The sequence below is a fragment of the Paramormyrops kingsleyae genome, chromosome 17, assembly GCF_048594095.1.
Source record: "Paramormyrops kingsleyae isolate MSU_618 chromosome 17, PKINGS_0.4, whole genome shotgun sequence".
In the NCBI taxonomy this organism is placed as follows: Eukaryota; Metazoa; Chordata; class Actinopteri; order Osteoglossiformes; family Mormyridae; genus Paramormyrops; species Paramormyrops kingsleyae.
In genome coordinates this window covers 18,126,435-18,248,330 of record NC_132813.1, presented here as the reverse complement: position 1 = coordinate 18,248,330, position 121,896 = coordinate 18,126,435, and the positions used below count along the sequence as shown (strand labels likewise).

General features: G+C 46.9%; 8 protein-coding genes, 3 long non-coding RNA genes and 1 other non-coding gene across 20 annotated transcripts; 6 read left to right on the top strand and 6 right to left on the bottom strand.

Annotated features, from left to right (window-relative positions):
• Positions 1-234: 234 nt before the first annotated feature.
• On the bottom strand, positions 235-6,225 carry LOC111860935 (aldehyde dehydrogenase family 3 member A2-like). Of its 2 annotated transcripts, XM_072701552.1 has the most exons (12): positions 4,945-5,369; positions 4,534-4,677; positions 4,261-4,434; positions 3,905-4,136; positions 3,734-3,819; positions 2,424-2,632; positions 2,208-2,325; positions 1,874-2,015; positions 1,418-1,584; positions 1,224-1,323; positions 845-1,107; positions 235-344 (listed from the first exon to the last, which is right to left on the bottom strand). In XM_072701552.1, the coding sequence occupies exons 2-12, from the start codon at positions 4,603-4,605 to the stop codon at positions 330-332; spliced, it is 1,578 nt and encodes a 525-aa protein (XP_072557653.1). In that variant the 5' UTR covers positions 4,606-4,677; positions 4,945-5,369; the 3' UTR covers positions 235-329. The 2 variants fall into 2 exon arrangements, with proteins under 2 accessions (XP_072557653.1, XP_023700891.1); XM_023845123.2 differs by lacking the exons at positions 4,534-4,677; positions 4,945-5,369 and adding an exon at positions 6,153-6,225.
• Positions 6,226-9,931: 3,706 nt separating this feature from the next.
• LOC111861188 (aldehyde dehydrogenase family 3 member A2-like) lies at positions 9,932-16,269 on the bottom strand. Of its 2 annotated transcripts, XM_023845574.2 has the most exons (11): positions 16,097-16,269; positions 14,008-14,170; positions 13,660-13,891; positions 13,247-13,332; positions 12,940-13,148; positions 12,736-12,853; positions 12,486-12,627; positions 12,120-12,286; positions 11,574-11,673; positions 10,923-11,161; positions 9,932-10,149 (listed from the first exon to the last, which is right to left on the bottom strand). In XM_023845574.2, exons 2-11 carry the CDS (start codon positions 14,167-14,169, stop codon positions 10,135-10,137), a joined length of 1,470 nt encoding a protein of 489 aa, XP_023701342.1. In that variant the 5' UTR covers position 14,170; positions 16,097-16,269; the 3' UTR covers positions 9,932-10,134. The 2 variants fall into 2 exon arrangements, with proteins under 2 accessions (XP_023701342.1, XP_072557493.1); XM_072701392.1 differs by lacking the exons at positions 14,008-14,170; positions 16,097-16,269 and having other exon boundaries at positions 13,593-13,660.
• A 613-nt stretch (positions 16,270-16,882) lies between these two features.
• ulk2 (unc-51 like autophagy activating kinase 2) lies at positions 16,883-36,490 on the bottom strand. 2 transcript variants are annotated; one of them, XM_023843809.2, is made up of 27 exons: positions 34,388-36,490; positions 32,904-32,996; positions 32,764-32,805; positions 28,710-28,742; positions 27,472-27,508; positions 25,753-25,926; positions 25,507-25,580; positions 25,311-25,412; positions 25,165-25,223; positions 24,932-25,014; positions 24,761-24,823; positions 24,579-24,667; positions 24,323-24,491; positions 24,094-24,154; positions 22,878-23,027; positions 22,046-22,197; positions 21,852-21,914; positions 20,654-20,925; positions 20,325-20,509; positions 20,123-20,232; positions 19,826-19,960; positions 19,497-19,711; positions 19,230-19,405; positions 19,009-19,127; positions 18,774-18,931; positions 18,528-18,663; positions 16,883-18,429 (listed from the first exon to the last, which is right to left on the bottom strand). In XM_023843809.2, exons 1-27 carry the CDS (start codon positions 34,475-34,477, stop codon positions 18,365-18,367), a joined length of 3,105 nt encoding a protein of 1,034 aa, XP_023699577.1. In that variant the 5' UTR covers positions 34,478-36,490; the 3' UTR covers positions 16,883-18,364. The 2 variants fall into 2 exon arrangements, with proteins under 2 accessions (XP_023699577.1, XP_023699585.1); XM_023843817.2 differs by having other exon boundaries at positions 24,773-24,823; positions 34,388-36,488.
• Positions 36,491-38,183: 1,693 nt separating this feature from the next.
• prpf8 (pre-mRNA processing factor 8) lies at positions 38,184-52,762 on the top strand. Its single transcript, XM_023843795.2, has 43 exons — positions 38,184-38,386; positions 39,249-39,392; positions 39,545-39,713; positions 39,843-40,007; positions 40,108-40,326; positions 40,412-40,624; positions 40,717-40,842; positions 40,966-41,071; positions 41,200-41,390; positions 41,494-41,613; positions 41,727-41,916; positions 42,003-42,122; positions 42,241-42,375; positions 42,543-42,672; positions 43,082-43,278; positions 43,427-43,633; positions 43,723-43,886; positions 44,026-44,152; positions 44,243-44,435; positions 44,593-44,780; positions 44,862-45,100; positions 45,238-45,384; positions 45,474-45,684; positions 45,822-45,938; positions 46,036-46,283; positions 46,413-46,592; positions 46,704-46,839; positions 46,932-47,101; positions 47,293-47,422; positions 47,834-47,980; positions 48,067-48,227; positions 48,334-48,525; positions 48,833-49,070; positions 49,249-49,377; positions 49,490-49,603; positions 49,945-50,118; positions 50,374-50,567; positions 50,683-50,922; positions 51,003-51,144; positions 51,295-51,435; positions 51,604-51,743; positions 51,870-52,072; positions 52,204-52,762. Exons 2-43 carry the CDS (start codon positions 39,260-39,262, stop codon positions 52,356-52,358), a joined length of 7,041 nt encoding a protein of 2,346 aa, XP_023699563.1. The 5' UTR covers positions 38,184-38,386; positions 39,249-39,259; the 3' UTR covers positions 52,359-52,762.
• A 1,276-nt stretch (positions 52,763-54,038) lies between these two features.
• On the top strand, positions 54,039-54,112 carry trnat-agu (transfer RNA threonine (anticodon AGU)). The gene has a single exon. It is a non-coding gene; the product is annotated as a tRNA-Thr (tRNA).
• A 311-nt stretch (positions 54,113-54,423) lies between these two features.
• rilp (Rab interacting lysosomal protein) lies at positions 54,424-60,052 on the top strand. The gene is made up of 8 exons (XM_023845100.2): positions 54,424-55,107; positions 56,015-56,129; positions 56,340-56,461; positions 56,739-56,918; positions 57,333-57,502; positions 57,603-57,725; positions 57,936-58,034; positions 58,298-60,052. The coding sequence occupies exons 1-8, from the start codon at positions 54,814-54,816 to the stop codon at positions 58,446-58,448; spliced, it is 1,254 nt and encodes a 417-aa protein (XP_023700868.1). The 5' UTR covers positions 54,424-54,813; the 3' UTR covers positions 58,449-60,052.
• A 128-nt stretch (positions 60,053-60,180) lies between these two features.
• Positions 60,181-66,659, top strand: scarf1 (scavenger receptor class F, member 1). 3 transcript variants are annotated; one of them, XM_072701005.1, is made up of 11 exons: positions 60,182-60,576; positions 60,694-60,755; positions 60,852-60,953; positions 62,077-62,605; positions 63,062-63,280; positions 63,448-63,576; positions 63,682-63,785; positions 63,865-63,982; positions 64,060-64,184; positions 64,261-64,395; positions 64,878-66,659. In XM_072701005.1, the coding sequence occupies exons 1-11, from the start codon at positions 60,476-60,478 to the stop codon at positions 65,840-65,842; spliced, it is 2,589 nt and encodes an 862-aa protein (XP_072557106.1). In that variant the 5' UTR covers positions 60,182-60,475; the 3' UTR covers positions 65,843-66,659. The 3 variants fall into 3 exon arrangements, with proteins under 3 accessions (XP_072557107.1, XP_072557106.1, XP_072557105.1); XM_072701006.1 differs by lacking the exon at positions 60,852-60,953 and having other exon boundaries at positions 60,181-60,576; XM_072701004.1 differs by lacking the exons at positions 60,182-60,576; positions 60,694-60,755; positions 60,852-60,953 and having other exon boundaries at positions 60,960-62,605.
• Positions 66,660-66,793: 134 nt separating this feature from the next.
• On the top strand, positions 66,794-82,296 carry LOC111860354 (kinesin-like protein KIF12). 3 transcript variants are annotated; one of them, XM_023844002.2, is made up of 17 exons: positions 66,795-67,031; positions 68,062-68,117; positions 68,377-68,455; positions 71,348-71,469; positions 71,561-71,636; positions 77,149-77,283; positions 77,470-77,605; positions 77,686-77,777; positions 77,908-78,049; positions 78,142-78,260; positions 78,350-78,454; positions 78,559-78,694; positions 78,768-78,888; positions 79,064-79,171; positions 79,244-79,382; positions 80,512-80,627; positions 81,005-82,296. In XM_023844002.2, exons 2-17 carry the CDS (start codon positions 68,077-68,079, stop codon positions 81,168-81,170), a joined length of 1,833 nt encoding a protein of 610 aa, XP_023699770.1. In that variant the 5' UTR covers positions 66,795-67,031; positions 68,062-68,076; the 3' UTR covers positions 81,171-82,296. The 3 variants fall into 3 exon arrangements, with proteins under 3 accessions (XP_023699743.1, XP_023699752.1, XP_023699770.1); XM_023843975.2 differs by having other exon boundaries at positions 66,794-67,031; positions 79,064-79,382; XM_023843984.2 differs by having other exon boundaries at positions 66,794-67,083; positions 79,064-79,382.
• On the bottom strand, positions 81,765-86,438 carry vtna (vitronectin a). The gene is given in 10 exon segments (XM_072701626.1): positions 81,765-81,919; positions 82,362-82,752; positions 82,754-82,892; positions 83,106-83,274; positions 83,367-83,523; positions 83,641-83,780; positions 83,900-84,170; positions 84,172-84,215; positions 86,085-86,249; positions 86,381-86,438. Coding segments are annotated over 10 exon segments (1,689 nt in total).
• A 6,404-nt stretch (positions 86,439-92,842) lies between these two features.
• LOC140579138 (uncharacterized) lies at positions 92,843-94,601 on the bottom strand. The gene is made up of 3 exons (XR_011983325.1): positions 94,085-94,601; positions 93,784-93,942; positions 92,843-93,135 (listed from the first exon to the last, which is right to left on the bottom strand). It is a non-coding gene; the product is annotated as an uncharacterized lncRNA (long non-coding RNA).
• Positions 94,602-99,565: 4,964 nt separating this feature from the next.
• LOC140579271 (uncharacterized) lies at positions 99,566-101,553 on the bottom strand. 2 transcript variants are annotated; one of them, XR_011983366.1, is made up of 3 exons: positions 101,018-101,553; positions 100,717-100,875; positions 99,566-100,068 (listed from the first exon to the last, which is right to left on the bottom strand). It is a non-coding gene; the product is annotated as an uncharacterized lncRNA (long non-coding RNA). The 2 variants fall into 2 exon arrangements; XR_011983365.1 differs by lacking the exon at positions 101,018-101,553 and having other exon boundaries at positions 100,717-100,945.
• A 5,567-nt stretch (positions 101,554-107,120) lies between these two features.
• LOC140579165 (uncharacterized) lies at positions 107,121-108,461 on the top strand. Its single transcript, XR_011983333.1, has 3 exons — positions 107,121-107,580; positions 107,772-107,883; positions 108,053-108,461. It is a non-coding gene; the product is annotated as an uncharacterized lncRNA (long non-coding RNA).
• The last annotated feature ends 13,435 nt before the right edge of the window (positions 108,462-121,896 follow it).

The following is a 121,896-nucleotide window of genomic DNA, read 5'->3' as shown; positions in this document are numbered from 1 at the left end:
AACCGCCTCCTGCTGGTCACTTCCCTACTGATTCTCATTGGGGGAGCATGCAGTCATCCTGTCTAGCCTCCTTCCTCCCTCTGTACATGCTACAGCGCCCCCTGTGTGCGGAAAGACACTGGGCAAACAGCAGTTTGCCCACTGTTGAAAACTTTATTGTCCCAATGGGGAAATTCTTTTTTACGCCTCTCTCAACTTGTTCTTTGTGGAGTAAGTTGTCCACGAAGGGCAGAGTTACCATCTTTACTATTTATTGGACTGCAAAACAACACTCATGGTGGAAAGATTTTTTCTAAACAAATTCAATGACTGGGTTCAGCAGCTGTTCTTCATTTAGATGTGTCCTGTGTGGGGCAGGGGGGGGGGGGAGAGAGAGAGAAACATTCCAAAGTGAAAAAAGAACCCTGTGCTCTCATGTGCTTTTTCAGCTCAGCATGAACATGGAAAAATGACAGCGAATCGTGCCTGGCATTGAACACTCGGGGAAGGTCAGCTCAGTGTCAAAGTCTCACAGCCTGGGGCTTGTAGTTTGACCCCCAAATGTATGACTATGTTGACTTATTAACTGAAATGGTTTCAGATTTTTTTAATCTACAAAAGCCATAGTTAACAAGCTAAGCAGCACATTGAGAAGGTCATTGCACATAACCAACATGTGATGTAATGGCTGGCATGTGACCGCTGCCCCCTGCTATCTGTGCTCTGCATAACACAGTCGACTCGCTCTGAGGTCATTATCAGACAGGATGGCAGCAGCACAGAAACACAGTCCTATGAGTTGCAGGTCATAGCTCCGGGGCTAATGGTGCACCAGCCCAAAAGCTTCATGTAACCACCTTCTTACCTTAAACAGGATGACCAGCAAGGCGACTAATAGCCCCAGAGCCAGAATGGATGATAGCGCCACCCACAGGATGGAGGCCCTGGCACAGCTGCACAGCCATGTCTGTAAGCAGCACCTGGCCTTGCGCAAACGGCCGTGGGACAGTGGTGGGTATCGGGCCTTGTTGAAGCTCTCCAGTGCGGGTGATGTTACATAACAGGCACGCAGGTGACTCAGCTGGTCGTAAGTGTGCCTGCCATGGTACCGGCCCATGCCGCTCTGGCCTGCAGGAGACGGGGACTCCAGTCAGCTCGGCCTAGTTAGCCTGGCTCAGTTAGCTTAGCTTGGCCACTGAAGCTGCACTAATTGCACACTCAGAGCGACATGACCCCAGTCTTACCGACACCCCCAAAAGGTAGGGAGCTCAAAGTGTAGTGCATCATGACATCATTCACAGTAACCCCTCCGCTGGACGTCTCAGCCAGCACTTTCTTTATCACCTGGGGGGGGGGGGAGGTGACAAAGAGAACATGGGGAAGTAAATCTGGTCCTTCATCTGCTTGGTGCTATTTCTGTTTTTTTCTGGAATCTGACCTTCTTGCTGGAGGAGAAGACATAGATGGCCAGAGGCTTCTCCCGGTCGTTCATGAAGCGGATGGCGTCATCCACCCCGTTGACGGTGACGAGGGCCAGCAGGGGCCCGAACACCTCCTCCTGCATCAGCCGGCAGCTGGGGTCCACGTCCCTCAGGATTGTGGGAGCTGGACAGCACACAGACTGTAAGCGCTGTGATTCCAAAGCAGAGGATGCCCAGCAGGATAATGCCGTCGCTGCAAATATTACAGCCTGCAAGGCTGCTGGAGGTCAGGAAAATTCAGCACATATAGAGGCATGTTGCAGGGACTTGATTTCATGGTTGCCAAGGATTTTGCAGACACAGCAATCAGGACACCACATGCAAAAGAAGTCTGCTTGATGTCTTTGATGCACAAAAAGTGTTTTGAAATTGAAGATGTAACATAATAATGTTGATGACGATGGAAACCATACCGATATAGAGCTCCGATCTGTCACTTTGTCCCCCCAGTGCGACACTGCAGTCGTCCATCAAAGTAATCAGGCGATCAAAGTGGCGCTCACTGACAATGCGACCATAATCCGGGGAAGTCCGAGGGTCATCACCATAGAATTCCTGCATGATCGTGTATGACCGTGAGTGACACATAAAGCAGTGCCACGTAAAATTGAGCTTGTTTGCCCAATCATGCCGCGCTGCTGACACACAAACGCGCAGAGTTGATAACGTCATGGTGATCATTACTGGCTCATGGCTGACTTGCTGCCATGTGACTTTGTAACTGAGGCAATCCGTCTGGTACGGCACCTGCAGAGTGCGCTGCATCTCCTGCAGCAGCCGGTCCTGGATGGCGGGCTCACACAGCACATAGTCAGGCGCGATGCACGTCTGCCCACAGTTGGTGAACTTGCCCCAGGTGATCCGGCTACGGGTGTGACCACACATACCCAGAAGGGCATGAAGTCAGACTTGGGACATGCTGGCGTGCCCCCCCACCCCCGACCCTGTCAGTGAGCGACTTACCGGGACGCCACGGCCAGGTCGCAGTCCTTGTCCACGTAGCAGGGGCTCTTCCCCCCCAGTTCCAGTGTGACGGGGCTCAGATGCCGGGCGGCCGCCTCCATCACCAGCTTTCCCACTGCGCTGCTCCCCGTGTAGAAGATGTGGTCAAAACGCTGCCGCAGCAGCTCCTGGGTCTCTGAGGCCCCCCCCGTCACCACAGGGTACAGCTCCTGAGAGATAGATAAAGATTCAGTTTTGATATTATCATGATGATCAGAATTACATAGTGTTGTAGTCAAGACCGCCTAAACCGAGACCAAGACATTGCCGAGACCGGAGGGTATCAAGACCAAGACACTGCCGAGACTTGAGGGTACCAAGACCAAGACCAAGTCCAAGACCAAGACCAAGACACACTAAGGCGAGACCAAGACCAAGACTGGTCGAGACCAAGAGCAAGACCAAGACCGAAAACAGACTAGGGCTAGAATCGACATCACATTACCCAGATCAACTGTAGAGAAAAAAGGCATTGCTGTAAAGTGTCATTACTCGTTAAATCAAATTCATGTTATCTTTTCAATTATATTGTCCATATGTCCATATGTCTCTCATTTAAAATCTCCCAGATTTGTCATAGTTACGAGACCTGATGGAAAATAATATTCTCAGCAATCCTCTCCTATAACCATTTTATCAGACCTCGTCAAGGGAAAGAGATGGGATGTACCAGAAAGATGTTCATATTAAGTCTCTTATACCAGGGACAGAGACCTCAGGTAAGCTATGAATACAGCTATGTAATGATCCTTTGCTTTGAATTGAAGAGAATGAGCCTCCAGATTGACTTGCACCTCCAAGACCGTGCTTTCTAATCAATGTAAAATACCTAATTTATTTGAATTATAACTATGCTATAGACTTCACGGACATTTTTTTGCCGATGTATGATATGATGTGTATGATGTTTGTGGACTGTGAAGCACTGGCAGTGTCCGTGGAGAAAATGTATAAAATGTAACGTTTTTGAAATGGATGCATCTGACTGGTTGCATTTGAATTGAGGTGCGTAATAAATAATGATACTGTTCTGTGAGGATGCGCAGTTTTCTCTTTTTTTCCCCATCCCATCGAGACCGCTATGTCCGAGACCAAGACAAGACCGAGACCAAATAGAGTCGAGACCAAGACAAGACCGAGACCAAATAGAGTCGAGACCAAGACAAGACCGAGACCACAAAAAATTGGTCTCGAGACCGGTCTCGAGACCAAGACCGGTCTCGAGAACTACAACACTAGAATTACAAAGATTAAGATGGGAGATGAATGACCTTGTCTAGATACTGAGGCAGGAGCTCCTTCAATAGGTTGGCAGAGTGTTGGGTGATCTCTGATGGCTTCACCACAGCCGCATTACCTGTTGAACAGAGAGGAGAAGACCACCAGGGTGAGTATGAAAACTGTCGATTTAAGAAACGGCCAAGATGGAGAAGGTGGTGTACCTGCTGCGATGGCACCCACAAGGGGCTTCAGGGTGAGGGCCCAGGGGTAGTTCCAGGCCCCAATGATGAGCACCACCCCTAGGGGCTCGGGCTGGATGTAAGCATCCACCAACATACTCAGGAGGTTCTTCTGAACGGGCCTGGGGGCAGCCCACTCTGACAGCTTGTCCAAAGCCAAAGCAATCTCCGTCTCCACACCAATCAGCTCAAAGAGCTGCGCATTAAAGTGGCTCTGTGACAAATAAAGAATGAGCAAAGATACACACGCTCTGTAACTGGCCGTGCAGTAATCTCCATCCTTCCAGGCAGGAGAATTTGATTGGCTCATGAATCCTTCAGAAACCAGTAGCCCTCACCTTATTGAGGTCTTGTTTGAGTGCAGCAGAAATGGTTGCCTCATGTTCTGAGAGCAGTCTGCGCAGAGCCCGCAGCTGCTGGAGCCGGAACTGCAGGGGCCGTGACCTCCCGGTCTGGTAAGCAGCCCTGGTGCGATCAACCACCTCAATCTCCATGGATGACACTGATGAACCCTACAAGGAAGGTCAGGTCAGGTAAGGTTGGGGAGCATGCAGGCAAAGGTTGTCTGTCAAACCAGTGGTACCCAAGGATTCTTCGAAGAGACACAGTACCATAGGAGTCCATGTCTCACAGTCATACAGCAACACAGGGAGAACCAGAACTCTAAAGACTTGAACCATCATCCTCTTGCAAAGATATCAGGAGCGCCACACACCCCTTTCCAGCGACCTCATGACCCCCCATGCTCTCCCAATCTGTCTTAAGAGACCAGATAGGCAAGAAGGGAGGTGATTTTGCAGTATACGTAAAAGAAAACTTGCAGGCAAGGGAGCTCACTGATAAAAATAAAAGTACAGAAGCTGTATGGATAAAACTGGATGCTAAAGACTCAAATGGCCTAATTGTCGGGGTTTGTTATAGAGCACCTAATGTAGCTACAGAGGAAAGCAGAATGTTATATGATGATATCAGGATTATGAGTAATAAAAATGATGTGGTGGTTATGGGTGATTTTAATTTACCTGGGATACAGTGGGACACAGTCTCTGGCTCTTCTGTAAATGAACTTGAGATGGTGGAATTAGTACAGGATTGTTTTTTTTACTCAGTTTGTTAATACCCCTACCAGGGGAGAAGCCCTTCTTGATCTTGTTTTCTCTAATAACCAGGATAGGATTGGAAAATTAGAGGTTTTAGAACCATTGGATGGTAGTGATCATAACATAGTTAAATTTGAGGTTAATTTTAGTGTCAGAAGAGCAAAGTCTAAATTAAAAGTTTACAATGTTAGGAAGGCTAACTTTAATGGTATGAGATGGAAACTAGAAACTGTAAACTGGACGGAGTTAAATAGCAAAACAGTTGAAGAGGCATAGGAATTTTTTAAAAGCCAAAGGGGAAAGAGGGTTTGCCTGAAACTGTATTTTCTCTTTTGAGTAAATATGAGCATGAAAAAACACTGAATTGTGATTAGAAGATGAAATTTCTATTTAATGTTTAAAGTTTGAATTAAACGATTAACTCTTGTTACAACGTTTGAGTTATAATAAGTTGTCCTTGATGACAACTTATTTTTGTCTTTTAAAAAGTTCACTAAAAACATGTATAACTTTTTATCCAAGTTAAACAAACCAAAATTATTTTAACGTGAGATCATGACGCGCTTTTATTATCCGATCGAGCGAGCACGTAAATACCTGTGATAGCGTAACAAACAAGTAAAAAGAAAAAGACCACCATTCGGACAGACACATCTAACAACTGAAGGGTATGCAAATGTTACAGGGGTCCCAAGCAGCATAACAAGGCTTGTGTAGTAATATCAAAATCGATCAAAATTTATTTACATGGAATGCACAAACAAAAGGATGGCGAAGACACCATAAAAATGAAATATAGCAGAGCGTGCGTTGGTTAAATTCGCAACGTTAGCCTCCTAAAGGCACAAGGGAATTTGACTTGCAGGCAAAATCGTAAAAACAGAAATTCCTGGGGAAAATGACCATCTGAAACTCAATATATTTTTAAATTAATTTCCGATTTATTTCCTAATATCTTAAGTTTAAAATATGCTTGCACCCATTGTATAGAATATTAAATATGACGTGCATGCTTTCGAGAAGCAGTTTCCGTAGCAAAATGAAATTATTTGGAAGAAAGCGAATATATCTTGCCGTTTCCATTGCGCGCACACAAACTCCTCGATAGCTTTCAGTTCATAGAGACTCACCGTCCAGCTGCAAGCGGCCTCTGATACCTGATAACTAAGAGGGAGGTTATAGTCGCGATGGGAGGCGACCAGACACGACAACATCCAAAGTGCGCAAATAAGGAAGTAATGATACCTTTAATTAGGAATATTTAAAGGTAACACTTTATAATGCTGTTCCGTAATTAACAGGTAAATATGCAAGAAGTAAGCAGCAACAAAGGTGTAGTGCTTCATTAACACCTAAATTGGTACTATTAACTATACTAAGGAATTATGCTTAATTACTCAATAGGTAATAGTAAACTAATTATTATAGTAGTTCGCTATTACTTCATTAGGAACTATTGAGTATTGCTGGTCTCTGGGAATTATGTACTAACTGGATTATTTATAATAACTACTACTTCATTACTCATCAAATGAACAGTGCTTTTTTGTTTGACTAACAGGAACTTACAGGCTACTGTTCTCAATTGTTTTTGCCATTTTTTTCCTTTTGGAATAACAGGCTTGTTTCTTCCTACTTGTTTGTATGACATACAACTTATTCTACAAAATATTACTGCCTAAAATATGTATACAGTACCTACATTTTAATTATCTACCTCACTTCAGTCCGTGTGCCAGTGTTCTTCAAACTGTGCTTTGAAGTCCAACTGAAGGGATGGTCAATCAGAGACTCGTGTTTTGCCACATGATCTGCTCCACCACATATTGTTGATCTTTTCTAAACATTAAGAAATTAATGTATGTATTTTAAATAAGGAATGAAGTCTTACTAATGACCTAAATAAAACTAATTGTAACTCATTAGTAATGAATGTGGCGTTACTGACTTCTTCAATAGGAGTTACTAAAGAACAAGAACAGTATTATAAAGTGAAACACACTGTAACTCATTAGTAATTAATGTGGCGTTACTGACTTCTTCCATAGGAGCTACTAAAGAACAAGAACAGTATTATAAAGTGAAACACACTGTAACTCATTTGTAATTAATGTGGCGTTACTGACTTCCATAGGAGCTACTAAAGAACAAGAACAGTATTATAAAGTGAAACATACTGTAACTGTACTCAATAGTAATTAATGTGGCGTTACTGAGTAAGCTATTTCACTGAGTTTTTTTAATTTTACATTTAATGAGTTCTTTTTAAGGGGTTAATAAGAACAATGAATGTTAACATAGCTTATTTGTTTCACTTAAACATTCATGTAACACTTCATGACACAACAGCATGAGTTAATTTTACACATTTAATTTGTTATATTAACATCACAACTTAATTTTTTAAATCAAATAACTTTACATTGATTACACATCCATCCCATTAAAACTATTTACACAGGGTATTGCTTTCTGATGTCATGTAACAAATGTCCAAGTGGTCCATCCTTGTGCTTTTGGCCCAGCCAGCAGGTCCACTCAATCGGTCTTTGTCCGCTGACGTCACACTTGCTATAGCCGCAGTGTAATGTGGGCCAAATCGCCATTTTGGTTGTATACAACGCAAGAGAGAGCGTATCAACAATATGTGGTGGAGCACATCATGTGTCAAAATACGAGTCTCTGATTGACCATCCCTTCAGTTGGACTTCAAAGCACAGTTTGAAGAACACTGGCACACGGACTGAAGTGAGGTAAACAATTAAAATGTAGGTACTGTATACATATTTTAGGCAGTAATATTTTGTAGAATAAGTTGTATGTCATACAAACAAATAGGAAGAAACAAGCCTGTTATTCCAAAAGGAAAAAAATGGCAAAAACCATTGAGAACAGTAGCCTGTAAGTTCCTGTTAGTCCAAAAAAAAGCACTGTTCATTTGATGAGTAATGAACTAGTAGTTATTAGAAATAATCCATAGTTAGTACATAATTCCCAATGAGACCAGCAATACTCAATAGTTCCTAATGAAGTAATAGCGAACTACTATAATAATTAGTTCACTATTACCTATTGAGTAATTAAGCATAACTCCATAGTAGTTAATAGTACCAATTTAGGTGTTAATGAAGCACTACTCCTTTGTTGCTGCTTACTTCCTGCATATTTACCTGTTAACTACAGAACAGCATTATAAAGTGTTACCTATTTAACTCAAAAACAGTGCAGATCACTCATTCCAAGAATATTTTATGGGTTCCACTGAAATAAAGGTAGCTGATTACGAGAAAGATCTCAGTGTGTATGTTGATGCTTCCTTGTCCCACTCTCGCCAGTGTGGGGAAGCAGTAAAAAAGGCCAATAGAATGTTGGATTATATCTCTAGGTGTGTGGAGTATAAGTCAAGGAAGGTGATGTTACAGTTATACAATTCCTTGGTAAGACCCCACCTAGAATATTGTGTGCAGGTTTGGTCACCATACCAGAAGGACATTGCTGCCTTAGAAAAAGTGCAACGGAGGGCTACGAGAATGATTCCTGGTCTTAGAGGAATGTCTTATGAGGAGAGGTTAGCTGAGCTGAATCTGTTTAGCCTTGAGCAAAGGAGACTAAGGGGGGACATGATCCAGGTATATAAGATTCTAACAGGTCTGGATGCTGTTCAGCCAAATGGCTACTTCAATATTAGTTTAAATACTAGAACTCGTGGCCATAAGTGGAAATTAGCGGGAGAACATTTTAAACTGAATTTGAGGAAGCACTTCTTTACACAGCGTGTAGTTAGAGTATGGAATAGTCTTCCTGCTAGTGTAGCGGAAGCTAAAACCCTGGGTTCCTTTAAATCAGAGCTAGATAAGATTTTAACAGCTCTGAGCTATTAGTTAAGTTCTCCCCAAACGAGCTTGATGGGCCGAATGGCCTCCTCTCGTTTGTAAATTTCTGTTCAAGAACACACGAGGCTAGTGTAAAAACATAAGCCACGGCAGATTCGTAAAGCAGAGGCAGCATTTAGAATGCAAATACATACCATGCACAGGAAGAACAAACACAAAGTATCATTTATAAGAACTTTATTAGGCATTTTTGAACCGTCATAACAAAAAAAATCTGTATTAAACAAAGCATTTTGCATCGAAGAATGTATTTGAATACAACAGATTATAATAACCATTACAACGATGACGATGGACTTGCCAGTTTTTTTGTAACTATCTGTGGAAAAGTACTGTCAGGGATTGTCCACCTCTACATCATAACTTCAGGGGCAATCTACTCAACCATTAGTCTGAGTATAACAAAGGCCAGCCATTACTTTTTGTTTTAATGATATATGTAATAATTATATTACAGAAACTTTAAAAGCACAGCCGTGAATCGAACTGTACCGTCCCGTTACTATAACAATAAATGGGTTTAGCAGTTTAGGTAAGCTTGGCCGCAATTTCGACGCTGTTTGTTCTGACTTGCGGAGCCTATGTTTTGTTACGCTATCATTTGCGCTAAAATCACATTCGCCCGGCTGCAAATGTTTCGGGCACGTGCTGTAGTTTGTTTCAACAGTTTTCTCCTCCATTCTTATTATAACCTGCAGCTTTATACCGAGTAAATATGAATTTATAGTGAACCCCAGTTAAAGTTAAGGACGGTGCATCTCAAGCAGGTATGCTTTATTGGAGCAGGTTAAATGACGACCCTGTTGGTGGGGGTGGGGGCTCCCAAGAAGTTTTGCCTAGGATGGCTGAAAAGCTATCGTTGGCCCCTAGGACAAGGTCCCCTAGTTACTTAACTATGTACAGCAGGGGTCTCCAACTCCGGTCCTGGACAGCTACCGTCCAGTAGGTTTTCTATCCTACCCGGCTTCTGATGAGCCACACCTGTTCTCAGGTAAATACCAGGAGCAGGTGTGGCTCATCAGAAGCCAAGTGGGACAGGAAACCTACTGGATAGTAGCTCTCCAGGACCGGAGTTGGAGACCCCTGAAGATTCTCACATTTTCAGCTCTCATGATCTGCTTAAAGGCAGTGCTGGGTCCATCTTTCATTGCCCCAAGCCCCTTCTAGGCTCACAGGGTCCGGGTTCCGATCCAGATGTTAGACCCCCGTCCACCGCCTCTTACTTAATGAACCTCTGAAAAACAGAAAAAGCCCAAATATCACAATGTGAATCTGCACAGGAAAAAGGGACTGGTGACCTGGGAATGCATGAGGTGGCTTTGGGCACGCAGGGAGCCCCCACCAGCGAAGGCCCCCAGGTAGGATGACACTCAACAAAGGCACAGATCGAGAGAGAAGTTAAGCTCCACTGATTAAGGACATTAACTTCAAAGTCAGACCCCTCTGACAAGCTCGCATTGTCCTTTGGACAGGAAACACTCCTGATATCCTCCAAGCTCAGGCAGGAATGGAAGTGAGATCCAATCACGATTTATCACATTTCTAATAAAATGGAAGTGCTTCCTGGGAAAAAACAAGTATATTTGGCATTTCAATTAAGAACTTCTTCATTAGATTGCTAAAGATGGAAAGGGGTAGAGATCAGCCATTTTAAGGGGCAAAACAAGAGTGATCCCTGATACTGACAGAGACATGCAATAATGCCCATCTGAGCACTCGTACAAACAACATTAGCCTTGTGTAGACAGTGAAGCAGACAGTGAAGCAGACAGTGAAGCAGACAGTGAAGCAGACAGTGAAGCAGACAGTGAAGCACACTTGACTACACTTCATTGAGCAACGGGCCAGCTACCTACTCGTTTTGCATCCCTTCACCTGGAAGATGACACCATATGATTAAGGGCCATTTTCCCGACCACGGTCCAGGTGATTTCGGCAGCCTGATCGCACTCATGGCTGGGTTTCTGTGGGACACGGGCAGCCACCCCCCAACCCCAGCCCCCTCACCTTATACATGAAGGCGGCCAGCACGCCGAGCAGAGCGAACAGCGCCAGCTGGCGGAGGCGGCCCAGCCGGACGCGGGTCAGCAGCAGGACGCGGGCCCAGCGCAGCCTCTCGGCCGTGTGCGGTGGGTACCGCATCTTGTTGACCACCTCCATGCTCAGGGTCTTGATGAGGCAGCTGCGCAGGTTGCTCAGCTGGTCGAAAGTGCACTTGCCATGGTACCGGCCCATCCCGCTGTGCCCTGGACACCATGGGTCACGTGTCACACGGCTGGGCACAGCTCAGCCTCAAGCTGTACACTGCCGTTTACGGTGCAATATAATATAATATCATTAATATAATATAATATAAATATAATTTACCTTCTGATTTTATGATCAAGTCTGGTAATGTTTTTCCAACGGAAGCATTAAATTGCCGACTACAATACAGATAATGCAATAAAACATGCAAATTTCTGAATTTGAGGGGGGTTTACAATATGTGATTTTATCCACTCATACGCACACTGACGCTTAGGGTCCTTCACACTGAATGTGTATAAACATATAAAATGGAGGAGAGACCTTCAGTCTTTGTGGGGCCTGAACTCGACAGCCTTTATCTTAGTGCCCTGAAGTGCCATGTTGTGGCCAACAGGGAGGGTGACTCACCCACGCCGCCAAAGGGCAATGCGCTGACAGTGTAGTGCACCAGGCAGTCGTTGGCCAGGACTCCACCACTGGAGGTCTCTGCAATCATCTGCTTAATGACCTGGGTGGGGTCAGCGAGAGGTAGTGGGTGGAGTCAGCGGGAGGTAGTGGGTGGAGTCAGCGGGAGGTAGTGGGTGGGGTCAGCGGGAGGTAGTGGGTGGGGTCAGCGGGAGGTAGTGGGTGGGGTCAGCGGGAGATAGTGGTTGGGGTCAGCGGGAGGTAGTGGGTGGGGTCAGCGGGAGGTAGTGGGTGGAGTCAGCAGGAGGTAGTGGGTGGGGTCAGCGGGAGGTAGTGGGTGGGGTCAGCGGGAGGTAGTGGGTGGGGTCAGCGGGAGATAGTGGGTGGGGTCAGCGGGAGATAGTGGGTGGGGTCAGCGGGAGATAGTGGGTGGGGTCAGCGGGAGATAGTGGGTGGGGTCAGCGGGAGATAGTGGGTGGGGTCAGCGGGAGGTAGTGGGTGGAGTCAGCGGGAGGTAGTGGGTGGAGTCAATCCTCTCTTCCTTGTTACCTTGTTGCTGGAGGAGAAAATGTAGAGGACGAGGGGTTTCTCGCGGCTGTTGATGAAGCGGATGGCCTCGTCCGGCCCACTGACCGGTAGGATCGGCAGAACCGGGCCAAATATTTCCTCCTGCATGACTTTGGCTTCTGGTTTCACATCCCTCAGAACCGTAGGTGCTGTGGAGGCATCATGGAGACGGGAGTGGTTTGTATTCAGGCCCAAATAGAGGAAAGATGAAAAGATCAACATTAGAGATGGAAGAAAGAAAGTTTTTGTCCAGGATGAGTGTCTGACATGGTGGAAGCTGAGCGGAGTGACCAAGAGCAGGAAGTCGGACGATGGTGAGTGGCGGCATCGGGGGGAGGGGCCACGTACCGATGTAGCACTGCGATTCGTCGCTGTCGCCACCAATGGCCACCATGCTGCCCTCCAGCAGCGCCGTCACCCTCTGAAAGTGGCGCTGATTGATGATGCGTCCGTAATCCGGGAACGACTTTGGGTCATCCGTGTAGAATTCCTGTCAGCAGAACATGGAATTCCCATTGGCCCGTTCCCTGATAGCGAGCCCCAGCCCCCATGCCCCTGGTCATATGCGAGTGCTGCCCCCCCCCCCATCAGCACGCACCTTGATGCAGCTCCGCATCTCCTGCAGCAGCCGGTCCTGGATGCCAGGTTCGCATAGCACATAATCGGGCGCGATGCACGTCTGGCCGCAGTTGACAAACTTGCCCCAGGTGATGCGGCTGTGACCACAAACACCCAGAAAGCGTGTGAAGTTGGGCTCAGGACATCCTGCTGTGCCACCGCCCCCACCCCCCTACCGACTCACCGGGACGCTACGGCCAGGTCGCAGTCCTTGTCCACGTAGCAGGGGCTCTTCCCCCCCAGTTCCAGTGTGACGGGGCTCAGATGCCGGGCGGCCGCCTCCATCACCAGCTTTCCCACCGCGCTGCTCCCCGTGTAGAAGATGTGGTCAAAACGCTGCCGCAGCAGCTCCTGGGTCTCCGAGGCCCCCCCCGTCACCACAGGGTACAGCTCCTGAAAAGAAAACACAAAAGGGATTAAAGATTATAAACAGATACAGACACATTTCCGGTAACCAGCCTTTCCAGCGGGGGGGGGGATGGAGTCCTCACCTTGTCCAGGTAGCGGGGGAGCAGGTCCTCCATGACCTTGGCCGTGTGAGTGCACACCTCCGAGGGCTTCACCACCACCGCGTTACCTGGGCGACCAAATGGACCCGTCATTTACTCACAGCCCTAAATCCCTGGTTTGTCGCGTCAGGGTTCCTGCGGTGTCTCCCAACACTTAAATGAGGTGTTCTGAGGCTGTGCCGTTCAGGCACCTGACTTGCATCACGTCTAGTGATGCATCATAACTCTGCTGTCCATAACTGGGCAGAGAGGGGTGGCATCAGAATTACACCAGGAGCATTAAGCGGGGAATAATATACCTGCATTATGACATTTATACGGTGTTCACCTCCTGCTTCTTCCTCTACCATTTACCGGCGTTTCCCTCCCCTGCGGCAGTTTCACACCAAGCACACCTGCAGCGATGGCCCCGATCAGCGGCTGCAAGGTGAGGGCCCAGGGGTAGTTCCAAGCCCCGATGATGAGCACCACGCCCAGGGGCTCAGGCTGGATATAGACGTCATCCAAGGCGGTCAGCAGTGTCTTTCCGACGGGCCGCGGTGCCGCCCACTCAGCCAGGTGGTCCAGGGCCACCTTGATCTCATCCTCCAACCCGAGCATCTCGTAAAGCTGCGTTCCATACTCAGTCTGCGGGACACACGTGGCAGGCCCTCATCAGCATCATCTTTACACGCCGCTTTTACTCACAATTATTCAGCTATTTATCCTGGACATCTGGATCAGCAGTACAGACAGAGCATCACCTTGCCGAGGTCCTTCTGTAGGGCCTCAGCGATGTCCTTCTGCTGCTCGACAATGAAGCGCCGCAGGGCTTTCAGCTGGCTCACTCTGTGCTTGAGGGGCCTCGTCCGGCCCGTGAGGAAGGCCTGCCGCGTCCGCTCCGCCACCTGCTGCTCCTGGGACATTCTGTTGAACCATGGCACCAACGCTGATGGGTGACATTCTACAGAACCTTACTGCACTTACTTCCACTGCCCTGTTATTTGTGAAGGCAGTGTTTTGCTTAGATTTAGACAAATCAGAATCATAGAGGAGGGGGAGCCCTATCAGGTACAGAACCGTACAAGATGCAATGCGCCGTACGTGCTAGATTGCGTTCCGCGACAGTCAGGAGCTATTTTCTTAATTTCATGTCAATGACTATCAGTAAACTGCATCAGCAAACCGGTCATGACAACAGCTAGCCAGTGACTAACTGGGTAGAAGCCACCCCACCAAGCACCTTCTACTGATCAGTTCACTCTGACTGAGCAACTATGGGGGTCTCAGTACACTTACTGGCTTAACAAAGTAGTATGTTGCTACTGATCTGAGGTACCACTGCCAAGTTCGTTTACTGAATAAAGGAATGAACTACATACAAGAGACTCGCGCAGGTATCAGTACAGTACAATCAAATTGTTCCCCTGAGAGAATCAGTTCGTGCACCGAACGAAGTAACAAACTGCAGACACACGTCCATTGAATGAATTCACTGACTTATGGGAGCTTGGATTAGAGCCCCACCTGCTGGAATTAGTTCATATTTTTACATAGCGACTTTTATAAACTTAATAAACCACAATATGAACTATAGAGCAATTTTGAGTGGATGTAAAGATTACGTAACAGGAAGAAATAAGGAAATTAAATGCGGTGTCGTGTTGTGTTGCGATGTTGGTTGCCAAAATATAAATTCAAAAAGCAACGAGCCTCATTTTTATAGGACACCGTCGTTAAAGACATTTGAAACGAAATATGTCTAGACAGTATTCGGTAATATAATTCAAAGTGCATACTGAATTATTCCGAGAGCAAAAAACAATATTTAACCCGTTCAACATTAGTGACATTTTTACATAGAAATTTTTATGTATCCTTATTACTGTATAGCTTATTGTAATATTTATTCTATATTAATTGTCTGCTACTGCTCCTACTGTAAACCAACAGTATTTCTTTTGGGATAAATAATTTCTAGAACTATCTAGAAATTTTAGCAGCAGCAGTTGTAGTGATGAATGGAAAAAATGTATATATTAATGTATACAAACACAACCACGCAACACAAAAGTCATCGGACAAATCTCTGTATTGAAGGTCCCACACATGACCAGAAAGCGCGAAATTATATGCCTCCAGTTTTTCTTTTCTGTACACGCTTGGTTTTTAGACGAAAATGTCCAGCCACTGTAACTTGAGCCATTTAGTTGGGTCTTTGACCCACTGATCAGACAGCCAGTGTGGATCCGGAAACCTTTTGGAATTTGATCAGTGGTCATTGTTGACACACCACAGCACACAGTGCACAACAACGAAATGTGTCCTTTGCATTTAACCCATATGTGACATCGTGACATTGCAGGGGGCAGTGCTTGGGGGTGGTACCTTCGAACCAGCAATCTTTAAATTATAAGTGCGCTTCCCTAACCATTAAGTCACCACTGCCCACACCTAACTAACTAATGTAAGATAATTTATCTTTTGCTGACAAAGCATTAAAATGACTGGGGGAGTCGTCCTGATTATTCAAATATAGATTTTTGGCACTCACACCTAAATATCGCTGCTTCTGTCTCGTTCGGCCCACAAAATATGTCATATTTGTTTGCAAACACGAAAGTGGTCTATACAACTTTGTTAGCTTACGTCTTAATTTCATTGTACGTTAACAGTTTATCTTGTTCCTTGCTTTTTATATTGTTTGGTGGCATAAAACTACAGCTTAAACTTCTGTTGATAAAGGGCGCAGCCATCTTGAATTCTGAGTCGATTCCTCAGAGTTGAAGAATTTTTAGCTACGCCAACAGTTACTCCAACCGATCCACGTTCTGCTGCTGCTCTGTCTCTTACCTTTGACTTAAGGACGGTTTAAAGCGATGGGCCACAAATTCCCTATTTTTGACGTTGTTCTACAGGGCCGCCGAAACGAACAGTACCGGAAAGAGCAGACCGTTCCCATAAGCCTCCCGCGATACATTGCATGCTGGGAGCTGTAGTCTACCGCGGTGACCAACGGCGTGCCGTGTCGCGTGGTTAAAGTTGACGTGTTGGAGCGGAAAATACAAAACAAGTTGACAATATATGTATTAAAAGATGTGCACGGTCTAAATAATCACGAGTCACATTAGGAGTACCATCGTGGATCAAATTGACAGCTGAAGGTTACTATTTGTGTATTTAGTATTAAGGATTGCACGTACGCAAGCCGTGTGTAAGAAAATGTTTTTCAGCAGTTGTAAATGCAGCTAATTGTTAATTACTATTTGAATTATTTGTGTTATATATAATTGCTTGTTATGTGTACACGATGAACGTTCATGCTTTTATGAAATACCCACCTAAAAATGGTCAGACAAGCGTATGTCAGAGAAGTGCGATTATGCAATATAACAGTATACCCACCTACCAAAACACCACTTTATCACTGGCCAAAAGGTGCTCATGCCTAAACCGTACGCACTGCTTTACTAAAACGTTTAATACAAATATATAGAACTTCACATGTGTTTTAAACAGTATTAGCGTTTCATGCACAGGGTCTTTGGGACGTTGTCAGTATGGTGTCAATAATGGTGCATCCAACCTTCATGTGCAGCGATTAAGACAGTGGCTTACATACACACAGCAGTCTCTTAAAACAGTTTCTCCTGTTTAATTAAGCTCCGAACTGGCCTGTTCCTGCATCACATAGTTCATGAACTACTGTGCTCACAGAGACGTGGGAAACGTGACGGCTAATTGGTTGCTCGGCGTTGCCATTACTGAGAAAAGCAGTTTTTAATTGTTCGGCTTTCATCCCCAGTCATCTCCCTCTCGGGTAACACAGCATACCGCGAGACGTGGTCTGCAGAAGTGCAGATAACATACAAGTGAGAGAATATGGCAGTAAGAAATCGACGTATAAAACGGCTTGTGCTCCTTGATTGACAGGCAGGGCAACCAATGGCACCATTCAGTGTTTCCGCCCTCACACATTCTGGGAGGACAATAATAAATCACATGCACGACATACAAATATTTACATTTTGCAAACTGCGAATTTCCTCAAAAAATCAGTTAATATTAAAATAAAAAAATAATAAAATTAAACTTAAGTAAACTACTCAAGTAATTTGACTTCCTTATTAGCCGTGGGGGCTTTGGAGCCCGGACAGCAGCGTCAGTCTTTGACAGGCGTTAGCTGCCTTCCGTTGCTGCAGAGGTTAATCACAAAGTCCGCTGCCCCGACTGAGCAACAGTCCCTCCCGGCTCTGCAGAACGAGGAAGACTGGCAATGCACAGGATCCGGCGCGACAGCCAGTCTTTCAGGCTGCCCACAGACATTACGGTACACAGGGGGGCGCTGTGGCTCTGAGCAGAAGGGTCCCTGAGGGCACCCCATTGGTTGTGAGGGTTCCAGGCCTGCGTGCTCGAGGCCTTCCGGACATTTCCCTCACTTCCATTCAACACTGTGGGGGAGCGTACATATAAATATATATGCACTTTTATAAGTGTATTTATAAGTGTTTTTGCGAACAAATGATGCCTTCTACAGACAGACACTCTTGTTTCCTCTTTTGGGCATGTGATCGCAGGTTCATGAGTCTCATCCTGCAATGGCCTCATCAGCCCGTATCACACCGTGCCCGGCGAACAGTTGAGAGAAATCTAACAGCATCTAACCCTGAACAATAAATAATAGCGACAATAAAGTAAAAACAGTAATGAACACGCATCACTTAGTTTCACTTTGAAAAAGCACGCGACTCTTTGACAGGTCAGTGTGGTTAATGTCTAATTCGCCTCCTCGTTCTGCTCACTTTCTCCCACCTCCCTGACGTCACACGTGAGCACGGAGTCCAGCATCCTGACCCTTGGTACCAGTTTAGGCTTCTCTCTTTGTCAGTCTTTATCGATCTGCATTATCTTTGGTAATGACTTCCATCTTTCTTATCACTCAGTCCATGAAATAAAATAAAATAGTCTATAATACTTCAAAAAACATCAAAGTGCTTCAGCTGCTACAGGAGGAAGCAGGGGCTTCCCGCTAAGTGTCCTTGGATTTCCTGTGGTTGTTCAGGTAGAACACTGTGGTCCCTGTCCGGGGAGCTGGCTGGTCCGATTGGGAGGGCGCCCCCTCTACTCGTATAGAGTCACGGTGCAGTAGCAGAGCGTTGACAGCCGGCGCTCCACACTGGCCTTATCTGTCCAACACAAACACATAAGGTTCTCACTGCTCTGCTAATGGAGCCAATCAGAAATGACCCAAGGTGGGGGGTTGTGGATGGGGGGGGTCACTCACATTTGTTGACATTCTCGATGTCCGCAGGATTCTGAAGGATCTTGGACAGGCCCTCAAGCAGCATGGCTGCTCTGTTGTAGCGATATGCTATGTCCTCCGTCTGCTGGAACATCTCGTCTAGGGCCGCAGACTGCACCTGGGGGAGGGTCGCACAGAGAGTCGGGAGGTGGGAAGAGCCAGCCGATCAGATCGGGGGGGGGGAGGGGGAGAGACATGGAAGAGGCCAGACAGCCTGATTAAACTGACCATGTCCACGGCGTGGCTGTAGATGAGCTTCTCTGCCGTCACACTGTTGATCTCGTCCACGAAGCGCTGCTTGTCGGCAAAGAAGCGGTTGAGGCGCTCAGTGAGGCGGCGGCACAAGGCGATGCAGCTTTTGTATCGCTCGTTCAGGCTCTTCACAACTGCGGACATGAGACGCGAGATCAGCGGCCATGTCTAGCTGGGGGGAGGAAGACTGACTGTGGGGATGAGGGCTCACCCTGCTTCACGGCACTGGACGGGTTCAGCTTGGCCGACTTGATCTGGGCCTTGGCCAGGTGCAGGGAGGACGCCAGCAGCTGGGCCGCCTTCATGTAGAGGACCAGCTGCTCCACCTGCCTGCAGGGGGCGCAAACGGCACAGAGCGGCACCTCAGGCGGGGCTCCTCAGCGAGGCGGGAGGAAGGTGGTGGCTGCTTGTGTCCCGGCCTCGCACACTCACCCCCACTCCTTACTGAGCTGGCTGATCTGGTCCACCACCACGCTGTCTTGCGGCGGGTACAGCGAGCCGCAGGCACCGGTATCCGGCCCGCCGGGCCGCGCTGCCGCGATCTCCAGCACGCAGTCCGTGAACGACAGCATCATGCGCAGGTGCATCAGTGTGTCAGTGTGCTCGCGCTGCAGATGGGGACAGCGACTCGTCACCCTCACGCCCGCAGTGAGTGGGAATAAGGGGAAGAGGCAGACCGACGTGTTTGCACTACCCCACCTCCATGAGTGTTTCCTCGGGGAGTTCTGGGGCCTCGAAGGTGATGAAGCCCTCTAGGCTGGGAGGGGACGTGCCATAGGGGACATAGCGCAGGCTGCTGGGGGCTGCCTCAGCCCCCCCTGGTGGAGAGCCCCCCAAGGCCATGCCAGGCGGGGAACCCATGTAGACACGGCCACTGGTGGAGCACAGGGACCCAGCCGAACTATTGGAGCCAACTGCGAATGGGAAAGGAGAGAGGGTGGGGCTTGAGGGTGGGGCTTTCCAGATGGGTGGGGCTTTACTGGGGGGGCGGAGCACCGCGCCTCACATGTGGCCACTGGGATCCTCACCTGAGGTGGTGCGTGGCCGGGAGCCCAGGTGGCTACAGGTGGGTGGCGTGATGCTGTTCGGGGGGGAGCCCACCGTGAACAGTACTGTGCGGGGGCTTGCCCCCCCCGGGGGCAACCCACATGTTCCGGCCGGGGCTGGGAGAGGCACGCAGGGGGAGGAGGCGGGTCAACTCACCAGCTCAGCCAATGAGGAAGCTTGCTTACAAACCAGCATTTATAAGGATCCGATATTAAATCATGAAAACACGGTAACTCAGGTCACAGGACAAGGGGCTCCTGAGTGTGAGGGGGCCTCACCCGTGTCCATCGGCCTCTCTGTGTTCAGGCTGTCTGTGCTGCCCTGGTATGGCTGCCCATCCAGCGTGATCCTGACAGGCTGCTCTGAGAGACGGCCAGCACTGACGGACCTGCGAGGTACACGGCACGCTCAAGCAAAATCGAGAGGCTGTAGGAATGGGGGGGGGGGTGGCAGATAAATGCCTCTGCGTAGGGGGGCTACCTGCCAAAGGTGGTCTTGCTGGGTTCTGGGGCCAGCTGCCGGGGGGCCGGGCATGGCGAGCAGTGGTGGGCGTGGCCCGGTGGCACTCTGCTGGCCGTGGGGCTGTCAGCGATGCCCGGCTGAGATGCCAGGGCCAGCAGGTTACAGGAGGCTTGTGTTTTGGGGATTTTGAAAGGTGCCGACGTCTGGAGGCGTCAGAGGGGAAGATACATGCATCACTTAAGTTTTTATACTTCTTAAAATCCCTTGAAATGCTTTTTTCAACATTTTCCACCAGAAAGCTCACATTCACATTAAAACAGCAGGGTTAATGTACACGTAATACTCACTTTGGTAGGAGAGCCAATGATAGTGGGAAGCGGAGATTTCTGCAGCCAATCAGAGGAGCGGGGGGAGGAGCCAAGGTGCTTGGTGGGGGAGGTGCCCAGGCTGCCGGGACGGCAGAGCTGCGTCGAGTGGCTGCTGGGGCAGGCCGTGGCAGTGGGGTACACGGGCTCTGAGAGCTGCTTGTGGAGTTTCTGCTTGCTCTGGTACACATCAGTCAGGGTGGGGGCACTCTGGAGACGGGGGCCCATCATGTGAGACTGTGGCATGGGAGAGCCTGTGGGGGGGGTGGAGAGGAGAGACAAAAGACAGGAACATAAACACATGGCAGAGGACCTCTCTCGGTCTGTGAACGTCTCCCGTCAGTCAAGCAGGCACAACAGCGGCGGTTTTTCCTAAACCCTGTTTTTCCACTGACCAAAACTCCTACAATGCAATCAAGACTGATCTACAGGTGCTAGACACCAGGAGCATGTACAATCCCGCCACCTCTGGAGGGCCTGCAGGATTGGCTCATGCATCTTGGATATGATCAATTCAGTCATTGACCATCAGGTTAAAGATAAAGGAGCATACATGCTGGCCCAGTGAGACCCAGAAACCACTTCTACCTCAGAGTCGTTTCCAGGCTGAACCCCAGATGCCATAGCCAGGCCCCCACCCGCTACTGACAGGACATTACCTCATCCCCCTACCCACTGCAACACTGTTACTTAACATTTATCAGAGAATACCCACATATTCCTATGTTCTATTTCTGTACAGTATTTATTTGCTAGTAAGTATATATGGATGCTTGTACATGTATGTTTGTTATGATTTATTTCATTATACATGCAATCCACTTCCACAATGACAGCCCCGCTCTGCTCAGAGACACACAGCAACCCATGTCCTAGTGATTTTTACAGGCCACTAGATGGCGGTGTAGGGTTAGTTTGCGCTCATCATCCACATTGCCAACATTGTAACATTTTCCAAGAAAGGCCAGAGAGTTTGTGCTGTTACCAGCCAATTCCACACCAGAGCAATGTGTGTGATCATGTGTTTACTGGCCACCTTCTGTTGACTTTAATGGCTGTGTGTGTTTAAGTTTAACACCTGCTGCTATTTGTCATGTTTAATACATTCAATATACTTGACCATACTTAATATGGTTTGGACTCCCGGCATGGACCTGGGGTCACCCCCAGTGGGACTTACCTGCAGATGAGCTCCGGCTGTGGCTCTCCTCAGCCTGGCCCAGCTGCTCAGGGATGGTGCCAACTGTTATAAGGACAGCCGCATGGTGAATGTGTGAGGCTCGGCAATTCAGATCTAAATCATTTTATTGTGACAAATTATAATGTAAATAATGTGAGTGACAGTGTGTTGCTGAGAGGGCTGGGGGCACTTACCCAGGGGTGAGGGTGAATAGGGCCGCGAGCAGCCCACAGACAGGCGACGGCCCACAGCCTGCGCCACATCGCCGGGGCTGGGGGAGGCTGCGACTGCACCCAGCTTGGGGAAGCCCAGGGGGCTGGTGTTTGAGCGGCGCACAGTGCCGGTCCTGTGGACGGAAACGGACAAAGTGGTCAATCACGGCCTTAGCTCCTGATAGGTTTGTTTGGATGGATGGATCATTTGTGCCTGTGAAAATGAGGCAAAGAATGGTGGTTAAAAAAAATTAAAAAATTTCACAAGAGACCCCATCTATCCATAGAGTGCCACTGAGCACTGGCCAGAAGGTGGCGCCGCAGCAGCCCATCTGCTCAGGCTGGGCCACGTTCTGGATGATGGTGCTGGGAGCGCGAGGGAGGCATCAGCTGTGTCACTCTGCGGTCCAACGGCAGAACCCAATTTCAGGAAAATTTCCGACTTCTAAAATCCACACCCAAAACGAACCCTCAAAAAACGACTATACATTCTTAAACTGCATCTGCTTCTCTATGTTAATGGGATACTTTTGTTTATAGTGGTTTCAGCTTCTTTACCTCCAATTTCAGCTAGTCTGTCACACGATACAGTAAAGACAGAGGTTTCTTATAACAAATGTCGCTAACTGGTTAGTGGTTACAGGGCTAGCGACGTGTGGTTATCTATCAGCTTAATCCCGGCTGACCACACACAGCGCTGATCACCCTATGATCCCAGAGCTACAACACTGCAGGACTGTCCTCCACACACACACACACACACACACACACACACAAACAGTATCCACCTGCCAAAGCTACGGAGAGGACTCACCTTGGGGAGCCGTACTGTGTGCTGGTGGGGCTGCTCGACAGGTTCTGTTTGATGCGCTGGTAGTTGCGCACCTGGGTGGGCACCGGGATGGGTGTGGTCTCCGCGCGGGGGGACACAGCGGGCGTCTGTCCGGGGGCTGGCTGCGGCAGCCTGGGCAGGAGAGTGGGGAAGCCCAAGAGGTCGGCATCCTGCTGGTAGAACTGAACCATTCCCTGAGGAGGAGCTAGATCTCAGCCAGGAAAAGCCTGCTCCCTGCTGTAAGGGACCGCTAACGCTAATGCTAACGCTGCTCATGAAGTCTCGCAGCTCAGCAGATAAGAGCCAACAGTCTCCTTCTTTGTTTTGGTTCCAGGCAGTAACTGAAAACCGACACTGCCAGAGGACTGGCTTGGCACATTACACTGAGGTGGGGCTTGTATGCAAATCAGCAGGGCCTGGCCAATCACAGAAAGTGGGAGGACATCAGGGGGGCAAGACCAGCACAGAACAGTCTGTCCTCAGCCAATGACGCTTACTTCCTCATTCAGGTCTGCTAACAAAAACACATTGCAGCTCCTTTTACACCCTGTTTTCTATCCCCCTCCCTTCACCAGAACACGATGTTTTAGGGCAAAAGTCACATTGGTGATGCATAGGAGAGCTGAGGCATGACTGGCTGCCGGTGGGGACGCAGTGTTATCTAATAAAGCTGGGGCCAGAGGAGGAAAAAACAGCAAACAGGACACGTGACAGAGGCTGAGCAGCGTGCTTCTGTTTGACCATCACGCTTGTTTGTGCTGTGCTGCTTGCTGGTCTGGCACGAGCAGCAGGGAAACACCGCGGTGACATCGGCGGGACACCGCGATAACGGGGAGCAGCTTCTGCGAGGTTTGAGGCTCTGCTTTTATACCCTCTGCTCTGGAGGAGCTTGGAAGCCAGTAAATAGTGAACAGCCAGTGGGCCAGCTGTTCATTCACAAAAGACGACCGTATGAACTTGGGTGAATGAGCCAGAAAGCACTGGGAAACCCCGCCGTGAGACCAGGACATGTCAGCTCCCTACCACAGCTACAGCACAGGAGCTCTCACAGTTAAGTGACACAGGCACCCTGTGGCTGTGCTGTGTGGAAATGTGCAGCACCTGTCAGGCCAGTAAAATAATGAATAACAGAGGGAGGGGCTTGTGTACAGCCAGCACGGGACAGCACACCTGACTGTCCGTAGACCTTGATACTCACCCCCCACACAGGAGGAACTCACTGGAAGGCCGACGGCCGGTTGCCCCCATTGGCATGTCACCTGCGGGGTGGGGGGGGGGGGGCAGAGTGCAGAGGGTTCAGAGATGGACATCAAAGGAACATACTGATTCACTTCACTGAGGGTGTGTGGGGCATGTGGGAGAGACACAACGCCCCCCCCCCAAATCTGGTTGGGGCACGGGGACGGGGCCGTCGGCAGGTGACTCACAGGACTGCTCAGCGCAGAGGTGAGGAACCAGCACAAAGTCGTCGGTGTCGCTGGAGTTCTTGCTGCTGGTGCTGCCGCCAGAGTCTTTGGATAGGTGTAAGTAGCTGGGGGGGCCGAGGGGGGGCGAGGACAGAACGTCTTCAGGCAGCGTCTGCATGTCCGGCAGGGACTAAGGTGTGGAAGCGGAGACTGAGTGTCACAGGTGCCGGATGGGTCAGCGGACTCCTTGACAAACCCATGGGGCTCCAGGACTCACCGGGGGAGAGACGTAGCGGCAGGACGGGGAGCTGCCATAGGAGCTGTCCGGCGCAGAGCCAGGGCAGCTGGGCACAGGCACTGGGCAGGCTGGGGCACATGCGTGGGGGGGGGGGGAATCGTCAGCATGGGGACTTTGCCAAACTAACAAGGCTCACACACTCTGGGCCGTCAGCACCTTACCATCATACTTACACTTCTTCATGGTGGACGTCGGCTCCAGGAAAGGATGGCTGAAGAAGGTGTCTGGGGAAGAGGAACAGGAGAGGAGTCAAGACTGGAGGTAGACAGTGCGGGGAGGGGGGGGCGGGGGGGGCTCCATTACAAACAACCGTTAGCCACGGGCCAACCCACCGAAATCCATGCGATCCTTCTGATTCCTCTGCAGCAGGCCGAGTAGAAGGACTTCCAGATGCGGTGAAGTCTCCCGCGGAATGCTGAAGGACAGAGGTGAGCCTGAGACGAGGCCATCGAACCCGCAGCCACTGCCGACGTGCTGTCAGTGTGCCCCCCCCCATTCCGATTCCCATTTCATCGTGCCACCACAGAAGGCAGTCACCATTAACGGGAGCGAGAGCGTGACTTACTTGGGGATCAGAGTTTTGTTTTTCTCGTAGAACATCCGCAGGTCCTGGGGGCTGTTGGCCTGGACAGAAACGTGGGGGGGTGTGTGAGAGAGGCGGTCTGATGGAAACAGAGTGATGATGTCGTGTCCCCAGTACGGCCCCCTCACCTGGAAGGGGGGCTTGCCCACCAGGCACTGATATATCACCGTACCGATGCTCCACAGGTCTGCCTTGGCATCGTAATTCTGTGACATGATTACTTCGGGAGCCTGTTTGGGGGGGGGGGGGGCGGCAGAGAGACATTTGAGAAGAGTGGGGACCTCACGCAGGGGGGGCAGGAGGTGCCAGCGACCCCACACTCACCATGTACATGGGGGAGCCGCACAATGTAGCTGCCATCATGTTGCTCTGCAGGTAGCGGGCGAAACCAAAGTCGGCTGGGGGGGGTGACAAGGGCAGAGTCAGTGATGAGGGCAGGGGAGCAAGGGGGCAAACACAGTGCCTGGGGGGGGTGGGGGGGACAAGGCAGTCAATGCTCATGATGTGGGGACAGGTAGGGGGAGGGGCTAGCCTGACTATAGAGACCAGCACTGCAGTAGACAGACTCACCAATCTTTATGCGGATGCCGTTCAGGCTGGACTTTCTGCGGCCCACGTAGGACAGCAGGATGTTCTGTGGCTTGAGGTCGCGGTGAATGATGCCCTTGCTGTTGAGAACCCTCATGGCGGCGGCAATCTGCTGCAGGAACACACGCAGAGTGTCTTCCCGCAGGGTGCCCTTGGCTGTGGAGGCAGTGAGGCCATCAGCACTTTCAGGAAGCAGCTCCCACCACCCTCACTACCTAGAAGCCACTGCTCTCTCCCCAAGCTGCTGGACAGAATTCATAAGCAACCCGGAACATCTCACAGGTCGGTCTGGGTTACACACAAATGCCAACAGGCTATCCCAGGATTAGCCAAATTTCATCTGCCACCTCACAACAGCCTCAAAAAGCTGCTCTTGTTTTTCCCCCGAGATCCCAGTCACTGTTACAAGGAGAGTAAACTGCCGCGAGTGATGGAAGAAGGGAGCGGGGAACTCGACCGGCGGGTCAGTGCAGCATCAGCAGTTATGTGGATGTCGTGCTGTTCTGACATGGTGAAGGGAGCAGAGACAGAAGGTGAAGCTATCGATCTATGTTCCTAACCCCAGGGCGGATTTGTGGCTCTGAGGCTAGGGATCTGTCCCAGCAATCAGAAGGTTGCTAGTTTGAATTCACTCATGCCATGAGTGATCCTACTTCATTGGGCCCTTGAGCAAGGCCCTTAACCTGCAATTGCTTCATCTGGGGTATGAAGTTATTCTACATCCTGCTCTGTAAGGAGGTCCTCCAACTTACAGGGAACATTTGGGGGTTGGTGGCACTCTAGCCACCAGAAAACCTCTCACACAGAAAACCTGCTGAGGCATCACCCACTGCACGGCTGAACTTCTCATCCCTGATGTGGTTTGTGTTGTGTGGTGCTGCAACGTGCTGCAATCAGCATGTGCTCCTTACCTTGACGGTCCTACCCTCACCTACTGTCATGAGTTTTGAGTAGTAACCGAAAGAATGAGATTGGATACAAGAGGTAGAAATGAGAGTGTCTGGGCTCAGCCTTAAAGATGAAGGTAAGGAGCTCAGACATTTGGGAGAAGTTCAAAGTAGAGCCGCTCCTCTTCTGCATCAAAAGGAGCTAGTAGAGGTGCTTCAGGCTTCTACCTAGGATGTCTCCCTGGGGAGGTGTTTTGGAGACCCAGAGGCAGACCCAAGACACCTTGGTATTCCCCCAGGGAACCACGAGGAGTTGGCTGGGGAGAGGGAGGCCAGGGTGTCCCCCAATACTTGGCCCTCGATAAGCGGCAGAAAATGGATGGATGCTGGATAGATGGATGCAGTAAAATTGCCAAATAGGAATGAAATTGAAAGTAAGCTCCTGGCTCCTCAATATGGTAAAACCAGAGATTAATCCGTTGAGCCGATAAAGGGATCCTTGTGTTGGTGAGTCGTGAATGATGGGTACCTCCTGCTTCCGCGTGTGTGCCACAGTGCCACCCACTACACATTGGGACATGCTAAAGTCCTCTCAGCCAAAAGAATAGCCTAAATTTATGAGAAACCCAAGCGACTAGAGGCAGGACAGCACAGGGAAAAAGGCAGGGCTGCACCCAGTTTGTTATTATTTGGAACACACTCACTGATGTGAGTTTTGCTCTGGATAACTGGAGCCCTCCATCAGCTCACTGCATGGCCCACAGTGGCCAGCCGTGCTCGTGCGTGTGGGGAGGCCGGCTGACAGTGCGCTCACCTTGCAGATAGTCTGCCAGGTCCCCTCCATTGCAGAACTGTGAGGAGGAGAAGGACACAGAGTAAGCTGAGGATTACAACACTACGTCACACTATGTCACACTACGGACAACCCCCCCCAAGCGCAACAAAGCTGGGATAACGAGAAGCTTGTCAATGAATCTAATGGCATGTTGCGGCTGTTAGCTTCCATTATGGTTTAGGGGTGTGTGTGTAGGGGGGCACAAGTTGTGTCAAACTCACAATCACACTCCCACGTATGTTAATGACTCCCCACTCTGACAGCCAATCACAGGCCACAGGAAACTCGATGGGAGGCAGGACTCCGAGTGGCCTAATCCCTACCCCCCAGCTTTATAGGGGACATTGTGGGGGGTTCAGACCATAAACATAGGGATAATGGCAACGCTTAACTGCTCCTTGGAGGAATAATCAGTTTATATCGCTGCTGTAGTTGCAAGGCAGAGATCAGCCTTTATGGAGATGGGGGGTGGGGGGGGGTTGGGGTAGCAGCACCTCACACACCGAGACACACAGACAATGTCACCGCCTCTATATAATAATAATGAGACTTATTAAGCAATGATGAGCCAGCGGACCTCCAAGCCAACAGGATGCCTGCTGTGTGACCCACAACTGTGGAATCTCGTGTTTCAGACAGCAGATGCACACGGTTGGTCAGGCAGAGGGATGGCGAAACAGTGGCCTCATTGACCCCCCCACAGGCTCAGGAGGCCCACGCAGGTGGGCGGCAGCATCAATGCCCCCTTTATCCCAGCTCTCATGCTCAGTTACGCCAGACGAGACGCGCCAGGAGAGGCCACCTCCTGTGGGAATAAAAGGCCACCCTCACCGTCCCCACTACGGAACTGGGCCCTGAACCGGCAGAACACACATTGGTGCCGTTGGAAAACAGGTTCCCCTCTCAGAGTGAGGACAGGGTCAGTCACCCAAATATAGGTTCACAAACAGCGCTTTGCGATTATTCCAGGGAACCGGCTTCTAAGAAAGGCTATTTTTAGCCCAGCCCTCAGAGGGGTTTGTCTGCCTGACGGCATTCCTGCATTGACCAACTGAGTGTCACATGGCTGGCCGCCAGGGTCAGGTGACCACATGAAAACACACACCAGTGGGAGAGTCATCACACCGAAGTACAAAACAGGAGCCGGAACACACACACACACACACACACACACACACACACACACACACACACACACCTCAGGCCCGTCCTCTTACCTCCATGACAAGGAACACAGAGTTAGGCGTTTCCTGGAAGAGAAGTGAGATTGTTAGGGTTAACACATCGATGCACATATAGACACACTATACTGCATACGCACTGTTCACAAACTTCCAGAAAGACCCTTTGGGTGCAGACAGGATGCACTGACCCTCTGGGCAGAGATCACATGATGCTGGCAAGGAATCATTTGAAATTCTTCACATTGTTTTGAAGTATATATTACCGTCAGCTTTCGAAACCCATCAGGATGATTCGGCAATGAGCCCAGATAATCACAGATAATCAGAGATGCAAATCTTCACACAGAGGTATCACAGGAAAGAGGGTAATTTGAGAAAAGAAAAATCACAGGCAGTTTGAAAGCCTTTCACTTGACCAGGGAGCATTATAAGGCACGTGTGGTAAATTCCTTAGTCAAAGCACCGTTACATGCCAGCTGTGGGATCTCTGTTTCCCTGTTTGAGACAATCAGCCAAGCTCACAGTGCATACTGCCCCCATTGGACCGGGGGAAGTTCTCTGCTCTTCAAAAGTCTCTCATTATCATGATTAAAATACATTGAACCATCTTAGGTGAGACTCCATAGGAAATCGCCTTCCTCCCTTAACAAGGTCTCAGAATTGGCAGTGTACATAGTGTCCATTTAGCGACGCAGACATTAAGACGGCATGTACTTTTCCACAAAAGCAGCTGACATGGCCGATACCGTAGATGGGAACGTGGCATTGTTTACTTCCCCACTGCGACGCACTGGCAGGCAGTGCGGACGCAGGCGCTCCACAGCACTGAAAACATTTCGCAATTCCTGAGTCACCAGTCCATGTCGGTAACTCTAGCTGGTGTTTGGAGATTTCCTTAGAGAGGTACGGACAGACCACACAGAGGCCTGGAGACGGGGGGCACCACAATTCTGCTGCTCCACTCCTCCTACGGCTTCGCAAGGGCCTGGGTCCACCCATCACAAGCAGAGCATCTCCCGGCAGCCTTCTGCACAACACCGGCCAAACAATCCCCATCTCGTGCATGAACAATGGCTGCTTTTACGCTGAGAAATGAGTATGAAATGAGTTCATGACTGACGAAGATAATGAGCCACACCAAAAAAAACACCATCTCCTCCCAGGGTCAGCAAAGGGTGTGAGCTTCTCAACGGTACTGTGCCACTAGACACCCCCATCACACAAAGGCAGGGTGGCCCCTTACATTCTCCCAGGGGTCACAAGCCCACATGTACATGTCCTATGTCATATGTTCACAGTTATCTGTACTCTGTTAGTATAGTGCAAGCTAAAACCCTGGGTTCCTTTAAATCAGAGCTAGATAAGATTTGAACAACTCTGAGCTATTAGTTAAGTTCTCCCCAAACGAGCTTGATGGGCCGAATGGCCTCCTCTTATTTGTAAACTTATTTTCTTATATGAATCACTGCAGCAGGGAAGGTTTCTATTGTGTGTGTCTAACATTAAAACCACCAGCGTTTTTTTTTTCCCCAACCTCCTCTATCACACCTTTTGTTTTTTTGCTAACGGGCCACTGCCTCAGCATACCACTCACCCATCAAGAAAACAATGGGACGGTCAGTAATCCTCACCGCAGCAGTTACCGTCACCCCAAAAAAGCCGTAAAACCCATAATGGTCGTGTTTATATCATATGTTTTTGAGCTCACTGATTTAAGTACTGGCGTCGATACATTAACCTTGTGAAAATAATCTTGATCCCAATAAAATAAAAGCTGCGCATTAACATAAATCCCAAAAGTATTGAGCACTTTAATGGCTATTACAGTGGGAAATGGGTGGTCTTATTTCAAAAAGATATAAAAAGTTACACTTATGGTTTTTCCTCATATTCAATTTGTCAGAGCAACAACAAAAAACGCAATGACTTTAGCCAAAAACAGTGCATTTAACAATTACTTTCAAATAAAATGCACATTGTTAAAACAATTAAAACAATTTAAGTGTTTCACCCAAGTTGATTTGTATAAGATATAAAAATACTTTATACAGTGGTTAAAAAACAGAAACTCTGGTGAACATGGAATCGCCAATAAACTGTCTTTTAAAAAAAAAAAAAATACATACTGCATTTGAAAACTTTTAAGGTGTACGATTTCAGGACAGAGTAGCGACTGTTAGGAACATTACGGCTTTTTGGTTGAAGGTGTTAGATTCGCTGCTGCTATTAACACTAATGGTACATTAGCACAAAAAAAGGGCTGCAGACATAGAAGTACGTCTTGCCTGGCGGTTAAAGGAGTCTGACGCTCACTGGCGTGGGAAACAGGCAGTTCTAGTGTTAAACGCTTTACACACATAAAGTAGAGCAGTGTGGGAAGGTGGGGGGGAATATGGACTTATCTTCTCTTCTGTCTCTCTGGAGATTTATGACAGTGTAGGGGGTGTGATGAAACCAAACCACTGGAACTCAGCAACCCAAGAGTGACCCGGCTTCTAGGAAAGGCAGGCCCCATTAGGGGCCCTCTGTCCCCCTCTCGATACACCTCCTCCCACGCTCATCACTCTCGTTCTGGCCCTACCTCACCCCACTCGTCTTGGGATGAAAGTAAATTCTGAGAAAAGCAGAGCCCCTCTACTGGAACAACGTGTCCCACTGCAGAAAATTCAGCTTTTGTTCTGCTGGAACTGATAGATGGCTGCAGGCAAACAGACCCACCCCTTCGCTGCCATTGGCTGCTGGCCTCACTTCCCCCTTCTCTGCTTCCCATTGGCTCATGCGAGCTGTAAACAAACCGGAGCTCATGCCTCTCCCTACAGGCCCAGCATGCTCTGTGCTTCAGACATCTTAATGGCCTTTCATTTCTCAGTATAACTGCACTGGGATTTAAATGGGTCTGCATGACGCTGATACTCCTCCAGGCTGCAGGAGCACCCAGTCATTACAGTCAACCCCCGCACTGCCAGCGGCTCCGTGAGGAGCTGCAATTACAGTGTCGACGAGGCCTTGTCTGCATGGGTCCCATTACACAGCCAGCCCCTGCCTGCGAGAAGAAACTGTCAGGGTCACGCTTAGGCCTCAGCGGCAGGAAGAGCCCGAAATAGACACGGGCCGAGGACACGCTTTAGAAAGGCCCAGCCACACTCCTCGCACACCACACTCATGGCTTCCTCAGAGAAGGGAAGCTTGAAACATGAATGGATCCTGGTGATTTTGTTTTTATGCGGCTCAAGAGCACCACCTAGGCCGCCTGTCCTTTAGTGAGCAGCTGACAGAGACCATCTTTCCTTTCTCTAATTGGGCTCGGGGGCGGGGTTGTGTAATGAAGTGTGTGGGCCCCATCACCATCTGTGCGACACGGGGAGGACTGGGGGGAAAAGGTCAGCTGTCCACAGGGGGCGCTGCAGGCGCTCTCCACACCTGCTGGGTCCGTAACTTCACAGGTACCATCTGTGACCCACAAAGCCACAGTGTACATCCCACTACTGTGCTGCCAGACGGCTTTGCTCCACCGGGAGGCACCAGAGCCCCCCCCCCCCGAATTAGATCAAGAAAATGTGCCCCACAGGAACACAAACACTATAAGGGCCACCTGCAGGCAGCTGGTGCACATCCCAGTGTCCCATACACCACTGGGCACCACTGCCCCACATGGGAGAACCAACCTGGAAGGGGGCCTAGGTATGGGTGCGGTAAACACAGGAGGACAGGGGAGGGGCTCACAGACCATCCACTCTGCCTTTTCTCCACCCACCACACGTTCAAAAACAAGCATGCTTGACATTTACTCCATTTCAGATTGCAGTGCGCACTATAATTATAGCAGGACAGGCAACACACCGGCATTATCAGAAAAACCTGCAACACTACATTAAATACCATAAGTGAAATGGTTACCCAAAGCTATTTACAATTATCCCCATTTATATAACTGCAATGTCAGCTTCATTGCATTACGCAGAATGCCATGTGGTGCTCAATAAGGTTCGGCCTCTATTCGCAGTTGAAGGGGTCACTACTGGTCACACATCACACAAAACAGGAACACCGTTATTCCAGGGGACACACAATAATCACAGGAGATTACCTGCACATCGTAGAGAGCGACGATGTTCTCATGCTGAAGTTCCTAAAAGGAGAAACGAATCTTACTAGTGAAACCCATAATGCCAGCATATCCGAGGTTCAAAATTAAAAAATTCAGCTCTCTGGCTCAGCTGAACGTACCTTTAGAATTTTAATCTCCTTGCCCAGCAGGATCTGAGACTTTGACAGATTTTTCTTGTTAATGCTCTTGATTGCCACTTCCCAGTCAGTCTTCTGCATTGGGGGATTGGGGGGGGGGGGGGGAGACAGGACAGAGGAATTAATGGACTGCATATAAGGAAGACAGAAGCACATTACCTTTACGACCGGGATAAACTCAGCAGCCACAATGTCACCAAAGCAATGACCATACAGTGACATGCCCATCTCTTTCTACCTTGAGGCAATTTCCATCACAATACACATAAGTACATGACTACAGAAATGGAAGTAATCGTGTCCCACAGGGCACTGTGTCACTGGCAGACTGACACAGGTTTAGTGTGACTGCCAGGCGACACGCCCCATTCAGCAACAGACGCACCACACACGCCGCCCATAATCCCACACTCAGCAAAACAGAAACATCACGTCATACCACATAATACTAATTCTGCACACCATCTAACCACGCCATTCAGTGAGGCTTGACGCTTGCCCACATGCCAGATGGGCATTAGTGAGCTTCAGTTTAGCTCTAACATATGAACAGAAATGCTCAGCGAAATGCAGGCTGGCACCTTGGGAAAGGTGAGAGCTGCGGTTATGAATGATGGGTGGGGGCAGGGCGACACGCCCTCCATTCATATAACACACGCCAATGCCACGACGCCGTAAGGCAACACTACGGCTAAAGGACACGTACAGACAAGGAGATGATTAAGAGGCAGATGACACCGCTCCAGAGGTGCGCGATGGCTCTGGCTATGGCCACCAGGGAGCGCCTCCCATCATCCGAGGTGGAAATAATCCCGCCAATAAACGGAGCGCAGATGCAGGGGTTTATAAATACCCCGCATCACATGCTGGCCATGTTTTTCCGAGAGGAGGCCAATGTCACACACGTGTCAGTGGCGATGGCCGCTTCCGCCTGTCTGCTTATTCTTAGAAACACGCGTGGCGAGTCTTATTATTAGGCACCGAGACGTTCACTACCAACGGCACAGACGTTACAGATAGCCGTGCAGAGCTTCAATACGTCCCTATAAGAGCCCCCTCTGCACATCCACAGCGATGCATCTGTACAAAGCCCTGCAGGACGGGCGACCCCAAATGAGTCATACGCCGCACTATAGGTGCTGTGCACATGTGTTATAAATATCACACACCTACGAGAAAAAAGGCGAATTGCAACATAATCAAATATAAGGCAAAATAAGCCGCGTAGCATGAAATAACCGTGCAGACAAAAACAGAGATGAGAGGCCTCTGTAACAGGAGCCATGAGGGATGCCGATGAGTCCACTAAACGGCCCCGGCCGGATCTTTATGAATGAACGGGTGGCCTTCGGGGGACCGGCACAGGGTCATATCAATCAGTCTGACGGGCGGCTGTTTTTCTTAACAGAGATCACTTGGTCTTACACCGGTCAGGTCTAAATGAAACGTGCAAAAGGGATACTCACCTTCCTGTGGCGCCCCTTGAACACCACGGCAAAAGCTCCGTGACCAACCAGGTCCTTTCGGCTGTATTCAAAGTCCCCGACCGCCTCCATGTCCGGCGGCGCAGTCCGAGGTGTTGATATGAAATGTTTTCAATATGTGGCCAGAATTTGTTGTAGCCGTGAAGCGAACATCAGACAAAAACTGAAATGCCTTTACGATGCAGCTACCTTCAGCAACGCGTCGTTATCTTAGTTAGTGCCATTTTAACTCCACCGTGCTAAATGAGGACATCAGTCAAGGTTTGTTTTATTTGGGTCAAAAATGCACAAAAATCTGAATATGAATTCACTTTGCTCGCATGCTGGGGGCTGACGGGGCCATCCCATCACATCCATGAAGGCGGTCCGGCTAGATAAGCAGGCGATGCCCTTCTCTCCGGTGCAGTATTATACAGTTTATTCCTTTTTGTTTGGATCCGAGTGTCACTGACGCCGTATCAAGCTCTGCAAGCTGCAACCGGCCACTACGCATGGCCGCTATTGGCACCAGGGGAAAGACGTGTCAGCTGTCATTATCCCCTGACCCACATCGGCGACTTGGTTTGCAGGTTGGTCGCCCTCGTCGAGCCCAAAAAGCAGAAGGCACTTCGAATAGATACGTCGGGGCTACATGGTGCCGTCGGCGGCGAAGCGGACGCGCGGATCAGTGCCCGCGGCCTGGTGACAGCGCTCCGCCACCGAGAACGCGCTCATAATTACCCCGGCGCTTAAACCCGTAAGGTGGCCAAGGAGATACAGGTTTAAAAACACTGACCCAAAAATACAAAAACAAAAAATAAAAAGGCGGTGTCCTTCGCTCGCTACTACCTCTGGCTGTGCACGACTAATGTCGACCTAATTAGCTGTGTCATTTGAGGGCAGCTGCAGGACAGACAGCGAGCAGACCCGCCGTGACAATGAGAGTCCGCATTCAGCACCCCGACCATCCCTGTCCACAGCCAGACTTCTATATCGCATAGTCCGGGTTTCTTCGTGCCCGCCGCCAGACAGCACCGCTACACAACACCGGTTTCGAACAGGCTCATATCCTCACAGACTCATAGGACAGGTATGCTCTTCTCGGCGGTTAGCCGGCTAACAGAAACACTCGTAACTGTTCATGGGTTTCCTGTGGAGGGACGGGCGTATGCTCCTTTGTGGGTACGGTACACCAACAAATAGCCTTTTGCTAAATGTCACGGCGTACAAACCGTCCTAGCAACATACTCAAGCCCACTCGCCAGCCCACACAATAGCTATCAACTTCTTCTGCCTGCGTTGTAGAATATATATCACCGCAACACCCCGCGTTTCTTCGTCCGCCACAAAAGTTAGTCCGAGTAGCTAATGAATTACTATATCATAATTTTTATCTTATCGACACAGATCTGTAACAGCTGAATGGATGATGTAACAGATTACTTAGTTATACGTCAACGCTGAAATTTCAGGTGAGTTATCTTTGCACGGTGTTTTAAACAACGACAAAAGAAAGTGAGTGGTATTCTTGAAACATTACGTAATGGCTTTTGACGGATCACCCCTTAACAGATGAGTGAGGTTACGCAAAACAACTTGCGTATCTTTTGCGTGAGCGTTGATGTTTAATGACTCGGTGTAATTTCGTCTTGTTTACTGACATGAACTTGTGTAATTTTAATGAGGCCATGTATCTTTTTTTCTTTCAAAAATGTTAATGAGCTATGATAACCCCGGCTACACCCATACACGCGATTTAATTTCACTTCAGAATCTTCTATAGAAAATAGCAGCTAATTATCATGGATAATGCATCATGACTTATACCACAACTAAAATATTCGGTCACCAACAGCTTATTTTGGACACGGTCAGCACTGGGCATCAGGATAACTATAGAGGAAACTCTCACGACGCTGAGAAAACATGTATTCGACACAGGCATGGAGGAATGGATCACTATCCCACCCCACATGTACATGTTTTAAAATATAATAGTATATGAACGCTTTGTTCGTATTATACGTGCAACGTAAAAAATATTACCATTAAACTCGATGTGGATAATTTGTAGTGTGTGACAAACCCTAAAACATTTTTAATTCAGACCACTCACCATGCCTGAAGAAGGCTCTCAGGATACCACATGACTCTAGTCATCCACCCTCTCAGCTTTTATCAGATTACCGTCTAGAAGGCATACAGTCACGGACTACTAGCCTGTGGTTTTTACACACAGGCCATTAGACTACTCTACTCCAGTACTGTATAATATTTCCAGTCACTGTTGCTAGTCTACTTGTGACTATTATATTTGCACTAAATACTGCATCTGTAACATAGACTATTGCACTTGTCATTTTATTACATTGATAGCCACCTGGTCTTTCTCACTGTTTTTACAAGATCTGCTTTAATTAATCCTGGGTTATTCCCTTACTCGTTTTACTTATTTTTTTACTAGTTTTTCTTCTCCCCCTCTCCCCAATTACATTTCTGTATTTTGTATTGTGATTGTATGTGCAATTATTTGAACTTCACCACAAGCATTTCATTGCACGGATGTCTCTTCCAGACAATGCTTATGATAAATAAAACTGTGACTTTTAATTTTGATCAAACAAATTAATTTGCCTTTTCCACAGATGGATAATTGCTGAAATAGTTAAGTACCTTGATGAGGAAACAAGAGAAAGATTTAAGCCTATGCTACCTTTTCAGATCGTAACTTTAATCTAAACACTGACTGGTTCAAAAATCTGATATTTAATCTGTCATTAAAACACTATAACACCCTATTAACAACACACAGCAATTCAAAATTTAAATTCGTAACATTTGCGCCCTCTGGTGGTGGTTAATGTTACGGTTTTCGCCGCCGCTAAATCCAGAAAAAATGAAGAATTTTGCTGAGCTTTGCATTATTGTGATGTACATAAAGTTATTAGACTTTTTATAAATTAGCACTATAGCTGCTGAGTGCGTATTTCTGTTCTGCGGACCTTTTTAAATACCAGCTGTAAGGCCGAATTCTTGAAATACAAGTGATACCAGCGTCTTTTGAACGGATTAAATTTTCTTCACCTACCTTATAATTTTGTGGCAAATAGGAGTTTATGACATGACCATGTTGAGTTAATGTATAGTATGAGCAGTGTTATCAGTGTTATTAGCAGGACGGTGTAAAGATGTCAGTATTATGTCCTACATAACTTCTATGCACATACTTCAATAAAAAAAATCTTCCAGTTTGGCTGTAATTTTCGGTTATTTGTGGTAAACTGGATTTAATGGAACGGTTTGTTTGTGTATGTATGTACAACAATCACAAACCTTAAGTGAAAAATATCATTTTATAGAAAGTTGCTGTGAATATCTTATGAATAAGCCTCATATTAATATTAGCTACTCCAATCGAAACATCTAATTTTACATCACGATTTTATTTTGTGCTACTTTTTATTTTAGAAGTAGGCCTGTTTATGAAGCATTACAACCCACAAACGTCTTACGCTTTTGTTGAACTACTTCTGTGTCACCATTGATTTCATTCACATTACAATTTTCTAACGTATGTTTTGTAAACCGTGTGAATTAGACAAACGTCCGGACTTCATAAACGAGTTAAAAATTTAGATCTGCATACAGACCATCGTGCGGCAAAGCTCAGCACTGCTTAGCGTTCCGTCATACATGTTAAATAAAGTTACATGTTAACATCCGGGAATTTCTTTGTAGCGGCGCCCACTTACGTTTGCGTAGTAATATCCCGTATTCCTATCCGCAGAAAACGCTTACAACGTAGCGGCTCTCGTTTGTGAATACTGGCAGTACGAACATCGTGCGTTGCTCGATTTTGTCCGCCATTCTACGCAAATAGCTAGCTCGGAGAAACGCTTGTCTTTAGCAGGGAGCCAGATTCAATTGCATTTAAGTAATGTTGTTGTGATTCTTCACGGAGAAAGGCAGTTTTAATACAGATCGGTTGCTGTGGTAAAGGAGGTGAGTTTGCAGTGAAGTTTACATGATGATGAAGGCGCTAAATTCTCTAGCGGTGCTTCCTGACAACATGGCCTGTTGTATTAGCTAACTAGCAGCATGGCTACTATGCTTCAGATCGCCTAATGACCGATTTGTTGTTTTTTGTTTGGCAGCCAAACGTAATTCACTTTGGATTAGGAGATCAGTTATTGCTATGTTAAGTTTGCTTTAATTGCCTTGTAAATAGCTATAGTTGGCAACACATCATGGGGTTAATCTGCACACCGTCCGACTTTGTCTTTATTAGGCTTATATATCTGTACGTTAAACGCTAAATTGCTAAGTTTTGTTATCGGAGTACGCTGTTTCTTGTAAAATTTTGGATGTTTTTCTCTAGCCCCGGTAGCACGTTTCCCTCGGCGGCCATCCGGCTTTACAGTGAACCGTCCTCTAGTGCCCTTACCGTCTCATCTGAACTGAACTGAACTGTAAATCGTTGCTCGGTTGCCCATCATGTTTTACGCCCTGCACTTTGCTGTAGTCTATTTTATACTCGGTTATTTCTCTATCTTGCACGCTGTGCATTTTTTTCTGCTATTGTAACTTTGTCCAGGCGGTCAGTGGGGTGTTGTTTATTGCTATTGATAATGCTCTATTTGTATTTTTTGTGGACAGTAAAGAAATCCTTTAAAAGTTTGACTCGTCCTTTTTGAAAATTTCTACTTAATTTTCTTTTGGAAGAATTAGAAAAAAATCTATTTACGTGTTTTTCGTACAGAAACATCTAAATGTCTTTCTGTGAGGAATCCCCGTGATATTTGTTCACGTTTACTGTGATACCCCCAGTGCTGCTGCCGGGATTGTGAAAAGTTTGTTCTTGCAGGTACAGCCACCATGGCAGCTGCATTCCCGTACAGACCTGTACCTGGAGCGATGCCTCCGGGAATTCCCCCAGGCATCCCTGCTGGGATTCCCACCCCAAGCCAGATGCCCGATTACATGTCTGAGGAGAAACTGCAAGAGAAAGGTGGGGTTTGATAAGTGCTGGGGAGGAGAGTGTACCCTGCAATTTTAATGACAGAAATTTTGAAATGTTGGGTGACGAAAATGAAGCATGATTTAACAGTATTGCTGCTACAAAAGTGAATGTTTTTAATGCTTGATTGATGTTGGCTTTAGCTCGCAAATGGCAGCAGCTGCAGGCAAAGCGCTATTCAGAGAAGCGGAAGTTTGGCTTTGTGGATGCCCAGAAAGAAGACATGCCCCCTGAACATGTGCGCAAGATCATCAGGGACCACGGAGACATGACCAACAGGAAATTCCGCCATGACAAAAGGGTTTATCTTGGGTAAGCAGCTCAGTGGTTTATTATTGCATGTTGCTTTTTGCGCTGTGATTCTTGTAAAGGGTCATAATATGGTATGTATAGTATTGATGGTTTGTATGTATTCATGCAGTTTTCCTATTTCTATTCCAGAGCTCTTAAATACATGCCCCACGCAGTCCTGAAGCTGCTGGAGAACATGCCAATGCCTTGGGAGCAGATCAGAGATGTTCCGGTGCTCTACCACATCACCGGAGCAATTTCCTTCGTCAATGAGATCCCATGGGTCATTGAGCCGGTCTACATTGCACAGTGGGGGTAGGGTCCCTTCATTTTTCAGCACAGATCTTTTGTAGAGCAAGATTCATGGCTGAATGCAAAATGTGCACTGGTTGATTGAGATTTCTGCTCACCTTAGGTCCATGTGGATCATGATGCGTCGTGAGAAGAGAGACAGGCGACACTTCAAGCGAATGAGGTTCCCACCATTTGATGACGAGGAGCCTCCGCTGGACTATGCCGATAACATCCTGGATGTGGAGCCTCTGGAGGCCATCCAGATGGAGCTGGACCCTGAGGAGGATGGTTCCGTGGTGGACTGGATGTACGAGCACCAGCCACTCAAAGACAATGCAAAGTGAGTTCACAGCACAGAAGTGAGAGACCTTCTTTCTCTCTCTCTGCCTACCTCCCTGCATCACCAGTGCTTCTCGATCCATCAGGTTCGTGAACGGGACGACCTACCGGCGATGGCAGTTCTCCCTGCCCATGATGTCCACCCTCTACCGCCTGGCAAACCAGCTGTTGACCGACCTGGTTGATCGCAATTATTTCTACTTGTTTGACCTGAAAGCCTTCTTCACATCCAAGGCTCTCAACATGGCCATCCCAGGAGGTCCCAAATTTGAGCCTCTTGTCAGAGACATAAACTTGCAGTAAGTTTTGAGTTCTGTGATTTTTTTTTTTTTTTGTCAGATGATTTCTGTAAATTTGTACACCATTCTCAAACTTGTTTGGCTTTGTACAGGGATGAAGACTGGAATGAATTCAATGACATCAACAAGATCATCATCCGACAGCCAATAAGAACAGAGTACAAGATTGCATTCCCCTACCTGTACAACAACTTGCCTCACCATGTTCATCTGACCTGGTGAGCTGCTTCGGCGTTATTGCACATTCTTATTGGCTTGTACAGAAAGAATTAAGCTTGCTGAAGGGGGAAACACTAATACAATGATATATCCCCCCCCCCACCCTCTGCTTCCTGCTTCAGGTATCACACTCCCAATGTTGTCTTCATCAAGACAGAAGATCCTGATTTGCCAGCCTTCTATTTTGACCCCCTGATTAACCCAATCTCCCACAGACACTCAGTCAAAGTAAGTTTTTTTTTTATACTGACTTGAGAGTAATTTGCTTAGAAGGATTTTTTTCTAGAACAATGTACCTGTACCTATTACCTGTAGCAAATTCCAGTTTCCACTGAAGATGTCTGTCTCTCTTTCAGAGCCAGGAGCCGCTTCCAGATGATGATGAGGAGTTTGAGCTCCCTGAGTATGTGGAGCCCTTCCTTAAGGACACCCCCCTATACACTGACAACACAGCCAATGGCATCGCTCTGCTCTGGGCACCCCGTCCCTTCAACCTGAGGTCGGGAAGAACCCGGAGGGCAATTGACATCCCTCTCATTAAGAACTGGTTAGTGTCTCCTCTTTACAGCTTGTTTTCTTTTTAGATAGCATCCTTTGTTTGAGGTTTACAGTGACCTCCGTGTATGTGAGTGATTATTTCTGTTCACTAGGTACCGTGAGCACTGTCCTGCTGGACAGCCTGTGAAGGTGCGGGTTTCCTACCAGAAGCTGCTGAAGTACTATGTGCTTAATGCCCTCAAGCATAGACCACCAAAAGCTCAGAAGAAAAGGTTTGTGGACTAGCTTTTCTACAGGATTCTTTGGACAACCTGTGTGAATTTAAACCTTGTTGAAGCGAAATGAAGAATTTGTTTTGAGTTGCACTCGCTTCGTCTTTCGCCAGATACCTGTTCCGCTCCTTCAAGGCCACAAAGTTCTTCCAGTCGACAAAGCTGGACTGGGTGGAGGTGGGACTGCAGGTGTGCCGGCAGGGTTACAACATGCTGAACCTGCTCATCCACAGGAAGAACCTCAACTACCTTCACTTGGACTACAACTTCAACCTGAAGCCTGTGAAGACCCTCACAACAAAGGTCTGTAGCTTAAGGGTAGGAAGGCCTGAGCTCAGTGCTATTGTACGGCTCTGTTAATATCGGCTACTTTGACGTGCTTGTTTCAGGAACGTAAGAAGTCCAGATTTGGGAACGCGTTCCACTTGTGTCGTGAGGTGCTCCGTCTCAGCAAGCTCGTGGTGGACAGCCATGTGCAGTACAGGCTGGGAAACGTCGATGCCTTCCAGGTGGGCTCTGTTCTGTTTTAGCTACCACACCCTGCGATGGTGGGTTTCACAGCTAGCTAGACCTGGGTGACTGTTGGGGTGTTTTAATCTGCCCCTCCTGCTCCTCCGTGTGCTGCAGCTGGCTGACGGTTTGCAGTACATCTTTGCCCACGTGGGACAGTTGACCGGAATGTACCGGTACAAATACAAGCTGATGCGGCAGATCCGCATGTGCAAGGACTTGAAGCATCTCATCTACTACCGCTTCAACACGGTGAGTCTGGCTGTTTGGTACCGTTAACCCTAACCTTACCGCTTCAACACGGCGACTCTGGTCTCTTGGTACCATTATTTTCATTTTATTTATAAAACAGTAGGCATGCTTTTGTTCTGGCCGGCTTGCTAAATGCTGTACTTGAGCCTTCTGTAAAATTTCCCCAGGGCCCTGTGGGGAAAGGTCCGGGATGTGGATTCTGGGCTCCAGGCTGGAGAGTCTGGCTCTTCTTCATGCGGGGTATCACCCCATTGCTTGAGAGGTGGCTGGGAAATCTGCTGGCCAGACAGTTTGAAGGTAATGCACCGAATATGCTGGAGAACCCTCTGGACATTTGTAGACAGTTATTACTTAGGCCAGTGTTTCCCAACCCAGTCTGCAGGGAACCTTGGACAGTCCATGTTTCTGCTTCCTCTCAGCCTCCAGCACACCTGTACCAGCTATTCGGTGTTCCTGATTGGCTGGGGGCTGGGAGGGAGCAAAAATGTGGACTGTCCGGGGTTCCCTGAGGACCGGATTGGGGAAACACTGGCTTAGACTTTGAATATAACTAATTGTTGGTCTAATCTTTGGTCAAAAACTGTGAAAGCGACATTTATTCACTTGCTCATACTCATAAACCCGTTTTAGACTTGGAGCTGCAGTTTGTGTGCACAGACCTGCCGGTCTTTGGGAGTCTCTCAGCACGATCGTGTCATTGATGCAGGTCGACACTCGAAGGGGGTTGCCAAGACCGTCACAAAGCAGCGCGTGGAGTCTCATTTCGACCTGGAACTGCGTGCAGCCGTCATGCATGACATCTTGGACATGATGCCTGAGGGCATCAAGCAGAACAAGGCCCGGACAATCCTGCAGCATCTGAGCGAATCCTGGAGATGCTGGAAGGCCAACATTCCATGGAAGGTCAGTCCACAAGGAGCTTTCGTTGCCTGTGCTTTTCCATGGAAAGTTACACTGCCTGCATATTTGCGCTATTTAAAGGAAGGTAGGACTACAACTGGGCACTTCAAAAAAACTGACTTTTATAATTTTTTTTCCTACCATTCTATAGGTGCCAGGGCTTCCTACCCCCATTGAGAACATGATCCTGCGCTATGTCAAAGCAAAAGCTGATTGGTGGACCAACACAGCTCATTACAACCGAGAGCGAATCAGGCGTGGTGCCACGGTTGACAAGACCGTGTGCAAGAAGAACCTGGGCCGGCTGACTCGACTCTACCTGAAGGCTGAGCAGGAGAGGCAGCACAACTACCTGAAGGTGAGCGTTACATCTGTGGTGTGTGTTATGGTGCACATTCAGGGTGCAGGGGTTGTGAACTTGATTTCTTTGTGGCGTCTCTCCTCCAGGATGGTCCCTATATCACAGCAGAGGAGGCCGTGGCCATCTATACCACCACCGTGCACTGGCTGGAGAGCCGGCGCTTCTCGCCCATCCCCTTCCCTCCGCTCTCCTACAAGCACGACACCAAGCTGCTCATTCTGGCTCTGGAAAGGCTCAAGGAGGCTTATAGGTAGGCTGCTGTGTTCTGTAGGCGTTCCAATATGCATGGAGTTAATGGCAGCAATTCATTGACGTGAGTTTGCACACGGGGTGGATTTAACGTGCGTGCAGCAGTGGATTGGATGTGGATTTTTCCCCCTCGTCTACAGCGTGAAGTCCAGGCTGAACCAGTCCCAGAGAGAGGAATTGGGCCTGATTGAGCAGGCCTATGACAACCCACACGAGGCGCTGTCCAGAATCAAGCGTCACCTCCTCACCCAGAGAGCCTTCAAAGAGGTGAGCCCAGCAAGCTGTTCAGAAGGCCGTCACGGCTGTTTATCTTAACCTGCTGCATGTGTCGTTGCTGAATTTCACCTCTTCCCATAGGTCGGCATTGAGTTCATGGACCTGTACAGTCATCTGGTACCAGTATATGATGTGGAGCCCCTGGAGAAGATCACTGACGCGTACCTGGATCAGTACCTGTGGTACGAAGCCGACAAGCGCAGGCTCTTTCCCCCCTGGATCAAGCCAGCAGATACTGAGCCTCCCCCACTGTTGGTGTACAAGTGGTGTCAAGGTGAAGTTTCAGTTGCATTGAACGTGGATTTTTTTTTAAAAGGCAAAAATTTCAAATGGTTTTTCTGTAGCAGGAATCAATAACTCTGGTTTATGAAAACCCAGCAGCTAACAACTGATGTCCCGTGTTTGAAGGCTCTCTCTGTTTGCTCTTCCAGGAATCAACAACCTTCAGGATGTGTGGGAGACCGCGGAAGGAGAGTGCAACGTGATGCTGGAGTCGCGCTACGAGAAGATGTACGAGAAGATCGACTTGACGCTGCTGAACAGGCTGCTGCGTCTCATTGTGGATCACAACATCGCCGACTACATGACGGCCAAGAACAACGTGGTCATCAACTACAAGGTCAGCCACCGTGTGTTGTGGTCAACGGTAAGGTTGACTTTTTTTGTTATGGAATTGTACTGAAATTTCTGGTTTCCACAGGACATGAACCACACCAACTCGTATGGGATCATCCGTGGACTGCAGTTCGCCTCCTTCATCGTGCAGTATTATGGGCTGGTGATGGACCTGCTGGTCCTGGGCCTCCACCGAGCCAGTGAAATGGCAGGCCCACCTCAGATGCCCAATGACTTCTTGAGCTTCCAAGACATTGCCACTGAGAGTGCCCATCCCATCCGCCTGTACTGCCGCTACATCGACCGCATCCACATTTTCTTCAGGTGACCAGATTTCCTCCCCAGAGGGGGCCCTTTGGGGCAGCCATGTGACATGGTGAAGTCTAGAGAAGGGAGACTTCGTTTGCTCATTGTTTGGTTCTACCTGCTGAGTGTTCTGGTGTGTTTTTGCGAATGTTTAGGTTTACTGCAGATGAAGCAAGAGACTTGATCCAGAGGTACCTCACTGAGCACCCAGACCCCAACAATGAAAACATTGTGGGTTACAACAACAAGAAATGCTGGCCCCGGGATGCCAGGATGAGGTTGATGAAACACGACGTCAACCTGTGAGTTGCTCCCGTCTCCTCTCACTGCCTTCAGTGAAATGGCTGTGCATGTTCTGTTGAGGGATTAAGCATGCGGCTTTTTTCTCCAGGGGCCGTGCCGTCTTTTGGGACATCAAGAACCGACTGCCCCGCTCTGTGACCACCGTGCAGTGGGAAAACAGCTTTGTGTCGGTGTACAGCAAAGACAACCCCAACCTGCTCTTCAACATGTGTGGCTTCGAGTGCCGCATTTTGCCCAAGTGCCGCACCAGCTACGAAGAATTCACCCACAAGGATGGGGTGTGGAACCTGCAGAATGAGGTGGGGCTGGGCTGCTTTTGCCACCAAATTTGGTTTATTTTAACACGTTAAGATGCTGCACATCATAACAAAGAGCAGATGATGGGGTTTATTTGGAGTTTGTTGATGGAAGTTTCCCTTTAACCACTGTGCTCCAGGTCACCAAAGAGCGAACAGCTCAGTGCTTCCTGCGTGTAGATGATGAGTCCATGCAGAGGTTCCACAACAGAGTTCGACAGATCCTGATGGCCTCTGGGTCCACCACCTTCACCAAGGTAGGTGTCTGCTTTCGGGACTGAAATTGGATTGTTGCATGTAAATGGTTTGAGCTCTAAAGTTTTGGCGTTAACAGAACTTCCCTGCATCCAACAGATTGTGAACAAGTGGAACACTGCCCTGATTGGTCTGATGACCTACTTCCGTGAGGCTGTGGTCAACACACAAGAGCTCCTAGACCTGCTGGTCAAATGTGAGAACAAGATTCAGACACGTATCAAGATCGGTCTGAACTCCAAGATGCCGAGCCGTTTTCCTCCTGTGGTCTTCTACACGCCCAAAGAGCTGGGAGGACTTGGCATGTTGTCCATGGGCCATGTGCTCATCCCACAGTCGGATCTGAGGTAGCGTGGTCGTTGTGCGACATACTCTCCTTCATTCCTGTTACTGATACTTCTATAACGCAGTTCAGTAGATCCTCTGAAAGCTGCAGACTGTTCTGAATTGACTGACTCCTGCATGCTCTCCTATAGGTGGTCCAAGCAGACCGACGTGGGCATCACCCACTTCCGCTCGGGCATGAGCCACGAGGAGGACCAGCTGATCCCTAATCTCTATCGCTACATCCAGCCCTGGGAGAGCGAGTTCATCGACTCGCAGAGGGTCTGGGCCGAGTATGCGCTGAAGAGGCAGGAGGCCATCGCGCAGAACAGGTACCTGTCCCCCCTCCCCCGTACCTCCAGGAACAAAGAGCTCGCCTGTGACAGATTTAAAATCAGATGGGTGCTAAGGTGAAAGTCAACAGTGCATCCTTTGCGGTACAGGCGTCTGACTCTTGAAGACTTGGAGGATTCGTGGGACAGAGGCATCCCGCGTATCAACACTCTGTTCCAGAAAGACCGGCACACTCTCGCCTATGACAAAGGCTGGAGGGTCCGGACTGACTTCAAGCAGTATCAGGTATGCGTGAAAGCCTCTAATTCTGATACTAACTGAACCAGCCCCCTGTCCCGTGGGAACTGGCGTTTAATCCGGGTTTGATGTCTCCCCAGGTTTTGAAACAGAATCCCTTCTGGTGGACACACCAGAGGCACGACGGGAAGCTTTGGAACCTGAACAACTACCGGACGGACATGATCCAGGCCTTGGGAGGGGTGGAGGGCATTCTGGAGCACACGCTCTTCAAGGGAACCTACTTCCCCACCTGGGAGGGTCTCTTCTGGTGAGCAACTTTGTTCTAGAATATTCCTTAGCCTGTGATCAAATGCATATTAAAATTCTGCTTTGAAACTGTCGGCAGTAGGAGTGTTTGCCTATATACGAATAAGGGTTTCCATGAGTCGGCTGTGCGCACCCCTGTTTTGCACCTTAGTAATCGCATGTTTCATGTCATACTCACCATCCCATTAACAGGGAAAAGGCCAGTGGTTTTGAGGAGTCCATGAAATGGAAGAAGCTCACCAATGCACAGAGATCTGGTCTGAACCAGATTCCCAACAGACGATTCACGCTTTGGTGGTCGCCCACGATCAATAGGGCCAACGTAAGTCTCCAGTGAACTGGATCTAAATGTATTATTGTCAGTATCGTGTGTGTGTGTGTGTGTGTGTGTGTTTATATTTGCCACATTGTGGTGTTCAAATGTCCTTGCAGTGTGGTGAATGTTTTTAGCTTTTAGGGGCATTTTTCAGGTCCCCACAATATAACCCTCAATGTTGTATAAAAAAAAAAACATCTGAGTGCAAACAAAAAAACTAATAGTTAAGTCTTTTGTTTTGTTTGGTTACGTGCAGTTAAAGTCAGGACTGGGTAAGGATTAGGGTTATGTTAGGGTTAGGGTTATGCCCATAGAAATGGAGAGTCCCCACAATGATAGGAATATATAAAGTGTGTGTGTGTGTGTGTGTGTGTGTGAGAGAGAGAGCACTCTTACCAACCCCTCTCTCCTTTCCAGGTGTATGTGGGTTTCCAGGTGCAGCTGGATCTTACCGGCATTTTCATGCATGGTAAAATCCCCACCCTCAAGATCTCCCTGATCCAGATCTTCAGAGCTCACTTGTGGCAGAAGATTCACGAGAGCATAGTCATGGATCTCTGCCAGGTACAGGGGCATCCATGCTTGGGTGGGGGATGGCTTTATTGGAGCAGTAGCTTGGCTGGTTGTAATGACGTGTGTGTTCTGTACAGGTGTTTGACCAAGAGCTAGATGCCCTGGAGATTGAGACTGTGCAGAAGGAGACCATCCATCCCAGGAAGTCCTACAAGATGAACTCCTCCTGTGCCGACATCCTGCTCTTTGCCTCCTACAAGTGGAATGTTTCCCGCCCATCTCTGCTTGCGGACTCGAAGTACGTCAGCAGAGGCTCTGCAGATCGCCGGCGCTCCTCTGGCTTTCTGCCTGCCGTGTTTATCGGTCCCACACATTCAGCAAGTGTCTGCTTTGCTCTTTTGCAGGGATGTGATGGACAGCACCACCACCCAGAAGTACTGGATCGACATCCAGCTGCGATGGGGAGACTATGACTCTCATGACATCGAGAGATACGCCAGGGCCAAGTTTCTGGACTACACCACCGACAACATGAGCATCTACCCATCACCCACCGGGGTCCTGATCGCCATTGACCTGGCCTACAACTTGCACAGGTGAGGTGTTGTATACAATGTGTTATAGGGTGTATCTGAAGCACCTTTTAGACTGTATATACTGTTGAATCTGGGCATTTTAATTTTCAAATGTATTTAGTTCTTTTATGCCAGGTTTTGTGTATATGTAGAAAAGGCTTCTTCCCTGTTGTTTGCTATAGGTGTGTTGTGAAGCTGCAACTTCTTCAAGATGTTTAGCTCTTCTTTGGATTTGGAACATTACCTTTTACTGAATGCTCTAAATAAAAGGCAGGAATAGATTCCTGGCCTTTGAGTTCTGAAACGATTTCTCTGTTCTTTGGTTCAGCGCCTATGGAAACTGGTTCCCTGGAGCAAAGCCGCTGATTCAGCAAGCGATGGCGAAGATAATGAAGGCCAACCCCGCCTTGTACGTGCTCAGAGAGAGGATCCGGAAGGGTCTGCAGCTCTACTCTTCTGAGCCCACTGAGCCGTACCTCTCCTCCCAGAACTATGGAGAACTTTTCTCCAACCAGATCATCTGGTTTGTGGATGACACCAATGTCTACAGAGTCACCATCCACAAGGTAAATACTGACAGTCCCTGAATAAACAGGATCATGAGTATTCCAGTGTAAATATAACTTTTCTCCAAACCTTGCCTGTATCTGTATGTATTTATCTGTTTCGTGATTTTTCAGCTCATAAATTGATTTCCTGAGTTGTCCTAAAGTCTATGGAATATTTTTTTTTTTTGTCTCATAGACCTTTGAGGGCAACTTGACCACGAAGCCAATCAATGGTGCAATTTTCATCTTCAACCCAAGGACTGGGCAGCTGTTCCTGAAGATCATTCACACGTCCGTCTGGGCCGGACAGAAGCGTCTGGGACAGGTGTGAGAGTCTCTCTCTCCTGGAGGGAGTAGGAGTGGAGGGAGGGGCTGTGGGTTACCGTTTCTGCTGGAGCACTCTGGTGGTCGCCTTAACACTCTATGTCCACCTGCAGCTGGCTAAATGGAAGACTGCTGAGGAAGTGGCGGCCCTCATCCGCTCGCTGCCCGTAGAGGAGCAGCCCAAGCAGATCATCGTCACCAGGAAGGGAATGCTGGACCCGCTGGAGGTGAAGTAACCTTCACTGCGCACTTTATGATTATTTGTTATCTGTGTTATATTGAGGGCCAAAGGTCCATGCTGGACAGAAGAGCGGTTGATGCGTGAGGTTGTGTTTTGTTACTGTAATCAGTTATTGAGTGCTGAGATGAAACAAACGCTACCAGAATCTAAAGGGCATCTCTTACCTTGACACAGCCTCCATGAGGAAAGTAATTTCCCACTCATATGGTAGATGGTAAAAAGTGCAGATTAACAGCCTTGCTTTTAAAAGGGGATTTCATGAAGTGTGGGAAGTCGATGGGCGCGGAGAATTTCCTGGCATTGACTTGAAGGCCTTGTGCTTTTCAGGTCCACTTGCTGGATTTCCCCAACATTGTCATCAAGGGTTCTGAGCTGCAGTTGCCCTTCCAAGCTTGTCTGAAGGTGGAGAAGTTCGGAGACCTCATCTTGAAAGCTACTGAGCCTCAGATGGTCCTCTTCAATCTCTACGATGACTGGCTGAAGACAATCTCCTCCTATACTGTAATAAGACATGTTCTAACTCAAGGTTTCTCAACCCGGTCCTCGGGGACCACCAGACGGTCCACGTTTTTGCTCTCTCCCAATTCCCTGCCAATTGGGAGAGAGCAAAAACGTGGACCGTCTGGTGGTCCCCGAGGACTGGGTTGAGAAACCTTGTTCTAACTCATTTTAGTTAGTTGACCTGTGGGTCGGAAATGCTTGCATATCTTTGGTCAGAATGGCCCTGCTTACTGCTTGCTGACGATCCTCTGTTAGGCATTCTCCCGTCTCATCCTGATCCTGAGAGCCCTCCACGTGAACAACGACCGGGCCAAAGTGATCCTAAAGCCCGACAAGACCACCATCACAGAGCCACACCATATCTGGCCCACTCTAACCGACGAAGAATGGATCAAGGTAGAAGTGCAGCTCAAAGATCTCATCCTGGCTGACTATGGCAAGAAGAACAAGTAAGTCTGACCTTTTATTCAGAGTGCATCTTGGGAACAAATAATGTGTTTTGTGACGCTTCACAAACCCCACAGATGATGACTTTGGGCCTTATCTGCTCCCTTCATTCCACAGTGTGAATGTAGCATCTCTGACCCAATCAGAGATCAGGGATATCATTCTGGGAATGGAGATCTCAGCCCCATCCCAGCAGCGGCAGCAGATTGCTGAGATCGAGAAGCAGACCAAAGAGCAGTCTCAGCTGACGGCCACGCAGACCCGCACCGTCAACAAGCACGGCGATGAGATCATCACCTCCACCACAAGCAATTACGAGACACAGACCTTCTCCTCGAAGACCGAATGGAGAGTGCGGTGAGTCAGACATTAAGCCCTGGCTGTTTTGTCCTCTGCAGCGCCACTTGTCATTAAACATGACCGTGTTCCTCTCGCAGGGCCATCTCGGCTGCAAACTTGCACTTGCGGACAAACCACATCTACGTGTCATCCGATGACATCAAGGAGACCGGTTACACGTACATTTTGCCCAAGAATGTGTTGAAGAAGTTCATCTGCATCTCTGACCTTCGTGCTCAGGTCTGTGTCGAGCTGTATATCATTTGGATGTAGTTACTAAGCTTCTGCCATTTTGAGTTCCAAAATTTGGCTTTTCATCTCGCCTGAAGGGTTGTACACACACCCTGTACTGTGTAGTCGCTTTATTGTTCTTCGTGCATCTGGTTGCAGATTGCAGGGTATCTGTATGGCACAAGCCCTCCAGATAACCCCCAGGTGAAAGAGATCCGCTGCATCGTCATGGTGCCTCAGTGGGGGACACACCAGACTGTCCACCTGCCAAACCAGCTGCCCCAGCATGAGTACCTCAAGGTGAGGTGCCAGTATCCTGGAACTGGCTGTGTTATAGTCCGGCATGGATGTACCTGGATATAAATTGTAGGGTGAAGGCATCTTTAAAGTACTTTGTTTGGATGCTTCTGTGACCCTCGCCTACGTCGGCTGTAGTTACTGGTGGCTCACGGACGCTTACCTTCCCAGGAAATGGAACCTCTTGGCTGGATCCACACCCAACCCAACGAGTCCCCGCAGCTGTCCCCACAAGATGTCACCACGCATGCCAAGGTCATGGCCGACAATCCCTCCTGGGATGGAGAGAAGACCATCATTATTACCTGCAGGTATGGCTGTTGTGTGGTAGTGATTTCTACAATAACCAGAAGATTCTATAATATGGCGTTTCCTGCTGAGGCCCAGCATACAGATGTGTGGCTATTCTGTATGCTTTACATTCGTTTTCATTCCAGCTTCACCCCTGGTTCCTGCACCCTGACCGCCTACAAACTAACCCCCAGTGGATACGAGTGGGGCAGGCAGAACACAGACAAGGGCAATAACCCCAAGGGGTACCTGCCCTCACATTACGAGAGGGTGCAGATGCTGCTGTCCGACCGCTTCCTTGGCTTCTTCATGGTGCCTGCACAGGTGTCCTGGAACTACAACTTCATGGGTGAGGAGACTTTCCCATGAAAAGCATCAGCAGCAGTGCTCGCAGTCTTTTATCGGGAGCCAAAGGACCTTGCATGCTCTGGTCTGTGTAGCAGTGCTGCTTCCACTGTGATTGATTCTTTGTCTCCACAGGCGTTCGCCACGATCCTAATATGAAGTACGACCTGCAGCTCTCCAACCCCAAGGAGTTCTACCACGAGGTCCACCGACCTTCACACTTCCTGAATTTCGCCTCACTGCAGGAGGGCGAGATCTACAACGCGGACCGTGAAGACATGTACGCTTAATACGGCTTCTGTGGTGCGAGATTGACTCGAGGAGCTGGAAACCTTGACAGACCAATTCAATGATGCTCTTAAGTTTGCTGCGGGAAATGAACCATCAGAACGCTGTCGCTGTCCATAGTGCTCCTGACTTGTAGCTTGGTAGCCTGTGTCGCTCCCTTACAGGAACCCTGGCCTTTCTGGAAAACCTTTGTAACTTCAGCATATTTTGTGTATATCATTGAGTCACTGTACTTTTCATTGGTGCCAGTGCAACTTTGTGTTTTGGTTGGAGATTTTAAATATAGTCCTCTGGTCAGGTGGAAGTCCCACAGTAAAATTGCCATTTTGTGTTTTACAGAAAAATTTGATCCAGTGTTGGGAATACACTATGCTTTGAGTTTCAATAAAGACTTTTTTTAAGTATATTTTGTGTGTGTTCAATGGATCAGTTCAAGATTAAATTTAAATTTGTGGGAGAGGAAACATGCCTTTGTGTAATATGACATTTTTGGTTTGGTTGTTTCAAAAAAGGCAGGTCTTCAGTTTTTAGAGGTTGCCTGGATTTCTGTAAAGAGTCTGGATGGACTTAAGCTGTATTCCATGATTCACAAAAATGTTTATTGGGCAAAAGTGATATTGCTTACCAAACTACCTGCCATGCAGTTTTTATTTTTTATGCGATGTGATTTTCAGATGAACATAAATTAAGGCGCTATGGGTAACAGACCAACAGTGCAATTAGGAGATGAAAGACAAGCAACACGAGATCGAAAAGGAAGAAGGTGCATAATGAAGGATCATTAGCTGCTAATGCTACTGTGTGTTACAGAATAAGAACTCAGTTTTAAGTACAGCTGCTTGTTAACCTGTGGCTGCAATAAAACATTCAGCTTATAGACAAGCAGCATCTTTCACGGAACAGGATTTCTTGCTTAACGTGTGAGATTTAAGGTAGTCTGGGCTAGATGGACTTCATGTTTCTTCATTTACATGTAACATAGACAGCCTTAAATACAAGTTATCGGGCTAAGCAAGAAATCCTGCTTTGTGAAACTGCTCCTGCCCAAGGTCAGGACGTTTACTTGCTGTTATGCTCAGCACTGGAATAGTCAAGATTCCTGATCTAAATGATTTTGAACACGGTGTGATTAGTTCCAGAAGAAGTTGATTCCAGTTTCTCAGAAACAGCCACCATCCTGGCAATCTCACATACAGCACCATTTAAATTTAACAGAGATGGTGTTATTGTGGCTGAAAACGGGAGAGGTTAGAGAAAGATAACCAGCCTCGTTAAAACTAACAGGAATATCACAAGTGGAAAAACGAAAGTTTAGTGCAAACGAGGTGTGCATAAATACGTCTCTGATGAACTTACAACTTGCGTATCCATGAAGTGGATCCTACCCAGTATTAGCTGGTGTGTACAATCAAGTGACTACTGAGCATAAATATGGATGGTACATATTTTTAATATTATGTGTACCAAAAAATATTGTTATTGCATGCAATTTTGATATTAAGTTATATTTCCAAATTAGGCTAGAATGATCTTTTTATAATCTAGAGCATATAATGTAATTAATAATCTAATAATACTAATCATATGCATTTACCAACAAACATCCCAAACAATTCAACTGGATTTAGTGAATATACAGTGGCCGGAAACATAGGGGTTCAGAGCAAAAAGCTCTTCCGCCTGGCGCCGTGGCTTAGTTGGTTAAAGCGCCTGTCTAGTAAACAGGAGATCCTGGGTTCGAATCCCAGCGGTGCCTTTTACTAAATACAACTGTAAATACGAATTTAAAAAGTTTGCCGAATGTTATGCCTCCAGTGTGGTTTGGTTCGTCATTATACCAATATACAAGGTATCGTACGTGCTGTGACCTTTCTCGAAAACCTTACATAGATAAACTTTCTATGCTGGACAGACAAATATAACCCATAACGAAAAAAACACACACATTTCTCGAAACTGCATCACACTAAACATTTTTTTTTATCGCCGATAAAAAAAAACAGTCGAATACCGCTTTATCTTGATATCCGCGCTTGGTTGTATGCTTCGCCTTACAGTTTGAAAAAGCACATTTTCCATGACAAAAAGCACTCGGCAGTCATTGGTCAGTAAAGACGTGGGAGTTTTCGGCGAAAAACCCCCTTCGGCTGGAGCTGGTTGCGAACCGGAGATTATGAAGTGCAGTCTGTCTTCAAGTGTATGTTGTACGTGACGTGTGGAGGAAGCTCTGACATAGCATCTGAAGCCTGGTTTGAAGCTTTCCCGGGCAGTTTCATTATGGCATGGACACCACCATGAAGGCGTCTCACCTCCCTAATTGGAAGAGATTGGGTATCTCGTTTCCGAGCCTAAAATAAAAGCGAATTGAGGGTGAGGCTGACATGTCCGCCGGGTGATCGCTGGGGGCCCCATCTGCTTTCACTTGCTGTTCTGCTTGCGGTGAGCAGCCAGAGAAACATGGAGCAGCAGGTCGGAGGAGGCAGCCTGGAGAAGAGCTTCAGCGCCTTGACGGTGGACGACGTCTACGACATCGCTAAGCTGATCGGTTCCGACGTGGAGAAGCTCATAGACAGCTTCGGGAAAGCTAGCGTGGAGGGCCTGGTGCGCAAGATCGTCAAAGTCTTGGAGTTTCTCGAGAGTTCCGTGGCCAAGAACCAGGTGAAGTGCAAGGAGGAAGAGTTTCTAAAAGCCTACGAGACGCTGCAGCTCCAGCAGCAGAAGCGGGCGGCGAAACCATGCGAGGGGGCGAAGGTACGAGCAGGAACGCTGGAGTGAAATTTCCCTGCCTTTTATACCTCTGTGTCCCACTCCACAGGTCCAGAAACACTTGAGCTTCAGGGTATTACGCTGTGCGTTTAATCTCCACTCCATATTCAACTAGAAAATACTGACACTTTGTTTTAATATTCTTATACAGAATGTACAAATATACTGATAGCAAACATTTCATGGGAGAGTGTTAATGTAATTCTCATAATACTCAGGTAGTACGAAACGAAGTGAGCTTGATTACCAACTACTGTAGCTATCTGTCTTTATATCTATAGTTTATTGCGTAACATAAGGTTATATAACATTTTATTTCTCCGTCCATGTGCATTTTTCTGTGACTCGGGTTGACCCAGTGTAAAGTTTCGTATCCCCTTTTAAAGACAACTGCAATAATACGATCCGAAAGACATTTTAAACACTATATTGTCAGAATATGAAGCATGTAGCGGTGACGATCGTTACAGTCACGGCTGTTGGGGGTATTTTTCCACAAACATGTCCACCGGTTTCCCTTATCTCGTATCAAGTATTTACATGTGCTTATTAAACAACTTCTATCCCTCTACTCGTAATACTACACGTCAGTGGAAAAGACGTTTTAATTGCAAGGTGGCTGGTTTAATCCTCATGCTTAATCACTCCATTACATGCGACGTGCACTTGTAAACAACACTGGAGTAATTCCGAGAATTAATCGCTTTATTATGGCACATTATGGAGTATTTATAGCATTTGCGTCGGTTAAGTAGTTTTTGATCAGTTCGACTAAGTTGTGATATTAAGCACTGAAAGTCGCTATATATGCTCAGTCTTGTAATCGGAATGGGGAGAAACTGGGTGACTGACTGCATGATCCGATCCAGAGGCTCGTCGCTCTCTCCGGCAGGACCTGGAGCAGGAGTTGCGGAGGACGTCAGAGGAGCTGCAGGCCCAGGTGTCGCAGCTGCAGGAGGAGAAACTGGAGCTTCTGGAGCAGCTCAAGTGCAGCCAGTCCATGGGAGGTGGGAGGCTGGGGCAGGGTTTAGGGAAGGCACGCTAACATGCTAATCATGCTAACCACAGAGGCACTAATATAACACCCAACTTCGTTGTGGACCCCCACCACAACAGCTGTCTGGAAGGTCACAGTACATTAATCTTTTACACTGACTGACTAACTAGCTAAAACTAGTATGTGGCAGGCTGTCATGCCCCCTGTGCCCCTCCCATAGACCACACACAGCGACAGGAACGTGAGGTGATGCTGAAGCTGAAGGTTGTGGTGGACAAGCAGCGCGACGAGATCCGGGCCAAAGCCCAGGAGACTGACCGGCTGTCTAGGGAGGCGGAGGCGGTAAGAAGATGCGTCGCATTCCTGACACCAACACAACCGCAGACACGCATGCGGGCACACGCACTGCACTGCCCTTCAGCGGCTGATGCAGCATGTTTATTGCCATGGGGTTTTCCGGAACGTTATGACACCTACAGCAACTCTGCAATAACAATCATGTGCCCCCCCCAGCTTATTCAGAGCCCCGCGTATGTCTTCCTAGCCCATGGAAAGTACGGGATGTGGCCTTGTGGCAGTGTGACTCTGTGCCTCGCTGTCGCCCCCTACCTCCCCGCAGCTGCAGGAGCAGCTGGATCGCTTCATGAGGATGAATGCAGAGCTGCGGCACAAGCAGAGCGCTGCCCAGGCGCAGGTTCAGAGCGCCATGCAGCGCCGTGCTGACCTGGAGGCCGACCTGCACGAGAAGGAGAAGGAGATCGAGCGGCTGGCGGCACAGCTGGCGGTGGCGGAGCAGCCGGTGGGGACTCAGGGGTGTGTGTGTGTGTGTGTGTGTGTGTGTAGGGGCATGAGTTTGTCTGACGACACTGCCGCATGCCTTTATCACATTCCAAGTTTTTTTTTTTTTTTTTTTTTTTTTACATTTCCTTAACTGCGAAAAGCAAGCGACACTTAAAATGCCTTCGTTTTATATCAGTTTTATGATGTATGAGGTTGTAGGATTTTAGGATCTTACAAATGGCAGCTAGATTAGATATCGAGTGGATATTTCCTGAAGGGTTAAATGCCAGCCACTGGGTGTGTGATTTGTTGGTTTTAATGCATTTACTTTTTTCATATGACAATAATATGCATACGGTGTTTTTAACCAAGGGGGAGACAGCATTTTTTAAAGTTTTCATTTTTTTGCTCCCCCCCCCACTCCCCCCATCAGATAGGGTTAACAAAAACAGAGATTGATCTAACAGACAAGATCATCTTCGACCTCAAAGACCCGAACCGGCCCTGCTTCACCAAGCAGGAAGTGCGGGACATGATTTTTGAGAGGAACGAGCTGAAAGCCAACCTCTTCCTGGTGCAGGAGGAGTTGTCCTACTACCAGAGGTGACCTTGGTTGAGCTACAGTGTTTGGGGTGGGGAGGGGGGCGCCGGAGCATCGGAAGGGAGGGGGGCAGCTGATCATCAGCATCTGCTGGTCCGGTAGGGAGATCCTGAACGACGAGCGGTGTCCCGGCTTCCTGCTGCATGCGGCGCGCTCCGCCATGAAGAAGCAGAGGAATGTCATCAAGGCCAAGATGCTGGGCATCACTGCCGAGGAATGCAGCAGGTATCCGGGAGGGGGTAGGGGAACAATCAGATGGTGGGGTGAGATAAACATCAGACGGTGGACAGGGTGGGTGGGGGAGAGATTAATATCAGTCAGCAGATGGGGTGATAGAGGAGAGATGAACATCAGATCAGATGCGGGGGACATCATAAACGGTCGATTCCAGAAGGAACTTCAGGAGCTAACCTGTCCTGTTTCGTCTCTCCCCAGTGATGAGGAGGACAAGGAGCCCCTGTTCAAGGGGAAGGAGGCGCGGACGGACACGGACTGTGTGGATGGACGACCCCCGGAGTCCCGCATCAGGAGCCTGTGAGTGTTGGCTTTGTGATTCTGTGTGTTTGTGAACCAGAGATGTGAGGGAATGTTTCTTTATCAGGGTAATTTCCAAAGTATAATATACAATGCAGCCAGTGTCACGGCAAGGTCTTGGCTGCAGAGTTATTGCACAACTTACTAAATTGCCCCGGGTTTTAACTGTCTGTTTGACATGCAGATAGTGACTGGCTTTTTTGTCGGTTTACTGCGGTATTGCCGCGTCGTTGACTCCCGCCCCCCCTCCGCTTATCACCCAGGTTCGGTTTCCTCACGCGCTCCAGTGTTGGGCGGAGTCCCAATGAGCAGAATAAATCTTCATCCTGGGAGATCATTGGTTCAGACGAGACGGAACTGGCCAGTGAGGACAGGGGACGCCACCTGACCGCCGCCCCATTGAGCCTCCATTAAGCTGCCTCCATGTGGTGAGGACAGGAGCTCACGGAGCTGCAATAGAGACCCGCCTCAGAGGTGCTGCCCCCCTTTGGAGGCTCACAACACTGCCTCTAATAGCTAATTGGAATGTTATTTTTAAAACAGAAATTCCCATTTGGTTTTATAACTTTTTAACTATGTTAAACATGTGGCATAAAAATATATATTGTAATATATATTGCTGAACATGTGTTTAGTTTGATACACATGTGGCAAGTATTTATCTGGGTTCTGTAAGCTAACCAAAGACTTTTTTCTTGCTTGGTAGTATTTGTGTGTACCAAAGAGGGAAAAACTTACCAGATGTAGTGTTTTGTCAGACAATCGTTTGTTCCGCCTCTCCATGAGATACCAAACGCGTAATGAATGTCCTGCAGTCCATGTACATTTGTTGTGATTTTTCAGTGCTTATCATTTCTTGTTAGTAGTCGGGAAAATTAATCAATTTTATTACGGGGATCTTCCTGTATGGCATCGCCTGTGCTTTCACTGTGTTTAATTCTGTTAGTGTGTATGGGTCGTTCTCAACTTTACAAGCACTCAGTAATGGAGAACTCGTAAAGCGGGAAGCATTTTCCCATACAAATGTTATTAAAATGTGGACTTTGGGTCCAGGTGAAAAAATGCATCATAATGTTTTGCCAAATAAACAAAGGAAACATTAAACTTATTATTAGAATTAACATTTAATCAAAAGTATAGGCACATTTAAACAAAAAAAAATCCTTGGAGGAAAAACACTTCTTCCCTAAAAATGTAACATTTACAGTCAGTTTTGGTCGCCTTGATTTTCAGCAGGTGAGGTTTTCATGTATCCCACTCGGAGCTTGGGGAGATCACTCACACACTGTAAGTAAAATTAACCTGCTGCATTAACGGGATCAGGTTGGGTCGTGAAACAAAGTGGTTCAAATTGGGGACCATCGTTAAAAAAATATGCCGTAAAGAGTGATGCTGCTTGTGCGCAGACATGCAAGGTACAAATCGGCCATGCAGAGTCAGATTTTTCATGAAGCAAAGTTAGCTTTTTGAGTTAGGTGCAAATTTAACAATTTTTTTTTTAAATGAAATTCTTATATTTTCCTCAGTAAACTCTTGCAAAGATATAAACTCAAATCGGGAGCTGATAAAGCGAGAACTACCTGTATACCTTAATCTGTCTTTCTGGATGTGTTACATTGTTGGGCATTTGGGCTTGGGCCCTTCACTGTTACTTTTAAAGGCACTTGAGTTTAGCTCCATAGTACATTTGTTAGAATTTCAAAAGCTGCCCTTTGACCATGTGAAATGTCGCCCTCTACAGTGATGGATGTTTTATGTCACATATCACCTACATTTTTTGGAATTTCATTTGTAGGTGGGGTGGGGGTGGGGGTGGATTCTGATAGCACTTAGTACCTGTTTTTAGTAAGAGATCAACTGCTGATGAGCCTTGACCTTCATAAATACTGTTGGTACTTCAGACTATTTTTATATAATTATGCAGTATTTTGTGTATATTTTTAATTTTTCCTTTCATGTTCTTTTAAATTGGAAACCTTGTATGTTGTAAGACCAAAATAAACATGGGGACTGGACTATCAGCTTGTCTTGAGGTTTCTTATTGGTGCTTCTTGTTTTCACGTTGAATGCCGGCTGTGCTGGTAATTCTCGCATTTCTCACTCGTCCTCGGGGCAGCCTCGCACAGCGGAGCTCCACGCTCACCGTCAGCTTGGGAAGTTTTTTAATGTCGACTCTTCCCAGAAGCTGCGCTCAGTGACCGTGCCTCTCGGTGAGCGAGCGGCTGATTGAATTGGAGGAAGTGGACGTCATTTCCCCAGGAAGCATCCAGGGGAAGCCCTGCAGTTTGGAGGCCCAACTCCTGACGGACAGATGCAGAGGAGACACAGCCAGGGGAAGCGAGGGATCTGCCTGCCTTTTGTCCCGCAGCTGGAGGCCGGTGCCCATCCTGGGAAGGGGCTCCTGAGCAACCGGTTTGGACTGGTTCTGCTGTGCTGGCGAAATGGGCCTTCGTGCAGCAGGCTTGGGTTTGCTCATATGCGTTTTGTCTTGTCGGTCCCAGAAGCTGGACCCAGATGGAAGGAATGTCTGCCTGTATCGAAGGTGCTCTTTTACTCTTTTTCTTCTCACCTTCTTGCCTTCTGCTGATGTGAACACACTGGCCTGTCCGCTGCCTTTTCGATAAACGGCCTGTTTCTGCTTTTCCTCTCCGGTGAGCAGTGACCCCACGTCGCCCGTCTGCTGTTCTGGCTGGAAGCAGGAAGGCAGCGATTGCCCGACAGGTGAGTCCCGCTCGCCTCCCGCCGCCCATTTCCCGCCCCGTTGTTGCCCTTGCCGTCCTGTGACTGCCCCACCTTCCCGCTGCCCCCCACCCACAGCTCTGTGCGAGGGTGAGAGTGCCTGTCAGCCCAGTGAGATCTGTGTGTACCCCGGCTTCTGTCGCTGTAAGGCCGGCTTCTACGGGGCCAGCTGCCGGACCCGTAAGTGATCACTGTCCACCCTGTGAATATGATGCCCTTATTTTTAAGCTCGTTATGACTGAGTTATACGCGCATGCACATATCAAATCGCTCACTGGTGTTACCTAAGTGCATGCTGGAGATTTTATAGACGCCCTTTTGGCCGCGATCCTGTTGCTGAAAAGAAAATGAAAGACAGTAAAGCTGACTGCATTGAAATTGAATCCAGAGTCATGGTTTGTGTGTGTTTGCAGTCGCCTCTTGTATTTTCAGCTAGTTCTCCATGTCCCGTGTCTCACTGCGTCTGTCATTGTCCCCCCCTTATTTGTCTGTGTCTCACTGTATTGTCCTGTACCTCCCTGTATTTCACCCTGTCTTCCCGTGTCTCTCCCCTTGTCTTCCTGTGTTTCACCGTGTCTTGTATCTCCCTGTGTTTTCCTGTCTCCCCATATATGGTGCTCCGTCCCTATGTCTTCTTGTATCTCCCCTTGTTTTCCCTTGTCCCCCCTTGTCTTTGTGTCTCACTGTATCGTCCCGTACCTCCCCGTATTTCACTGTGTTTCTCCTTGTTTTCCTGTTTCTCCACTTATCTGGCTCTCTCTCCCTATATCTCCGTGTGTCTGGCTCTCTCTCCCTATATCTCCCTGTGTCTCCCTGTATCTGGCTCTCTCTCCCTTTATCTCCCTGTGTCTGGCTCTCTCTCCCTTTATCTCCCTGTGTCTGGCTCTCTCTCCCTATATCTCCCTGTGTCTGGCTCTCTCTCCCTATATCTCCCTGTGTCTGGCTCTCTCTCCCTATATCTCCCTGTGTCTCCCTGTATCTGGCTCTCTCTCCCTATATCTCCCTGTGTCTGGCTCTCTCTCCCTATATCTCCCTGTGTCTGGCTCTCTCTCCCTATATCTCCCTGTGTCTCCCTGTATCTGGCTCTCTCTCCCTGTGTCTCCCTGTATCTGGCTCTCTCTCCCTTTATCTCCCTGTGTCTGGCTCTCTCTCCCTATATCTCCCTGTGTCTGGCTCTCTCTCCCTATATCTCCCTGTGTCTGGCTCTCTCTCCCTATATCTCCCTGTGTCTCCCTTTGTCTTTCTGTGTCTTCTTATGCCTCCCTGTGCTTTCTCTTGTCTGCCCGTCTCTTCCCATTGTTAGAGTGCCCTCCTGAGTTCTGGGGTCCCGACTGCAGTAAGCTCTGCCAATGCCACCCCCATGGCCGCTGCCACCCAGAGACGGGGCGGTGCACCTGCGACCCCGGGCGCTGGGGGGTGCACTGCGAGAACGTTTGCAGGTGTGGCCGCCATGGCCAGTGCAACCCCACATACGGCAACTGCACGTGTGACGACGGCTGGTGGATGGCCACGTGCAGCAAGCCGTGCCAGTGTGTGTTGGGGCAGGCGCGCTGCAATCCAGTCTCGGGTCGCTGCATCTGCAAGGACGGTTACTGGGGGGTACGTTGCTCCCAACGCTGCCGCTGCTCGGGGTCTCCCTGCCTGCAGCAGACGGGCATCTGCGTGTGCCTGCGTGGGTGGGCAGGGCCCATCTGCGAGCACCCCTGCCACTGCAATTGGCAACATGGTCGGTGCGGAGATGATGGGGACTGCGTGTGTCAGCCGGGGTACAGGAAGCCGTCCTGTGATGAGCCCTGCAGCGCCGGGTCCTACGGGAATGACTGCAAGAAACAGTAAGCTGGTGGGCCGGCGGGGCAGGCGGGGCAGGCGTGGCAGGCCTGAGGGCCCTTCCCCTTGGGCTCACCACACTTAGCTTGTGTTGCCCTCTGCCTCGCTCTCCCTTTCTCTCTCTCTTTCTCTCTTACTGTCTCTCTCCCCATCTCTCTCTTTCCCTCGGTCTCTCTCTCCCCTTTCTCTCTCACACTCTTTCTCCTTCTATCTCTCTCTCCTTTTCTCTCTCCCTCCCTCTCACTCTCCCTCTTTCTCCCTTCTTCTTTCTCATTTGCTCTGTCTCCCTTTTCTCCCCATCTCTCTCCCCTTCTCTCTCCCCTTTTTCTCCCTCTCCCTTTCTCTCTCTTTCTCTCTCTATCTCCCTTTCTCCCCCCCCTCGGTCTCTGTCTCTCTCTCTCTCTCTCTCTCTCTCTCTCTCTCTCTCTCTCTCTCTCTCTCTCTCTCTCTCTCCTGTGTAGGTGTGGCCGCTGCCGCGAGGGGCAGCCCTGTTCTGCAGTGGACGGCTTCTGTTCTTCCTGCGAGCCGGGCTGGAACGGGACGCGCTGTGACCTGCCCTGCCCACCTGGTTACCATGGATACCTCTGCCAGGAGACGTGCCCGCGGTGCCGCGGCAGGGAGCCATGTGACCCTGAGAGTGGCAAGTGTGTGCACTGTGAACCCGGCTGGACCGGACCCAGGTGAGCGTGACTGCATAGATGGCATAGAACTTTCTGCTGGTCCAGAAACTTTTCACCCCAAGTGTCATTTTGGGGTCCCGCCTCAAAGCTCATATGAGCTGTGAATCGCTGAGCGTGTGAATCGGTGTGTAAAAGCTCATGTATGGCTTTACTGCCTGCTTCCGCAGGTGTGACGCCCCCTGTCCCGAAGGCACCTTCGGAGACGCCTGCCGCTTTGTCTGCCCTCCCTGCGTCGGTGGCCGCTGCCATCACATGTCGGGTATCTGCGTGTGCCAGCCTGGCTTCTGGGGGGAGAGGTGAGGGCGCCACCAGATGGGCCGAGGTTTCTGTGGGCCCCCGGGCTCGACCGCGGACGTTACTTTTGTTTGAACCAACACTCTGTTGCCTGTTTCTTGTTGAAGCTGCAACAGCTCGTGTCCGGCACACCATTATGGGGTGAACTGCTCGTCTGCCTGCGACTGCGGGGATGGTGGCTGTCACCCAGCTACGGGGCAGTGCCTCTCTGGTGAGCGTGACCCCGTTAGCCTCCGTTAATTGTGCATCACGGAGCCCCATGCTCACCTGCGTCTGTTTGCATCCCGCAGGTCATCGAGGGGCCCTGATCGCAGGCATCACTGTCCTGCTGCTGCTGGTGCTTCTCATTGGCTGCTGTTGCTGCTGCTGCTGCTGCTGCTGGCGGCACCCAGTCGACCCCAAGGAAAGGTTTGGCTTCCTTACACCCTCGACGCTGCCCCCCCCCCTCCCCCCCAGCCTCACTGTCTGTCCTGGTGCTTCCCTAGGGTGGCGGTCCGCGATGGGGGCCCAGCGGTCCGAATGAAGCACCACATGTACAGTGTCTTAGCCAACATGGGCTCCGCCGTACCCTGCCTGACCCTTTGGTCGTCTGGGCTGCCGCGGGTCACGGGTGAGACGCCGGCTCGGGTGCGACTGGGGGCTTGTGGGGGGTGTGGGAGGCTTCAGCTCTTTATCCCTCCCCGCAGTGTCCCACCACGACCCCGAGCTGACCTTCAACCACAGCTTCATCGAGCCGCCGTCCTCCGGCTGGGTGTCCGGCAGCTCCTCATCCTTTGAGAGTGACGACGCTGAGGCCGTTTACTGTCTGCCCCCCCGGGAGGGTAAGGGATGCCCCTGCTTTTCTTCCTTCTGCTGCTGGTGTTTAGTTTTTCCTGCAGGTTTATTGCTTCTGGGTGCTGCTTTATTTTCTATCTCTCTGCTCCCTCTCTCCTTTTTCTCTCTGTATGCTCCCTCTCTCTATCTCTCTGCTCCCTCTCTCCTTTTTCTCTCTGTATGCTCCCTCTCTCTATCTCTCTGCTCCCTCTCTCCTTCTTCTCTCTGTATGCTCCCTCTCTCTATCTCTCTGCTCCCTCTCTCCTTCTTCTCTCTGTATGCTCTCTCTCTCTCTCTCTCTCTCTCTCTCTCTCTGCTCCCTCTCTCCTCCTGCTCCCTCTTTTTCTGCTCCCTCTCATTCTGATACACACTCTCTCTCTCCCTGTTCTCAGTCTCCCCTCCTATACTCGACTCGCTCCTCTTCCCACGCAGCTGCACCCCCACCTCCTTCTCGGCGTTGACAAGCCATGTCTCTCTGTCTTCCGGTTAGACATCTCTCCAGTTGAGGGGGGCGAGTTCCAGGAGATGAGCTCCAAGTGCAACATGTTCCTGGACCCGTCGGGGTTCAGCGGCGAGGACGTGGCCTCAGCCTTCTCCATCCCCCGCACCTCCAGCATCGCCAAAGCCAAGCGCCCGTCTGTCTCCTTCGCCGAGGGCACCAAGTTCACAACGAAGGAGCGTCGCGGCTCATCGCAGGAGGGCGCCGTCGCTCCCCGCAAGTCCAAGTCTCCCTGGGGGGTTCTTATGCTGTCTGTCCTGCAGCCTCCAGGTGCGCGGGGGGGAGAGGGGGTGGCGGGGGACGGCGAGGATATGCAGTCCGTCCCCTCGGAGGAGACGTCTGTGGACAGCGAGGTGAGGGACCTAGAAAGTGCCCCCCCCCGCAGCAGCAGGCGGCGAACCGGGTCCAGCGCGCGGCAACGTGTCCAAGCGCAGGGCTCCGCGGAGCCCACGGCCTCGGACCCAGACCGGATCAGCACCGTGTACGTGATGGCGGGCGCGGCCGGCCACCCGGGGAAGGTGGAGCCGGAGCCAGCAGTGGAGGGCCCGGTCCAGGCCGTGCTGCGGCGCCTGGGAAGCCTTCAGAAGCCGAGGGGGGCCGTCTATAAGCCTCCACGCCGAAAGCTGGGGGCCCGGGTCACCATGTGGGAAGAGGCTGCCGAGAGAGGGGGTGCCAGCCGAGAGGCAGCTGTGCGGAAGCCGAGCAGGCGGAGGCGTGCTCCCCTCAGCTCGCCTGCGGCCGTGGGCTCCAGTGCCACCTGGCGGGAGGGCGGTCCGGCTGAGAGGCCCGCGTCCACCATCCTGGTGAGCGTGCGGGAAAGCCCCGCGGCGGCCGACACCAGTGACACTGGCTACCTCACCATCGGGGCTGCGGCGGAGCCCACTAGCGCCCAGGATGAGGACACGGACGCCAGCGAGGACCCGCACTACGAGAACGTGGCGCCGAGGTCCTCGTGAGGCCGCATGCGTGCCAGCCTTTGCTCTGAACACACTGACTACGTTTACATTCATTAAGGCCATGTGATGAGGTTGGTCTGACACTGACGCTCTGAGAATCTTCGCTAGTCTCCTTCACGTGGGTGCCTACATCCAGGCCCCCTCCCCATTTTTTGTCTGCCATGTTAAATTCTAAACTGGTGTTTCTCAATCTGGTCCTCGGGGACCCACGTTTTTGCTCCCCCCGAGCTCCCTGCCAGACAGTCCACATTTTTGCATCCTCGAAACTTGGCACAAAAACGTGGACTGTCTATGAGTCCCCGAGGGCCGGACTGTTAGCTTTTGTTTTCTTTAAGGGAGGAGTCCTCTGCAATGGCAAATGCAGTTACATTTCCTGCTGTGGGGATGAATATGCTTATTATGTGATAGCTAGAGAACATTTGTTAGACAAGTTAGGCTTTATTTTGTGTAATTTTAAATACACTTTGAGTTATTAAGAATGTTTTTGCTATGCCATGGATTTGCTTTAAGTTTGACCACAACATGCTAAATTAAGAATGAGAGCGAGGTTGCAGTCCTGCATTTCCTCCAGTGAAGCCAATTACTCTCCTATAGCTTCTGAGGCAGGTGAAGCCTTTATTCTCTGTAACCAGGTACAGTGAAATTGTGTGTTTTAACTTGGATCAACAATAAGATGTAAAAGTGGGTCACGCACCCGCAGGCAGATAGTCAGGCATTTTGTAGACGACAGTGAATGACCATTTTAGAAATTTTTGGTCTTGCCTTTAGACTTGCATTTTTTAATATACTGTATATATAAATAAATAGTTGTTTGGTATCTGCTGTTCCAGTCAGTTCTTTGGAATGTGCTTCTGCACCTGTGTCAATAATAAGTGATGTAGTAAGCTCTCGCCAAGGTGAAATGCCCCGTCGTTGACCCTGGAAGAGGCAGGGGGCGGGTGCCTGTTAACCCCTTCCGTTTCTAAGCCGTCGTTACTCTGTCGCGCAGCCCTTTTGTGTAGGAGCCCTGAACCTGGTCCTTCAGACACGGTGACAGAATGAGCCCTTTTGTCTGCCAGGATTGGCCTGATATAAGCCGTAAGGGTTAAGAACGTTGCAGAAGGAAATTTTACCAGCCTGGAGTGCGGGAGGAACAGACCAGTATCACCAGTATCATTTCATGCCTGGTGTTTGACCACAGCGCCGGCTGGTAAGACTTGGTCATCTTCTGCATTCCGCTCACGCCAGCCATTGTTCGGCAGGTATATGATCTTCGGTCATTGTATCCAACAGCGTTACTTTTGTTTGAACATTGGAGGGGTTTAGGTCTCCACCCCTTTAGGGGGAGACCTGATTATTGGGGGGTAAAAAATTTACACCCATGGTTGTATCTGTAAATATGCCCAAGATTTACAGCTGCGTGCTCAGATCTCACTGCACACACCGGTCCCCCCTAGAGACTTTGCTGAATTTGCAGTGCACACAATGTCTTGGGACACTTCCATAATTCAGTAAAATGTATTGCATATTTATTGGTTTCATTAAAAATTATTCATCTAACAAAATATATATATATATATCACATTACAAACAACTAACAACTAGTAGTTTGAGGGAAAAAATAAGTCCATGTAGTAATAAAATGAAACCCAAATTATAGTTCTTAAAGACTTGTTTGGAGTTAAAATTTTTATTGACAAGTAGTCTCATTGGGTGCTTTTTAATTAGTAACATTTTTGAAAGTAACTTGAAATGTCAAACATTTGTGTTTAGTATCGCTTTGGATTGCAATTAATAGTTACAATTAATAGCGAAATGCCAGGAATAAAACTGACTCGGTCAAAAATAAAAAAAATCAAGAATAAATATGACACTTAAAAACATGTCCGTGCAGAATTTATGTGCCGATATGTTAAACATGGCTGGTCAATGGACTTATGTTATGAAACCAATACATTTGCAATATTTTTACAGAATTAAGAAAGCGCCCCTAGTCTTTCTGTGCACACTGTAAGTGCCTGTGACATTATTCTCTTGCGTTCTGTGAACATTCAGTCATACTCTGCCTCTCCGTTAGAGTCTATTGAGGTTCTACTGAATGATATTTGATTTCACAGCATGAGAATCCCTGAGTGGTAACACTGAGCAGAGCTTTGAATAGCGAATAATCTTTGCTGGTGATACAAACTTTCTTTACTTGGGCTATGAATGAGCTGAATCTCCCGTTTCCGGTTTCCCAGTGGGTACTGGGCCAGATGGGACCACAGGATGAGACCAGAGTGATTGTGGCAGCCAGGTAACTTTCACTCTGTACTCTGCCATAATTATACATCTCATTCTTACCATACTGCACAAAATCACAAAACCAACAGAATTAGAAATGAATTTTTTTTTTCTTCCAATGCCATTTTGCTTCTTTTTCCCTACAGCCAGTTTCAGTTGTCTGAATATAATATAAAATATTATGTGAATAGAAGCCCCCAGGAATTTTAGATGGATAACCTCCATAAAATGTGTAAGCCATTTTCTATTCCCCCCCCCCCCACATCACCCAGGGTGAGACCTACGAGTGAGCAAGAAGATGCCAGAGGAGAGCAGGGCACCATGTACTGTCCAGACCAGCGCCACCTGCTGGTACAAATCGAAATTATTTTTTTTCCAGTGGCATCCAGGAGGCCGTGTGGGTTTGCTTGTTGCCTCCAGGATTTTTATCTGTATGGCATGTGTGTGTTCTCTGCCTGTTGTGTGGGCTCCCTTTGAGTACTCTGCTGTCGTGCCGTGGCCAGTGAGGTGCAGATTGTCCATTGTGAGTGCGTGTGTGAATGCGTGTATATGCTGTGAGATGGACTGGCACCCTGTCCAAGCTCTACCTGCCTTAGCCCTGTGCTTCCTATACATACAGTGCTTTGTATTGAACCTCCATCAAAAATGATCAAATTTGCCTGAATTACATGACTGATAGATTGACATATTCCTCCTGTCAGTATGTTTATTGCAAGCTCATAGTTTGTCACAGTGCATATTCAAAAGTTAAAATCAATTGTCAGCAAATCTTTTGAAGAATATCAAAACCTGAGAGATGCTGCTTGCATTGTACATCAATACAGATGCTTCTCACTTTAAAATGGTTTATCTGACTGTGATACTTTCTGCTGATACTGGGCAAAGGCAGCATCCGCCCAGCCACGCTTCCGGTTTCTGTGGCTTTACCGACCATAAACATCTCCTACACTGTTAAACAATGTGTCATACGGTGTGTTTTTTACATATTCGGTGACAGCAGTTATTTACGCCTTTATTATCACATTCATATACGACTTACAAACGTAACCCCATCAGATTCTGAGGAGTATCTTTACTTGATATAGCCACCTTTTACTATAATAACAGCAGTAAGTGTTTTGGGGTAAGTAGCTCCCAGCTTTTTACATGGTTACAGAGTGATTTTTGCCTGTTCTTCATGGCAGACTTGCCCCAGGTCCCTCGGCTTGGTTGGATGTCACTTGACTGCGTTTTCTAAAGAAAGCCACAGGATCTCAATGGGATGTAGACCTGGACTTTGACTTGGCATCATTCACCTTTTGTTTTTTAATTACTCCTGTATTGCTTTGGCCTTCAGCTTAGGATCATTGACCTGCTGAAATATTAACTTCTTCCCATGTTTCAGTTTCAGACTGAAGCATGTTTTTCTCTCCCGTTGATTTTAAGAAAATGCCCAGCTCCCGAAGCTGAAAATTGTCCCCATAGCATGACGCTGTCACCGCCAAACTTCTCTGTGGGGATGGCCACACATTGTGCTTTGATTTTTGGCCAAAAATCTCTCTTGGCCTCATCAGACCGCAAAGCCTTGACTGATATGTTAGCTGGGTCATTCTCATACTTTCTGGCCAACTCTAGACATGCTTTCATGTAGCTCTTCGGACTGAGGTCTTCATTCTAGGTTCCTTCCCACACAGGCCAGCAGTATGCAGTATGCACTGCTGCAGTATGCAGTACGCACTGCTACAGCATGCAGTATGCACTGCTGCAGTATGCACTGCTGCAGTATGCAGTACGCACTGCTACAGTATGCAGTTGCACTTCTGCAGTATGCAGTACGCACTGCTGCAGTATGCAGTACGCACTGCTACAGTATGCAGTATCACGTCTGCAGTATGCAGTACGCACTGCTACAGTATGCAGTATCACTGCTGCAGTATGCAGTATGCTCTTGACATGGTTGACTGGTGCAGCTTCACTCCACCCTCAGCCACTGAACTCTGTATCTCTGTTGTTCTCACTCTGGCTTTGCTCCCCAGTCTCCTCTTTGTCTCTTTGCTGTGTTTTGAGGGATGGCAGGTTTGACGTAGCTCCCACTTTCTCGGTATTGACCCAGCAGTGCTTACTGGGATGTCCAATCTCAGGGATATTTTTTGTAGCCTATTCTAAATGCATCCAGTTCAATTAATTCATTTCTAACTTCTTTATAATGCTCCTCAGTCTTCATTTCCACTCCCTTCCCTCGCATTGTCAGTCTTGCAGGGGTTAACTGTAAGACAATTGTGTCCTCAGTAAGGCAATGTTTTCTTTCTGTGTTTTTCTACTTTTTTATATGGCGCTTCCAAGGCACAGGGGCTAAATAATTATGTCAGGTTTGTCAGGTCAGGCTGGGGAGCCTGCATTGGTACAGCACGTTGCCATACCCACCACATGACAAAACAATTCAGGATCCCGGTTGATGATCTCCCGCAGGCAAACACACAGTCCCGTCCCACCCTCCAGAAAAGCCCATCAATCTGCCACTGCTAGGTGTAACTTGGGCGTCGCCTCGTTCTGGTCCAGCCGCTCGGGTCCTCAGCAACGAGGATCCTGCGAGCCGGATCACCCTCAGGGAAACGCGCCACATGGCCGTAGTGCCGTAACTGATGCTGCCCCACAGTGCAGCTATTTCACCTCTTTTGTGTCTCTCTCAGCAGCCGCTTGTTCAAGACTAAATCAAACCCAAGCACTCTCTGAAGACACACGGTATCAGTCTTCGCCTCAGGTCACTGGATAGCGTCCATGTCTCACAGCCATACAACAAAATAGGGAGCAAATAACTGATTTGACTGAAAATTTACTGTGAGAGATTGAGTTTGCAATAAAAAATACTGACGGGAGGAATATGCAGGGCTGCCAACTCGGGCATCTGACGTGATACTCGTGCTTTCAGAATTTCACGCTCACGCAAGATATCTTACGGCAAATCTATATAATTCCATTATAAACCTAAAATTAGTTACATCAAAAGTGTACAGATTATTTACAAGGTAATAATGAGTGTGCAGACTTGCCTTGAATTGAAAATCTCACACCAGCTGACCAAAGTTAATAAAACTGATATATGTATGCATCACTTTTAACTGAGGCAAATCTGGTTCAATAGTTTTGCTGGGCGCTGCATAGTGAGTACAGCCCATAATACAGCGTCACTGTAGTAACTGTGGCTGTGAGTGTGCCGGGGGGCTCCTGTCTGCTGATCTCTTCTCATCCTCGCTCTTCTCCTAGGTTTGTCATGGAGGCCGTGAGAAGGCCTTCTCGTTTGACGTGGTCCTGGGGCCACAGAGCTCCCAGCAGGACGTGTTTGAGGAATGTGGCATGAAGAAGCTGATCGACATGGCCATTGTGGGGTGAATACGGCTCACGCGAGCACCCCAGCACATCGGGTGGTGTCCCATGATGTCGTTGGTCTCCTCCCTGATTTTCATTGGTTTCTGACAGGTTCTCATGTACGGTGTTTGCTTTCGGACAGACAGGCTCCGGGAAGACCTACACAATCACAGGACCACATTCACTGGTAAGACCCTATTCATCTGCTTATCAGCTGCTTTCAGCCTTAGAAAGTTTATATTTGAAACGGTTTTATATTTGTAATCAAGCCATTTAAGGGCACTTTTCCACCGCACCAAGTACGATGCTTTTGGTATTTTCGCTTTTCTATTGACTTCCGGTCGAGTACCAGTACCAAACACGGCAAATGGGGCACTACTTTGGTACTTTGGCTGGGATTTCAAACGCTTTGTTTGTTGATTGCTTATGCAAATAGCCTGCCTCTGAAACACATGTGATTTAGTTGTAATAAATATTGGGGTATTTATAAAACAAAAAAGGAGTTCATGAATTTCTCACAAACTTGTCTTCAAGTGATTTAGACGGTAAGAATGAAAACGATTACGATTGTCTCAGAGAATGTAACTTTAAACTGATTTTTAAACATATAAGAATCTATAAAAGGAATAATAATTAAAATTGCAATGCTTGCCATGTTTTTTTTCCCCTATGGCAGAGTAAAGAAAAGTAAGAAAAAGCCTTATTTTAATATAGCTAACTAGCAATGTAAGAATTGGGTGTACATAACATGCAATATTGCTATTAATATTGCACATCGCTAAGCCCTATAAAATACTACAGCCATTTTTTGAATTCAGTACAAAATATGGCACCTTACACTATGATGTCATTTGGTGCCGGTACCAGTTTTTACACCAGTGGAAAACCAACACCTTGCCGCCTCTGTAACTGTGATCAATCTGTGATTGTTCAGTAGCACCTCGATAGAGGCGCAGGGATTGCTGGGATTGCTGCGAGAGAGTGGTGTTGAGCTGCAGCGATTGTTTGGGATTGTTTTTTTGGAGTGTTTTGAGTGTTTGTGTGCTTTACCTGTTTACGTGGGTGGCTGTTTATTTCTATTTATTGTTCTTATTTCGGTCAGCGTGAGTGCTTGTCTGTCCTGTCTGTTAATCAACAGCGCGATTATTACCGACGGAGAGCTGCGGGTGTCGCGTGCGCGGCGTTTTTCTGTCCGCGTTTAAACTCCGTAACGAACACCCGCGGGGCGATTATAACTAACAACATCTAACGTCGGTATCGCTACCAAGCGTCGGAAAAGGACAGTTGCTCCTGAGCTTTGCTCGGTCGCCAGTCGGGGCCGGGAGGACATTTTCCACTTTTTTCCCGCTCCGGCAGTAGCCTGCTGTGAGGGGGTTTTTGTGGTTTTTCGACCTCCCAAGAGCAACTTCGATTTCGCCTTGTTTTTAGTTCATACTTGGTTCAGGCAGAAGTTCTTCTGGTAAGTAGTAGTAAGTTTATCAGGTTTAAAATTTTTAATAAAATAATAATTAAGTTCCGTTTTAACACAAGTAATAACTTATTTTAGTGTACTCCGCACGTTACTGCATTTATTGTTACGCAAATTAATCTTTATAGTTAAATACACTATATAAATTTACTGGGCTGGGAGTACGGGGTCATAGTGAGTTAGTTAATTATGGGGCCAGCTCAGTGTTGCGTTTGCAAGATGTTTGCCCTTCTGGACGTTAGTGTCCAGTCGGACTTCATCTGCGAGCGATGTAAGCTAGTGGACTCACTCATGGTCAAGGTTCGCGACCTTGAGGAGCAACTGGCTCGCATCCAATGCAACAGTGAGTTAGATGAGCTAGTTGATACGCCGTTTAGGGAGACGGTGTGTACGCCACTAACGGGGGGGAGGGAGAATGAAGAGCAGAGAGGTCGAGAGAGCTGGGTGACCGTAGGTCGTAGACGCAGGAAAAGGCGTACACACGTTACAGAGGCGGCATCACCTGAGGTGTCTGTGTCTAACAGGTTTCAGGTGCTTCCAGCTTTAGAGCCGGAAGGGACTGGGGAAGCAGGTGGGCCCTTGGGCACTGAGGAGCCCCCTCCCCCCAGAAAGAGGGAGGTTGTGGTAGTGGGGGATTCAATTATTAGGGGAGTAGACAGTTATGTGTGCACGCGTGATAGAGGGTCCCGTACGGTGTCTTGCCTGCCTGGTGCCCAGGTAGGAGACCTTCCAGATCGTGTGGACAAGCTTTTGGCCCCAGCTGGGGTGGATCCAGTTGTCGTGGTGCATGTTGGCACCAACGACATAGGCAAGGGTAGAAGGGCTGTTCTGCAGGATAAATTTATAGAAGTCGCCAATAAGCTTAGAAGCAGAACGTCCATGGTGGTATTTTCCGAAATACTCCCCGTGCCACGCGCAAGTGAGGCTAAGTTAGCTGAGATAAGGAGATTAAATGCGTGGCTAAAAGGATGGTGTAGGAAAGAGGGGTTTAGGTTTATGGGGCACTGGAGGACCTTCTGGAACAGGTGGGACCTGTTCAAGCCGGATGGGTTGCATCTGAACCGGAGGGGAACCAGTGTACTGGGAAGGCGTATTTGTAGAGTAGTTGAGGAATGTTTAAACTAGGGACTGGGGGGGCAGGGAGGTTAGTTAAGTATGTAACTGGGGGGAAACGGAAAGCCCAGAAAAATCATATTATAAGTAGGCACTGTAATAAGCCTACCCTTTGTTGTCTGTATTTAAACGCCAGGAGTATTAGGAATAAAATTCATGATTTAGAGGCTCTTATCTCATTGGACTCTTATGATATTATAGCAATAACTGAAACGTGGTTGAGTGATAAGGATGGACAAGAATATAATATGGATGGTTACACATTGTTCCGTAAAGACCGTATAGGTAAGAAGGGAGGTGGTGTTGCAGTATATGTAAAGGAAATCTTGCAGGCAAGGGAGCTTACTGATATAAGTAAAAGTACGGAAGCTATATGGGTAAAATTAGATGCTACAAACTCAAATAGCCTAATTGTCGGTGTTTGTTACAGAGCACCCAATGTAGCTGCTGAGGAAAGCAGATTGTTATACAGTGATATTAGGATTATGAGCAATAAAAATGATGTGGTAGTTATGGGTGATTTTAATCTACCGGGGATACAGTGGGACATTGTTGCTGGCTCTTCTGAAAATGAACTTGAGATGGTGGAATTAGTACAGGATTGTTTTTTTACTCAGTTTGTTAACACCCCTACCAGGGGAGATGCCATTCTTGATCTTGTTTTGTCTAATAACCAGGACAGGATTGGTAAATTAGATGTTTTAGAACCACTTGACAGTAGCGATCATAACATGGTTAAATTTGAGGTTAAGTTTAGTGCCCGAAGAGCAAAGTCCAAATCAAAAATATATAATGTTAGGAAGGCTAACTTCAATTGTATGAGATTAAAACTAGAAACCGTGAACTGGATGGAGTTAAATAACAAAACTGTTGAAGAGGCATGGGAATTTTTTAAAAGCACATTATTGCAAGTACAAGAGGACTTCATACCTGTTTCTAGCAAGAATAAATCTAGGAAATTGCAACCTAGGTGGTTTAATAGGGACATAAAGTATAAAGTAAGGAGGAAAAGGGCTTTGTTCCAGAGATGGAAAATAACTGATGATGACATAATAAAGCAAGAGTATCTAAATCTACAGGCTGAATTAAAAAATGACATTAGACGAGCTAAAAGGAATGTCGAAAGGAAGATCGCATTGGAGGCTAAGGATGACGTTAAAAGTTTCTTCCAGTATTTTAACTCTAAAAGAGCTCTAAAAGCTGAAATTACTAATCTGCAGGATAGTAAGGGTCTTATAATTGAAAACGACATTGACATAGTAAATGAGTTCAATGATAGTTTTGCACGGGTATTCACTGTCGAGGACACTAGTAACTTACCAGTTCTTATTACTAATTCAACATCGTCTATAACTAATATATATATAACTGAAGCTGATGTTTTGCAAAGCCTAGCTAAGCTCAAAATAAATAAATCACAGGGCCCTGATGGCATCTTACCTATAGTGTTAAAAGAGATGAGGGATATTATTTGCCGACCCTTAACATTACTGTTTCAAAAATCCTTATCTGAAGGTGTGGTACCTTCTGATTGGAAGCATGCCAACATAACGCCCATTTTCAAAAAAGGGGATAGAAGTAATTTGTCAAACTATAGGCCAATAAGTCTAACTTGTATAACTGGTAAAGTTATGGAGGCTATAATCAAAGAGAAAATGGTAGATTACCTGGACTCAAATAACATTTTGAGGGATAGCCAGCATGGATTTAGGAGAGGTAGATCCTGTTTAACAAATCTGTTGGAGTTTTTTGAGGAAGCTACTCAGGAAGTTGATGATAAGAAGGCCTATGATGTCATCTATTTAGATTTCCAAAAGGCTTTTGATGTTGTTCCCCACAAGAGGCTCTCACTTAAACTCAAAGCGACAGGTATTTTAGGAACTGTAGCGACTTGGATTGATAACTGGTTAACGGATAGGAAGCAGCGAGTAGTTATAAGAGGCTCGATGTCACAGTGGGCCTGCGTTCATAGTGGGGTACCGCAGGGTTCAATTTTAGGACCACTTTTGTTCCTAATTTACATAAATGATATAGACACCAATATATACAGTAAACTGGTGAAATTTGCAGATGACACCAAGGTGGGTGGTGTAGCAGATACTGAACTAGCGGCTCAGCAGCTACAGCGGGATCTTAATTTAATTAGTGACTGGGCTGACACCTGGCAGATGAAATTTAACATAGACAAATGTAAGGTACTCCATGTAGGGAGCAGAAATATAAAGTACAGGTATTTTATGGGACCTACTGAAATAAAGGTAGCTGATTATGAGAAAGACCTTGGTGTGTATGTTGATGCTTCCATGTCTCATTCTCGCCAGTGTGGGGAAGCAATAAAAAAGGCCAATAGGATGTTGGGGTACATCTCCAGGTGTGTGGAGTTTAAGTCAAGGGAGGTAATGCTAAGATTATACAATTCCTTGGTGAGACCTCACCTAGAATATTGTGTACAGGTTTGGTCACCATATCTTAAAAAGGACATAGCGGCCTTAGAAAAGGTGCAGCGTAGGGCCACAAGAATGATTCCTGGTCTTAGAGGAATGTCATACGAGGAAAGGTTATTTGAGCTAAATCTGTTCAGCCTCAAGCAAAGGAGACTGAGGGGGGACATGATCCAGGTCTATAAGATTCTAACAGGTTTGGATGCTGTTCAACCGAATAGTTACTTCAGCATTAGTTCAAATACAAGAACTCGTGGCCATAGGTGGAAATTAGCGGGAGAACATTTCAAACTGGATTTAAGGAAGCACTTCTTTACACAGCGTGTAGTCAGAGTATGGAATAGTCTTCCTGATAACGTAGTGCAAGCTGAATCCTTGGGTTCCTTTAAATCAGAGCTAGATAAGATTTTAACAACTCTGAGCTATTAGTTAAGTTCTCCCCAAGCGAGCTCGATGGGCCGAATGGCCTCCTCTCGTTTGTATAGTTCTTATGTTCTTATGTTCTTAAGTACCAAACTTTCAGTACTTTCTCAAACTACCAAAAGTTTGGTACCTGGTGCAGTGGAAAAACACCCTAAGTGAAAGCTGTGTAAAGTGTGAAGGTATCTCCTTGGTTGGTTTGAAATGGAAAACTGTCCATTTTTAGATTGAACCTTCAACCAATGTTTTTCCCCTAGTTCCTAGGAAGCTCACAGGAACCTCAAATGTATGGCTTGATGCAGAGGTCGGTGTCTTATCTTCTTGACCAAACCCAATCGATGGATGGCGACGTCTCCTTGAGTGCCTCTTACCTGGAGATCTATAATGAGCAGGTGGTCATTTGGCCTGGCTCTTGCACCATATGACAGTATTTTACTCTATATGTGAAAAAGTTCAGCAGAAATTTATATACTTGGTCCTTACAAAACACCCTCGGGAACAGAATAATTGTAGTGTATGATTCTTTAGGCTTTTATACATGGTGATTATGTTCTCCAGTCTAGTTTATGCCCCTGCAGGTCCGGGATCTCCTCACTCCCTGGTTGACGTCCTCCTTGTCTGTCCGCGGAAACCAAACTCACGGCTTTTATGTGGAGAACTTGTCCACTGTTGAACTTGGCTCTCTGGAGGACTTTATGAAGCTCCTGGAGGCAGGTGCGAGCAAGTTATCTGGACGTGTCTCTGTGGGTTTTTCCGGTTTGCCGACTGCCTTGCCTCCGCACACATTGCTCCAGGCTTGAGGAGCAGACGCACATCCTCGCAGGCCCAGAATGAGCACTCCAGCCGCAGCCACTCCATCCTGACGGTCTCCATCAGAGCTGAAGCGGTGAGACGCCTGTCTTTCTACCCTCCACGCATTCCTGTGCTACTCCTGCTGCACTCTTTAAGGACCCATCTCTGCTTCAATGGGGGGCCATCTTGGGTAGAGTGAACATCCTCTACATCTTCTTTCTTAGGCTAATGCGAATGAAGGCACGGCCACCCAGGGGAAACTGTGCCTAGTGGACCTAGCAGGAAGTGAACGGTTGAGGGGGCCCAGCTCCACAGAAGATCTCCTGGAAGAGGCTGCCAACATCAACCGAAGTCTCTTGTCTTTGGGTAGGTGTCAGCTGCATCTGTCTCCGAAAGCAAAACAGGATCTTCTAGGTGCTTCATGACCTTCCCTGTGTCCGCTTTCTCTCTCTACGCAGGCAAGTGCATATCTGCACTAGTGGACCCTAGGAAGAAGAGCGGGCACATTCCGTACCGTGACAGCAAGCTCACCAAGCTGCTCTCTGATTCCCTGGGTGGAGCAGGCATCACGCTCATGGTTGGCAAGCTTGCCAAGTGGGCACACTTCACAGGACTCTTGCTCCTTGCTTTATGCTCAGTCTGATGGCCCAGTTTTTTCCCCCACAGATCGCCTGTGTGTCCCCCGCCACAGCCAACCTTCAGGAGACCCTGAATACGTTGCGTTTTTCCAGCCGAGCCAAGAGAATCAAAAACAGACCGATAGCCAAACACGTGAGAGAGGGCCGGCGTTTCCCTTCTGTGGGCATGCAAAGTGCATAGAGTCACACATGGCTATGTGCCTCCCCTGTGCTTTGCGTGCATCTGTACTCTCCCAGGTCCTACGCGAGAAGCTGGTGGTCAGCCTGCAGGGAGAGATCCGTTTGCTGCGCAGTGAGAACATGCTTCTTCGACAACATCTTTCCTCAGCAGAAGAATCGGCCAGAAGATCTTCTGTACCCATTTCTGCCTGCTGTATGTTTCTTTTTTTCTTCTTTTTTTTGTGAAATTGTGCAATTAATTCATTAAAGACTCCTCCCACCTGTAGATGGCGGTAGTGAGCCGCTAGGGAAGGTTGAAACGGACCCTGTGGCAGAGGGGTCCTCTTGCTCGAGTGTGTGTCTTAAAAACCTGCTGCAGGAGCTCATGCAGGATAACAGAAGACTGCAGTGAGTGTGTCCATATGCCACTGTTATTTTATCTGCTTTATCAGCGTTTTTCCAATAGCATATTATGTCATGTGTTTCACTAACACCCATTAGTACAAATAAAAATGTTGATGCAGTTTCCTACCCGTTTTACTGCGATCAGACCGCTAACCATCACTTAACATATGCACCACAGAGAGGAAAAGGCAGCACTGCTCAACTGCATCCAGTCCTCCAAGCAACAGGGGGCGCTCCTGTCACTTGAGAATGCTCAGTTGCTGCACAAACTGGACGAACTGCAAAGGTCTGATACACCTGTGATCTGTTATGTCACACCTCTAACCACATGTTGTAAAAGTGTCTGTTGCATGTGCAGGGTCATATCGAGCACCGCACACGCCACCAGCAGCTGCTCGGGTCCATCGCTGTGTGGGCGGGCTGCTCACTGCAGCCTGCAGTGTGTCCATCATCAGCTGCCGCTAGCCATCATCAGCCCCCTGCACAGATGCCGTGCAGTGAGTGTCTGCATGTCAGGACACAGGAGTGTTACAGTTATGATCTGGGTAACATAGCACCTAGACACCAAACTGTTTGACATTTTACTAGAATGATTAAGGTGCTGTTTCTGAGAGTATCAGTATTCTGCCTGCTATCCCAATGTAATTTAACAGGTAAATTCAGCTTTTAAGTAGACGCTGTGTGTGTGTGTGTGTGTGTGTGTGTGTGTGTACTATGTGTGCATTGAAATGAATGAGCAGTCCCCATAAGGATATGTTTACCCTACGTGTGCGTGCGTGTGTGTGTGTGTGTGTGTGTGAGAGAGAGAGAGAGAGAGAGAGAGATAGATAGATAGATAGATAGATAGATAGATAAAAAAAACTGTTACTTTGACCTTGTGAGGACATTTTTGCAGTTCCCACAATGGGAAACTCAATGTTATAAAAATCTGTCAATGCAATTGAAGAACTAAAATACCAAAAGTCCCGTATTACTTGTGTTTAAGGTTAGGGCTGGGTAGAGGTTAGGATTAGGGTTTTGCCCATAGAAATGAATGGAAAGTCCCCATAAAGATATGAATACAAATGTATTGATATCTATGTGTGTGTCTGTGTGTGGGCCCCTAACATCTATAACACCCCCCCAGCCTGTGCAATGCCCCCCTGTGCCCCTAACATTTATAACACCCCCCCCCCCAGCCTGTGCGATGCCCTCCTGTGCCCCTAACATTTATAACACCCCCCCAGCCTGTGCAATGCCCCCCTGTGCCCCTAACATTTATAACACCCCCCCCCCCAGCCTGTGCGATGCCCTCCTGTGCCCCTAACATTTATAACACCCCCCCAGTCTGTGCAATGCCCCCCTGTGCCCCTAACATTTATAACACCCCCCAGCCTGTGCAATGCCCCCCTGTGCCCCTAACATTTATAACACCCCCCCCCCATCCTGTGCGATGCCCCCTGTGCCCCTAACATTTATAACAACCCCCCAGCCTGTGTGATACCTGTGTAATTAAGTAGTTAAAGTGGACTTTCCCTCCCAATGACTGAGAAATACATACTTTGTATTTAATGACCTTCACGACTGGTCAGGACTGCTGTAAGATTTGGTGCACCTTTCATCTCTGCCATATCTCCGTTTTGCCAGCGGGTGGCACTGCCTCCTCTCCGGGCCCTGCAGGCTGTTGCCTCTGGGGAGAAATATTCAGCCCAAACTGAAATCCAGAGTGAGCCTCCCAGTCAGAGCGCAGGACTTCATGGACGGTGAGATTGCCTCTCCGGATATCAGCTGGGTCCCAATAACAAAATCCCCAGCAGCAGCAACCCTTTAGGAGGTTATATGTACTTCGCTTTTAGTATGTGTGTTTATGCACATGTATGTTTAACGCGACGTGTGTGTTTATGCACATGTATGTTTAACATGATGTGTGTTTATGCACATGTATGTTTAACATGATGTGTGTTTATGCACATGTATGTTTAACGCGACGTGTGTGTTTATGCACATGTATGTTTAACGTAATGTGTCTATGCACATGTATGTTTAATGCCACACGTGTGTTTATGCACATGTATGTTTAACGCGACGTGTGTGTTTATGCACATGTATGTTGAACGCGACGTGTGCTGTGTGTACCCAGCTCAGGGACAGAGAGCAGGGGCCGCATTCAGCATTTCCTGGCTCTGAGGGACAGCAGGGCCCTTCGGGGTCGGCCTGCGGAGCCCCCCTCCTGGAGGTCTCCCAACAAGGTGCTCCCGAGTGCCCCGCCCATCTCGGCACTGAGCAAAGGAGCCACAACCCGCTGAAAAGTGCAGTGATGTTTCAGTGATAACGGCTTGCAGCCTAAAAGATCATCATTTTCAATGTCTTAGTCATCCAGAAGAGCTCCTGAATAAATGGGAAATGACTCCTGCTAAACCAGGGGTGTCAAACTCCATTCCTAGGGGGCCGGAGCCCTGTGTAGCTTAGCTCTTTCCCTGTTGCACTGCAAATGATTCAGCTCAAGAGCTGTGTGGTAATTAGCACAAGGAGGTGAATCAGGTGTGTTAAATGAGGGGAAAACCAAAAATCAGCAGGGCTCTGGCCCCCCAGGACCAGAGTTTGACACCTGTGGGTTAAACAATCGCTGGCCTCTTTTGTCATCCAGAGCAGCAGATTCTGATTGAGTGGAAAAAGAGCAACAGCTTCCAGGGAGGAAGGCTGGCCGTCACCCCTAAAGACAATCATGGGAAGCTGCCAGGTTTGGGCAGATTTGATCACATGATTATGGCCATATGCTCACTAGCCACCACAGTAAATCAATAAAAAATGATTTTATTCATTTGTACATTTAGCTATGAAATATTAAATTATTTGGTTATATCATCTTTTTAATTATTTTGATTCATTGATGATTGGGGTCAGACTGTGTGCTTTCTCTCTGAAATCTGAATGAAATCTGTCTTCACCTTTTCTCCGCCCTTGGTGCCCAGCCAGTATTTCGCTGTGGATCTTGGGTATGGGGGATATGCAAGGTCAACCATCATTGACTGTAAATCCACTCTGTAATATCGATCTGCCAAAAAGAGAAGCGGAAGGTAGTGTTAGTGAGAAAGATGAGCGTTGGGCTGCAAAGTGCTGAGGTCTCCTCTACAATGTCATTATCTCCCCTTGCTGTTTTGTTACACTAAGGTAAAAATACATGTGGAGGACCAATTGGCTGCAGTAGCCACTTCAGTTTTTTTTCGGGGTGCGGTTTTGTCATTTTACAGAAGTTTAGCCAAACATTTTTTATTGATTGATCCACTATAGTAATGGCCAATTATTATACTTGCTGCAAAGATTCTGTTGTTACCATGATGAATACGAGTACCTAATATTAACTGGTTCTTCTGTCAATCTTGTTATCGCATGTTATTTGTTAATAAAAGGAATGAAAGGACTAGAAAATTATTTGCCATTTGTATGTTGCTTCTGTCTGTACATGTTTCTTTCACAGGACAATATTCTCTCAACACCTTTCTTGAAGAAATAGACCTTCTGCACCAATCGGTTATTTATGCTGTATCTGGAATTGTAGTGTTCCTGCTGCCGGTGGTGCCCACTGATGCAGCGGTAATGGGCCCAGTCGAGGGCCCGGCCCCTATCCCAGTCCTGCCTGCGGGTCTCCTCTCTGTAGAACCTCTCCATGAAGCCCTGGCCCATACTGACATCCCACTTATCCATGCTCCATTGGGGTGACCGTTTCTGCCAGCTTCTCTGCCCCCTGTCCTGCTGCCCCCAGTCCTGCTGCCCCCAGTCCTGTTACCCACAGTCCTGTTGCCCCCAGTCCTGTTGCCCCCTGTCCTGTTGCCTCCAGTCCCGTTGGCCCCAGCCCCTATGGTTGATGCCCTGTTGTTTATGGGTTTACCCAGTCCTGTTTGCGGTTGGTGTTCTGCCTTCTTCTGCTTTTGCCTCTGTGGCCACGGCTGACGTAGAGTCGTCCTGCCGAAACAGCATCCACTGGGGCCTGGACGCCCAGCCAGTCCCTGGTGATGAGAGGGGGGGCGCTACCAAGCCCCTGCCCTGGGGAAGAGGACAGATAAAGGCTTGTCTGTTGTGTTTCACGTCTTTCTTACTCGTCCCATGTTTCATATAAAGTCTGTCCATCTTTGGACTTCAGATTCGTAAGTTTTTCTATAACTACATCAACAAGCCTCACATGGTTTCATTTGGGGACATATTTCAGGGAGTCCCGTCTGAACAGACAGGGACATGCACACAAACTGTGGTTCTTACTGCCACTGAAGAGGCGGGAAGAGGCGCCTCCCCAAGTGCTGCTGAACATTGCAGTGTAGCTCCCAAACAGGGTGGAGGGAGACCTTGCATTCAGCTTGACACACTCTTCATGGGTGGGTTGCTGCTTGAATTCATACTGGTAGTACTGGTCACCTGGAGACAGATAGAGAGCACTCTGGTTAGGAGATAACCATCTGCATGTGAGTGTCTGGTTTATGGGTTTACCGATCTGGAGCACACCATACCTTTGAAGAAGTACACCTTCTCTTTGCCATGGTGATTTTTTGCAGGGACGGCAAAGGCGGCATCCACGTTGTCCGGGATATTTTCGAACCCATCAGAAATGTTCCTTGGGTATTCTTCATCCAACACATTGTCCTCAAACCTCCAGTACATGTTCCCCTGCGGAATTTCATAAGACAGTAGTCCTGTCATGGACATGAGGTGCTGTGGTGGTTATTACTGCTGTGGAGGTGGAAATAGCTTATCTTGTTTCCCCAACCATGGACCGCAACAGACCTAGAAGATGTAGGTCTTGCCCTGGCAGTTGATACGGGTGAAGGCGGCATCAATGGGACCGAAAATGCCCCATACATCCTCGATGCGTTTCGGGTAGCCAGGCAGTACTGCTTTCTCACCAAGCTCGAAGAAGAAACTCCCTGAAAGACAGAGTGTCTTCAACGCTTGCTCTGCCATGGCCAGATGCTACACAGAACAAAGGTTCTGAAATGGAACATAACGTGCAAAGAAACCTTGAGCAAGTGGAGGGAGCAAATGCCCCTGAAAGCGTAAGTTGAGTCATTCTTGAGCTGCATGAAGGAGTCAAAGGCTCGACCACTGCAGGCATCGGCATCTGGGTCTGGACTCTCCGTGGTGTTGACAGTGAGTTCCATGTGGTCTGTGGTGGAGGTCGTTATTGTGACGGTCACCTCCGCAGGGAAAGAGGGTTTCGATGTTTTCAGGTCAGGCTGGGTAATTAATGGGGCCCGTGTGGAAGAATGGGCCAGCTTGCTACCCACCAACGGCATGACAAACGGGGTCAAGCTCCTCGTCATAGTCGTCATCATCTGCATATGCAAATGTGTCCCCACGCACTGAAGCGATAGGACAGGACAGAGCAGGAAACAATCCCTTGAATCACTGGCGTGCACAGATAGAGACGAGGTGGTGCTGAAGCACTTGCCCTTTTGCCCTCAGTCCAAAAAAGTGCCCTTTTGAAAGACGTGATTTTTATTTTTTTTTTAAAGCTGCGCGATTTAAAAAGGTGTGAAAATAATGGCTTGATTTGTGCCCCTTCTTCAAAGACACCCGAACCCTGTCGCTTTTTCACTGTCACCGTGTCACGTGAACACGCTTGCAGTTCATTTGTTGTGAGGCGTGTAGCAGCGGCATGACATAGGACTACTTGGAGTAGGCATAGTAGGCTAACTATAGCGACTGGGAGCCACGGCGGACAACACGGCAGCTCTTTCCCTTCCCAACCAGTCAGGTAACCCATGAATCGAGTGAAATTATTCTGTTTGCCCTCTAAGACCAACCTGCAATTGTTTTGTTGTGAAGTAGCCTGTCAGAAACTGCACATGACAAACTTTGCCAGCTTGCCCCCTCCATCCATCCATATGGATAAACAAAAAAACGACACATTTAAAATGTAACCTAAACCATTTAGGCAACCCCACTCTCCATCAATTCCGACCTTTTTGCATACACTATTGAAAATATCACGTTATGCTATAGGCTACATGCCGTTAGGCAGAGGGCTCTTTTGAGCCCATTTTTCGTTACAAATTTAAGGATGATCTCACGGAAATCTGTGAATAAATACAAAGTTTTCAAACTGAAGTCAGTGACGGGAAGACATCACACTTTTTAGAGATGGAACTGCAGAAAAACCTAAAACCTTGACATGATTATGAATAATAGAATTATGGACGTTTCTCCGTTTTTGTGGATTAGCCTTTCCATAACTAACGTCAACTACTGTCCTACTTTGGTAAGATTGAAATTAATGTCTTTGACTGTCTTTAGTAGGTGTCTCCTGTGAGAAAGTTAGAACACCGTCCAACTGTCTAAAGATGCAGTCTTTAGCCTAACTGGTTGTTACTGACTCAGCGATGCTCGCAGACATTTACGCACTGTGTTGTGACCTGATTGTGACAGAACAGTGACGTTGTTATTGGTAGTTTGAAGGGTACGGTGTTGGGGGTGCATGTTAAAAGTTTTGAGAAGCACTGGTTAGACATGTTAATTTTTTTTGGTGTAACATATTGGCAACATTAACACATTAATTTGCTAAAGGAAAAATAGGCAGTTCCCAATTGCCTGTGAAAACGACCATTCTGCCCTGTTCTCAGTTGAAAGATCCTTTTCAAAGCTAAAAATAATCAAAAAATAAACTAAGAAGTTTGTGTGGAGAAGAAAGGTTGTCTGATCTCCTCTTGTTGGCCATTGAGAAAGATGTGGAGATCAATTACAACGAGGTCATCAACATCTACAAAGACATGGCACCAAGAAGGATGCTTCATTAGAGCAGTACACTCCATTTAAAGGACACTTGAGAATATGTATGTATATAGTTTAGAGTTGGATACAGATTTTATCTTTTTGTGGTGTGATTTTTGATTTTTAGAGAATGTTTTGAAATAAAAGTCAAATTGCATTTAACCTGTGCGTTTTTTTTATTATAAAAAGAAAAGGTTTTCCACATATGCAAAAAGTGCCCTTTTTTCCCCCTGGAGCACTTGCCCCCCAAAATGTCTGTGCACGCCACTGCCTTGAATTATCACAATTCACACAAGATTTAGGTCTCATTACTGTCCTGAGTAGACATCACATGGTATGACTGGTATTTGAAGGAACAGAGTTGGTCTGCTAACAGGAGCTAAAGCTTCACTGGCCTCATGCACTTTGATATTGATGTGAAGTGCAGGTGACTGTCTTGGTGAGCGAAGCACGGCCCTCACTTCTGTCCCTGCAAACGGACTCGTAGTCACTGCAGCAGCTCTCGTAATACGCGCACATGGAGTCACACTGGCAGCCCGTTATCAAGTCATAACCATTCTCACAGCGGTCAAGACAGGAATCTGTGGCCCAAAAAGCAGAAGACCGAAAGATCAAGATTGCAAGTCCTGATGGGAAGAACCAGTTTATCCGCACAATGTTAAAGATTGGACTTGCAAACTTCTAAAGGTTGAAGGTTTGGCAAGTTTTTGCCAAGTCTGTGTACGAGTCTGCAGAAAAACAGTGAAGGATATCTTACCCTCTGTGGCAAGCACAGTGGCCACTGCAGCCAGGAGCAGCATCTCCACCAGCTTCATGCTTCTTGTCTTTGTACTTGAGACAGGCTGGTGCTCCCAGGCCACGGGGCACTGGCTCAAAGTGTCATGCACCTTCCTCTGTTGATCTGAGTGCTGTTACTGGACTGATCATTAAGCAGTGAGGCAGATTGCACCACCAACTACAGAGTAAATGAACAGATAGACTGGAAATACACTCACTGGCCACTCTATTAGGTATACCTGTTCACCTGTCTGTATGTCAGCAGCACAATGTATAAAATCATGCAGATCAAAGTCATGCTCATATCAAACACCAGAATGGGGATTTAAGTGACTTTGAAGGTCACATTGTTCTTGGTGTTAGGTGGACTGGTATGAGTATTTCAGGATATGCTGATCGACTGGTATTTTCACCATCTTTAGGGTTTACAGAGAATGGGCCGAAAAAGAAAAAACATCCAGTGAGCTGTGGTTCTCTGGGAAAAAATGCCTTGTTGATGGCAGAGGTCAGGGACAGACTGGCTCTAGGTGATAGAAAGGCAAGAGTAACTCAACAACTCGTTACCACCAAGGTATGCAGAAGAGCATCTGTGAATGCACAACACATCCAACTCTGAAGCTGATGGGCTACAGCAGCGGAAGACCACACCAGGTGCCACTCCTGTCAGCTACAAACAGGAAACTGAGGCTACAGCGGGCACGGGCTCACCGAAATTAGACAATGGAAGACTGGAAAGAGGTTGCCTGGTCAGATGAGTCTCAATTCACTGCTGCAACATCCAGATGGTAGGGCCAGAATTTAGTGTAAGCAAAATTTTATTTGCACACTTTGGGGCCCTTAGTGCCAACTGAGCAATGTTTAAATGCCACAGCCTACCTGAGTATTGTTGCTGACCATGTCCATCGCTTTATGACCACAGTGTACCCAGCTTCTAATAGCTACTGCAGCAGGGTAACGTGCCATGTCACAGAGCTCATATCATCTCAGACTGGTTTCTTGAACATGAAAATAAGTTCACTGTACTCAAATGGCCTCCACAGTCACTAGATTTCAATAGAGCACCTATGGAATGGGAGATTTGGATGGATGGATGGATTTGCAACAGAAGAGTCGCTTATACGTTAGCCGAATGACAGCAGGCAGAAACTGGCGCGTTTTTCAGTAATATACCGGAGTTAAACTTATTTACACACTTTTAACACAGACACTGGCAGCTATTAACTCATAGGTGGTAGTAAAGCTGAAATTAAAATAAGGCAACACTTATTTTGATACTTTTTTTGTTTGTTCTTTTTCTTAACCGTTCCTTCCTCCTATTCCTCTGTCTCTGCTTATTGACGTTTAGGAGAGAGTGCCAAACATAAATTAACGATGCAAGATTTTCAAACCAAGACAGACAAAGCACAAAAGAGACAACAAAGACACAAATATTGTATATATGTTTTATTGTAAAGCTCATATCCTAGCATATCTTATCCTAGCATATCTACAAACAAATTTACTTTTGTATAGCACGATATCACATTACACCGTCTCAAAGAGCTTTACAGCATCCCCACCCAAAGCCCCCAGTGAGTAAGCCATACATAGGCGACAGTGGCAAGGAAAAACTCCCTATTAGGAAGAAACCTTGGGAGGGACCAGACTCAAAGGGGGAGCCTGTTCAGTTGGCCGTGGTTATGACGGATTAGGGAGAGAGAGCCAGACACGCACACAGCCTGTATCGATGGTACCATGCCGTTCCTTTATTATTCCCCCCCGGTAACATGGGTACAACACAAAGGTTCCTATCTGGCATTTCCCCTCATACTACATCCCCCTTAACAAATACAAAGGTGCCGTCTATGGAAATGCCAGATCACCTAGTAACCACATACTGACATCTTGAAGCAACTACAAAGTCATTAACTTCACCTGTCAGGATTCCCTAACGCTTACATTTTCTAGCACAACTAGAATCTCTACTAAACCGATTTGGCAACTATTAACCCCATTTAAGTAACCTTGGAACATTCATGCCCTAACCCCATCGCCAGTAACAATACAACCCTGACATTATAAAACCTCACCAACAGTCTGCCACAAACACCGTAAACATTCACTAACTAATATCGCAACATGTTCCACAATAGAGCTTCAAGCCCACACAATAACCTTAACAAACGCCTACCGCTGGCAAAATGAACACCCCTTTGGTAAACGATCAAGTCTATGAGCAAACATAGTCTTTCAGGTACGCTGGAGGTACTCTCACTCTAGTGGCAACGTCTCTCCCTAGCAGCAAAGGCCCCTGATCCGGGTCACCTCGTGCCGCAGGCAAGGCAGGTGTGCCCGCCGCTCCGTGTGCGCAGTCCCCAGGTGTGTCGGCCTGCAGGGCAGGGAAAGTCGCTGGTGCTTCAGGAGTGGGCGAGAGATGGTATCGATTCCGGCGAAGGATGCCCCTGGGCGTGTCAACGATGTAAGACCTCGGGGTGCCCGCATGAGACACCACTGTGCCCCTTTCCCGGACATCCTTGACCCATACATGGTCACCTTCACGCACAGGAGGCATGTCGCGTGCTCGGTGGCGACGGTCATAGTTTAGTTTTTGCTGCCTTCTGTATGTCTGTTCCGTACTCCTTAGATTGTCCATATCTGGCCAGCTAGGGTCGAGCTGGGACGGGAGAACAGGGACAGGTGTTCTAATTCTCCTGCCCATAAGAAGCTCTGCCGGGCTATGTCCATTCGCAAGAGGAGCAGCACGATAGGCCATAAGGGCGAGATAGGGATCACAAGACTTCTTCAAAAGGCCCTTGATTGTCCTTACAGCTCGCTCTGCCTCCCCGTTGCTCTGCGGGAAGTGGGGACTGGAAGTAACATGACAGAAGCCCCACTCCAGCGCGAATCGCCGGAAGTGCTCCGACGCGAATTGTGGCCCATTGTCTGAGCGCACCACGTCCGGTATTCCATGACGTGCGAAGATGGACTTGAAGCGCTCAACCACAGCCTCAGATGTTGTGTGAGCGAGTTTGGCCACCTCAAAAAATCTCGAAAAATAGTCCACGACAACCAGGTAAGATTTGTTACTTCCCATCTGGAACAGGTCTGCTCCGACAGTGGACCACGGCCTCGCAGGAAAGACCGTAGGTCGCAATGACTCCTTAAAATTAGTTCTCTCGCAACAACATGTGTCGCAACTCTCAATCAGTCTTGTCAGGTCTTTGCTAAGACCTGGCCACCAAACAGATTGCTTGGCCCTCTCCCTACATTTAGTGATTCCCAAGTGGCCCTCGTGCAGTTTGTGCAGGATGTCTGCTCTACGCGACGCCGGAATTACTATTCTACAGCCATACAGTAGCAAACCCTTATGAACGGTCAGCTCCCCTGAGAAGGGCAAATAGGGTAGAAGTGCTCTGTTTATAGAGAATTTATCAGGCCAGCCCTCCCTACAGTATGTTTTAATTGTGTGGAGTATGTCATCATTGTTCTGATGTGTCCGAAGTTCTTCCAGCCTCTGTTCAGTAGCGGGCAAGCCTGCCACGACAGAATTCACATACAGATCCACCTCTTGCTCCGAAAGGCCCCCTGCTGTGTCCCCCACCGGTGCTCTGGAGAGCACATCAGCAGTTGCAATATCCTTCCCCGGCACATGCGAGATAGTGTAAGAGAACCTCATCAGCCGCATACGCAGACGCTGCAGGCGAGGAGGAAGTTCATCCAGACGTTTGGAGCCTAACAGGGGAACTAACGGTTTGTGATCAGTCTCTATGAGGAAATCTTTCCCAATTAGGAACTCGGAAAACCTCTCACAGGCCCACGAAGTGGCTAAAGCTTCTTTTTCAATTTGAGCGTACCGCTGTTCGGTGTCACTCAAGGCTCTTGAAGCATACGCCACCGGCTTCCAGTCTGTTCCCCTATGTCGCTGGAGAAGAACGGCCCCCAGGCCATAAGAGGATGAATCTGCTGAGACCAGTGTCTCTGCGCTTGGGTCATATAAGGCCAGACCCGGCGGTGTCGTCAGCTCTTCTTTGATAACATCGAAGGCCTGTTGCTGCTGTGGGCCCCAGGTCCACATGTTGGATTTCCTCAACAATTCTCTAAGAGGACGCGTTTTCTCCGCCAGATGAGGTAAGAATTTCCCCAGATGGTTTACCATCCCAAGAAACCGCCTAACCTCCATAACATTACTAGGTTCTGTCATAGATTTCACGGCGGTCAGCTTGTCGGGATCAGCGCTGACTCCTGAGGGCTCAATAACTTGTCCCAGGAACTTTATCCTGCTCCTTGAGAACTCGCACTTGTCGTTCAGTGTCACTCCTGCCTCCTGCAATCGTGTCAACACCTTTCTTAGCCTCTCATCGTGTTCTCTCTGTGTGGTGCCCCAGATGAGAACGTCGTCCATCTGACACACAACCCCTTCCAGTCCCTCCAGGATGCGGGACATGCGCTTCTGGAAGTGTTCTGGGGCAGACGAGATCCCAAAACAAAGGCGATTGTAACAATATCGCCCGAATGGGGTTATGAAGGTTGTGAGGAGCGAGGATTCTTTGGACAACGGGATCTGCCAGAATCCAGCATTGGCATCAAGTTTTGAGAAAACTTTGGCTCCAGCGAGCTGTCCTAATGTATGTTCGACCGCAGGCAGGGGATGCTTCTCCCTCATCACAGACTTGTTTAGCTCAGTGAGATCTGTGCAAATTCTAACTTTCCCTGAACACTTGGGTACCACCACCATAGGTGCACACCATGCTGTAGGCTCTTCCACCTTCGAAATCACCCCTTGCTGCTCCATACGATTCAGCTCTTCTTTCACCTTTGGCATAAGAGGGAGTGATATGCGGCGTGGCGTGGAGAGGGAGAAAGGCTTCGCCCCGGGCTTTAGCACAATATTGTACTCCCCCTCCATTTTCCCTAACCCTGAGAAAAGCTTCGGAAACTCTCCTTTTACCGTCTCTTTAGTGTCCAGGCTGACATTATGTATTCTGGCTACCAACTGGAGCGTTACGGCGGCTACTCCCCCAAGGAGTGGCGTATGTAACCCATCCACCACATATATGTCTTCTCGTGTGGCCTTACTGCCTTTACTGAGAGTAGCTGTAAATTTTCCTTTTACTCTTAAAGGGAACCCTCCTGGTCCGTAAAGAACCTTTTCCGCTCTTGACAACTTGCAGAACTGGCCCTGGGTGTAGAACTGTACAGGGACTGCGGTGACATCAGCTCCGGTGTCAATTTTAAACACTGCTTTGTGGTTATCCACCTTTACTTCTGCCATCCATGGATTAACTCCTGTTTTCCCCAGCACAGAGCCTAAAAATGCGATGTCCTCATCGCTGTCTTCAGTCACTGCTGCTACAGTCACTGCCGTACTCAGTTTGGTGTTGCAGACTCTGGCATAATGCCCTTTCTTTTTACACTGGTTACACACGGCCTCCCTAGCTGGACACTGCTGAGGACGATGCCGTCGTGTGCCTCCACATCTCATACATTGTGTATGTTTCTCCGGAGTCCTTTGAAAAGTCTGTCTGCTTTGCTGCGTCTTTTCCTTTTTGTCAAAGCTGCTACGCTGTTGCGCACGTATACCATCTACTTCAGTATTACAAGCTTCTGCTTTAAAATTAGTTTTAAGCATTTCGAGTTGCTTTTTTACGTTTTCACTTTGTCGTGCTCTGTTAATGGCTTTCTCTAATGTCAGTTCAGCGTCCATTTGTAACTGTTCTGATAGGCGCTTATCCCTTAGACCCACGACAAGTCGATCTCTCACCATTTCGTCATGCAGAGGACCATATCCGCAATGCTCTGCGAGGCAGTGCAGGGCGGTGTGAAAGCTGTCGACCGACTCGCCGACTTCCTGTGCTCTCTGATTAAATTTAGCCCTCTCGAAAATTATATTTCTGCGAGCAACAAAATGGGCATCCAGTTTTTGTTTAACTGTTGCATATTCACCCGCTTCATCATCGGTTAGGTGCAGAGAAACTAGAATGTCTTCCGCCTCTTCTCCCATCGAATAAATTAAAGCATTCACTTGGTTTTCGTCATCTTTTGCGTCTAATCCTGAGGCGATGCGAAACCTTTCGAATCTTTTTATCCACCTTGTCCACTCTCCCGACTTGAATGAAAACTTCTCTGGAGGAGTGACTTGGAACTGAGCCATTCTGTTGCCGTCATATACTTTTGCTAACTCGCTAACTAGTCTAGCAGTTCACTCAGTGGTCTCGCATAAACAATGCACGCCAAACTAATGCGCTATGCAGCTGTCTACACGATACTATTACCTGTTTATGCGAGATCCCACTTCTGACACCATGTTCAGTTGGCCGTGGTTATGACGGATTAGGGAGAGAGAGCCAGACACGCACACAGCCTGTATCGATGGTACCATGCCGTTCCTTTATTATTCCCCCCCGGTAACATGGGTACAACACAAAGGTTCCTATCTGGCATTTCCCCTCATACTACAGAGCCCATCCTCCAGGGGCCGGCAGGGAGAGTCAACTTATCTAACTTACCTACCTTAGCTTATCTAACTTACCTACCTTAGCTTATCTAACTTACCTACCTTAGCTTATCTAACTGAAGTACCAACACTTAAACGACATCTCTATTAATACGCCGTCCCCGGCCGTAGCCCATTATTAATCCATTACTCCTGGCGGATTGCTGAGGCTGCCCCTGGCCCCTCTCAGGTCGCCGGTCACTGGAGCCATCGAAGTCCGTGCTTCGCCGTCCCCGGCCATAGCCCATTAGTCCAGCAGTATTCTGTTTAAAGACAAGGAGAGGTTATTGATATTGTATTGAACCTCTGTGGGTATTAAAGGTATATCCACAAGCAAGCCAGTAATAGTCCTAATTCACACTGCGGTGTACGCGAAACACCCCCCCTCCTAAGCGGCAGCATATACGATTCCATCCAGCACCCTCCCTTAGCACGCCATATTGCACGAGCCCAACTACCCATCCTAAAACAAACACACACATACATACACAAAGAAAATTAAAAAGGGCACTTCCCCATCTTCCACGAGAGCCACCCATAGGGTCTGGTCAGCTAACTGGCAGAGAGAGTGTTATGCCAAAAAAGGCATCCCTGTCGAAGAATGCATGCCTGTCTCTAAATGACCGATTGGTCACTGATCTGAAACGAGTTGAGCTACTTTGTCGAGTTAGGCTACCGTAGTGCTAATCGATAGCCCTAACCCTTACCCTAACCCACCAAACCCACCCCCCCTAAAACCCTAACCCTCAAAAAAAAAAACTAAAACCCCAACCCTAACCCCCAAAAAACCCCTAAAAGCTCAACTAGTCAGAACACCGGCATGCATTCTGCGGCAGGGATGCCTTTTTCGGCATAATGCATGTTATACTCTAATTCAAGTGTTCTAATAGTCTCTTAATCTAGGGCTTTACCTTCGGCATGTAACACTTCCTCCGCGTCTTATCTATCCTTTCCGTTTCCTTACTTGTTATTTTAATTTTGATAATAATTTTAATTTTGATCTTGATTACTTTAATTTCGTTTCTCTCCATTTTACAGAAGACTTCAAAACGCAGTCACTCGTTAAAGCGCTGGAAAGAAGTTTGAGAAAAGAAGCACATGTGATTCAAAAGTAATCAAGCTGTTGTCACGGATGCCCATTCGTACCATAACTGACAATACGATCCTATGCAGGTCGTCGGCGACTTTCGGCCGCGATCGGCTCCTACTGACCGGTCGTAGGTCCGATTCGGCCGTAAGCAGGGTTGCCAACTCTGACGCATCTGGCGTGACACTCACGCTTTCAAACTGAAACGCTCACAGCAAGAAATCTTACGGCGAATATCTATTAATCCATTTAAACCTAAAATTGCCTACATGAAAAGCGTTGGGGCAGTTTGTAAATAGTCTGCAGGGTTTGCAAGGTAATAAAACTGTTATATACATGTAAATATATGTGTGTAGACTTGTCTCGAATTCAAAATCTCACGCCAACGCCAACTCGATCATTCGCTGTCTAAAGCTATACGCGCTGCAATGTCTTGTAGTACTTATTTTATGTGCATTCGCGCTGTTATGACAAGAAATCACTGTGCATTTTAGCTACAAATTAGCCACATAAATGTTAAAATGCAGGGTAATTTTTCGTCATAACAGCGTGGACGCACATAAAATAAATAGGCATTTGCGCTGCTATAACGAGGAATTGCCGCGCGTGTACGGGGAATGCGTAGGGGAGACCGGGTATGGTTGTAACACTTTTTGCTTTACCACCTATAACTCGATCACTGAATTTTTGAGCTAGAGATTTACATTTTTTCTATTAAGTACCTGTAGAAAAGGCTGTTAAATGAGCGGTTTGTTTAATTGTGCAGTGTTTTGAGCAGGCATTATTTCGGCCATTGGAGGCGTCACGCAGGACCCCAGGCTGGTTTTTTTCTTCTCTTCTTCGCTTTCCTTTAATCAGAATCAGAATCAGAATCAGAAAAACTTTATTTATCCCGGAGGAAATTGCTCATGTTACTACAGACGGTCACAGATAGACACAGGACAAGAACATAAAAGAAAAGAATATCAGATATAAGAATAAGAACTAAAAATAAAGTTATGAGACTCTGCGCTATGTACACCATGATATATACAGAAGCAGAAATACAATATATATATAAATACAATAAATATTGTTAAGTGGTAATTTACACAGGTAAATTACTGTGTGAACATTGCACATCCGAATAGCAGCAGGTTTCTTGCCCAGGCTAAGGTATGGTATGTAAGGTATGTAAGGTAGGTATGGTGAGTGGCAGGATGGAGTTTATTTATTTATTTTAGCGTCAGAGGCTGGGTGTGAGATCATTTTAACGAGTTATATAGTCTGATGGCCGTGGGTAGGAAAGATCTTCTGTAGCGTTCAGTGGAGCACTTAAAGCTAGTCAGCCTGTAGCTAAAAGTGCTTCTCTGATCAGCCACCACATTGTGGAGCGGGTGATCAGCATTGTCCATGATAGACTGAAGTCGGAACAATATCCTCCGTTCAGCCACCATTTCCAAGCTGTCAAGTTCCTCACCCACTACAGAAGCCGCTTTCCTAATAAGTTTGTTCAGCCTCTTGGCCTCTGCCACTTTCATGCTGCCACCCCAGCTTGCTACAGAGAAGAAAATGGCGCTGGCCACCACAGCCTCATAAAACATCCGCAGCATGGTGTTGCAGACTCTAAAAGACCTGAGTCTCCTTAGGAAGTACATCCTACTTTGACCCTTCTTGTAGGTAGCCAGTGAATGCTTTGACCAGTCCAGCTTATTGTCCAGGTGGACGCCGAGGTACTTGTAGTCCTGAACGATCTCCACATCCACCCCCTTAATGGACAGGGGAGTAGCAGGAGACCGTAATCTTTTTAAGTCAACCACCAGTTCCTTGGTCTTGTTGATGTTGAGTTGCAGTTGGTTCAGCTCACACCATTCAACAAACCTGTCCACCGCCTTCCTGTATTCCGAGTCGTCTCCATTCCTGATGCATCCAACTATAGCTGAGTCATCTGAGAATTTCTGCAGATGGCAGCCCTCCGTGTTGTATTTGAAGTCGGATGTATACATGGTGAAGAGAAACGGTGACAGAACTGTTCCCTGAGGAGCTCCAGTGCTACACATTACTGTGTCTGAGACACAGCCCTGCAGCCTCACGTATTGTGGCCTTCCTGTCAGATAGTCCATAATCCATGAGACTAAGGGGGAGGGAACCCGCATAGCAGACAACTTTAGACAACTTTTTAAAGACAGCTTTAGGCTGGATGCAGAGTTCAACGTAGTTATACAAAGTTTTGTTGGGTTTATGGTGTAGTTGTGCGTGCATGCTGAGTAAGTATGCAGTTCATTCGTACCGCAACTATGCTTTGTAACCGGAGCAAATGTTTATTGTTTTATACATTTGTAATTTAAAATAAACATATCGCGCTGATCGCAGTTCGCTGCGTTAATGCCGCTCAGTTTTGAGTATTGTATGTTTATTTGCGTTTTGTAATACAAATGGTTAATATAATTTAATATCTATATTTGTTTAATGTTTGTAAAACTATATTACCCGTGAGCGGTAGTTATATGTTGATTCCTATGTTCTTATTTCTGTTTCAGTAAACCACAATTGCATATTTCCCCAACGAGTATCCGGACTGTTTTATTGGTGGTGTGTTAATGCGCTACTATCCAACTATAGGATAACCTGTCAAAAGTAGGCAAACAAACCCAGTGTTCTGATCGGACACTCTGTAAAGGTTACCACCGGGAGAGAATCGGCGTCCCTTTTTTTTTAAACGACACTCTTCTACATGGTCCTTCGAGCCGGATAGGGTAAGTTTTACAGCAGTAATGATGGATGACAGAGAAAAGGATCTTGTCCTGAGTCAGGGGAGGCCTCGTAGAACAATTCGTCCTCCATGCTACCTAGACGAATATGAGACAGGCCATCATTACAGACAAAGAGGATTACCTGCATCATATCACCACCCTGATGCAAGAGAATATATGACGGATAGTTTCTCGGCGCATGACCAGCAGAGAAATGAACACTCATCACCTGGTAGTGTCCCAGAATGGGTGAAGACACTCAGGGAAGAGAACGATCAGCTGAGGAGAGATATTCGTGAACTAATTGAGTGGCGTGCATCGCAGACTTCTCCAACTCATATCCAGTCAGCTCCTCCTAGGCAGAGCCAAGATGATGAGGAAAGAGCCTCAACCTCATCCAGTATCGGCACCCCAATCTCCCAATATGGAGTCATGATGTCAGGCGATCAGTGGGATCCATGTCACGCAGGCCAACAGTCAAATCCAGTGCCTTGGGAGCATCGAGAGCCGTCAGTATGTGAGGGAGAAGAGGTAAATGAGATTGTGGAGCGGGTCAGGGATATTGCATTGCCACATAAGCAGTACCTTCATTCATCTGGTTATGGACCACACCAGTCCCGACGGTCATCTCGCCATGTGACTCCTGAACGCCATCATGGTAACTCATTAAACAAGCCGCTCATTTAACAGCCTTTTCTACAGTACCCACATTTGTTTGCTACAAACTGCACCAAGTCAAACCTCTGCAAGAATATCACAGACCTGGTGAGTTCATGACAAATAGGCCTACGTGGTGCTCCTTTGTTACAACCTGCCCCACTACCGGGGTAGGATGTAACACGTGTTGCGGTAAGTTGCAACAGTTAGACAAAAGAAGCAAAAACACTGGCCACACTGTGCTATATGGTTCAAAAAGAAGTTTTTGAAGACTGACCATAACTCATATATCCACTAGTGTGCTAGAACAAACTTTCTTAATGGTATGTATGCTTAATCAATACTCTACTACAATGCATCTGAGCAAAAAAAACATCCAAGTCAAATAAAAATAATGTGTGTGTGTGTGTGTGTGTGTGTGTGTTCTTAATCGTCACAATGCTGACAAATGAATCTTGGTAACCCTGCAGTACAGGCTTGGTGGGCCCAGATACTGTCAGTCTATAATACAGGTCTGCCGCCTGAGTCAAATATTCTGCCAGCACCTTCTCCTGCACCTCAGAGAAGACTTTGTCGCTGCTGTGGTAACCTTCACTGGGAAGATCACTGGACCCCTGGTCTCTCAGCTTCTGCAGTGATTTGCAGTATCTGCTCAGTGTTACATGGCAGATCCCGTGTGCCTTCGCAACTGACCTGACTGACTTGCCCTTCCTTGTGACCTCATCAGATGCTTTTTTAAAAACACTGGCAGGCACACCTCTTTCAGTCTTTCTTTTCTACTGTCTAGACATTCTGTAAAATTATTAAAATCAAGAAAGTGTCCTTATTTGTATGTAAGGGGATGGTTGTAACACTTAAAGATGTGTTACAACCCAGCCCAGCCCTCTTAGCTATTGCACCTTCCTCTGTTGATCTGAGTGCTGTTACTGGACTGATCATTAAGAAGTGAGGCAGATTGCACCACCAACTACAGAGTAAATGAACAGATAGACTGGAAATACACTCACTGGCCACTCTATTAGGTATACCTGTTCACCTGTCTGTATGTCAGCAGCACAATGTATAAAATCATGCAGATCAAAGTCATGCTCATATCAAACACCAGAATGGGGATTTAAGTGACTTTGAAGGTCACATTGTTCTTGGTGTTAGGTGGACTGGTATGAGTATTTCAGGATATGCTGATCGACTGGTATTTTCACCATCTTTAGGGTTTACAGAGAATGGGCCGAAAAAGAAAAAACATCCAGTGAGCTGTGGTTCTCTGGGAAAAAATGCCTTGTTGATGGCAGAGGTCAGGGACAGACTGGCTCTAGGTGATAGAAAGGCAAGAGTAACTCAACAACTCGTTACCACCAAGGTATGCAGAAGAGCATCTGTGAATGCACAACACATCCAACTCTGAAGCTGATGGGCTACAGCAGCGGAAGACCACACCAGGTGCCACTCCTGTCAGCTACAAACAGGAAACTGAGGCTACAGCGGGCACGGGCTCACCGAAATTAGACAATGGAAGACTGGAAAGAGGTTGCCTGGTCAGATGAGTCTCAATTCACTGCTGCAACATCCAGATGGTAGGGCCAGAATTTAGTGTAAGCAAAATTTTATTTGCACACTTTGGGGCCCTTAGTGCCAACTGAGCAATGTTTAAATGCCACAGCCTACCTGAGTATTGTTGCTGACCATGTCCATCGCTTTATGACCACAGTGTACCCAGCTTCTAATAGCTACTGCAGCAGGGTAACGTGCCATGTCACAGAGCTCATATCATCTCAGACTGGTTTCTTGAACATGAAAATAAGTTCACTGTACTCAAATGGCCTCCACAGTCACTAGATTTCAATAGAGCACCTATGGAATGGGAGATTTGGATGGATGGATGGATTTGCAACAGAAGAGTCGCTTATACGTTAGCCGAATGACAGCAGGCAGAAACTGGCGCGTTTTTCAGTAATATACCGGAGTTAAACTTATTTACACACTTTTAACACAGACACTGGCAGCTATTAACTCATAGGTGGTAGTAAAGCTGAAATTAAAATAAGGCAACACTTATTTTGATACTTTTTTTGTTTGTTCTTTTTCTTAACCGTTCCTTCCTCCTATTCCTCTGTCTCTGCTTATTGACGTTTAGGAGAGAGTGCCAAACATAAATTAACGATGCAAGATTTTCAAACCAAGACAGACAAAGCACAAAAGAGACAACAAAGACACAAATATTGTATATATGTTTTATTGTAAAGCTCATATCCTAGCATATCTTATCCTAGCATATCTACAAACAAATTTACTTTTGTATAGCACGATATCACATTACACCGTCTCAAAGAGCTTTACAGCATCCCCACCCAAAGCCCCCAGTGAGTAAGCCATACATAGGCGACAGTGGCAAGGAAAAACTCCCTATTAGGAAGAAACCTTGGGAGGGACCAGACTCAAAGGGGGAGCCCATCCTCCAGGGGCCGGCAGGGAGAGTCAACTTATCTAACTTACCTACCTTAGCTTATCTAACTTACCTACCTTAGCTTATCTAACTGAAGTACCAACACTTAAACGACATCTCTATTAATACGCCGTCCCCGGCCGTAGCCCATTATTAATCCATTACTCCTGGCGGATTGCTGAGGCTGCCCCTGGCCCCTCTCAGGTCGCCGGTCACTGGAGCCATCGAAGTCCGTGCTTCGCCGTCCCCGGCCATAGCCCATTAGTCCAGCAGTATTCTGTTTAAAGACAAGGAGAGGTTATTGATATTGTATTGAACCTCTGTGGGTATTAAAGGTATATCCACAAGCAAGCCAGCAATAGTCCTAATTCACACTGTGGTGTACGCGAAACACCCCCCCTCCTAAGCGGCAGCATATACGATTCCATCCAGCACCCTCCCTTAGCACGCCATATTGCACGAGCCCAACTACCCATCCTAAAACAAACACACACATACATACACAAAGAAAATTAAAAAGGGCACTTCCCCATCTTCCACGAGAGCCACCCATAGGGTCTGGTCAGCTAACTGGCAGAGAGAGTGTTATGCCAAAAAAGGCATCCCTGTCGAAGAATGCATGCCTGTCTCTAAATGACCGATTGGTCACTGATCTGAAACGAGTTGAGCTACTTTGTCGAGTTAGGCTACCGTAGTGCTAATCGATAGCCCTAACCCTTACCCTAACCCACCAAACCCACCCCCCCTAAAACCCTAACCCTCAAAAAAAAAACCTAAAACCCCAACCCTAACCCCCAAAAAACCCCTAAAAGCTCAACTAGTCAGAACACCGGCATGCATTCTGCGGCAGGGATGCCTTTTTCGGCATAATGCATGTTATACTCTAATTCAAGTGTTCTAATAGTCTCTTAATCTAGGGCTTTACCTTCGGCATGTAACACTTCCTCCGCGTCTTATCTATCCTTTCCGTTTCCTTACTTGTTATTTTAATTTTGATAATAATTTTAATTTTGATCTTGATTACTTTAATTTCGTTTCTCTCCATTTTACAGAAGACTTCAAAACGCAGTCACTCGTTAAAGCGCTGGAAAGAAGTTTGAGAAAAGAAGCACATGTGATTCAAAAGTAATCAAGCTGTTGTCACGGATGCCCATTCGTACCATAACTGACAATACGATCCTATGCAGGTCGTCGGCGACTTTCGGCCGCGATCGGCTCCTACTGACCGGTCGTAGGTCCGATTCGGCCGTAAGCAGGGTTGCCAACTCTGACGCATCTGGCGTGACACTCACGCTTTCAAACTGAAACGCTCACAGCAAGAAATCTTACGGCGAATATCTATTAATCCATTTAAACCTAAAATTGCCTACATGAAAAGCGTTGGGGCAGTTTGTAAATAGTCTGCAGGGTTTGCAAGGTAATAAAACTGTTATATACATGTAAATATATGTGTGTAGACTTGTCTCGAATTCAAAATCTCACGCCAACGCCAACTCGATCATTCGCTGTCTAAAGCTATACGCGCTGCAATGTCTTGTAGTACTTATTTTATGTGCATTCGCGCTGTTATGACAAGAAATCACTGTGCATTTTAGCTACAAATTAGCCACATAAATGTTAAAATGCAGGGTAATTTTTCGTCATAACAGCGTGGACGCACATAAAATAAATAGGCATTTGCGCTGCTATAACGAGGAATTGCCGCGCGTGTACGGGGAATGCGTAGGGGAGACCGGGTATGGTTGTAACACTTTTTGCTTTACCACCTATAACTCGATCACTGAATTTTTGAGCTAGAGATTTACATTTTTTCTATTAAGTACCTGTAGAAAAGGCTGTTAAATGAGCGGTTTGTTTAATAGTGCAGTGTTTTGAGCAGGCATTATTTCGGCCATTGGAGGCGTCACGCAGGACCCCAGGCTGGTTTTTTTCTTCTCTTCTTCGCTTTCCTTTAGGCTGGATGCATTGCAGAGTTCAACGTAGTTATACAAAGTTTTGTTGGGTTTATGGTGTAGTTGTGCGTGCATGCTGAGTAAGTATGCAGTTCATTCGTACCGCAACTATGCTTTGTAACCGGAGCAAATGTTTATTGTTTTATACGTTTGTAATTTAAAATAAACATATCGCGCTGATCGCAGTTCGCTGCGTTAATGCCGCTCAGTTTTGAGTATTGTATGTTTATTTGCGTTTTGTAATACAAATGGTTAATATAATTTAATATCTACATTATTTGTTTAATGTTTGTAAAACTATATTACCCGTGAGCGGTAGTTATATGTTGATTCCTATGTTCTTATTTCTGTTTCAGTAAACCACAATTGCATATTTCCCCAACGAGTATCCGGACTGTTTTATTGGTGGTGTGTTAATGCGCTACTATCCAACTATAGGATAACCTGTCAAAAGTAGGCAAACAAACCCAGTGTTCTGATCGGACACTCTGTAAAGGTTACCACCGGGAGAGAATCGGCGTCCCTTTTTTTTTTTAAACGACACTCTTCTACATGGTCCTTCGAGCCGGATAGGGTAAGTTTTACAGCAGTAATGATGGATGACAGAGAAAAGGATCTTGTCCTGAGTCAGGGGAGGCCTCGTAGAACAATTCGTCCTCCATGCTACCTAGACGAATATGAGACAGGCCATCATTACAGACAAAGAGGATTACCTGCATCATATCACCACCCTGATGCAAGAGAATATATGACGGATAGTTTCTCGGCGCATGACCAGCAGAGAAATGAACACTCATCACCTGGTAGTGTCCCAGAATGGGTGAAGACACTCAGGGAAGAGAACGATCAGCTGAAGAGAGATATTCGTGAACTAATTGAGTGGCGTGCATCGCAGACTTCTCCAACTCATATCCAGTCAGCTCCTCCTAGGCAGAGCCAAGATGATGAGGAAAGAGCCTCAACCTCATCCAGTATCGGCACCCCAATCTCCCAATATGGAGTCATGATGTCAGGCGATCAGTGGGATCCATGTCACGCAGGCCAACAGTCAAATCCAGTGCCTTGGGAGCATCGAGAGCCGTCAGTATGTGAGGGAGAAGAGGTAAATGAGATTGTGGAGCGGGTCAGGGATATTGCATTGCCACATAAGCAGTACCTTCATTCATCTGGTTATGGACCACACCAGTCCCGACGGTCATCTCGCCATGTGACTCCTGAACGCCATCATGGTAACTCATTAAACAAGCCGCTCATTTAACAGCCTTTTCTACAGGACCCACATTTGTTTGCTACAAACTGCACCAAGTCAAACCTCTGCAAGAATATCACAGACCTGGTGAGTTCATGACAAATAGGCCTACGTGGTGCTCCTTTGTTACAACCTGCCCCACTACCGGGGTAGGATGTAACACGTGTTGCGGTAAGTTGCAACAGTTAGACAAAAGAAGCAAAAACACTGGCCACACTGTGCTATATGGTTCAAAAAGAAGTTTTTGAAGACTGACCATAACTCATATATCCACTAGTGTGCTAGAACAAACTTTCTTAATGGTATGTATGCTTAATCAATACTCTACTACAATGCATCTGAGCAAAAAAAACATCCAAGTCAAATAAAAATAATGTGTGTGTGTGTGTGTGTGTGTGTTCTTAATCGGTCACAATGCTGACAAATGAATCTTGGTAACCCTGCAGTACAGGCTTGGTGGGCCCAGATACTGTCAGTCTATAATACAGGTCTGCCGCCTGAGTCAAATATTCTGCCAGCACCTTCTCCTGCACCTCAGAGAAAACTTTGTCGCAGCTGTGGTAACCTACACTGGGAAGATCACTGGACCCCTGGTCTCTCAGCTTCTGCAGTGATTTGCAGTATCTGTTCAGTGTTACATGGCAGATCTCATGTGTCTTTGCAACTGACCTGACTGACTTGCCCTTCCTTGTGACCTCATCAGATGCTTTTTTAAAAACACTGGCAGGCACACCTCTTTCAGTCTTTCTTTTCCATTGTCTAGACATTCTGTAAAATTATTAAAATCAAGGAAGTGTCCTTATTTGTATGTAAGGGGATGGTTGTAACACTTAAAGATGTGTTACAACCCAGCCCAGCCCTCTTAGCTATTGCACCTTCCTCTGTTGATCTGAGTGCTGTTACTGGACTGATCATTAAGCAGTGAGGCAGATTGCACCACCAACTACAGAGTAAATGAACAGATAGACTGGAAATACACTCACTGGCCACTCTATTAGGTATACCTGTTCACCTGTCTGTATGTCAGCAGCACAATGTATAAAATCATGCAGATCAAAGTCATGCTCATATCAAACACCAGAATGGGGAAGAAAGGTGATTTAAGTGACTTCGAAGGTGACATTGTTCTTGGTGTTAGGTGGACTGGTATGAGTATTTCAGAAAATGCTGATCGACTGGTATTTTCACCATCTTTTGGGTTTACAGAGAATGGGCCGAAAAAGAAAAAACATCCAGTGAGCTGTGGTTATCTGGGAAAAAAATGCCTTGTTGATGGCAGAGGTCAGGGACAGACTGGCTCTAGGTGATAGAAAGGCAAGAGTAACTCAACAACTCGTTACCACCAAGGTATGCAGAAGAGCATCTGTGAATGCACAACACATCCAACTCTGAAGCTGATAGGCTACAGCAGCGGAAGACCACAGCAGGTGCCACTCCTGTCAGCTACAAACAGGAAACTGAGGCTACAGCGGGCACGGGCTCACCGAAATTAGACAATGGAAGACTGGAAAGAGGTTGCCTGGTCAGATGAGTCTCAATTCACTGCTGCAACATCCAGATCATAGGGCCAGAATTTGGTGTAAGCAAAATTTTATTTGCACACTTTGGGGCCCTTAGTGCCAACTGAGCAATGTTTAAATGCCACAGCCTACCTGAGTATTGTTGCTGACCATGTCCATCCCTTTATGACCACAGTGTACCCAGCTTCTAATAGCTACTGCAGCAGGGTAACGTGTCATGTCACAGAGCTCATATCATCTCAGACTGGTTTCTTGAACATGAAAATAATTTCACTGTACTCAAATGGCCTCCACAGTCACTAGATTTCAATAGAGCACCTATGGAATGTGATGGAATGGGAGATTTGGATGGATGGATGGATGGATGGATTTGCATGAGGGTACAGCAGACAAATGTGCTGCAACTGTGTGGCCAATGTGTGTATCTTCTTGACAATGATTGACTGGCACCAAATACAGCACACCTCCAGAAAAAAAAGTTACATTTGGAATAAAAAGGGTGGTTATACACTGGACCCAGTGCCTTGAGACCCTTCCTGACAGCAGATATCATTACAATCACTGTTATTCAAAAGCACTATAATACTGTTAATCATTAAACGGTCAACAAAAATGTCTTACTTTGAAACAGTGCGGGGCCTCAGCTGACACCCGTTTAAACTGGAATAGAGAATTTGATATTCGTTTTGTGAAAGGGAAAGTTTCCATTACAATGTGAGCAACTTATTTTTAAATACGTGATTTAAGTATATGCCAGGAAACCGAATATGTAAGTAGAGCATACGTGTATATCCCATGCACGGTCTGAATAAGGACCCCACGTATATTTACGTATATTAAGCTGTAGTGATGAGGATTCTCACGTTATCTGCGCTGACATTTTACGTGGGATCGTGGTGATACCGCTCCGACGGTGACACTGGTCCTGCGCTCATATTTCTTGGCTTGTCTCGGCCAGCAGGGGACATAGCAGCGTCGCCCCACTCGTGCCGAGAAGATGGGCGACCGTTGAGCAGCAGATACTTATATGAAGCAGAACGAAAATCGCGAGAGCAACAAAGAATGCACGCGGTGCGCTCTGGCCAAAACACCGTCTGGCATTTCCCGAAGGGTTCAGGCGGAGTTGGGTAGCTCCTTGCTGGTGTTGCGCCATATTTTGTGACCGTCGTAATGCGTGACTTCAGGGGTGCCGTTTCACACGTTACTGGGAATGAAGGTTCCTGTTCACATGCACGTGCCGTCTGCACATCTTACATACCATAGTTTATTAATTTTTCAAAGCAGCAGCGTTTCCACTTTTTGTTCCGTCATCTTATTTTGGGACATTCTAAAACGCTTAATGTGAAAAAGCTTAATGTCGCTATTTTGGTATATTAAACCACACCAAGTTTGTTACACACATATCTGGTCATACAGACTTTCACCTGACAAAAAATCAACACCGAAATGCTAGGAATATGGACTTTATACTACTCTCTTCCTTGCCTGTGCCACGTCATGCTATCACAGAAAACACAAGACACAAGCAGGATAGACCAAAAGCTAAGGATAAAATAAAACCATAAAACAAACAGGTGAGACAGACCAAAGGCCAGCCTTGTTCCATGACTGGAAGGGTGTCAACTTTCAAGCTGCTCATGCAAGCCACTGAGCTACATACAGTAGCAGGCCAGGGAATAAGGATTCCCTGTCATTGCACAAATAAATCACTCCAGGTAATAGCAGACGCTATAGAAATGGAGGTGAAAAAGAAGAGATGGAGGAGAGAGGAAAGAAAGCAGAGGAGTCAGAGATCAGGAGACGAGCAAGAGAGAGAGTGAGCTGGGGCATTAGGGGCAGCGTGAGCAGCAGCTGCAGAAGCTGGGGCCGTTGGGGCATTAGGTGTAGGAGCAGTAGTAGGAATAGTGGGTGTAGCTGCGGGGGGTTTGGCTGCAGCAGGAGCTATAGGAGGGGGGTTGAAGGAACCAAAGTTGCAGCCAGAGCAGACAGTGTAGGAGAGGCTGCAAAAAATGCAGCTGAAGATATCAGGAAAAACTGCAAAAGAAACTTGGGAATTAGGGCAGAGACTGACAAAAGCAAAGGAAACACTATATATAAAAAACTATAGTAGATCAAATGGAAGGAAGCAGCTGCTTCAGTGATAGATGCAAGTAAACAGCTGCTACATTAATTAGATGCAAGGAAAGAGCCGCTTCAGTGACTAAGCTGCAGGTCAGGCAGGACTATCTCCTGTGACAGAAGTGTGGGGTGCCACACGAAAACTAGTCAGACCTGGAGAATAAGCTCTCACACAGCTTCAGCAGCGACTCTGCTAAGATGGGATGACTCTTCCCAGCATGAATGCGATCAGCTGTGATCAAATGCCGCACATGAATCGGGGGGTTTTAACCGTCATCCTGCCCACATATTTACATACACGGGCTACCAACTGGGGGCATCAAGAATAATTTACTGAAAGAAGCAATGAAAATGGCAAAATAATAATGGCAAAACATTTCTTCTCAAAGTATTATTAGTCATGCAATTAATGTCATCTAATATTATTACAATTAATTTGCATACTTTGTAAAATGAAAATCTACACTTTTCTTCAACACAAACTGGCTCAGTTTGGCTTCAACACAGACTACGGTAGAATCTACCAAGTATAGCTTAGTTAGAAGGTTAGTTACCCCTGATTCAGTCAGGTGGCTCCATTTGGTTTGAAAAACAGGCAATAGCAAACATGCAATGTGACCAATGTTAATATCTGCTGTTCTGTATAGGAAACACCCAGAATGCATGTGGCGTCAGTCCCAGAAAATTCTGCCCCATCGTCTTGTTTGTAGTCAGTCTATTTTTGGTGCTTTAAATGCTAAATGTTTCTTCTTTAATCTTCCATCCACCCCTTCTAGCCACCTGCAGTCACACAACCCTTATAAAAGGTTGTGGTTCAACTCTGCTGGCCTCAGTTTAGCTGCAGAAGCGACGCTGATCTTGACAAACGTCCAGTGGAATCATGAAGCCCCATCAGATCTCTGCCTTCTTCCTCCTGATGACAGTGCTGCTGTCCTCCACTCTGGCTCACAGTAAGTCTGCAGCATCTCACAGCTTTTATCAGGACTTAAGATTCATTAAATTTCTTTTATATAAGAACCAGGTTACAGACCAAATTGTAAGTTTTTTTGGTGTGCATTATTTTTTATGTATATATTCAGAGCGGCTGTATATATTTTGTATGTAGCCTGTTATACATTTTCTGTTCTTCATATCTCTCCAGATGCCAAAGGACCAGATCAGTGCTGTTTTACATACTTTCCTGGAAGACTGAGGATGGAGCTGATAGCTGGATATAAAGAGACCGGAGGGAACTGCAGTAAACCTGGAATTATGTAAATATTTGCTTTATTCATGTATTGTTTTGAACTATTACTGCTTTGGAATTTAATGTTTGTTGTGTGCAAAATGTCTTTAATAGAACTGACTTGTATTTCAGGATCAGATGTATATGGAGAAGGATTCTAACAAACAGACCCATGTCATTTTATTTTTCATTTTCAGATTTCGCACCAAAAAGGGCAATGAAATGTGTGTCGATCCCGGAGCTCACTGGGTTCAGGAGGTGAAGAAAAGGCTGGATCAGACCTTCTTTCAGTAATGCCTCCTTCCTGACTGGCAAAATATGAAGAACAATTTTATGAAATTACATTTCAGCCATTTTTTTATTCTCCTTTAATATTTTTTCCTGTCATCTTTTGCTGCATAATATATGTCAGGATCTTTAATTTGTCATTTTTTAAAACAGTAGCCTAATTCTCCTGTAACTTTATTTCCTATCTTCCAAATCATATACATTTTAACTGCATATTATTGTTTAATATCTAAAGTTTTATTTAGCCAGTAGTTAAATTTGAGTTGCACATATACTGTATTGCAAACATGTTACTAAATAAAGACAATTAAAAGGTTATGGTTCAGGTTTTTCATTTAAATAGTTTAATTTGCAAAAAATAATATTCTTCTGGTTGGGGAGCATGTGGAAAAAACATTAAGAGAAATATACAATGTAAGAATGAATAATGTAAATGTATGCATGGAAAACAGACACATAAACCAGTGTCCATTCTAACCCCATTCAGAGGGTCCATTCTAACCCCATTCAGAGGGTCCATGCTAACCCCATTCAGAGGGTCCATGCTAACCCCATTCAGAGCTCCATGCTAATCCCATTCAGAGGGTCCATGCTAACCCCATTCAGAGGGTCCATGCTAGCCCCATTCAGAGGGTCCATGCTAACCCCATTCAGAGGGTCCATGCTAACCCCATTCAGAGCTCCATGCTAACCCCATTCAGAGGGTCCATTCTAACCCCAGTCCACTGTCGACAGAGCCTACAATGGCCATACAAATGGATAATAATAAATACTTTATTGATCCCTGTGGGGAAATTGTCTTTAGGTCCCCCTCAACTTGCACTTTGTAAATTAAGTTGTCCACAAAGGGCAGCCACCCATAGCAGTACCTCGGGAGCTGAGGTTTAAGGGCCTTGAGGTTAAGGGTTTGAACCAGCAACCTTGTGATGCAAGACACACAGGCTTAGCCCACTGAGCCACACACAGCTCCAGTTATGCTTTGAGGAATGACTTCTACTCACTTGTAACACAACATAATGACAGTATGATGAGCTGCTTAGCAGCCAGTGGTTTGATCACAGGCTCAGTCTGCTGTTTATCACACCTGAATCAGGCACCTGAGACAGGAACCAGGGCAGCCATGTGTGACTCAGCAGGGAAAGATTAAGCACTCAGAGTCACTTCAGTTAGCTGCAATATTTACAGGGCTTTATTTAATAAAACAGTATTTACACATCTACCGGCATATTTCCCTTTGGAAATAGTATAATTACACACAGACCCAAGGGGAATGCAGAGCACACAGAAGCACGACACAAAAACAGACACTCAGACAATACCAGTGTTATAGGTTGGTGCCTCATCCTGGGTTATTCCCTGCCTTCTTTCCTTGTGCTTTTTTAAACTGTATATATGAGGGAGTTAATTAGTAAAGTGATGGATGGGTTAAACCCTGCTGAAAATAGCAGGAATGAACAACAGATGAAGGCAGAAGAAGGTCCAGAAGAGACACAAACTGCAGAGAAATTTGATGATAAATCACCAGGCAGCAGGGGCAGTGATGACAAAATAGAAAGTGCACTTGGCTACTGTAAGGAACCTTCCTTACAACAGGCAGCTGACCAGTGACTGTCCTGTCCTGACTGTCCCCCTGAACACTCTGCGGACCGGGTTGAGTAACTGTAGCTCCATCTGCTATTTCTGACACCAATGATTCTATGAGGATCCGCAGAGAGTCTGTTACTCCTTGTATTAATCCATTCATACTCGTCATTTTATTGTTATATTTTACACACAGGCTCCCCAGTGTGTTGGATCTGAACTATCGGGGACAGTATTATTCAAGGGAAAGTGGCATAGCCTACAACAGGAGGGAATCAATGAGATCTATCACAGTTATTTCTATTTTTAAGCCATTAATATGCAAGTTAAATTTAAATACACGGTGTCTGCATAATCAAAGCCGGCGATCCACCTTCTAGTCATTGGAAGGTACTGCTCCCCCCACAGCTGTGCGCCTATTACATATGTCTCGTGACTCAGCAAAAGAGGAAAGGCATTTTGTGGTATCTTTCGTGATTCAGCAAAAGACGAAATGCATTTCATGATTCCACAGAATCAGTTTCATTCATGAAATGTAGGCATGTAATGGTCGCGAATTGGTTAAAAATCGAGGTAAATGTATGATTTAAACCGGCTGATATGGAAATTGAATCGCTTCTTTAGGAGTACTTCATGATAGTTTACTTAACAGGAAAAACTGGTGTAGTGGTGCGTTCGATTATTTCTCTCCAAGTCGGAACTCGGATGAAAACGTCACGATATGTCACGAAAAACATCACTTCCCGTCGGAAACACGCCCCTTTTATGACGTTAAAGTCGGAGAAGATTTTGTGGTCCGAGTTGCTCCTGTACGTAATTTCAACATGGCGACTTGGTTTGTTTGTAGTTTGTTTACCGTTCGAAAAAAGAATATCGCTATGAATGTACTAAAATATTTTATAAAGCTTTTAATGTGGTTTGACTAGTTCGTGTTATTTGTTTGTCTCTCGGAAAAATCTTCATTTCCTTCATTTGGAAAACTCCAAATCTGCTAAAATATAAAGCAACAACACACAGCAACGTGTTCATGGAGGCAGCCATGTTTGTTCCGAGATGTGGGTAGCTCGAAAGGGAGATTGTCGGACGTGATGTCACTCAACTAGGAATTTCCTAGTTCCGAGAGAAAAACGAACGCACCATTGGTTTGTTTGTAGTTTGTTTACTGATCGAAAACAGAATATCGCTATGAATGTACTAAAATATTTTATAAAGCTTTTAATGTGGTTTGACTAGTTCGTGTTTCTTGTTTGTCTCTCGGAAAAATCTTATTTCTCCATTTTCTCCATTTGGAAAACTCCAAATCTGCTAAAATATAAAGCAACAACACACAGCAACGTGTTCATGGAGGCAGCCATGTTTGTTCCGAGATGTGGGTAGCTCGAACGGGAGATTGTCGGACGTGATGTCACTCAACTCGGAATTTCCGAGTTCCGAGAAAAAAACGAACGCACCATAATATTACATTTGATTTCGTGACGTCAGTTCGACATCAGATGTCACTGCATATTCACGTTGACGTCGTACGTTAGTTTGTGGTTTTGACCGAACGCGAGATGGCAAGTGAATACGAGTGAAACTGAGGACATCCCCCCCATTTTAAATCGGCGGTGTGGCAGCATTTTAGCTTTCCGGTAATCACAAACGAAAACGGTGAGAAAAGCACAGACAAGATAAAACCTGCGTGCAAACATTGAAAAAGATTGATAACATACACAAACAGCACAGCGAACATGCTTCAGCATGTCTACCAGTGTTCTGTCGATTTATGCTGCCTTGTCGAAAAATGCTACCGTAGTGCTAATCGATAGCCCTAACCCTAACTATTACCCTAATCCTAACCCTAACCCCCCAAAACCCCTAAAACCCTTACCTTAACCCTAACCCCTAAAACCTAACCCTAATCCCAAGACGGTGGAACTGCATATGCGCGGAAAGGCTCGATAGCACGTCTCGATAGGTAGGATTTTATGACAGAACACCGGCACCACAGTGAGCTCAATTCACCACCGCAAGAGCGAAGGTTATTAAAAGGGCAAACTACACTAAAAAGCTGCACATGCAAGCCTTAGTTTACTTGTTAACGCTTTATATTAAGTGCTTCTTCATAATGCATTCATAGAACATTCAGGGCACCTTCATAATGCATTCATGGAACATTAAGTGCACCTTCATAATGCATTCATGGAACATTCATAAGCAGCATGCAAGTACACTTCAACATCCTAACATCCTTTAACAGCTATAATATACATAAATAACAAACATTATATAATAATAACAAACATTATAATTGTATAATCATGTAATGTTTGTTATTAATGTATATTAAAGCTGTTAAGGGATGTTAGGATGTTAAGGATGTATACATGCATGATGTTTATGAATGATTTCTGAATACTTCATGAATACATTATGAAGGTGTACTGAACGTTCTATGAATGTAATATAAAATAATTATGAAGGTGCAATTAATGTAAAGCGTTACTGTTTATTTATTTGAAGATTTTTTTATTATTATTATTTCGGTTTTTTTTTTTAAGTGTTTTATTCAATTTCAGTTGCACTGTTAAGAAGAGGACACGTTTTGCACAGTTTAGAAAGAAAAATAAAGGAATATTTTTAAATAAATTTGTCTGCAGCTCATTTTGTTAAAAAATCGGGAGAAAATCGTATCGTATCATGGCTATCAGTCTCAAACTCACAGAGGGCCATGTCGTCTGGTCAGGGGGTGGGTGGGTGGATGCTGGTGGAGGACAGAGAGCCATGGCTCCCAGCACACCTAGATCCGTGTTAGAGGAACGGTCTCATTGTGACGGGGCGCTGCAGCATCCATACTAAAACTTTAAGCTTGGAAACTTTAAGCTTTTAAGATTTAAACCCAGCACATTAGCAAGATAAAAAGTAAGTCAGACTCCAACAGTAAATACTCTTTCTGTATTTGGTTGTTATTGATTGGGGGGCGGGGGGTTACGATGTGAGAACGTCGAGACCATAACTTCATGGGACATCATGGAAAAACTATCATGCAATGCACTTCCTGTACAGCGTAAATGGAGAAAAGGAGGGAAAACAAGCCAAAAGTGATGTGGAGTGTCACTGTGCTGGCAGGCTGATTTCCTTACATTACCCAATCAGAATGGGGGGTGTATAAAACGTCCGTATCTGGAGGGTCAGTGAAAGCCCGTCAGGAAGGATCAGCCCCCACAGGTTAGGAGGCCACTTCCTAATATAATCTGGAGCTGCTAATAATTCCTGTTTCCTGGCTCTCACTTTCCACTGCTCTCACTTTCCACTGCTCTCACTTTCCACTGCTCTCACTGGGGGATGCAGTCGGGACTCTAGGGGTTTAGTGCACAGATTTTTCTAATACCCCAACCCCCCATCACGTATCATATTTTCCATACTTGGCCAGATGTCCCAACTAATCATTTAATAAAAGTTCTTCTACTCAACACACATGGCCAACAGCCAAGCAAACGTTTTTCACTTTGTCATTATGGGGTATTGTGTGTAGAATTTTGAGGTAAAATTTGAATCTAACCCATTTTGGAAAAAGGCTATAACAAAATGTGGAAATAGTGAAACCCTGTGAGTACTATCTGGATGCATTGAAAACTGTGAAAAGCAATGGAAATGATGCGATAAGCTTAAGGCATGTATCTGATCTTTCCAAATCTATGAACCAGCAACCATGTGGTTACCATGTCCAAGAGAGGGACCGAAGTCTCTTCACTTCTGGGGTTGTGTAGTTCAGCAGTGAAGTACAGTAGGTGGGGGTCGCTGCTCATGCTTCAGTGAAGGTCTCGGAAACCACAGGGGCACCATGGCTGTAGACCTGGTGTGCAGAGAGGCGTGGGCTGCTCAGAAGGACAGGGACTGGGGTGCTGACCATTCACACGGGGTCTGCTCCTCAGGGTTTGCACCTGTGGTGTTTTCCTAGCAAAGTGTATTTAGGTGATGATGCCCTCTTGATGGTAATACTTTTCTCAAAGACCTCATATGTTTCAGCATGTTTATAGATCTGTGTCAAGATTGCAAAACCCTGAGGACCAGGCCTGCCTCAACACCTGATTTGATGTTTGCTAAGGCATGAGCTTTTTTTGAAAGTGCCAAACTGGCATTTAGCTGGCCGTTCTGTCTTGGATTCACTCAAGCCCCTTTCAGTCATTGTACTTTTGTGCTTCTGGATCCAGACCCAACATTGGGTTCTTTCACAGATATGAAGATGCGTCTGGTCTCGTGCTGGAGCAGTGCTGTGATAATTATGATCAACTTAATGTCTTGATGGCTCCACTTGGGTCATGTGACCCATGTTTCAGAAGTGAGGTTTGAAACCATTGGACCACATGGTGATGATGATGAGGTTCTGTTTAACTTCCTGCCCAAATTAATATGCTGAATCCACCTGTGAGGGCTGTGGTACTCTCATGCGAGTCCATGGGCTGAGAACCACTGGGGCGCCATGATCTTCTCTGGCAGTAACAGAAATGAGTTTCTCCTGACTGATTGGACTGTGGATGTCTTTCTGCGGTATGGATTAAATTCAAGATCTGACCAGACTGCGTGTTTTTGCCATGGTCTGCCTGTCCCCTCCCGTTCCGTGACCTGCGTGTTTTCCCCCTGATTGCCAAACCCCAAACACCCCCCGCCCAATATGTGGCCTGCATGTTTTTGTCTCGGTTTGACTCTGCCTGCCCCCCCGATCAGTCGCCTGCGTGTTTTTGCTCCGTCTGACTTCCTCCCCCTCGCAGGTAAAAGCCACCACCTGCAGCAATGGTGGTACCTGCTACAAGCATGAAAACGCTTCCTGCTGCGCCTGCCTCCTGCAGGGTTAAAGGTCATGTCCACCAGGGGGCCAGATATTTCGTCATAGTAATTTGTAATTCAGCTGCATGACACTTGAAAATATCAATTTCTGCAATAAGAATTGCAGTATTTATAATGAAAAAGCAATTTCCCACAAACATGTCTGTTCATGAGTGATTTAACAAGTAAGGATGAAAATGATGAGGAATGGCCTGAAGAGCCATGCAGAGCTCATGCAAAAGTAGCGGCGGTGTACTTTACACTAATGTTAAACATGTAGTAGATAATCCCGAAAAGGAGCGTCATTAAAGTTGCACGGCTTGCTAAGTTTTGTTTCTTATAACAATAAAAATGTTCTAGCGAAACGTAAACCCCACGCTCTAGGTGAATTTTGTAACCAAGATTTATAAATACCGGAACTGTTTTGAAAAATAACATTGCTTATGAAAGCAGGCAAGTCAGAATTTCAAGTTAGAATTTCATTGTACTTCATACACATAATGCCGCTTTCTTACAATCTTAACCTGCCATTAAATTTTGAAGACGCTGTACACAGAGGGACACAATAGTGCTCTCAATTTTCTCTTGCCTCTGAAAATATACAGCTCTACCGGCCATTCATTCTTAAACAATCAGATGTTACTTTAATACTAACTGCCGCATATAAACAGATAATCCCGTGACAAAAGGTGACCGTAATGCCACCCCAGTTTTTGGTGGGATTGCATCTCGTGTACATGCATCTATGACGTGTGGAATGAACACAGAAAACATGTGGCAGCCATGATGCATAGGCGTATGTGTTGTGAGAGTAAAGTATAAATCAGCCCTTATGCTCCCTTCCAGACCCTACTGCAGGATTCCAGCCAATCAGCTGCAGTGGCATGTAGTGAGATTGGGGGGTTGGGGGTCACAAGACAAGAGCTGCAGAGGTGACATTACTTCTTGTCCAGAAGATGCTTCCCTGGTAGATGCAGAGTAACATCCTAACTTTTCCGGACCGGAAATGCTGTAAGTGACGTCAGACGCCGGAGACTTGGCGGAAAATCTGAATGAACAGCGAGCTGAGCGAGGACAGCGAGGGGAAGTTGGAATCACTCGAAGAATACATTGACTGGTACTTCGACACTACAGTCATGAAGAAGAACCTCAATACATCTTCCCCGGGAAAAAGCGAGACGCCGTCATCCAAAAGAAGTCGCCCGGCAGACTCCCCCGGAGCAACTTCGCCGACTAGTAAAGACTTCGCCGACATACTGGAGTCAATCGACAAGCGATTGTCCAGCTTCGACGCGAGGTTGTCTCTGGTCGAGATTTTGCATCAGGAGTTCACATCCCTGAGGGAGTCTTTGGAATTCAGCCAGCAACAGGTGGAAACACTCGCTGCTGAAAACGCCTCACTACGGGGCTCGGTCAAGTCTCTAACTGAGAATGTGACCAATCTAAAAGAAGAAAATAAAAAAATAAAAGAGACTGTCATCGATCTCCAAGCCCGTAGTATGAGAGATAACCTGGTGTTTTCAGGCATCCCGGAATCTGCTGAAGAGGACGCAGAAATTACGGTTAAAACATTTATCAAGACCCACCTGAAGCTTCCAGAGGACACTGTGGAAAGCATCTGCTTTGACAGAGTCCATCGGCTGGGAGCTAAGAGGCCTGGTGCCCTGAGACCGCGTCCTATTGTGGCCAAATTCGGGAATTTCAAACAGAAGCAGCAGGTGAAGAGCCGCGGCAGGGAGCTGAAAGGAACGGACTTTGGCGTAAACGACCAGTTCCCCAAAGAGATTCTGGAGCGACGCAAAGTTCTGTTCCCAATCCGACGCAGCTCCATCCAGAAGGGCTCCCGAGCTGTCATCGCCGTGGATCGGCTCTACGTGGATGGACAGCTCTACCGCGACCCTAACATCACTCCCTGGTTATATTAACGCCACCCCAGATAAGAACCTGTTATATTTTTCTTCTTTTCCCAAATCCTCTTCTGTTTAATCTAGCTTATACATGTTAATTCGCTAATTTAATGTTATGTCATAACAAATACACTGCCGTCAGTCTCCGCAGCGCTTCAGTCCTAACAATGTTTTCGTTTCTATGTTTCTTACTTACACCCTTACTCGCGTGCCCCTTTGTATGTCTTTTTCACTTCTCCCTGCTTTCCCTGCACCGATCACCTGCTTTAAATTTCTACTCAATCACACACAACACCCTCGATTTTTACACATCTGCACGACATGATAATGTACATATGTACTTAGCTTCACCACAACCACTCCGACCTTATAGTGCACACAGACATATAGGATACACACGCACACAAGCGCTCACACGCTCGTTCGTATCTGACTCATTTGCACGTGCAATATTAGCTACACACACATGTCTATGGGCACACTAAGGTTTGTCTCATGGAATGTGCATGGAGCTGGCTCCAGAGAGAAGAGGTTAAAAATATTTAGCCAGCTTAAAAAACTACAGGCAGACGTTGTTTTATTACAAGAGACTCATAGACCTGCCACAGCTACAGATGAACTTAAAACACCTGAGTTTCCTAATGTGTTCTCAGCCTGTTATAACTCTAGGCAAAGGGGAGTAGCAATTTTAATACATAAAAATGTTAATTTCACATTACTCAACACAATTATAGATCCAGAAGGTAGATTTATAATCATTAAATTGTCTATACTTAACAAGAAGTTATGTATTGTTAGTATATATGGTCCAAATGTTGATAACCCTTCATTCTTCCACGTTTTCTTTACCGCACTCTCTGAACACCTAGATAGCGCACTCGTTCTTGGGGGCGATCTCAATTTCGCACTAAATAAAGAAATGGATAGGCTCAGTACAGCTGCTCAGCGCAATTGGGAATCCATAAATATAGTTAAGCAGTACATGAGTGACTATGGTCTTCGTGATGCATGGCGTTCTCTTCACCCCAACCGTAGGGAATATACTTTCTTCTCACACGTCCATCACTCTTACTCTCGTCTGGATTATTTCCTAATCAGTAGCTCACTGCTGAGTGACATTTCAGACACTGAGATACACCCTATAGCTGTCAGCGATCATGCTCCTGTATCTTTAACCCTAATAAATAAGAAAGCCATTCCACCAATTAGAAACTGGAGATTTAATACATCATTGCTTAAAGATGGAGATTTTATTAACTATTTCAAAAAAGAGTGGGCTTTAAATTTAGACTATAATGACCTGCCTGGAACATCAGCATCTGTTCTCTGGGAAGCAGGCAAAGCTGTGATGAGAGGTAAAATAATCTCATTCTCATCACATAAAAAGAAAAGAGAAAACAAGTATATTCAGGAATTAGAAGAAAACATCAAATCCTTAGAAGAAGCTTATGTATCATCCCAGGAACAGGAAATGCTGAATAAAATACGTAAAGCAAAATTAGAATTAAATGAAATTATTCATAAAAAAAACACAATTCTTAGCACAAAGACTTCGCTGGCAAAATTATGAATATGGTAATAAATCAGGTAGATTTTTAGCTAACCAGTTAAAAATAAATAAAGAAAAAACAACTATATGTGCTGTTAAAGACTCAACTGGGGATACAGTATATGACCCTGATAGAATAAACAACACTTTCAGGGACTTTTACAAATCTTTATACTTACCACAGATAAACCCATCTAAAGACGAAATTGATCAGTTTCTTGATAGTATAACCCTTCCGAAATTATCAGATAATCAAACGATAGAACTGGATTCTCTGCTGACACCAGGTGAACTCCAGGAAGCTTTGAACAGTATGCCCAATAATAAGGCTCCAGGCCCAGATGGATTTCCAGTAGAATTCTATAAAGAATTCTGGACAATTCTGTCACCAACATTCTACAGAATGTTGCAGGAAACCAAGGAAAATGGTAGACTACCACCAAATATGAATTCTGCCAACATTAGTCTCTTGCTAAAACCAGGCAAAGACCCTATATTGCCTACCAGCTATCGTCCAATATCACTTATTAATGCTGACCTTAAAATAATCTGCAAAGCTCTCTCAAAAAGAATAGAGAAGATAACCCCTCACATAATTCATCCTGACCAAACTGGTTTCATAAAAGGGAGGCACTCATCAACAAACACACGTAGATTACTCAATCTGATAGACTATTCGTGCAATAAAAACCTTCAAATCATAATATTGTCTCTAGATGCAGAAAAAGCATTCGATAGAGTTAGTTGGAGTTTTTTATTTGCAACATTACACAAATTTGGTTTTGGAACCTCTTTCATAAACTGGTTAAAAATATTATATAGTTCCCCAACAGCATGTGTTAGGACAAATGACCAAACATCCTCTAGCTTCTGTCTCAAGAGGGGCACCAGGCAGGGATGCCCTCTCTCCCCCTCACTGTTTGCAATTTTTATTGAACCACTAGCAGCAGCAATTAGACAGGCTATAGTGATTAAAGGCATCAAATGCAAGAATGTGGAACATAAGGTCAGTCTTTATGCGGATGATGTGTTACTTTTTCTCCAGCATTCACAAACCACTCTCTCTGAGGTAATTACATTAATAAACTCTTTCTCAAGAGTCTCAGATTATTCAATAAACTGGCTAAAATCTACAGTTCTTCCAATTAACTGCTCCTTTCAGAACTCTTCCTCCACTCCACTGCAATCTGGGGATATTAAATATTTAGGTATTAATGTTTCACCTAGGCTGGCAGACTTAACTAAATTAAACCACATCCCACTTTTAAAGAAGGTAGAGGATGAGCTGGTTAGATGGAAGTCCCTGCCCATATCACTCATGGGAAGGGTTGCATCAATAAAAATGATGGTGTTACCAAGAATTAATTATTTATTTGCAATGATTCCAAGTAAACCATCACCTGACTGGTTTAGATCTCTGGACTCCGCCATCTCTAAATTCCTTTGGAAAGATAAACCACCGCGTATTAGCCTAAAAACGCTGCAAAGGACCAAGGACAAAGGAGGACTAGATCTGCCTAACTTTCACCACTACTTCTTAGCCAACAGGCTTCAAAACATCTCAGGATGGCTAAAACATACCTTCTTAGATGAACCTTGGCCAGACGTAGAACAGGCTCTATGCAATAACATAGACATTTCGGATCTACCATTCATTAGCTCAAACATTAAACGACATGAATGCTTCAAAAGCATCAGTATCAGCTCTTCTCTGACAGCATGGTGGGAGTTTCTTAAAATGACTGAGTCTTCATTAATCCCATGCAAACGTACTCCCATCTGGAACAACCCTGACATACTACTAAACAATAATATCATAAATTTCCCGGATTGGAGTTGTAAAGGTATTAAATACTTGGAACATATATTTGAAGAAATAGACTTTATCCCCTTTGACTTATTAGTTAAAAGACATGGGATTAACAAGAATAGATTTTTAGAATATCAACAAGTTAAATCTATAGTAAAAAGGAAATTCAAGTCTACTCAAATCAAATTACAAATACCACCAAGGGTGGCAGAATTCCTTAATCTCAAAACCCCCAAATTACTGTCTAAAATATACAGGACACTTTCTAAAATGGATGATTCAATATCCCTTCCTATTGCAAAATGGGAGGCAGATTTATCAATCAGCTGGAACCACAATTTCTGGTCTAAGACATGCTTAAAAACCTTTGAACTGATTAGAAGTCCCAATTTACAATTAATACAATACAAAATCCTGCATAGAGTGCACTATACAGGGCATCGGATGTTCAGGATGGGTTTTACATCTTCTAACAACTGCTCACACTGTCAAGGGGATACACCTGACAATTACATCCATGCTCTTTGGTTCTGTCCACCTGTTCAGATGTTTTGGCGCAGGATTTGTGAGGACTTATCAAAGTGTCTGAAATGTACCATTCCAGCCTCTCCTTCAGTCTGCTTGTTGGGTGACTTAGATGGTGTCACTACCGAGATTAACACAACCCACATGGCTTTCACCGCTTTATGCATTGCTAAGAAGACTGTCCTCATGAACTGGAAAAATAAAAATAACCTTAATATCAACCAATATAGAGAGAGTTTGCTGGACCATATTAGTCTTGATACAGCTTCTGCCGCCACATTAGACCAATCTCTCTGGGCTCCTTTGATCAGCTCCATCACCTAGTGGCGGTGGGGGGTCGCAGGTTTGTCCCGCTTCGGTCTTTGTTGTTGGTGTGGGGGGGGGCCTATGGGCTTGGGGTGTCTGGGGGTTCCCTGGGGGGGGGGGGGGGTTTCTGGGGGGGTTCGGCGCTGGGACTGCGGTTCTGGCCTGGATGGGGCTTTGGTGGCTCTTGGGTGGCGTCTTTCTGGTGGCTGCATGCAGCGCTGCTGGGGTAGCCTGTGCCGGCGGACGTAGGGTACCAGCCTGGCGGCCGTGCTGCTCCTGGGTGGGTCCGGGGCGGGCTTGGGGTTCTGGGGGCGCTCTGCCTCCGGGCTGGGGTTCCGGCTGGGCTGGGGGGGCTTGGGTCCTGGTGGGTGGGTCGCCGGGGTGTGGGCTGGCGCGTGCACTGGGGCCCGGCCCCGGCGCGGGGACCTTCGGCGCATTGGAGGGGCTGGGGGCCTCTTTAGCTGGTGGGGAGGTTGTTACCATCTGCCCGCAGGTGGTCCCTGCCTTAGGGGTATCCACTCTGCGGGGGTGGGGGGGAATCCAATAGAGTAGGAGAATGGACCAAACCTGGGTGTCTGTTGTCTTATGTAGTCTGGGAGTTGACTGAATGGTGGGGTGGGTGTAGTTTTTCCCTCTGTGGTGGGGTCTGGTTGGCTGCCCCGGGCTCTGTGGTGCCCGGTGGTGCCGCTGCTCTGGGCCCCCGGACTGGATGGGCCTCGGCTCTCCCGCCCTGGGTGGATTTCGGGGAACGGGGGTGCTTATGGGGGTCAGCGGGGGGGCTGGCTCCAGAGGGGGGGTACTTTGCCCCCCCCGATCCTTTCCTCCCCATCCCTAAATGCTTCCCTCCTCCCGCTCCGTCACCCCAACACACATATAGGGCTTTGAGGTGCAGGTGCGTCGCTGGGATGCAGGGGATTCCTCCTCTGTCCTCCCGTGGCCACCTGTGTCTCAATCACACATCACAACTTAGACACTCTCATTACTTACTCTCTCATGACACATACATTTAGGGCCTTGGGGGTGGGCACAAGGAATGGCGTCCAGAGGGCGGTCTGTTCATTCAGCCTTACCTCTGGTGCCAGTGCCCACTTCTCAATTTTAAGTTGCATATAGACATTGAGGGTTCTGGGGAGGGGCCGAGCTGACACCAGCTGCTGATTGGCAGAGGGTGGTTAGCACCATGCCCTTCCCCTGTTTTAAAGCACTTTAGAACAACACGCACCAACACCACATATGAGCGGGCGGAGGGAAGCATGGGGTCTTTTCACA

Coding starts and splice junctions, on each gene's coding strand:
- LOC111860935 (XM_072701552.1), bottom strand. CDS start 4,605: ATGATGGTTCAAGTCTTTAGAGTTCTGGTTCTCCCTGTGTTGCTGTAT. Junction 4,435..4,533: donor GTGAGACATGGACTCCTATG/GTACTGTGTCTC, acceptor CCTTCCTTGTAG/GGTTCATCAGTGTCATCCAT. Junction 1,108..1,223: donor CCTACCTTTTGGGGGTGTCG/GTAAGACTGGGG, acceptor CGTCTCCTGCAG/GCCAGAGCGGCATGGGCCGG.
- LOC111861188 (XM_023845574.2), bottom strand. CDS start 14,169: ATGTCCCAGGAGCAGCAGGTGGCGGAGCGGACGCGGCAGGCCTTCCTC. Junction 13,892..14,007: donor TACAGAAGGACCTCGGCAAG/GTGATGCTCTGT, acceptor TGTGTCCCGCAG/ACTGAGTATGGAACGCAGCT. Junction 13,149..13,246: donor TCCCCCGCTACCTGGACAAG/GTGAGGACTCCA, acceptor TTTTCTTTTCAG/GAGCTGTACCCTGTGGTGAC.
- ulk2 (XM_023843809.2), bottom strand. CDS start 34,477: ATGGAGGCGGTCGGGGACTTTGAATACAGCCGAAAGGACCTGGTTGGT. Junction 32,997..34,387: donor TCAAGGGGCGCCACAGGAAG/GTGAGTATCCCT, acceptor CCCCCAATGCAG/AAGACTGACTGGGAAGTGGC. Junction 25,413..25,506: donor GCGGCTCCCCCATGTACATG/GTGAGTGTGGGG, acceptor CCCCCCAAACAG/GCTCCCGAAGTAATCATGTC.
- prpf8 (XM_023843795.2), top strand. CDS start 39,260: ATGGCAGCTGCATTCCCGTACAGACCTGTACCTGGAGCGATGCCTCCG. Junction 43,634..43,722: donor GGCAGCACAACTACCTGAAG/GTGAGCGTTACA, acceptor TCTCTCCTCCAG/GATGGTCCCTATATCACAGC. Junction 51,436..51,603: donor CCCAGCATGAGTACCTCAAG/GTGAGGTGCCAG, acceptor TTACCTTCCCAG/GAAATGGAACCTCTTGGCTG.
- rilp (XM_023845100.2), top strand. CDS start 54,814: ATGGAGCAGCAGGTCGGAGGAGGCAGCCTGGAGAAGAGCTTCAGCGCC. Junction 56,462..56,738: donor TGTCTAGGGAGGCGGAGGCG/GTAAGAAGATGC, acceptor ACCTCCCCGCAG/CTGCAGGAGCAGCTGGATCG. Junction 57,503..57,602: donor GAGTTGTCCTACTACCAGAG/GTGACCTTGGTT, acceptor CTGGTCCGGTAG/GGAGATCCTGAACGACGAGC.
- scarf1 (XM_072701004.1), top strand. CDS start 61,401: ATGTCTTCTTGTATCTCCCCTTGTTTTCCCTTGTCCCCCCTTGTCTTT. Junction 63,577..63,681: donor CCTGGCTTCTGGGGGGAGAG/GTGAGGGCGCCA, acceptor TTCTTGTTGAAG/CTGCAACAGCTCGTGTCCGG. Junction 64,185..64,260: donor TGGGCTGCCGCGGGTCACGG/GTGAGACGCCGG, acceptor CCCTCCCCGCAG/TGTCCCACCACGACCCCGAG.
- LOC111860354 (XM_023843975.2), top strand. CDS start 68,077: ATGGGACCACAGGATGAGACCAGAGTGATTGTGGCAGCCAG. Junction 71,470..71,560: donor ATCGACATGGCCATTGTGGG/GTGAATACGGCT, acceptor GGTTTCTGACAG/GTTCTCATGTACGGTGTTTG. Junction 77,284..77,469: donor TGGAGATCTATAATGAGCAG/GTGGTCATTTGG, acceptor ATGCCCCTGCAG/GTCCGGGATCTCCTCACTCC.